The 136704-nt window shown below is 50.0% G+C and overlaps 8 protein-coding genes and 2 long non-coding RNA genes across 27 annotated transcripts; 3 read left to right on the forward strand and 7 right to left on the reverse strand.

Moving 5' to 3' along the window:
* Positions 1-8399: 8399 nt before the first annotated feature.
* Positions 8400-16592, reverse strand: KEAP1 (kelch like ECH associated protein 1). 2 transcript variants are annotated; one of them, XM_032465646.1, is made up of 6 exons: positions 16200-16592; positions 13454-14139; positions 11247-11932; positions 9755-9960; positions 9303-9479; positions 8400-9143 (listed from the first exon to the last, which is right to left on the reverse strand). In XM_032465646.1, exons 2-6 carry the CDS (start codon positions 14090-14092, stop codon positions 8977-8979), a joined length of 1875 nt encoding a protein of 624 aa, XP_032321537.1. In that variant the 5' UTR covers positions 14093-14139; positions 16200-16592; the 3' UTR covers positions 8400-8976. The 2 variants fall into 2 exon arrangements, with proteins under 2 accessions (XP_032321537.1, XP_032321536.1); XM_032465645.1 differs by lacking the exon at positions 16200-16592 and adding an exon at positions 15788-16176.
* Positions 16593-17500: 908 nt separating this feature from the next.
* Positions 17501-23307, reverse strand: S1PR5 (sphingosine-1-phosphate receptor 5). 3 transcript variants are annotated; one of them, XM_032465649.1, is made up of 2 exons: positions 22706-23307; positions 17501-20823 (listed from the first exon to the last, which is right to left on the reverse strand). In XM_032465649.1, exon 2 carries the CDS (start codon positions 20803-20805, stop codon positions 19603-19605), a length of 1203 nt encoding a protein of 400 aa, XP_032321540.1. In that variant the 5' UTR covers positions 20806-20823; positions 22706-23307; the 3' UTR covers positions 17501-19602. The 3 variants fall into 3 exon arrangements, with proteins under 3 accessions (XP_032321540.1, XP_032321539.1, XP_032321538.1); XM_032465648.1 differs by lacking the exon at positions 22706-23307 and adding an exon at positions 22267-22679; XM_032465647.1 differs by lacking the exon at positions 22706-23307 and adding an exon at positions 22015-22234.
* Positions 23308-36821: 13514 nt separating this feature from the next.
* ATG4D (autophagy related 4D cysteine peptidase) lies at positions 36822-43226 on the forward strand. The gene is made up of 10 exons (XM_006192514.3): positions 36822-37450; positions 38182-38265; positions 38347-38520; positions 38807-39083; positions 39157-39221; positions 40623-40753; positions 41685-41763; positions 41840-41916; positions 41997-42116; positions 42692-43226. The coding sequence occupies exons 1-10, from the start codon at positions 37219-37221 to the stop codon at positions 42872-42874; spliced, it is 1422 nt and encodes a 473-aa protein (XP_006192576.3). The 5' UTR covers positions 36822-37218; the 3' UTR covers positions 42875-43226.
* KRI1 (KRI1 homolog) lies at positions 42903-50660 on the reverse strand. 3 transcript variants are annotated; one of them, XM_032465644.1, is made up of 19 exons: positions 50507-50660; positions 50321-50394; positions 49556-49661; positions 49094-49202; positions 48825-48879; positions 48700-48746; positions 48308-48404; positions 48141-48218; positions 47716-47852; positions 47289-47415; positions 47117-47212; positions 46855-47025; positions 45977-46052; positions 45795-45883; positions 45579-45705; positions 45361-45491; positions 44612-44676; positions 44401-44496; positions 42903-43803 (listed from the first exon to the last, which is right to left on the reverse strand). In XM_032465644.1, the coding sequence occupies exons 1-19, from the start codon at positions 50598-50600 to the stop codon at positions 43464-43466; spliced, it is 2115 nt and encodes a 704-aa protein (XP_032321535.1). In that variant the 5' UTR covers positions 50601-50660; the 3' UTR covers positions 42903-43463. The 3 variants fall into 3 exon arrangements, 2 of the variants coding, with proteins under 2 accessions (XP_032321535.1, XP_032321534.1); XM_032465643.1 differs by having other exon boundaries at positions 48700-48749; XR_004314317.1 differs by having other exon boundaries at positions 43758-43803; positions 45795-45915; positions 48700-48749.
* Positions 50661-51072: 412 nt separating this feature from the next.
* CDKN2D (cyclin dependent kinase inhibitor 2D) lies at positions 51073-53611 on the reverse strand. 3 transcript variants are annotated; one of them, XM_032465655.1, is made up of 3 exons: positions 53490-53611; positions 53060-53215; positions 51076-52028 (listed from the first exon to the last, which is right to left on the reverse strand). In XM_032465655.1, the coding sequence occupies exons 2-3, from the start codon at positions 53198-53200 to the stop codon at positions 51669-51671; spliced, it is 501 nt and encodes a 166-aa protein (XP_032321546.1). In that variant the 5' UTR covers positions 53201-53215; positions 53490-53611; the 3' UTR covers positions 51076-51668. The 3 variants fall into 3 exon arrangements, with proteins under 3 accessions (XP_006184913.1, XP_032321546.1, XP_032321547.1); XM_032465656.1 differs by lacking the exon at positions 53490-53611 and adding an exon at positions 53424-53442 and having other exon boundaries at positions 51079-52028; XM_006184851.3 differs by having other exon boundaries at positions 51073-52028; positions 53060-53516.
* A 1408-nt stretch (positions 53612-55019) lies between these two features.
* Positions 55020-63241, reverse strand: AP1M2 (adaptor related protein complex 1 subunit mu 2). 4 transcript variants are annotated; one of them, XM_032465652.1, is made up of 13 exons: positions 63095-63241; positions 61637-61793; positions 61381-61448; positions 59819-59949; positions 59565-59712; positions 59344-59470; positions 58705-58853; positions 58555-58626; positions 57020-57178; positions 56332-56457; positions 55825-55900; positions 55366-55400; positions 55023-55234 (listed from the first exon to the last, which is right to left on the reverse strand). In XM_032465652.1, exons 1-12 carry the CDS (start codon positions 63134-63136, stop codon positions 55378-55380), a joined length of 1278 nt encoding a protein of 425 aa, XP_032321543.1. In that variant the 5' UTR covers positions 63137-63241; the 3' UTR covers positions 55023-55234; positions 55366-55377. The 4 variants fall into 4 exon arrangements, with proteins under 4 accessions (XP_006184915.1, XP_032321543.1, XP_032321542.1 ...); XM_032465651.1 differs by having other exon boundaries at positions 55340-55400; XM_006184853.3 differs by having other exon boundaries at positions 55020-55400; positions 58705-58847.
* Positions 63242-70415: 7174 nt separating this feature from the next.
* Positions 70416-96180, forward strand: SLC44A2 (solute carrier family 44 member 2). 3 transcript variants are annotated; one of them, XM_032465641.1, is made up of 22 exons: positions 70416-70565; positions 84238-84286; positions 86959-87032; positions 87155-87239; positions 87813-87897; positions 88128-88238; positions 88327-88387; positions 88493-88616; positions 88735-88818; positions 88912-89024; positions 90374-90505; positions 90597-90696; positions 90782-90874; positions 91044-91128; positions 91718-91980; positions 92066-92160; positions 92819-92922; positions 93029-93102; positions 93188-93258; positions 93419-93507; positions 94630-94714; positions 95180-95874. In XM_032465641.1, the coding sequence occupies exons 1-22, from the start codon at positions 70535-70537 to the stop codon at positions 95299-95301; spliced, it is 2130 nt and encodes a 709-aa protein (XP_032321532.1). In that variant the 5' UTR covers positions 70416-70534; the 3' UTR covers positions 95302-95874. The 3 variants fall into 3 exon arrangements, with proteins under 3 accessions (XP_032321532.1, XP_032321533.1, XP_032321531.1); XM_032465642.1 differs by lacking the exon at positions 70416-70565 and adding an exon at positions 83625-83808 and having other exon boundaries at positions 95559-96180; XM_032465640.1 differs by lacking the exon at positions 70416-70565 and adding an exon at positions 83625-83808.
* On the reverse strand, positions 76183-83467 carry LOC116659044. Its single transcript, XR_004314320.1, has 3 exons — positions 83347-83467; positions 77428-77508; positions 76183-76631 (listed from the first exon to the last, which is right to left on the reverse strand). It is a non-coding gene; the product is annotated as an uncharacterized LOC116659044 (long non-coding RNA).
* A 7135-nt stretch (positions 96181-103315) lies between the features above and the next one.
* LOC116659043 lies at positions 103316-104634 on the reverse strand. Its single transcript, XR_004314319.1, has 2 exons — positions 104425-104634; positions 103316-104257 (listed from the first exon to the last, which is right to left on the reverse strand). It is a non-coding gene; the product is annotated as an uncharacterized LOC116659043 (long non-coding RNA).
* Positions 104635-104996: 362 nt separating this feature from the next.
* Positions 104997-133365, forward strand: ILF3 (interleukin enhancer binding factor 3). 6 transcript variants are annotated; one of them, XM_032465624.1, is made up of 20 exons: positions 104998-105084; positions 114489-114587; positions 115162-115391; positions 115539-115716; positions 117601-117748; positions 119199-119290; positions 119675-119770; positions 120404-120515; positions 120936-121033; positions 121603-121714; positions 121817-121927; positions 122286-122485; positions 122815-122982; positions 123391-123528; positions 123606-123782; positions 123880-124033; positions 124180-124233; positions 127613-127978; positions 128725-128853; positions 129463-133365. In XM_032465624.1, the coding sequence occupies exons 2-20, from the start codon at positions 114585-114587 to the stop codon at positions 129597-129599; spliced, it is 2703 nt and encodes a 900-aa protein (XP_032321515.1). In that variant the 5' UTR covers positions 104998-105084; positions 114489-114584; the 3' UTR covers positions 129600-133365. The 6 variants fall into 6 exon arrangements, with proteins under 6 accessions (XP_032321518.1, XP_032321517.1, XP_032321519.1 ...); XM_032465623.1 differs by having other exon boundaries at positions 104999-105172; XM_032465625.1 differs by having other exon boundaries at positions 104999-105172; positions 123403-123528.
* The last annotated feature ends 3339 nt before the right edge of the window (positions 133366-136704 follow it).

Below are 136704 nucleotides of genomic sequence, written 5' to 3' on the forward strand. Positions count from 1 at the left end.
CCATTATATGTTATTACAAGAAATTGAATATAGTTCCCTGTGTTATACAGTAGGTGCTTGAGTCCTTTACTTAAAGAAAAGTTTATTGAAGTATAGCTGATTTACAGTGTTGTGTTTCTGGTGTAAAGCAAAGTGATTCAACTATATATATACATACTCTTTTTCAGATTCTTTTCCATTGTGGGTTATTACAAGATATTGACTATAGTTCCCTGGGCTACACAGTAGATATTTGTTGTTTAACAGTACCTTGTTGTTTATCTATTTTATATGCAGTAGTATGTATCTGTTAATCTCAAACTCCTATTTTATCCCTCCCACCACCTTTCCCCTTTGAGAACCATTAGATTGTTTTCTACGTCAAATGCCTTTTAAACAGGGAGCTTCCTGGACAGATCTGAAGTTGTTTTTTTATTTATGAAAAATGTAACTTCCCCAGAAGTTTTGAAGAATGCTAATTAAAAAAGAAATAGGAACAAGCCAAGATCAGGGCATTCTACACCCTGGGGCCCCTCCAATCTTGCTCTTTTTCTTTCCTTCTCTGGAAATAGTTCCTTTTTTCACCCAGAGGCCCACAAGAGGGTGCTGCCCTCCTTTTAGACTACACTTCCTGTATCAGCCCTGAGGGTCTTGGGAAGCTACAAAACCATCATAAAATAAGACAGATGGGTTGGTGGAAGCACTGATTTTTCACAGTTAATGAGAGCCAGTGAGGAGTGAGGAATCTTTAAGTAATGCAGGTATAGTGCTCTTAGGTTATCATTATCATTCTAACTTTAACAACCTTAAAAATTCAGATTAATATTAGCATTTCAGGTTTCAAGTACTAACCTTGTTCCTAGTCAATAATACTACATTTATTGTATTCTTACTGTGTGCCAGGTGCTAGGTACTGTTACTATTACCCATTTTACAGAGGAGGAAAATGAGGCACAGAGAGGATTTACACCTAGTATGTGACAGATATGGATCTCAAACGTAGTCTGTTTCCTGTATGGTATTTTTAAAATTTAATTTCCTTAAATTCTATCTTCTGCAATACTATACATTCCTACTAACATTTATATTTTAAAACCAGGATCCCCAGTGTTCTCCCTACTTGCTGCAAGTAATAAGTTCTTCCTTCTCCCGATCAAAAACCAAACAAACAAAAACCAGAATACACTCCCAAGGGAGAAGATATTCATTGAATTGAAAGCAAGATGCTCTAGCATCTAGAATTACAGTGCCCTTTACAGAGCTGAAATTTACCTTAGATACTGTCCTGTTAACAGGAAGTTACTCCCTCATCATCACTATAAGTCCATCCTGTCTTTTACCTTCATCTTTTCTCTTTCTATACTGGAACTTCCCCTCAGTCTATAAACATGCTTTGTCTTCTGAATCTTCAAAGTAAAACCTCAAGTCCTCCCTGAACCCTTTGTTCCTCTCTAGCGATCATGTGTACATTCTCTGCCTCTTCTCACGAAAATGTCTCAAAAGAGATGTTCTCATTCTCGGCATCCTTCACTGATTCAGTGTTGTCTCCTTGGCAACAGTGCCTATTCTAATGAGGCACTCAGTAAACATTTCTAGACATAGTCTATTCCTTTACCCTCACAGTGCTACTGAAATGGTTCTCAGTAAGGTTATTTTCCAATTGCTAAATCCAAAGAGCATTTGAAGGTCTCTATCTTTCTGAATCTCTCTGTATTTTTTTGAACTTTTTTGTATTTAATAGTGTGATTCTTTAAAACTTTTTGTGCTCAAAGTTTTCACCACTTGGCTTCTGTGACACTATACTTTTCTTAGTTTTTCTCATAATTTTCTGCTTCTGTTATGTTTCTACTGGAGCTCCTCTTACTCCCATCTACTCCTTAAACGTCATGTCTCAGAATTTGCCTTTAACCCATTTGTTCTTGTTCGTGTCTTGAAATGTGGTCCCTGGACAAGCAGCATCAGTATCAACTGGGAACTTGTTAGAAATACAATTTCTTGGCACCCACCGACTGAAAAGAGAGACCTCTGGAAAATTCAACATCCATTTATAATTTTATCTCTCTCTCTCTCTCTCTCTCTCTCGATATAGCAAACTAGGTATAGGAGGGAGCTTTCTGAACTTGATAAGTTTCCCAGCAATACTCAAGGCATAGATTACAGAAAATCTTCTGGCAAACATCAAATTCAGTGGTGGAACATCAGAAGCAGTCACCTTATAGTTAGAAATAAGACAACGACACCCACTGTTGCTGCTACTAGTTAACATTGTACAGAAGGCCTTAGCTAATGCTGTGGGACAAGAAAAAGGAGTGGGGAACTAATGAGTGGTGGAAAGATGCCATTACACTATCATTACTTGCAGGTGATTTGACTATCTGTTTGAAAAAAAGATACTTACAAAGAGGCTGGTGGAAGAGCAATATATCAATATCAACAACTTTCCTGGATACCAGAAATACCAATTTAAAAGGATCAGTGACTAAATATCTCACTGACAATAGCAACAAGACTTATAAAACTCCTACAAAACCCACTGCAAGTCCTTTGTGGAGAACTTATAAAGCTTTCCTGAGTACAGCAATATCTTCATTAAATTGACATATGTATCAAGTTCATGAACAAAGAGACAAAAATCTAAAAATGTTTTTCTCCCCAACTGGATAATTTTAATGCAACTGAATCAAAATTCTGATTTTTCTTGGAATTTCATCCTTTACAGGAAGGAGTAAATATGCAATAATAACTCAGACTTTTTTTCAAAAAACAAGAAAAAAGAAAAAGAGGGGGGAGAAACTTGTTCTATCTGCTATTAAGATGTTATAAAACTGTAGTAAGAAAAAAAAGGTGGGGGAGACTATAGCTCAGAGGTAGAGTGTGTGCCTAGCATGCATAAGGTCCTGGGTTCAATCCCCAGTCCCTCCAAATAATAATAATAAATAAACCTAATTACCTCCCCCCCAAAAAAAAGAAACAAAAAATAAAATAAAATAACACTTAAAATAATAGTAAATAATAAAAAATAAAACTATAATAATTAAAACGATGAAATTGATGCAAACATGGATATTTAGGTCAATGAAACAGTAAAAAGTCAAAACAGAAGAGTGTCCATGCACAAATGGGAATTTTGTATGAATGGGAAAGCATCTCAAAACAATGGGTAAAGAATGAATTAGCGATAAATCAACAGAAGAAGAAAGTAAAGAAACAATCCCCTTTAAAATAGCACCCAAAGTAATAAAATATCTGGGAATAAATCTAACCAAGGAGGTGAAAGAATTATACACAGAAAACTATAAACCATTGATGAAGGAAATTAAAGAAGACTTTAAAAAATGGAAAGATATTCCATGCTCTTGGATTGGAAGAATCAATATTGTTAAAATGGTCACACTGCCCAAGGCAATCTACAGATTTAATGCAATCCCTATCCAATTACCCAGGACACATTTCACAGAACTAGAAAAAATCATAATAAAATTCATATGGAACCATCAAAGACCTAGAATTGCCAAAGCATTACTGAAGAGAAAGAAAGAGGCTGGAGGAATAACTCTCCCAGACTTCAGACAATACTATAGAGCTACAGTCATCAAGACAGCATGGTATTGGTACCAAAACAGACATATAGACCAATGGAACAGAATAGAGAGCCCAGAAATGAACCCACAAACTTTTGGTCAACTCATCTTCGACAAAGGAGGCAAGAATATACATTGGAATAAAGACAGTCTCTTCAGCAAATGGTGTTGGGAAAACTGGACAGCAGCATGTAAAACAATGAAGCTAGAACACTCCCTTACACCATATACAAAAATCAACTCAAAATGGATTAAAGACTTAAACATAAGACAAGATACAATAAACCTCCTAGAGGAAAACATAGGCAAAACATTTTCTGACATACATTTCAAAAATTTTCTCCTAGAAGAAATAAAAGCAAGAATAAACAAATGGGACCTAATGAAACTTACGAGCTTCTGCACAGCAAAGGAAACCAGAAATAAAACAAGAAGAAAACCTACGGAATGGGAGAAAATTTTTGCAAGTGAAACCGACAAAGGCTTGATCTCCAGAATATATAAGCAGCTCATACGACTCAATAAGAAAAAAATAAACAACCCAATCCAAAAATGGGCAGAAGACCTAAACAAGCAATTCTCCAAGGAAGACATACAAATGATCAAAAAGCACATGAAAAAATGCTCCATATCACTAATTATCAGAGAAATGCAAATCAAAGCTACAATGAGGTATCACCTCACACCATTCAGAATGGCCGTCATTCAAAAATCCACAAATGACAAATGCTGGAGAGGCTGTGGAGAAAGGGGAACCCTCCTACACTGCTGGTGGGAATGCAGTTTGGTGCAGCCACTATGGAAAACAGTGTGGAGATTCCTCAAAAGACTAGGAATAGACTTACCGTATGACCCAGGAATCCCACTCCTGGGCTTGTATCCAGAAGGAAATCTACTTCAGGATGACACCTGCACCCCAATGTTCATAGCAGCACTATTTACAATAGCCAAAACATGGAAAACAGCCTAAATGTCCATCAACAGGTGACTGGATAAAGAAGATGTGGTATATTTATACAATGGAATACTACTCAGCCATAAAAACCGACAACATAATGCCATTTGCAGCAACATGGATGCTCCTGGAGAATGTCATTCTAAGTGAAGTAAGCCAGAAAGAGAAAGAAAAATACCATATGAGATTGCTCATATGTGGAATCTAAAAAACAAAAACAAAAACAAACAAACAAACAAAAACAAAGCATAAATAAAGGACAGAAATAGACTCACAGACAGAGAATACAGACTTGTGGTTACCAGGGGGGTGGAGGGTGGGAAGGGATAGACTGGGATTTCAAAATTGTAGAATAGACTACACTGTATAGCACAGGGAAATATACACAAAATGTTATAACTCACAGAGAAAAAAATGTGACAATGAGTGTGTATATGTCCATGAATAACTGAAAAATTGTGCTGAACACTGGAATTTGACACAACATTGTAAAATGATTATAAATCAATAAAAAATGTTAAAAAAAAAAAAAAAAGAATGCATGAGCCAAGAAATGGTTTGAAAAGTAAATGGTTGGGGAGCATTGGGCTATCCATATAAAATATTAAATTCCTACTTTATACCATACATACCGACAAATTCCAGATGGATTTTTAAAACAGTGCAAAATCAAAACTTCTATTTTAAAAAATATATATATATTTTAAATGTCTTGATGTGTCTATTAGCATTCTTGGTTCTAACAGAATCAACAAAAACTAACTCTGGCTAACATAGGCAGAAGCAGGAGACCATAACTTAACACATGGGTAGGAAGCTGCAGAAAATGACAAGAACCAAAGTCCGTCTTAAATATGACTGGAAAGGGAAGAACCATCAAGAAAAAGAGTGATCAACTTGATCGTGTGTATTTTTATAAAGAACATCTACAAACAGCAGGAATATGATTTGTTGCAACTACTTGGGAGGGTGATCTGGCAGCATCTAGGGAAACTGCTTACCCTGGATCTAGTGAGTTCCACCGCTTAACATCCATGTGGGGAAATATACACACTTGTGCCCAAGGAGACACAATTAAGAGTAGGTGTTGCAGCCTTATCTGTAATTCTGAGAAACTGGAAACAACCCAACGTCTGTCAATAGTGCACGAGATAAAACAGAACATCCGGTAGCTGGTGAAAGAATGTGACATCACAGATAGCTAGATCTTCCTGCGGGAGGAAAAGTAGGTTGCAGAATGATACAGGCAACATGTTGCCACTTCTGTAAGGAACTACATAGAACATAGAATACTGAAGATTATTTTTTAAATTAAGATTTAGAGGGAATAGAATGGAGAGATAGTAAGATTTCAGCTTTATCTATAATGTTCTAACTCTTTTTAAAGATAGCATTTAGGGAAGGAAAAGAAGAGAGATTGTAGGCATTTAACAAGTGAAGAGTGTGGCCCACAGGGCTTGCATGGTCTGGTCTCCTGACCATCTCTTTGTTTAGCCTCTCTGTTCTGACACCCTCTCAGAGCTTCATCTAGACTTGCTTCTCAGTGCCACAGGACTTTTGCATGTGAGGCTTCCTCTGTCCAGAATCTTGCCCCTTCTTCCCTCACCTAATTTACACTTATCAGTGCCTTTGGATTTCTGTGAGAAAACCACCTCCTCAGGAGTGCTTTCTCAGGGCTTCTGACCTAGGTCAAACTCCTGTCCTTCAGAAAGTTTAGCTTGGAACTTAATTACATCAGCTTGGTGTGATTATTTTATTAACTCCAGCTCTATGGGAAAGGGATGGTGTCAGGCTTGCCCCTCACTGTGTCTGAACACCTCGCTTCATGCCTGGCACAGAACAGCCATTCAAGAATGATTTATTGGAAGCATTAAAGACTAAGGGCTTGGAAAATCTGTACTTTCCAAAAACAATTGTATCTTGAGTCTTCAAACCTAACACACTCCAAACCTTCGTCACTTCCCTTCTATAATAGCAGATTCCTCCAAGGGTCCCTATGCTTGGCTGTTTAAGCTTTGAAACTACTTTGGATCATTCCTAATTCTTCACTCTCCATATCTAATTAATCTCTTCACCTGTGGATTCTACTTCACTCCTACAGCCATTTGCCTTTTCCAAACTGCCTTCCTCTCTTACCTGGCTACTGCAACAGCTGTTTATCTAGGTTTCCCCAGGGCACTCCTATCCCCAGCCACACCATTTCCACTTGGCTCCCAGAGCCATCAAATGCAGATTTAATCGTGACCATCATTTGCCTGTCAGCACAGTGGTATTATTGCTTCAGCATCTGGCTTATCTGAAGAGTGACCAATGGTCCTAGTTTACTGGGACTGAGTGGTTCCTGGGATACCAGCCTTTCAGTCTTCAAACTGGAAAAGTCCCAGGCAAACTGGGACGAGTTGGTCATCATACTCCCCTGCCAGGTTGTAGTTTCCATGAGGGCAGGGATCATTTGAGGCTTGAACACTGCTGGAGCCCCACTGCCTAGCAGAGTAAGTCCTAAAATAAAGTTGTTTTTTTTCAGAGCTAGAAAGTGAACGTAAATAACTCACTTTTGTTGGTCTAGCAGCTCACACAGGGCCAAGTGCCCACTAGGTGTCCAAGTACCATTTCTGTAGAAACTGTTTACCTGAATGTTGATGTCCAAACTGCTTTACTGAATCAGCTAAACCTAATATCAAGACCAGGGCTCTAATCTCTTTGAAAGGAAACACCACTCTGGGGCAGGTTGTATGGCTTTTGGCAACCGCATTATGTGTAAATCCCTACTCTAGATTAGATCATTCTTTCTGGCTATACACACTGACCCCACGGGACCTCTTTAGTATCCCTTCTCACAAACAGAGGTGGAGTGTGTCGTGGCTGAGAGGGGCTGCTTTGGTGTACTCCACAGGGCAGATTTGCACGCCACCAATTAGTGGTCATGTGACCTTGGGCAAGTCACTTCTCTGAACCTCTCCTTCTCATCTGTAAAAAAATTTAAGCTTGCCGTTCCTAGCTCACAGCGCTGTTGAAGACCAAATAACATGTAGAACACTGCAAATTCTGAAAGGCTATCTAGCTATCTTTACAATTCCAAGTCCTCTCCCAGCCATTCAATGCAGCCGGCATCGATTTCTTGTTCCATAAAAACTTTAGGGTGAGGACCAGAGAACTGGGCACAGTGAAGACAGCCTTCAGGTGAACTGAGTGAAGCTGCAGAGATGGGTTTTCCCTGGCAGGGAAGGAATACAATGTTTCCTTTCTAAGCTATTTGGAAGAACCTGTGAAATCCCCCACAGTTGAGACCATTCTTCACTCTTTTCTCCACTCCCCCAGTATCAACAGGGTTGACTGGCAGACGAAAAGATCCAGGCCACGTACCGCCTTCACACAAATTGTTCAGAAGGAATCAGGCTATTGAGTCCTTTGCCTAAGAAAATTCTCAAGAACTCCTTTGTCCTTTTAATATCCAGGCACCTAAATAAAATAAAAGGCTCAGTCTATGTTACTGAAGTGAATAAAGATGACCAGATAGACTTCCACCAAATTTGGAAGGCATGCTGGGGATGGTTTGCCTTAAAATTTATATTTTAAGGCACCTATTTCACAGTTTATACTGTGAAAATATAAACCATGCACGTGTGAAATTAACTTCAGGGAGCCCTGGGAGATGCTTCGAGGAGTTAGGGCATTGTCTTCAAAGCAGCTGAAAGTGATGGACAAAGCAAATCTTTTGTGGCTTGCCTGTGGGGAGAAAGATGCCCTACTTATTAAGATTCAATGGGCAGAGATAACAAACTGGTTTCAAATACAAGCCCTCAATCCACGACTTGGGTGCATTTCAGGAGAAGAGTCCTTTCTGTCCTGGGCGGCAGTTCAACACCTCCAGCTGAGAGCCCGGGTGGAAGACGCTAGTTAGTTTGTTCTTTATTTTCATTGGAAAGTTACAGGGTTACTTATCAACAAAGTGACTGTCCAGGGCAGCGATAGCGAGTGGTTTCTATGTACAGGCCCATCCCCGGGTCCACACCTCTGGAGGGGCCTCAGCCCCTGAGGCCTCAGTTGGCTCCTTCCCAGGCCTCCAGGAACCAATCACAAAGAGGCAGGGAACAAAAACCAGCCTGTTCTCAGCTCCTGCTTTCATCCCAAAGGGAGGTGGTGGTTGCTGGTGTGGGACCCAGGCCTAGCCTCAGGGTAGCAGGTGCGGGGGCTTCTCTCCCAGGAGTCCCCCTTCCCGCACCCACCTCCCAGGCAGGCCCTCTTGGACATTCCTGGGACTACTCTGAAGGGCTCATGGGTTCCCAACTCTGGCCTCCTTTTCTTTCGAGTTGTCATTTTAACACTGAGGCATCCTAGCCTCCCATCCTGGAGAACAAGCATTTGCTCGGTAGCCTTTTCTTTTGTCCCTGTTTTTGTACAAAAGTGACAATATTCTTGATCGGATCTCTTTTTTTTTTTCACCCAAGAAACAAAAGTGGCTCAGCAGGTACAGTTCTGCTGGTCGATCTGCTTCCGGCAGGGTTCCATGGTGACGGCGACGCCGACCCCGCTCCGGCCAGATGTCATGCGGGTCACCTCATTCCAGGTGTCTGTGTCTGGGTCGTAACTCTCCACGCTGTCCAAGAATGTGTGACCGTCATAGCCTCCTGCGGGGAGAGCAGAAGGGCTGGTCACGCCCTCCGAGGGCAGGGGGAGAAAGCAGAGGAGGAAACCACAAGAAGCCTTCCTACCAGGATCTGCGCCTGTCCTGAAAGGGTAGGGCTAGGCAGGCTTCTCCACCCAGGCCCCCACCCCCAGGGCCTCACCGAGCACGTAGATTTTTCCCTGGTGCACAGTAATTCCCAGGGCACTTCGCCGATGCTTCATAGGGGCTACAAAAGTCCACATTTCTGTCTCCACGTCATAGCGTTCCACACTGTTCAGCTGGTCCTGGCCATCGTAGCCCCCCGCAGCATAGATGCAGTTGTGCAGGACACAGACTCCTAAACCGTACCATGCAGAGAGGGTGACTCCGGGGTCTGGCCTCGGGGAACCCAGCCACCACCTTCTTGCCGGGGTAGAGGTGGGGAGCCTTCCCCTTCCCCTTCTCCCCTCTCCCTAGGGACCCTTCAGAAACAAAACTGGCAGAGAGGAGCTGGGACTCTGTCAGAATCCCATTCTCCTATGTGTGCCACAGGGTTCAAGGTTGAAACAGGAGGCCTAGCTGCGAGTTTCACTCCCAGGGGTGGTAGGGTGTTCTGCTTTGCTCCCCACCCACCTGCCCCACTTCGGATGGTGTTCATGGGTGTGATCATTCGCCACTCGTTTCTCTCTGGGTAGTAACACTCGGCTGAGTTGAGGCGGTTCGTCCCGTCGAAGCCACCAACCGCGTAGAGCAGACGGTTGAGGACAGCCACTCCCACCCCGATCCTTCGAGTCAGCATTGGGGCCACCAAGTGCCACTCATCCCGCTCCGGCTCATATCTGCAAAGGCATAATAACAATAACAACAGCAACCAGAGCTGGCCTGGAACACTTACCCCCACCCACACTCTGCTAGGTCTTTTTGCACTGGAACTCTTCAATCCTTACAAGAACTCAGTAAGGTGCAAAGTTATCAGTAGGTCCATTTACCAGATGAGGAAACTGAGGTTCACAGCCATCATCTGCTCAAGATCACATGCACATCTCTTGGACCCCAAGGGCTCCATCATACCTCTGCCAGGCCCTGCACTGAGTGTTATGTGTTATCTCAGCAAAGCCCCACCCAACCTGGTGGGGAAGGCAGTCCTCGTTACTAACTCCCCTTTGCAGATGACAAGATGGAGGCACAGAGAGGTGAAGTGGTAGATCCAGGGTTACGAGGAAGTGGCTGAGTTGGGGTCTGATCCAGCCCTCTCAGACACCAGAACCCCAGTTCTAACAATGAGGCTACAGCCTGGCATGGTTCTTCTCAAACTATGATGCTCGAAGATGCAGTGACCAGACGTCCCAGTTGGCCTGGGCACTTCCAGTTCGGGCCTGTGCTCCTGGAATAATTCATAGGGCCCTTTTTTCCCTCGAAAGTGGTCTGCTGAGGGTGACGCATAGCCCATTGTCTTGTTCACAGACCATATATATCAGAAGCCTCTGGGGTGCGTATTTAAAATTCCCACTTCCCAGCCTCACTCCAAACGCACCAATGCCAGATCTCCAGCACCTCCTGTGGTGGGCTGGGAAGTTTGTTTTAACAAGTTCCAGGTGAGAACTATACCTTGGCTCACACTTCTGGAAAAGAAGGCAGAGGACTAGGCTACACAAGAGTCAAAAGCCCCAAATGCTCAGCCTCTAAACAGAGTGTCACCATGCACAGTTGTGCAGACTGTGCACTGCACAAGAGCACCACATCTAAGGGGGCACCTTCCACATGAGAGGCCTCATGCGTGTGTTTATTACCACAATTTTTGAACAGATAGCAGGGAGGTGTCATGTTTTAACAAAATTAACATATTACAACAATTTCAAACTGATGGAACTTTTCCCAAATCTGCACAAAGTTGCCATTTGTGTTTGTGATAGCCCTATAAACGCTTCCCAGGCCCAGATGCATCATCCAAGGTTATGACCATAAATCTCCCAGGAGTTTAGCTTCACCCTTGAGGCTTCCACTCCCTAAAGGCAAAGGCACAGGGAAAAGCGCTCAACAACAGGCAGGATCCCCCGATCCCAGGGGCTTGGGATCATTAGGGTCGGAATCCTGGCAGCCCACCCCTCCTGGCCCTGCCACTCACCTCTCCACACTGTTGTGGTGGATGCAGCCGTGGGAGCCGCCCACGGCGTAGATGTGCCCATCGATGACGCCGACCCCGATTCGGTTTCGTGGTACGCTCATGGAAGCGCAGGGCGACCACTGGTTGGTCATGGGGTTGTAGCAGTCCAGGGCGTTGGAGTCGGTGTTGCCGTCTGGTGAATTGTTCCGGCCACCCACGGCATACAGCAGCCCGCCCACCACACAGCCCGCCAGGCCACTGCGCGGCACCTGCAGGTCTGCCAGCCGGAGCCAGGTGCCATCACTGGGGTTGTAGGCCTCCAGGTAGCTGAGTGACTGGCGGAAGTAGCCGCCGGCAGTGTAGATAAGCCGGCCCACCTTGGGGGCCCGGCAGGGCATCATCTGCGTGGGCTTGTGCAGGGTGAGCTCCTGGAAGATCTTGGCCAGGTAGTCCTTGCAGCGGGAGTCTGACTGCAGGATCTCGCACTTCTGCAGCTGCATCTGCAGGAAGTGGGGCGTGAGCGAGTGGCAGCGCACAGCCCGCAGCAGCGCCTGCACGTAGAAGCGCCGCTGCTCGCAGTCGTACTTGACCCAGTTGATACAGGCATGGAAGACCTCGGACTCGCAGCGCACATTCAGGTCGTCCCGACTGATGAGGGTCACCAGCTGGCAGTGGGACAGGTTGAAGAACTCCTCTTGCTTGGCCACCTGCAGAAGGCGTTCGTGTGACGGACTGACTTATGAGTCCCTCTCCCTGCCAGCCCCTCAGCAGCGCTGTGACCTTGGCCAATCTATTTCGTCTGACAATCTGTTTCCTCATGTATAAAAAGGGAATTTGAATAGTGTGAACCTCACAGTTTGTGGGGATTAAATGAGTTAATACTACATGCCAGGCATGTAGTACTTAAGCACTCAGGTTAATAGGAAAAGACACAATGTGTACCATGTACATTTTTGTATCACTTCATGTTTGAACAATAAGAATGTTACCCTTTTTTTTTTTTTTTTCAAAAGAGCAGACTTGGGGGGAAAGGTATAGCTCAAGTGGTAGGGCACATGCTTGGCACCCATGAGGTCCTGGGTTCAATCCCCAGTACCTCCTCCAAGCGGAAATCAATGAAGAAACCTAATTACCTCCCCCTCATTAAAAAAAAAAAAAGAGCAGACTGACTAGAAAGGAAATAGCAATAGAATATTCTAGGGAAAAAAAAGTTCAGGCTCCAAGAAAGCAGCCTGAGTTGCTGGGTTTGGTTCCCCAGTTTCTAACTGTGTGACCTGGAACACCTCATGCCTCAGTTTTCCTCTGTAAAAGGGGATTATATTAGCAGCTTCACATAGCAGGACGCCTCCTAGAATACACAGGGCCCTGGGCAAATACCTCTCAGGCACCAATCTATATAAATAATTTCAGTCACCCCACATCAGCAGGTCCCCGCCTTTCTGGTACCCCCAAACCCATGCAATCCCTTCAAACCAATGTTGTGCAGGCCAGTGGGGGAGCCCTGGTCTTGGCCCACTTTCCTGGAAGTTATAGGCCCCAGGACTAATGCCAGAGCTCCTTGGGGCATCTGGTCAACCCCAAAGGTGGTGTAGAGGGAAGCAGAGAAACAGAGACCCGGGGGGTGTCCACCCCAGCTGGTCCCAGCCACTGAAGGAAGACTGAAAATTTCCAGGAAAGCACTCCAAAGCATACCTCCTCCTAGGATAGCTGGGAAGATTCAGTGATATAAAGGATGGAAACCACTTAGAACAAGGGCTGGCCCACAGCCAGTGCTCACCAAGCACTTATTTTTTCTGTTCACCATTTCCTCTGCTTAAAAACGAAAATGAAACAAAGAACAGTGTAAGGACAACACTGCGTGGACCAAAGAAAACACGTGTGACGTTCATACTTGCAGCAGGCAGCATGTCATGGATGTTCAATAAATATTTGCTGCCTAGATGTCAGGCCCTGATCAGCACATTGCTGTCGTATTCACCACACCCTGGCCCTACCTTTAACCTCAGAGAAACCAGGGAACCCAGAGACCCATGAAGGCCTCTCTTTCCTCAGCTGTTTCCCAGAGTTGCCCCAGATGTGTAGAGTAGGAACTCAGAACCCCCTTTTTCTCCAGTTCTCTGCCTTGACCCTTCACATCTCAAGGGGAGATGGAGATGGCCACCCGTCTGTCCCTGGTTCTTCTAATACTGCTCCCAAGTCCTAACTCCATGTCCCCTCCCCTTGCTCACCTCCCCAAAGTGCATGTAGATGTACTCCCGGGCACGCTGGTGCAGCTCAGCACAGCCAATCTGCTCGGCGAAGTTGGCAATGCCAATGGCATTGCTGGGGTCCAGCTGCTGCACCAGGAAGTCGCTGCAGGCACGGACGACGCTGTCGATCTGGTACATGACGGCGCCATTCATGACGTGGAGCACGCACTTCTCACCCATGGAGATGGAGGCTGTGTAGGCAAACTCGATGAGGCGCTCCATGACCTTGGGGTGGATGCCCTCAATGGACACCACCTCCATGCCTTGCTCCCGCAGCCCGTTGGTGAACATGGCCTTGAAGACGGGGCTGGATGAGGCCAGCACCACCTTGTGGGCCATGAACTGGGCAGCTGGTGCATCCTCATACTTGACCTGCAGCGTGACATCACATAGCTGCTGGCTGAGCCGCAGTTCGTTCATGATGCCAAAGGCCTGCTTCGTGTGGTCCTCCAGCGTGTAGCTAAAGGTGCGGTTGCCATGCTGGGAGGGCGTCACCTCGGCCTTGCACTCGGTGGAGGCGTACATCACCGTGTCCCCTGCCCCCTCGGGGCGCTGTGAACTCAGGGGCAGGAAATGAGTGTGGGCCCCAGCCCCGCTAGGCCTGGGTTCCGGCTGCATAGGGTTCCAGATGACAAGGGACAACACCACCACTGGCACTCAGAGGCCTGGAGGAGGGAGAGCATAGGGCTGGGGGCAGGGCCTGGGGCCAGGCCTTCTTTTCTAAAATAAAGCAACTCCGAGATCAGTTTTCCTTCCCAAGCCCAGGCAAAGCAGTGTCCATTTGTGCCCACCAGCCACCCCATAGCCTCACCAGCCCGAGGGTCCATCTTAAATCGCAAGTCACATGATGTCCCTCCCCTGCTCATAATCCCCCACAACTCCCGGTGGCAGGAAGAGTAAAACTGAACTCTTTAATGGCCTGCAAAGTCCTTCACAGTCAGCTCCTGTCCACCTCATACCTTTGCTCATTCTGTTTCAGCTGCCTGGTGGCCCTTCCCTTCTTAGATCATGTCCAGCTCATTCCTTCATTCACCTCACCAACATTTATGGGGCATCTACTGTGTGCCAGGCACAGTTTTGGGCACTGGGGACACAGCAGTGAGCAAGACAGACATACACTCTGCCTCTGGAGTGGACACTGGGGAGGGAAGGGCCATAAGTAAAATTAGCAAGACTTGAGCAGAAATGGGTGTTATGAAGAAAATGACAACAGCATTGTGACGGTGTGACTTGGGGGCAGTTACTTTAAATCAGGTAGTCCAGGCCTCTGTTAGAGCTGAGACAAGAAGGAGGAACATATGAAGGAGGTGTGAGTAGGACTTAAGTTTCCAGGCAGAAGGAACAGTGCAAAGGCTCAGAGGCAGAATGAGACAATCTGGAGAATCAGGGAGGAGTGTAATGAGAGATTATGACTACTGAAGGGAGGGTTTCCATGAAATCTGTGGAGTCTGGAGTGCCACAGCGTAAGTTATGTTTTTAAAAATCCTTCAGGGAGAAGGGGGCAAGAGGCTCCCCAGGTTCTTCATCTTACTTTCCCTGGGCTCAGCTCAGAGTCACCTCCTCCCTGTTTTATTTCCATCACAGCACCCAACAGGAATTGAAATGAGCTCCTTTGCTTGCTTGTTGAGGGATGACCTGTCTCTCTGGCCCTGAGACCCAGCCTTTAGAGGACTGGTAGCCCTGTGTAGGTCAGGGTTGTGCCCACCCTCTCATGTACCTCCCCCACGTCCTGTCCGGGGCCTGGCACTGCGCTGGGGTCAGCAAGCTGTGGCTGGCTGACTGCCCACTCCACTGTGTCTGCCAGAGCACCCTCCTCCCCGGGCCCAGGGCGCCGCTTGGCCGCCTCTCCCCAGCTGAGGCCCGGGCCTGCCTCTTGGTCTTTGGCCAATCGGTCAACGGTACCCCCTGGGCATTGGGCACTTCCCCCAACGAAGCGGTAAGTGGGGGATTGCGCATGTCCCGCCTGAGCGGCCAAGGCCTGGAGAAGGGAGGAAGTGACCCCGCCGCGGCCTCTCCACTGTCAGCCCCAGGGCGAAGACCAAGCCCCCCAACGCCCCGGGGTCCCCGGGCCTCCGTCCAAGCGGCGGTCGCTGGGCCTCTCGCTCGGTTTGCGTCGCTCCCGGGCCACCCCGCGAGTCGCGCCGTCCAACAAAAGGATAGGATTCGAGCCGCGCCCTCCTGGTCCTCCGCAGAGTCGCAGGAACCCCGAAGAGACCCGGCCCGAGGCGCCCAGTTCTCCGACCCCCGGGCACCGCCGCAGGGGCGCTCACCGCCCGCAGTGCCCTCAGCCCGGGCCCAGGCCGCCTCACTCACCCCGCCATGGCCGCGCTCGGGCTCCGCCTCCGTCGCCCAGGCCCGGGCGCCTCCATCGCAGCGCGCCGGGGGGAGGCGCGGAACGCGCGCAGGTCACCATGACTAAGCAGAGCCGGGCGCCGGCCGTATCAGAATAAAAGTCCCCGCGGCCGCAGGCCTCCAGCAGCCGGGACGGCAGAGGGGCCGCTCCCCACTCCCCCGCCCACGCTCGCAGTCGCCCAGCTGCGCAACCCCTGCGCGGCGACCGCAGCATGGGTCTTTGCGGCGCGGCCAAGCACCGCAGCCCTCGGCGCACCCAGCCGCGTGGTCAGAGGCGCGGAGATTAAGCGCCCCAGGTTCGAGGCCCTGCGCTCCCCCGCTCCAGGGATCAGTGGACACCCCTCTCCGCCGCTGCCGCCGCCGCCGTGCTCACCTGGGTCCCCGCGTAGCCTCCGCTGCTCTCGCCACGGGTTGGGGATGCCCGGGACGCGGCGGCGGCGGCTCAGGGCACGGTGGTGCCACCCGCGCACCGAGCTTCCCGGAAGCCCGAGGGGCCACGGCCCGGCCGGAGGCGTCTCCCGCCTAACTTTCGTTGTCGCGGACCTGCGGGCCTTTCCCCCGTCGGGGAACCTCGGCCCTGGGGTGGCGCGGCCTGTGGGGTCGAGGCCGTCGGGTGGGGGGCAGCTTCGGGACGCCCGGGAAGGAGGCGGGGAGAGGGCGGAGAGGGCGCGGCGGGGAAGGAGCCGCGATTCCCCGCCCTTCCCGCAGGTGCCCGGAGCCCATGGGCGAGGACCGAGGCATCGGGCGAGGGCGCATGGCTAAGTCGACCCGGCCCGTTCCCCCTTAGCAGTCCCTTCGGTCTGCAGGGTTTCGTCGTCTCAGCGCGAGCCTGCTCTCCACGAGCTGCTCTTTTCCCTTTAACTCCAAACAGCGCAGGCCTCACAATAAGGCGGGCGCAGGATCCAGCTAGAATTGTCTACCTACTTGGATTTTCATTGTCTTCATTTTTTTAGTTATCTCCCATCTGGAAGGCGGGTGGAGCTCGCGGGATTCGAACTCTGGCTCTGCCACTCTAGCTCTGTACCAGTGGGCCGGTAACTTAACCCCTCCAGGCTTCGGTTTTCTCCCTGTAAAATGTTAATAATAAAGGCACCTACCTGCTAGGTTACTGGAAGGACTAAATGTAAATGCTAGCGCCTAATAAATATGAAGGATGATTATTTTTCATGGTAAGTGATATTTATTTGCCATTTATGCTGTTTGTGTTATAAAGTTAAAGTTAACTTTTAAATAAATATATTTAAGGGTGTTTTGTTGGGGTTTTTTGAGAGTCCATTTACATGAAAACTAAGTGTATAGAAGGAAACGCTTCTTAGATGTTGGTCAAAGAAAAGACTCCGCCCGCCTCCGAGGTAAACTTGGAAGATTTGAAGAGTCCTTGCTCGGGGCCTGGGATTAATTCCCGCGCGCGAGGCTGGATGGAGGGTTCCTTGCCCCTACGCCCATTCCTGTTGCATGAAACTGTGGTTCTGGATCTCTCCAGAGGGGGCGCCATAGCATAGCCGTCTAATACCGTACACGGAGTGGCCAGGGTTGTGGGGAAATGCTCACCCTCCTCGACCCGCCGAAGGAAACCTCCCATATCTCTCAAAATATTATCTACAAGCCCTGTGACCCAGCGGTGCCACGTGTAGAAATTTATCCAAGTTTTACACTTGCAAACGTGCAGGAGGATGTGTGTACATCGGATGTTTATTGCAACACTGTGTATAAACGCAAAGTGTTGGACGCTACACACTTGTCCCTCCCTAGGGCCCTGGTGTAATAAGTGATGATATGTCTATGCTGTGAAATACCATGCAGCCAGTGAAAAGAAGCAAAGACAGTTGCTGTATGAATGTTTACCTCGATTTTTTTTAACATGAAAAAAAAAAAAAGATGTGCTATGGACTGAATGGTGACACCATCACCCCCCACCGCACCCACATCATATATTGAAGCCCTAACCCCCAGTTTGATGGTATTTGGAGATGGGGATTTGGGGAGGTAATTAGGTTTAGATGAGGTCATGAAGGTGGGGCCTTCATAATGGCATTAGTGCCCTTATAAGAAGAGACACCAGAGAGCCAGAGCTGATTAACACAGTAGAGAATCTAAATGTGCAACAATTTCCAAGATATACTATTAAGTTAACAAAGCAAGGTGGAGAGCAATGCTCAAGTTGTGTAAAAAGAGAGGAAATGTATTTACATTTCAGCTCATATATTCACAGGATAGCTCTGGAAGTTTCTGAACAGTGTATGCATCCAGGAAGGGAAACCGGTGCTTTTTGAATTTTGTAAAATGTGAACAAGTGAAATCTATCATCACACCATCAAACAACTGAACAATGGGGTGGGATATCTCAGGTTGCCCTGGAAGATTACAGGAGCCTGGGGTAGGGGCGTCAGGCCAGGTGGGAAATTGGGTCCAGTTCTGAAGTGTCCTGGGATATAACTCCAGGCTTGGGTGTGTTTGTGTTCCAGGAAATTCGTTGGTTTCCTGTGCATGAGGTCTGCAGGGACGGCCCACGGAGACTCAGTCCCCTAGGCTGGGTCAGAGCCTCCCCCAAAACACCGCCTGGCTCGCGACTGCCTGCAGTTCCGCTATCTCCCGGCAGGTGGCCCGCCGCAGTCTGAGACCGGGACCCCCGGTCCTTTCCCCACTCTCGCCCCGCCCCTCTCCCGCCGGCCCCTCCGGAAGGATTAGGAATGCGCCAGAGGACAGCTGGGGCTGTGGCCAGCGCGCCTGGAGGATTTTATGGGCACAAACGGGGCCCTGGTACCGCCCCCGGCCAAGAATGCAGACCCCTGAAGGAGGGAGCGTCAGCCTGGCCTTGACAGACCCCCCCCCCCCGCCCCCCAGGAGGGGCAGGACATTAGGCGTGTGCCTCCTTGGGCCTCACAGCCTGACAGCCTAGGCTAGTATCCTGCCTCGGCGGACATTGGGACAAGGTACTCAGTTCTTGGAGTTTCCTCACCTGTCAAATGGAGGTGAGGAAACCTATTTTGCAAGGTTGCAGTCCGGGTGAGAAAAAGGTGTGTCCTGGGCCTAGCACTGTGGGGGTAACTATCCAGGCACAATAAGTCCATATGGTCTGAGTCCTTATCATCGCTTCCTTAGGCCAGTGCAGTCACCATCATCTTATTCTCCTAGCTTTGCCCCCGACAAAACCAGAGGCACCTGGAAACATCTAAACCAGATTAAGTCCCTCCTCTGCCTAAAACCCTCCATGAATCCCGCCTTACTCAGAGCAAAAGCAAAGTCCTCTCCTGGGCCCACAGGGCCCTGCACCACCTGCCCCATTATTTCCCTGCCTTTGTTTCCTTCCACTCTCCCTCTCCATCGCTGCTCCAGCCACATTGAAATCCTTGCTTTTCAGAGAACACACAGGCATATTCTAGCCTCAGGGCCTTTGCACCTGCTGTTCCCTCCACCTGAAATGCTCTTCTTTCAGAATTTCCCAGGACAGTGACCGTCTCAGCTCACATCACAGGTCACCACCTCGGCAGAGAGGCATCACCTGACCACCATCACATCACTGTATTGTCATTGGAATTATCTCCATACCTCTTTACTCCGTTATTGTCCATGTCTGCCAACAGAACATCAGTTCCACAAGGGCAGGGATTTTTGTCTATTTTGTCCATTCCTGCGGGGTTTAGCGTCAAGAAAATACGTTTTCCTGCGTCTTTTCTACCTTCACCACCTTCGGCTGCTTTTCCTACAAATTCATTTATTTAAAAAGAAAGTCTGCAAAAGAGCTCTTAGGGAAGGCAATGGCAGGCCAAAAGGCATCAGTCTGCGGCGGGCAGGGGTACCAGAGTCTGGGCTGCTGTGGGAGCTCCAGGGCTGCCAGTAGAGCCGCTCGTGTCCAGCCCATCCTGCTGGGGCGACGAGCGTTCGGAGCGGCTGGAGCTGCCGCCCAGGCCAGGAGGCAGCCAGCGGTGCAGGCCGCCCGAAGCCTCAGGGCCGCTACCCGACCGCTGGGAGGCACCCGAGCCTGAGCCTCGGCCACAGGGGAGACAGCTGCAACAGATGAGGTTGAGGAGCGCCTGACGCAGGTCGCGGTTGGTGAACGTGTAGATGATGGGGTTCAGAAGCGAGTTCGCCATGGCAAGGCCCAGGAAGGGGTCCGCCTGCAGGAGCACGGGGCAGGCCCGCGCCGGGCACGCCACATCCAGCAAGAGTAACAGGAAGAGGGGGCCCCAACACGCCACGAAGGCCAGGAGCACCACGCTGAGCGTGCGCAACAGCGCTAAGGAGCGCGGTGTGCGGCGTGCGGGGGTCGAGGCGCCCTCGCCAGCCCCGGGGCGCGCGCGTAGGCGCTGCGCTTTAGAGCGGACTAGGCAGTAGATGCGTCCGTAGAGTGCACAGATGGCAGCCAGGATGCCAACGAAGGCGAGTACGCAGAAGAGGACGTAGGCCTTGGCGTAGAGCGGCAGGACAGTGGAGCAGGCGTCCAGACGGCCCAGACAATTCCAGCCAAGAGCAGGCAGTAGCCCGAGGAGCAGCGACACGCCCCAGGCGGCGGCCGCCAGCGCCAGCGTGCGCCCTCGACGCGCGGCGGGCGCGGGTCCCCGGCGCTCCATGGTGAGGAGGCGCTCGAGGGCGATGGCCAGGAGACTCAGCACGGATGCGGCCAGCGCCACGAAGACGCCGCCCTCTCGCGCGAACCAAAGCGCGGGCGACAGGCGCAGCGTGAGCGGTCCCGATAGCAGGATGTTGGCCGCATAGGCGGCTCCCGCCAGCAGGTCAGACAGCGTGAGGCTGCCCAGGAGCAGGAACATAGGCGCATGGAATCGCGGGTGGCGTCCGAGCACAACCAGCACGGCCAAGTTCTCGAGCACGATGAACGCGCACACGGCCAGGCACACGACGGCGTCGGCGCGCAGCCCAGCGCCAGGCTGGTAGCGCGCACCGCGGAGCTTGCCAGTATAGTTGTAATGCAAGACGATGACCTCGCTCACCGGTGCTGGCCGCAGCAACCCCGGCTCCATGGGCCGCCAGCCCCAAAGCTGAGGAAAGATTGGATGCAATGTCAGGCCTGGCGCGCGCCATCCCCACGGCTGCGGAGGCGGGCACCCGCGGGGCCTCACCTGGGAAGGGGGTCCTAACCCACTACTCCCCACCCTACACGCACGCCCTGGCCCGTAGGGAATTCGGGGTGGAAGGGGATGTCCATGGAGACAGACCGATACAAAGACACACAAATAATACTACGAGGGGACAAGATAACACACAGTCCCATAGGGAAAGGGACACTAATAATTCACACATAAGGAGGGATATCCAGAGACACATTAATCACAGACAGAAACAGCCACACACAGAAATGTACACACAAAGACAGTGACAAACGGACAAGGACATGGACACACATAGTCACAAACTAGGGCAAAATGCGCAGTTACACCCCATTATGGAAATATGAAAATACATTTACACATGGACAGAGTGACACAGGCAGAGATATACAAATTCCACCATGCACAAACGGGATCTAGTGCCTACTTTCACAGGCCAGAATTTCACAGCCTCCACCCACACCCAGCCTGGGGCCCAGAGCCCCACAATTTGCAGGCCTCACTGCACCCAGGGCATTTTCCTGTGAAACCCCCTTCATCCACCGCAAAACCCCCAGTGAGAAAGCTGAACCCATCCACCCATTTTGCAGAGGCAGAGCCTGAGGGCAGCAGACAGGATCCACAGACTGTCTGTCTCAGAGACAGACTCTTGCAGGTCAGACATGTCTTTAAAGTATAATAATACCTCCCACCAACGAATGTGCCCTTTAATCCCCTCCACAATTCTCCCCTTGGCCCCAATTTACAGGCTAGGAAGCTGAGGCTCAGAAGAAGTACTTCACATAGCAGCAGGCACAAAGGTTTTCATGCTCCCACACAAGCACATCCACGCAGAAACAATTACACAATCGCTGGAGTCCCACTTAACAGATGAGAAAACCGAGGCCTGGGGAGGGGAACGGACTTATTTGCACATGGCAGAAGCAAATGCATCCCAGATGGCTTCAGCTGCACACTGGGAGCCAGGCGCAAATACAGATCCACAGGGAGTCACAGACTCAGCCATGCTGGGGGGAGGGGGCATCAAATACACCCAGATACAGGTTACACGCGCTCCTACTCGGTTGGGGACACTGCGCAGAGGCTCACAGCCTGTGTACCGGCCGCCTCGCCGTGGCTTGCCTGGAGGCAGGAGTGAGGTAGCGAAACTTGCAGTGGCGTGGTTGGGAGAGGGCGAGGCTGGGGGATTCCGGGTGTCCCCCACCCCCATCCCAGGTCCCGCATCGAGTTCCGGAGTCGCCGGTTTTCCCCTCCTGAGAGGCCTTCGGTAAAGGTCCGGGAAACCCAAGCAAGGGGACAAGGGTAGTGGCCAGGGCAACCCCTCCGGGCCAGGCCAAGCCCCGCGCCCGAAATGTCCCAGTGCAGTACACTCACCTCTGCGCCCAGGTGGTGCGCCCTCAGCAGTCGCGCCGCCCGGAGCGGAGTGATCGGCTGCTGTTCGGGGGGGCGGGGCTGGAGCTAACAGGCTAGGGTGCGGACCCACAACGCCGGCCCTGGCGGTCGCAAGCAGTTGCCCCCCTCCCCTTAGGGCCTGGGCACCCAGCCCGTGTCTGCCAGCCTGTGCCACCCACAGCGGCACCGGAGCGCGCCCCGGCGGCGACTGGCACCGGCGAGCCCTGGACTCCCCCCTCCAGGCCAGAGCTGGCCTCCCAGGGACGCTCCGTCTCGGTAGGAGGACCCAGAGACACGAGAAGGGGAGGGTTCTTCTGCTGGGGCAGCCGCAACCTGAGCCACTTCCCCCCATCTCCTCGAGTAGAGGAGTCCGGTCTGTCCTCCTGCCCTGGGCACTGGTGCCTCCCCATTTTCAGCCTACCTTCCAATTGAACGTCCTGGGCGGCACCCCATGGACGCCCCGTCGGTGGATGGACTCCAGCACCCTGGATTAGGAGGGGGTCTTCGGCAAGCCTCAATCCCCTACCCCTAGCAGATTGGTCCTGGCGGCTTCCGGGCGCAGGCCCCACCCCATTTCCCCGCTCCCAACCCTCTTTCGGGGCTAGTGGGGGAGGGGCAGGCCCAGGCAAGATTCTGGTGGGAACCTTCCCCTCCCCAGATAAGAAGAATCCTGCTCGTAAGACCTCCTTGTTCTCCCGCTTCCCCCACCTCATCTCTCTTACCCTTATTGCTCCCAACAATGTCATTTACTCTTTTATCATGTTTCTGGACTGTGTCCCCCACCAGACTGTCAGCCCCATGGGAGCAGGGATTTGCGTCTGTTGTGGGCACTGCCGGGACACAGCTGGTGCCCAATAAGTAGCTGCTGAGTGAGTGAATGAATGAATGAATGAATAGCTCCCTCATTTTCTGTGTGCGTCTCTCCTCTGGTTTCTCGGGGTCTCTCCATCTCTGTTTCTCCCGGTCTCTGTGTTTATGCCTCTCTCAGTCGCTCTTTGTCTTTCTCTGTCTGTTCTCTCTCCCACGCCTCTCCCAGGCCTCTACTCCTCCTACGGGCCAGTCCCAGCTGGTCCTGCACCCTGTGCCCCTAGTTCCCAGGAGTTTCCAGGCTGGGAAGCTCCTCAGACTGCTTGCCACAGCCAGGAAGTGGGGCTGGGCCTGGCTGCCGCATCCTTCACCAGGACTGTGCCCTCTGCACCAGCCGCCAGTCTCAGGCTCTGCAGGCCACAGGTCGAGTGAGGGTGTCCCAGGATGAGCCGGAGGCTGGGGATGGGGTTGCATGGAGGGGTGCCCCTGGGAGAGGGACTGTGTGGGGCACCCTGGCTCGGTCGCATTCTCATGTAGCAATTTGGGGATTCCTGTGGCTCCAGACAGAACTGCTCCTGTCTATTTGACGGCTTACACGCAGGAACAGCACAGTCAGTGGGGCCAGCATAGGCCAGGTGGGGGGCTCATTAAGGGTTAGGTGCCGGGGCTCGGGGCTCAACAGCTTCACCCACCAAGCCCACTGGGATGAGCCCTGAAGATTTCCCGAAGGTGACAGAGCCATGACTGGCACATAGCATGCGTTGGATAAATGACCTCCTTTTGCAAAGGGGAAGCCGCACCCCACGGTGGGAAAGTGGCTGCTTCACACCTCCCAGGCAGCAGTCTCACCTCCCACGGGCCCTACAAGGCTGAGGGTGACTCTTCCGGCCATGGGTCCCAGCACCCCCAACTCATGCCACCGCATGCACCAGATATCCCGAGATCATGTCCCTCTCCTGCTCCAGAACCTCCATGGCTCCATATGTGGCCCAAATTCTAACCAGAAGGTCCACAAGGCCCTGCACAGTCTCTCCTTCTTATTTCTCTGCTCTCCCTCTGCTTTGCTCCCTTCTAGCCCCACTGGCCTCTCCCCAGTTCCTCACATACTTCAAGACCTTGGCACTTGGGATTCAGCCTGCCTAGAACACCCTTCCATCAGCCCTTGCCAGTTGGTCACCTCTGCAGAGAGGCCTTCCATGATGTGTCCCCCATCCTTGCCAGTCTCACATGGCAGCATCTGAAATTACCTTGATAATTTATTCATCTGGCTTATTGTGTGTCTCTGTCCTGGACTCCCAGCTCCAGGAAGGCAAGGACCTTGTCTGTCTGTCTGTCTGTACAGTCATTGAGTAAATAAATGTTAAGGGCTTGGAGTCTGGAGTCAGGCTTTTGTAATCATGGATTCTGGCAAGTGACACCCCGCCCTGGGCCTTGGTGCCCCCATTTGTAAACTGGATAATGACAGTTCCCACTCTGAGGGATGTTGTTGAGGAGGAATGAATGGGACAGAGCTGGAACACAGAGATGAGAGGTCAATACGTGTTTGCTCAGGTGCTGTTGGTCACCGCTGTATCCCTGAGGAGGAATTAGGAGAGGGTGCAGCTCAGGCCCCATGAGCCCCTGCCCTCCCGCCCCCACCCCTCCCGGCCAAGCCCGGTCTCTTTCCAGGGGAAGGGCACTCCTGGCCTCCATGCTCCTGCCACAGCCTGTCTGCCTGATGCATGCCTGGGCCGGCACACCTGCCTGGCAGGTTCTGCTGCCAGAGCCCTCACCCACAGGGGCTGCCCCACCCAACCTGCACCCACTCTCACTGAGCTGTGTCCTTGCCTCTGAAATTGCAAAATGTCTCCCTCAGACTCCCACCAATCCAGAGAACCAGAAGAGTGCAGCAGGACTTCCCATTCTCTGCTCTCTGTCTCCCTCAGACCAGTCCTGAGGCATGAATAAGACTGCTGGGAGGTGCAAACTGATGACTTTCCCATGGCCAGAGACCAGAGCAGTCATGGTTTGGAGGGTCTCAAACTGGAAGTCTGAGGGCCAACTCTGGCTCACAGCCACAGGGTTTGTTTGCTTGGCTCAGAGGTTTCTCATTCAAACATCGGTCTGAACTCTACAGACACTCTGTACTCCAGTCGGTACATTTGTTTCTCACAGGGGTACAGGTTAATTCTGCTATGTACTAGCATTGAACAAGTAAGTACGTATGTTGTAGATACTGACAGCCAGTTTCTATGCTGTCAGAGAAGGAAGTTACAAATAAGCAATTTTGTGCTGGAATGGGGTTATCACTAGGGAATATTTATTTTAATAGATATGAAAATAAATAGAGATATGAGGGTACACACACATATTTCCTAGCTCTGTCTGCTCTAACACCCCAGTACCCAGAGAACACTCAGCACCCAGATCTTGGTTTCTAAATACCATTTTCCAGTACAAGAAACCAGGGCTCCTTGGAGAAATGGCTGCTTCTAGGGCTGGGACAGAGGAAAATGCACAATGATCCTGGAGCATCTTCCAGCAACAGGAAGGGCAAAAAAACCCCAAAAACAATGGCAAAAGGACACAGGAGCCAGCCTGAAAGAACTCCCACTGGCCAAAGCTGGAACAATTTGAACAAGATAAATAGCAGTAGCATTGGCATTATAGCCAAAAGAATAAAATAAAGGTCCACAAGTCCATACTGATTTAAATACATGATTAAATCAATTTTAAAATGAGGGAGAAGGAACAAACCTTCACAGAAGAATTCCAATTAACAAAAGTGAAACTGATGAAAAGAGAAGGTCACCATTAGAATACCGCTATGACAACTGCTGCAGGTAGAATCCACTGATTGATGAGAAAATTACTGGGCAAAACTTTAAGCCTCAAAGTTTCTCCCTCTGAATATTTTTTTTCTCCTGGGTTTAGGTAATTAGGTTTATTTATTTATTTATTTAATGGAGGTACTGAGGATCAAATCCAGGACCTCCTGCATGCTAGGCACGCACTCTACCACTGAGATATACACTCCCCTGCTGAGTGTTTAGTAATCACCTTGGTGGTCTTAATCTTTGTCCAAAATTTATTGGAAACTCTTCTCCCTCAGTGGGGAAGCTAAGTTCCCCTCCCCTTGAAGTGGGGCTGGACTTGGTACCTTACTTCTAAAGAATAGAGTATGGTCCACTCAAAACCCTGAACATGGATGTTACTAGCAACTTTGTTCAAAATTGCCAAAACTTGGAAGCAACCAAGGTGTCCTTCCGCAGGTGAATGGATAAATAAACTGTGGTACATCCAGACAATTGAATGTTAGTCAGCTCTAAAAAGAGATGAGCTATCAAGCCATGGAAAGACATAGAGAAAACTTAAATGCATATGACTAAGTGGAAGAAGCCAATGTGAAACGGCTACATGATGTAGAGTTCCAACCATGTGACATTCTGGAAAAGGCAAAACTATGGGGCTAGTAAAAAGATCAATGGTTGACAGGGGATAGGGGGTAGGGAGGATGAATAGACAGAGTACAGGGAATATTTAGGGCAATGAAACTATTAGGCACAATACAGTAGTGATGGATACATGGCATCTTCCATTTGCCAAATCCATAGACTACACCACCATGAACCCTAAAGTGAAAAACTATGGACTTCAAGTGATAGTGATTTGTTCATGTAGGTTCATCAGTGTACCAAGTATACCCCTGTGGTAGGGGGTGGCCGTAGTGGGAGAGGTTGGGGGAAAGCATCAGGACTCCTTTTTGCTGGGGGGAACTAAATTTATTTATTTATTTATTTTAATTGAAGTATAGTCAGTTACAATGTGTCAATTTCTGGTGTATAACATTATGTCCCAGTCATGCATATATATACATATATTTGTTTTCACATTCTTTTTCATTAAAGGTTACTACAAGATATTGAATATAGTTCCCTGTGCTATATTACTTATTATTATTATTATTATCTTAATGGAGGTGCTGGGGATTGAACCCAGGACCTCCTGCATGCTAAGCACACACTCTACCACTGTGAAGGAAAAGCTGGGCTGGTCTAACAAGATAACTCACAGGTCTAGGAATGTGAAGGAGAGGCTGGGCTGGGCTAACAAGATAACTCACAAGTCTAAGTATTGGAATACTGATCTGAGTTCTGCTGGACTAACTTATAAATCTAAGTTAATTAGTGTTGGTTTGCTGTTTATGTTTTTTTGCTAGCCAGCTGGATTTTCAAAGATACATATCTGGCTTTGGAATGTTGGTTTGCTGCCTCCCCGCCTCCACTTTTGTGATGATAATGCTGCTAAAGCTGTTCCATGCCTATTGGCAGAATACCCCAAGCTTGTACTTTACCCTATAAAACCTCATGCGCATGTCTTGGAGGTGCTCAGAGCTTGGGAGTAGAAGCCCCTCTGAGCCCGCCGGTGTAATACATCTGAGTACTCCAACCCTCCAAGTGGTGCTTGTTTCTTGACTGGCCTGTCATTTCCGTAACACCACTAAGCTGAATCCTCACCCAGAATTTTGTTTCTTTTTAAGGTTGAATAGTGTTCTATTGTATTAGTATACTTATTAAAGATTCTAAAAGGCTCTGGGAAAAGGCTCTGAATTGGGAGGCGGAGGGGAGGAGAAGTCAACTGGTGGTGGGTCAGAAACTGGGCAGAGCCCCGCTCTTCTCACCTGCTCACCCCAGGCCTGGAAAACTGCCAGGGGAAAATCTGACCTCATTCTCCAGCACACATGTCCTGAGTTACAGCTTGGGTTAAACCCAGGCCAAGGGCTCATAAAGCTGTAGACATGTGTAGGGGGCCAAGCCCTCAGGAGGCAGAGGAGGCAGGCCCTGATCTTTTCCACAAGAAGCCCTGTTGGTTCCCCTCCCTGCACCCTTCACTTCCAAGTGAGGCTTGGAAACTTGGAGTCAGAACCTTCTCTCTTTCTCTCTCCCTCACACTTAGACATTAATTTCACAGACTAGATAAGGAGTGAAGTAGAAAGAACAGCTGGGCAGAGGTGTTGAATCAGCAAAATGCAGAAGCCTGGAGAACAGAAAGAATGCATGAGTAAAAGGAACGGAAATCAAGTCAGTTGGGCAGGAGTGTGGCTGAGGGGGAGGAAAAAGCAGGGGTGGGAGGTAACACTGAGTGTGGGTAGGGCAAGAGTCAAGTCTGGTGGACCTCAAATGCCAGGCCTCTGAAGTCTAACCACCATCTTGCTTAACCTCTCTGACTGCAGTATCCTCATCTGTAAAATGGAGTCACGAAAATCTTTTTTGTTCTCCCGGTGATCTTGTGAGTATGAATGCAATCATCAGTAGAAAAAGCTAACACATTGCCTGGCCCAGAGCTAACCACTTGATAAATTTCCGGCATTATTTTTTAACAGCTTTATTGAGATACAATTCACATAGCACACACCTCGCTCATTTAAAGTATGCAATTCTATGATTCTTAGTGTGTTCGCAAAGTTGTATAACCACCACCACAATCAATTTTAGAACATTTCATCACTCAAAAAAGAAATTCTGTACCCATTGGCAGTCACTCACATTTCTTCCTTCCCTCCAACCTCTAGAAACCATTAATCTACTTTCTGTCTCTATAGATTTGCCTATTTTGGATATTTCATGTGAATGGAATTTTACACTATGTGGTTTTTGTGTGTGTCTGGGCTTCTTTCACTCAGTATGTCATTCCTTTTTATGGCTGAATAATATTTCATTGTGTTTATCCATTTATCAGCTGATGGACACTTGAGTTGTTTCTCCTTTTTTTGGCTACCTTAAAAATTGCTGCTAGGAACTTTTGTGCATAGGTTAGTGTGTGTGTGTGTGTGTGTGTGTGTGTGTACACATATTGTCTTTTTAAAAAATTTTTAATTAAAGTGTAGTTGGTTTATGTTAATTTCAGGTGTAAAGTGATTCAGTTAAACATATACCTACATATATTTTTTTCTTTTCAGGTTCTTTTCCATTATAGGTTATTACAAGAAATTGAATATAGTTCCCTGTGCTACACAGTAGATCCTTGTTGTTTATCTATTTTATATATAGTAGTGTGTGTCTGTTACTCCCCAACCCCTAAGTTGTACCTCCTAGCCTTTTCCTTTTGGTAACCATAGTTTGTTTTCTATGTCCATCAGTCTGTTTTTGGTCTGTAAACAGAATTTTTATCTTTTTTTTTTTAGATTTCACATATACATGATATCATATATGTTCATTTCTCTTGGGAATATACCTAGGACTGGAACTGTGGGTCATGTGGTAACTTATACTTAACATCTCGAGGAACTGCCAGACTGAACTGCCAGACTTTTCCAAAGTCATTGCACTATTTTACATTCCCACCAGCAATATACAGGGGTTCCAATTTCCTCACATCCTTGCTCATACTTATTATTTCCCATCCTTTTTTTTTTTTTTTTTTTACAGCCATCCTGATGGAAGTGAAGATGCATCTCATTGTGGCTTTGATAGTGATTACTTTCTGTTACCATTTTTATTGATCCCAATGCCCACACTGCAGTTCATCCTTCCTCTTGTCCTTCCCCTGCTCATGACCCTCCCATAACTCCTTGGTGCCCTTTGAAGAAAGTTTAAGCAGCCCAGGACATTGGCTTCTGGCTCTTGCAATGCCCCCTCCACCCCATATCATACCTCTTCTCTGAATCTCCAAATCTAGCATCTGCTCCTCATGGTCAGAGAGAGGCAGGCTTTGGGGTCAGACAGATGTGGGTTGGAATCCTGGCTCTGATGATCTCAGGCAGGTAGATTCACTTCTGTGAGCCTCAGTTTCCTCATCAGTTAAATGGAAATCATAATTATTCCCCCTCTCATAGGGTTCAGTGAGACAAGTCATGTGAACTCTTTAGTGCAATGCCTGGCATTGGGTAGGGGCTGTATTCATCAGGATTTGTTTAGTTGAAAGTTCCAGAAAAAAAAAATTAAGTTCAACTGAAAAACACCTCAAACTGGCATGGAGGCGGTGGTTAGAAATGAATTGTCTCATGCAACTGAAAATCTAGAGATCTAGGAGTTGGGTTGACTTTGGGCATAGCTGGATCAAGAAGCTCCAATGTCACCAAGAATCTAACTCTCTGTCTCTTGGCTCAGCTAGGTTTTCATCTCATCAAGCTCTCTTTTGGGTGGCAGAAACTCTTCCTGGCACTATAGATCTATTATTCCCACTCAGTAGCAACTTGGAAAGATACCCAACCACACCAGGGTTTCACCAGAAGTCCCAGTACTGAATTTCATTGGCCCAGCTAGGATCATGTCATAACCAACCCAGTCTCTTGGCCTGGGGGAGTGGACTGCTCTGATTGGCCAAGTTGGAGAATGTGGGCGGAGTCAACCCAAAATGACCTGAGCATCTTCATATGGGCCATTAGGAGTCCCCAAACCCTGTTAAGTTTCATTTCAGGTACCTGAGATGGGAAGGCCACGGGACAACAGAAAGCTCAGAAATTAAATTTGGGAGGTTCAGTTTAGGGTCAGTTGAGTTTGAAATGCCTGCCAGCCATCAAGTGGTGCCACTGAGTCATCAACTGGATATGAGACGTGTTTGCTTGGTGTCTCGGTGGCTCACATTCTTTTTTATAGATTTTATGGAAATATAATTTCATTTCCTTTTGAAGGATGCTATGGAGAAGTGTAATTATTATGATGTATAGTTTCTCCACCTGGAGTTAATTGCCTTCTTTTTTTTCTTTAGGTGTCTTTCTTAGAAGTTCTGGCAATTCATCTCAATTCAACTTTCCAAGTGATAAAATCCGCCAGATAATCTGTAGGTAGCATTCTGTTTTCCTCCTGTGTTCTTTTTTGCTGAGGAATTCCTCCTGCCACCCTCCCAGGAATTCTCTTCATCTCTTTCCTATGTTGGGACCCCTGTTTTCTCAATCTCGTGTCTTCTTTTTTTCTTTATTTACCCCTCTGTTTTTGTGGAGTGCATCCTGCAATAACTTTCTGAGAATACAGGAGCATGCAATATAACATTTTTGAGCCCTTCATTTCATGTTTTGAAATGTCTTTACTTGCTCCTCACACTTGATCAATATTTTGGCTGGAAATAGTGGTCTGGATTGAAAATCCTTTTCTGACAGAATTTCGAGTCCTTAAACCCATTACCTCTTTCCTTCTAGTGTCTTTAAATGTACTCTTTATTCTACTGGGATTGAACATTCTTCCTTTTTTTTTTTCTGGCTAATTGCTACTCATCCTTTAGCTCCCATGATAGATATTTCTAGGGCAGACCAATATCTATTGAATGAAAAACTACATTCAATTAGGTGACTCCCTTGACTAATTCTGGCCATTGAAATGTGAGTGGAGATGACATACATCACTTCTGTATGTCAGTTACTTCTGAGGAGGCATCAAAAAGCCCACGCATGCTTCTCCAGTCTCTCTCTTGTCCTACTGTGGTGACTGAGGCACTGAGTTCCAAGATGATGCAGCCACAAGATGGTGGGTGCCTTTTCAGTCTGGACCCCTGCAGGACTGTGTGGAGCTGAGCTCAGCCCATGTAGGATGAGTAACTCGAGAGAGAAGTAAACTTTGCTTGTGTTAAACTCCTGAACTTTGAACTTGTTTGTTATTGCAGGGAAACTTGACCTATGCTAACTAATACAGAGCCCAACTTAAATGTGGACTTCCTGAGAAGTCCTGGATCACAGCCCCCAAACTAGATTACCTCCCGCTATTGTAAGCTTGAATTTTCCTATGTGACCCTTGTCCCCATCGTAACTATGTAATTATTTGTGTGATAAGTTCAACATCTGTCTCCTGTATCCCACCTCCAAGACCCCAAGAGGAGACAACAGTGTTTGTGTTCTTGCTGTAGCTCAGTGCCCAGCACAGAGCATGGCACATAGTAGGTGCTCAGGATACATTTGTTGAATGAAAAAAGAGTTTGCCATCCTTTCAGCCAAACAGGCAGCCATGAGCACAGCTCATTTCTGGAGCATTCTCTCACACAACTATTGGTGTGATAGTGACATGAGAGGCAGGACAAGATAGATGGGTCCAAGGGAGAAAGGAAGTTTGACTAGGAAAGTGGAAAGCATCTTTACACATCTTTATGTTTCCTTCAAGAGAGTGTAATTTATTCTAGCAACTGCTCAGTCTGGGGGAGATTATTTCACTCAGGGGCTTGAGAACCAGGTGGAGAGGCACAGAAACATTCTTGGAATGGCTGAGAGACCCACAGTAAAATTCACACACTGATGCCAAGATACAACCACCAGAAGACAATCCTACCTTGGATTCCACTCAAGTGCAATTTTGTGTCTGCACCCTAGTGTTATCGTACTGATTTATGTTTTCAACTTTATTGGGGGCATCCTTGACATACAACCAACTGCACACACTTCAAATGTTCCAGTTTCTCTGCATCTTCACCAGCACTTGGTCAGGTTTTTCATCTGAGCTGTTCTGGTGGGTTGGTGGTTGTATCTGATTGTCCTGCTGTTTTGCATGTTCTAGATGGCTGGTGATGAGAATCTTTTCATAGGCTTATTTGACATTTATTTATCTCTTGTGAAGAGTCTGTTCAAATCTTTTGCCTGTGTTTCTATTGGGTTACTTTCTGAGTTTTAAATGTATGATGGCTAAGAAGATTACCCCTGAGAATAACAGTAGCTCTCCTGCTGTATGAACTTTATTTGTGATCCTTTACTTCCTCATCTGTAAGATGGGTATAATAATTATATCAAACTTATAGGGTTGTGCTGAGGGTTAAATGACTTAAGACAGAGAAAGCCAGTGGGACCAGGCTTGAGGGAATCAATTCAGGTCCCTGAAGAAGCCAGCTGTGGAGACTCAGAAAGAGCTGGGAGGAAGCCTTTAGGATAGCTAAGCTCCATAATCATTCATTTAGTCATTTAACAAACAGTTTCTGTGCTTCCAATCTTTGGCTTTTTTGTGTCTTTTGGCTGGACACCCACCAAGAGGCAAACTCAGTTTTCAGGTAACAGAAAGACTTTGGCAGTAAAAATTCCCAGTAAAGTGGTGGTTGCTGTGTGCCAGACAGTGTTTTAAGCATTTTGCATATTCATTTCGTGCTTCTCCCAAATCCTAGGAAGTAGGTACCCTGGTGGGACACAATGGCATGGTTGGTTGGTGGCATGGTGATACATGGGTTGGTAAAGGAATTTACCAGAGATAAAGTGTGAGAATAGAAAAGGAGTTTATTAGGTTTCACTGTCATAGACAACAGCAGGTCACACAGACAAGAGGTGCCTGTGTGAGCCCCAAGGGCCGGTTGTGGGGTCTTTTATAAGGTAGGGTCACAAGGTGCCTGATCGGCTTGTGTGCAAGTCTCTAATTGGTTGTAGGTGAGGTAAGAGGTTTGGGGTCGGTGAAGGGCGGTGGGGTTTGACTCTGATAAGGTAGGCTGAAATGAACTAGCCTGGGCTACTGTGATATTAGGCATTACCTGGGGCTATTAGTTTGTTAGGGGAAACACGCTCAGTAAAGAATGTACTTTATCTGTTGAGGGATCACAGGCAGACATCTGAGAGCCCAGAAATGGGGGTCGTTGGACTTTGAAGGATGTCTGTTAGCTTGACAGGTACTACTATTATTACCCCATTTGGCAGATGAGGAAACCAAGACAGAGAGAGACAAGATCACCTGTCCGAGCCGCCTGGCTGCCAGCGTCTGCCCGTGACTGTTAATGCTGCTTTAGGAGCATGACGACAACCAGAGACAGACAGTAAGTGGACTGACAGATCCCGGGAAGGGTGGCAATGAAGGCTGGGTTGGGGGAGACAAGGGCATGGGACGAAAAGCCAGTGGGGTGAAATGCAGGATCAGTTGGGGTGCCTTAACCTGAGGAGCCTGGGGGACATCTCTCAGGGTGGGACAGGTGGCAGCTGGACCCTGGGTGGGGTCAGTGATGGAGGGGTGTGGATGTTGTGGCTTTACTTGTAAGGAAGAGGGGTGAAGAGAAGGAACTGAGGGTCACACTGTGAATCATCCTCCTTCTCTAGGAAGGAACCAGCTGTGGTCATGGTGGGGGGCAGGGAGCTTCAGCCATCAAACCAAACAGAAAGGATCACCTATGGCCACCCCAGCCCACCTGTCCCCTGTGAGGCTGTAAGCTCTCCTTCTTTTCTGCAAGTTGTTTGAGCGCCTACTGTATGCCATGTTGAGTGTTGAGGAGCCAACAGTGACCAACAGTGGCCTGCCCTCATGATGTGGTGGAGACAGAGGTGATCAACATAAAAATTATAGGGTAGGGAGGGTATAACTCCATGGTAGAGCACATACTTAGCATGTATGAGGTCATGGGTTCAATCCCCAGTACCTCCTCCAAATATAAATAAATAAACCCAATTACCTCCCCTTCATAAAACAAAAAAAAATTATAGGGGGGAGGATATAGCTCAGTGGTAGAGCACGTACTTAGCATGCAAAAGGTCCTGGGTCCAATCCCCAGTACCTCCGTTAAAAAAGTAAATAAATAAATGAACCTAGTTAAATTTTTTTTAAATAAGAAAGACAACATAAAATTTATATATAAATATAAGATCAGCACTATGGTCTGAACCTTTCCCAGAATTCATTTGTTGAAATCCAACTCCCTAAGGTGATGGTATTAGGAGGTGGGGCCTTTGGGAGGTGATTAGGGTGAAATGAGGTCACGAGGGTGGAGCCTCTAATGGGATTAATGCCCTTATAAAAATGAAGAGACACAAGATATTTCCTTGTCCAATGCACCAAGGAAAGGCCCTGTGAGGACATAGCCAAGAACAGTGGCCTCCCCAAGATCCCAGCCATGCTGGCACCTTGATCTTGGACTTCCACCCTCCAGAAGGATAAGAATTAATGTCTGTTGTGGAAGCCACTCCATGTGAGGTATTAGTTATAGGAGGCCAAGCTGACTTATACAATCAAGTTGCGATAACTTCTCTGGAAAAAAAAAATAGAGCAGGGAAGGGGGAAGGATCATAAGGGTAGAATTTTGAAGGCAGTCACACTGCAGGAATGACATTTGAACAAAGTCCTGAAGGAGGCTGAGGGAGAGCCATGCAGATATCTCAGGGAAGAGAGGTCTAGGCAGAGGGAACAGCTAGTGCAAAGGTCCTCAGGTGGGAGGGTACCTGTTGAATTTGAGAAAGGAGACAGGAGTGGCTGAAGGGAAGTGCATGAAGGGAGAGCTGAAGAAGGGAAAGTCAAGGAGGTGACTGTGCTTTTGTTAGCAGATAGAGGGACCCCTAAATTAGGAAGCCCAATAAAGTGTGGGTCCTTGTTGCTGGCTGTCAAAGAATTCTTGCAGCAGAGGCAGAGGGACCTAGTGAACAGCTGATTTATTGCTCAGAAAGGGAAATGGAAGGAAAGTGTTCAAACAGGGAAAAGGAAAGAAAAACACTCAACTGGGGAAAGGAAGCACTTGAGCCGGGAGCTGTCAGCCAAGGTGGCCGGTAGAGATAGCTCCAGCTCCCCATCGGGCCGCGGGGTCTTTTATTAGAAGGCTCAGCCATCATTGTCTTCACTCCAGTGGTGGTGGTAATTATTTTCGGCTACTGGCTCCTTCCACCCCCATAGTGCAGCCCTGAAACAAAAAGCAATTAGCAGAAACTTCAGTGGGAACAAAGGAAGCAATACTGAGGTGTGTTCTTGGATTTTAGGGAGCCAGCTGTGGGATAAGAGAAATGTCCTGCCTTTTCATCAGCGGGGCACTTCCTTTCCCTCGCTGTTAATTAGCCAGAGTCAGTAAACTTGCCTAATCACCTCTCTCACTTTCTTGCCTTCTGCAGGTGGCACTCCCTCCTCCAAATCGTCATCCAACTTCCTTCTGCCAGCTGAGGACAGAGCCCTTGGGCCAGCCACTAGAGGCCACCCTCTCTGCGGTTCCCAGGGTCACTATACTCATCCTGCCTTTGAGGTCATGGTTGGCTTTCACTGAGCCCTGCCTCAAATGCCATGCTAAGCGCTTTACCAGGATGAACTCAGCTCGTCCTCCTAATAGTCCTCTGAGTTAGGTGCACTGAAATTTTTTTCAGTTTTATTGAGGTGTGATTGACATAAAACAAACCACACACATTTAACGTGTACCATGTGATGAGTTTTCACAAGCTGGAAACCATCACCACAGTCAAGGTGCTAAACACATCCGAGCCCCTTTTTATCCCTTCCTCCCACCTCTCCCTACTCCACCCCCAGGTAACCTCTGATATGCTTTCTATTACTAAAGATGAGGTTGGATTTTCTAGAGTTTAAATAAGTGAGACCAGAAAGTGTATACTCTTCTTTTTTGGTCTGGCTTCTTTCCCTCAGCAAAATTATGAAGATTCGTTTATGTTTAAAAAAATATTTTTGGCTTTTTTTTGGAGGGGTGGTAATTAGTTTTATTTAATTTTTTAACTAGGTTCATTTATTATTTTTTTAATGAAGGTACTGGGGATTGAACCCAGCATCTCGTGCATGCTAAGCACGGACTCTACCGCTGACTTATACTCCTACCCCTTCATTTATATTATTACGTGTATTTGAGCCCGTTTTTGCTCAAGGGGAAACTGAAGCACATAGAGGTGTGGCTTGAAGGGGGAGTTTGGAGGAGTGGGTGTCACCACACACGTTTCGGCCCCCTCCCCGCCCCAGGCTGAGGCTGGGTCTGGGTGCGCAGCCCGCAGAGGGGCGCTCTGATCCCCGGTCCGAAGCGGGCAGGTGCAAAACGCGCAGGGGCCCCGCCTGGCGGTCAGTTCCCAGCGCCCCGGAGGGGGCGCGGCCGGGGGCGGGGCCGGGGCGGGGCTTCCCGGCTCTGGGGCCTCCGATAAGGACCTGGAGGGGCTCGGGAGCGCCTGGGCGATGCGATAAGGCGGGTGGGGGTGCGGGTCACGGCGCGCCGCGGGGAGGCGCCGCGTCCGGAGGCCCTAGCGCGGCCACCCGAGACCGCGGCCGGGGACCCAGGCTGGGGGCCGGGCCGGGGCGGGGAGTCCGGCCGTGTCACGCCCGCCTCCCTCCCGGGGCCAGGGCCGCTAAAATGGCGGCGGCGGTGACAGCGTCCCGCGCCGGGTCTGGGGGCCTGGCTGCCGCGCCGGGGGCCCACTAGCGCCTTCCTGGGCGCCCGCGTCCTGGCCGCGTCCTGGCCCCCTGGGGCGCTCGCGCGCGGCCCCCCGGGCCCTGGGTCCGCCCTCCCGGCGCGCCCATGAACTCCGTGTCGCCGGCCGCCGCGCAGTACCGGAGCGGGAGCCCGGAGGACGCGCGCCGCCCCGAGGGCCGCAGGCCGCGGGGCCCCCGAACCCCGGACCCCAACGGCCTGGGGCCCTCGGGAGCCAGCGGCCCCGCTCTTGCGTCGCCCGGGGCCGCCCCCGGGGAGCCCGACGAAGTGGACAAGTTTAAGGCGAAGTTCCTGACCGCCTGGAACAACGTCAAGTACGGTGAGGAGGTGGGGTTCTGAGGTGGGAGCGAGCCAGGTGTTCAGGCGGGCAGGGGGCCTCGAGGCCGGTGGGAGTCTAGGGGGGAACCAGACCCTGCCCCTGCCAAGTTCCACTGTTTGTTCTCCTGTGAGTCACCTGTGGGTCGGTCCCTCCCCTGCCCTGCCCAGGGCGGGCCGCTGGCTGGCGGGTCCAAAGGAGAATGTATTTTCAAGTCTCAGGCGATTCCCCATGTGACCCTGGGCAAGGTTTTTTGTTTCCCTGTGCCTCAATTTTCCCTTCTGTCAAATGGGTACAGTCATCAGAACAACTTCAATTCATCCTGAATTAATTGCAGACACTCATGTGGCTGTTATTAGGGGCCCCGCCTCCTTCTAAGAGGACTAGCGGATTCCCCAGAACTTTCCCTGAGATAAGGGGCCGGGATGTCCCCATCTCGCACATCGGGGAATGGAAGCGCTGTCGCTGTCATCTCTCTTTTTCATTAAAAATTTTTTTTTTTTGCGAGGGAGGTAATTAGGTTTATTTGTTTATTTATTTACCTTCAATCAAAATTTTTATATTGGAAGTATTGGGATTTGAACCTAAGACCTCTTGCATGTTTAGCACGCGCTCTACCACTAAGCTATATCCTCCCCTCTTGCCGTAACCTTCCCCCCTCGTCCTAACTCTTATGTAGCCTGTCTGTCAAGCAAGTGCTTCATCTTGCTGAGCGCTGCCCCTTGTCTCCCCAGGTTGGGCAGTTAAAAGCCGGACCAGCTTTAGCAAGATCTCCAGCGTCCACCTCTGCGGCCGCCGCTACCGCTTTGAGGGCGAGGGTGAGCTGGTGGCCCGTGGCTAGGGTTGGAAGAGGCCCCCAGGGGTGTTCCTGGTGGCACCTGACAAGGCCCCTCTTGTAGGTGACATCCAGCGTTTCCAGCGGGACTTCGTGTCGCGCCTATGGCTCACCTACCGCCGGGACTTCCCACCCCTGGCTGGAGGCTGCCTAACCTCAGACTGTGGCTGGGGATGCATGTTACGAAGTGGACAGATGATGCTGGCCCAGGGCCTGCTGCTGCATTTCCTGCCCAGAGGTGAGCGGTGAAGGGGGAAGGGCACAGGAGGAGTATAGCACCAGCCACACGGACCAGCAGTATTAGAACTGTTTGTCAATTAAGAGTTTAAAGTCGTGTTAGAATTGAGTATAAAGTAAGTTTGGGGGGAAGTGAGAATTGTTTATAAAATAAGTTTAAGGAATGTGAAAGTTGTAGTTAAATGTGGGGTCTCTGGAGCGTTACAGTCGTGTGTACATCGTGAATAATGGGAACTGTGTCCCCACACACACTGGCACTGTATGACTATTGACTCCATCCCTACCAGACTGGACATGGTCCCAGGGTGCGGGCCTGGGCCCCCCTGAGCCATCAGGGTTGGCCTCTCCCAACCGGTACCGTGGGCCTGCCCACTGGATGCCTCCGCGCTGGGCCCAGGCTGCCCCTGAGCTGGAGCAGGAACGCCGGCACCGGCAGATCGTGTCCTGGTTCGCTGACCATCCCCAGGCCCCCTTCGGCCTACACCGGCTGGTGGAGCTTGGGCAGAGCTCAGGCAAGAAGGCGGGTGACTGGTATGGGCCATCACTGGTGGCACACATACTCAGGTGAGGGCCGCTGCTGAAGACATGGGAGCCACTGGGTACCCCCAGGAACTCAGGCCTCTCCTCCCATCCCCAGGAAAGCTGTCGAGAGCTGCTCAGAGGTCACCCGCCTGGTGGTGTATGTTTCTCAGGACTGCACAGGTAAGGGGCTGGGAGCCAAGGTCACAGGGTTCTCACCCTGAACCAGCCACTACCTCAGCTGCCTCTTGGGACCCACCTTCCTCAGAGGCTAAAACAAGTTCTGCAGCAGAGGGACCCACACTGGGAGGTGCTCAGGACCCCTCCGCTCCCTCTGGAACCAGGAGAGACTTCAGAGGCTTCTCCCTGAGTAACAGAGTAAAGAACATAAGGAACCCCTCTCTCAGGGAGTTCCTCTCAACTCACTCTTACTCTGTGAACAATTTTAACATGTATGAAAGTTGGGCCTCCTCTGCCTCATAGGGCTGTCATGAGAATTAAGTGAGTCAATAATACAATAAAACCCTTAAAACAGTGCTTGTCGTATAGTAAGTATTCACTAAATATTAGCTATGATAGTCATTATTCCCTGTCACCCTCCAAATCAGTTTAGAAAGGGTCTTAATAGGAGCCTCCGTGGATTGGTATCAGGAAATCTACAAAACCTGTACATTTTCATGAAAAAATATAGGAGTTTGGGGCAAGGTTTGATTAGAGAACCGTTGTTTTAGTCTGTCAGGACTGCTGTAACAAAAATATCATAGACTGGGTGACTTGTAAGCAACAAGAATTTATTTTTCACAATTCTGGAGGCTAGAAAGTCCAAGATCAAGGCACTGGCAGTTTCGGTGTCTAGTGGGGGCCTGTCCACTTCCTGGTTCATTTTGCTGTGTCCTCAGGTAGTGAAAGGGCAGGTGAGCTCTCTGGGGTTTCTTTTATAAGGGCAGTGATTTCATTCATGTGGTTCCCACTCTCATGACCTCATCACCTCCCAAAGGCCCCACTGCCCAATTCCATCACCTTGGGGGTTAGGATTTCAGTGCGTGAATTTGAGAGGGACACAAGCATTCAGACCACAGCAGCTGTGTTTCCAGAAAAGGTTGAATTTACTCTTCTGGTAGCCAGGAAGGGGCTTACATGGCCACAAGGGGAAGGCGGGAGAGTGGAGGCCAGCAGACAGGACTTGAGGAGGGACACGGGGACATTCGGCTGACTGGCAGACTGCTCCATGCTCCCATTTCCACCTGGGCAAACCTAGGTGCTGAGTGTCAGGCCTGGGACTGGAGAGGCTCTCCAGGCTGTGGGAAGGCTCTCTACCTCTTCCTGGTTTTATGTTCTTTGTCAAAATCTCAGGCCTCGCTTGCCCTATCTGTATAAAGTGGGAATGTCCACACCTGCCTAGAGGCCCTGGGATTGTCTGGGGGAGTTGATCGGGAGAGCACTGGAAAGACCTCCTTTTCCATCGATGACAGGAGTGTCATCCCAAGAGGTTGCTCAGGCAAGGCTGGGCCGCTGGGGATGGAGGGCCACACTCTGAGTCTTGAAGGGCGGGCATGAGTGTGACCTGCTGCCCTGTCTTTCCAGTGTACAAGGCAGATGTGGCCCGCCTGGTGGCCAGGTCAGACCCCACAGCTGAGTGGAAGTCTGTGGTCATCCTGGTGCCCGTGCGGCTGGGTGGCGAGACTCTCAACCCTGTGTACGTGCCCTGTGTGAAGGTAGGTTCAGCCAGATTCCATCGCACCTCCTCCCAGGAGCCCTCCTCACTTCATCTTGAGTTACGTGTTTATGCTTCCTTCATCAGTTTGTCCAGTAGTTATGGAATACCTGTTATGTGCCAAGAACTGTCCCAGCTGCTGGGGATTCAGAGGTGAACAGGCTACAACACATGCCCTCTGACAGTGGACATTCTAATGGGGGAATGACAGACAGTGGATGTGCAACCAATTTGACAGATGTGGCATTATAACTCAGGCTCTAAAGGAACCAAAACTAACACAATGAAGGGCAAATGGGGGTGGCTGCACAGCCTAGGAAAGCCCCTCTCCGGTCAGAACCAAATGAGAAGCCAGAGGGTGCTTCAGGCAAAGGGAACAGCAAGGCTGGAAAGACCCTGGTATGTTTACACTCAGAATAAAGGCCAAAGATCTCTCCCACAAGACCATGCACCACATCCCTGTCTCTTCCTTAACCTTATCTGTCCCCACTCTCTGCCTCACTTCACACTGCTCCATTCACACAGGCCTCCTCACTGTTCTCAGAAGACACCAGCCTCAGGGCCTTTGCACTTGCTGTTTCCTCTGCTTAGAGTGCTCTTTCCCAAGATGTACTCAACTCCCTGTCTGCTGAAACCTCTTCTCTCAATGAGGCCTTTCCTGACCCCTACTTAAAATTGCAAAGCCTTTTCCCCTCCTTTGTTCTTCTCCAGGGTGTTACCACCTTCTGACGTAGCTCATTCATCGTGTTCCTTGTTCTCCCACATTAGAACATTAGCTCCATAAGGGCGGGGTTTTGTCTGTCTTGGTCACTGCTGCCCCCCAGAGCCCAGCACAGGCCTGGGTTTGTACACACTGGGCCTCTGCTAAGAGTTTGCTGAGTGCGTGACAGCACCTGCTGAGTCCTCACCTTTGCCCACTTTCTTCCCTGCAGGAACTCCTGCGTTCCGAGCTGTGCCTGGGCATCATGGGGGGCAAGCCACGCCACTCGCTGTACTTCATCGGCTACCAGGGTAGGCCTGCCCCATCCTGCTTCCTCCCAGCCCACCTTACCCTTTTCTACTCCTGCTCACGCCTCCTCCCCTGCAGATGACTTCCTGCTCTACCTGGACCCTCACTACTGCCAGCCTGCTGTGGATGTCAGCCAGGCTGACTTCCCCCTCGAGGTGAGCTGGGCTCCGAGGGGAGACGGGGAGGTTGGAGACATGTAGGAGCTCCCTGAGCCTCCCTTGTCTGTCTGCCCCAGTCCTTCCATTGCACCTCACCCCGCAAGATGGCCTTCACCAAGATGGACCCAAGCTGTACCGTGGGGTTCTACGCTGGAGATAGGAAGGAGTTTGAGACCCTCTGCTCAGAGCTGACCAGGGTGAGCAATGCATGCTGGAGGCCAGGAGGCAAAGGGCAGGACTAGGGTAGACGGAGGGACAAAGGCCTTGAGGCCAGCAGACCTGGGGAGGCCATTTCCAGGCTATGTTGTCAAGATTGTTATCCTGCCCACAAGCTACAAGCCCAGCTCTGATTAGAGCAAAAAAGGGCATGAAATGAAAATTTTAAGGGGACATCTGCTTCCAGAGGCTCAAGTGGCAGGACCTTATGCTGTTCTTTGACTCTGTTGTCCTATCAGAGCTTTACCCTCATGACAGCAAGAGTGGCCACCAGCCTCTCTGGGCACTTTCAGTGGAAAGGGAGCCCCAGCTTCCCAGCAGATAGAGAAAACCCCAGGGCTGCTGTTCATTGGCTGCACGGGGCCACACACTCATCACTGAGCCAATTGCTCTGGCCGGGGGGTGTGGAAGGCACTGATTGGCTGGCCAGCATCACTGCCCTGGAGGGATGGGAGTTGAGTTCAGCAAGCACTTGATAAAATATACCTGTTAATTATACCTACTGGGATCAGTAACACCATCTGGGGCTGAGCTGCTCTCTCTCTCCTCCCACCAGGTCCTCAGCTCCTCCTCAGCCACAGAGCGGTACCCCATGTTCACCCTGGTCGAAGGCCACGCTCAGGACCACAGCCTGGACGACCTCTGCTCCCAGCCCTCCCAGCCGACACTGCGGCTCCCTCGCACGGGGCGGCTTCTCAAGGCCAAACGCCCGAGCTCTGAGGACTTTGTGTTTTTATAAAGGGGAGGGGGTGGGGGAGAAGATGCGACCCTATTTATTTTTTTATTTATGTCACGCTGGGTGTGGGAGCTTGAACTCCCCTTGACAAGTGCAGCTGAGACCAGTCCAGGAGACCTCCGGGCTGGGGCCATTCAGCCAGGAACAGCCCGCACACCTGCCTCCCACCAGCTGGGCCCTCGTCGCAGGGCAGGGAGGGAGGGAGGGCCCCCGGGAACCCACTCAGGGCCTGACTCTGTACTGTAGTTTGCACTGGACCGCCCAAGCCCCTCTCTGGTCCCAGAGCGCCAGTGGCTGGTGGGAGTTGGCGGGAGGACTGTGGCCGCTGGGGGCTAATAAAGCCGTTTGACTAGAACTTGGCTATGGCTAGGCCCAGCATTTGAGGGATGGGGCTCAGGGTGTGTCTCAAGGTGAGGTTCCAAGTCATCCAGGAAGCTTAAGTGGGCCTCAGCTTCCACATCTGTAAGACGGGAAAACTCCCTTGCCCAAAGTTAGACGTGAGAGTCTATTGTGTCAACAAGAGGCGGGTGGGGGCACCCAGGGGCCTGAGTGAAGGAAAGGAGCCCCAGGACCCCTGTAGGCTTCCTTCAGCTCAGGGGCCGCTCTTGGGCCCCAGCTGCTTCCTCCGTTGCCGGCCCAGCTGGCGGAAGTGCAGCCGTTTGGGGTTGAGGCCAAAGGCCTGCAGTCTCTGGCGGCTGAACTCACGTCCACCGAGTGTTACTGTGGGGCCCAAGAGACGAGCCTTCTTGCCCCTCCTCTGCCTCCGGGGGGCCGGTTTCTCTGTGGGTGTCACAGGGGCTGCCTCTTCCTGTGCCGGGGGGCTCTCAGGCCGGGGCTGCTTCCTGCAGGCCCCATCAGGTGCCGGCAGCTGCCCCTGTGGGCTGGCTTTGTCTCTCTGTGGCTTCCCTGTGGCTTCCGTGGGCATCTCTGTCCTGGAGGAGAAAAGTGGTGGCTCAGTCCAGGCTGGTCATGATTAGGCCTGTTCCAGGACACACATCCCTCATTTTTACAGATGAGGAAAGGCGAGGCTCAGAGAGGCAGCAACACAGCAATTCAGGGGCCTGCCTGGGACTCAAAAGTGGGTCTGATGCCAAAACGGGGATTTTTCTGCTGAACCCTGAGGCAGGACTGGGTCACTGATAATTTTGATAGTTGAGCCTCAGCCTATGCTCAGTTATTTACACAAATTAACTCATTTTAGCTTTACATCAATTCTGTGAGCTGCTGTCACCTCTGATGTTATAAGAAGAGCTTATATCTACCCGGCATTTACTGTTTTAAGCACTCTACCTGAATTAATTCACTTAATCCTCAAAAAAACCTGACAAAATATAGACTATCTTTATCCCTATTTTATAAATGAGGAAATAGGCCCAGAGAGGGAAAGTGACTTGCTCAAGGTCACACAGCAATGGCCCAGCCAGGATTAGAACCCAAGTATCAGAGAAGGGAAGCCCCTCTCCCAAGGTCATGCAACAATGACTCAAACTGGGGCCTGGTGACCCCACCCCCAAACCAGTAACACTCACTCTGGGCAGAGTGATTTGAAGATCTGCCTCTTTTTCCATGTGTTCTGGGCCTTCTGGCTGTAGGCCCTCTTGTCCCGCAGCTCCTCCTGCTCCGACCTGCGGGCGCCAGGCGGACACACCTGTCACTGGGTGTTCTGGGTGGTGCCCATGCTTGACTGCCAGCCGGCCCACCCCTCCTCCTGGGGCACCTGGCCCAGCCACACCCCATCACCTGTACATGCAGGTCTTCTTCAGGGAGCACCACCGGTTGAGCTCCTTGTCATCAGCAGTGAGGATCTGCAAGGAAAGGGAGGGTGGGATCCTGCACCTGAGCCCTGGAGAGCCCTGACTCTAAGCATTAGTCACCTCATCAGTCAAGGCAGGGTAATGCTAGTACCACCCGTGTCACCATGGCCAGAAAGAACTGATCTCTGTGGAGGCTGCTTGATGTTTTTTGTTGGGGGCATCAGATAGTGAAACTAAGGTACAGAGAGGGTATACTTGCCCCTAGTCATATGGCACGGAAGTGGCTAATTTCAGATTATGGTTTGGGCCCTGGAGCCCTGACCCATGCACCATGGCACCAGCAGCATGAGGGCAGGGGTCTCCATGCCAGTGACTGGGTTTCCTAATTCCAGATGAGGCCCACGAGGTGGGGCTGTAATTAGGCCTATTTTACAGATGGGGAAACCGAGGCACAGAGCCGTAAGTCACATGTCTAAGGTTACATAGCTGGTGAGCAGCTGAGCCAGGGTTTGAACCTGTGCCCACTCTTAATGGCCACCCTGCTGCCAATATACAGTAACAGAAGTAATATTTCTGGGGCCTGCTGTGGGCAAAGCACTGATTGAAACCCCAGCCTCACAGAAATCCTTTGAGGCAGGTGCTATTATTAGTACGGTCATTAGCACTACCATTCCTATTGTTTGTAAGACGAAGAAACAAGCTGTGTCCCAGCACTTGCTCGCTCCAGGCTCCCACCTCCTCGGTGCTGAGCCCAAAGTCACAGGGCACCACCGTGCGGTACTTGAAGCGACAGGGCAGGTCATCGATGATGTCCTCATAGTCCAGCCGGTAATACTCATCCAGGTACTGCTCGAACGTCTTGTCCCCTGTGCGGGGAGAGAGAGCCAGGCTGCCAGGGTGTGTCGGGCCCCTCGCAGCCCCTGCCCGCCCACGGCCGCCCGCCTGGGCCTCACCGGGGTCAAACACAGGCTTCTCCTGCCCCACGGCCGCCGCAAAGGGAGACTTTCGCTTCTTCTTGCCCATCGCGGGGGCCTCACGCCGCTTCTTCCGAGGCTGGCTGGGGTCATAGTCGGCATCCATCTGCCAGAACATGTAGGTCAGGCCTGCCCTCAGGGTCCTCAGGACCCTCTGAGCACCCCCCACCCCGATCCCCAGCCTGTGGTACCTACATTGAAGTCGGGGTCCTCGCAGTGCAGCTCCTGCTGGCTCCACGCTCCACCCTGCTCCGGCCCAGCCCATGTGTCCCAATTCCAGTCATCTGGTGCCAGGGGACAGACAGGCAGGGATGGGCTAGGGGGTCAGGTTGGACCAAGTGCCCCCACCCACAGCCCAGTGCCCCGGGTGACCTCACCTTCAAGGCCTTCCTCTTCCTCAAATTGCGGCTTTTCCTCCTCCGTGGTGCCATAATATTCGTCCCCGAAGTACTTCTGCAGGGTTGGGGCCGGGAGGGTCAGCAGGGCCCACTGCCCCCGACAGCCTTACTCCCTCACCATACACGGCTCCCCGGCACCCCCGCAGGACCAGCTCCTGATGTGGGGGAAACCCTGTGTGTCCGGGCCCCTCTACTTCCTGCTCTCTGCCCCTTGTTACTGGCTGGCAAAGGCAGTTACTGCTAACCGTGTCACTTGTGAAGCACCTACTATGTGCCCGACTCTGGTCTGCATCTCACTGCATTTCTCACAAGCACCCCAAGAGACAGACACTACCTCCATTCTATTGAGAAACTGAAGCTTAGGATTGAGAAGCTTCTAGAAAGTGAAGGCTGAACTCTGACCACATAGCACCCACCCACTCCAGTTTCCACCTGCCCACCTACGCATCCTTAGTCTCCTACCCTGACCCCCCAGGTTTACTCTGGGGCAGCTCTGCAGTGCCCCTGGCCCCCACTGCTTTCCCCATCCAGCCCTCCCTGCCTATTTCCAGGGCCTGATGCTGTCTGTGTTCCCCCAAATACGACAATAAACATTGACTTCTTAGTAAATGGGCTTAAAGGAAACACAGCGACCCCACTGTTCCTTAAGCATTTACCAACTTAATGTTCAGTATACCTCTCAGGCTATCTGTAGAACAGCCCTGAGCTAGATGCTATAGCTGGGCTGCCTTCACAGACAAAAACACAAGCTCAGAGAGGTCAAGTCACTGCTCTGAGGCCACACAGCAGTGAAAGGACTGCTGATTCCTGAGCCACGCACCTGGCTGCCTGGCCAGGGTGGGGTCTGGGGGTCGCACCTGCATGAGCTGGTCATGCTGCACAGGGTCGAAGTCATCCTCGAGGTCCCGCTCCTCAAAGCCCAGTGTCTCGTTGCCCGTGACCTGCCGCAGCTTCTCCAGCTTGGCCAGAATCTCCTTCCTCTTCAGGTTCTTCAGTTGCTTGAGCTCCTCCTGCTTCTTCGCCTTTTCCTGGGGGCAGCAGGCCAGGGTAAAGGGAGGGTGTGGGCTCTCCCTGCAAGCCAGTCAGCCCCCAACCCCACCCACGCCGCTCCACACGCACCCTCCTCTTTCGCTCCCGCGTCTCCTCCCTCCTCTCCTTTCTGCGATCGTCCTTCCGGCGCACAGAGGATGCAATGCTCCGGGGGTAGGTCTTGACCTGTGGGCAGCAGAGATGATTCCAGGCTCTCCCAGCCTGGTCCTCCCCAGCCCCAGCCCTGCCCTGGGCCACCCACCAAGGCAGAGTCCGGCTCTTCGAAGCGAAAGTTGTACTTGTGCTCAAAGTCCTCCTGTTTCTTCAGAAACAGCTCCCCCTCGTCCGAGGAGTCTTCCACGACCAGCTGGACCCGGGGACCGGGGACCCTGAGGATGGGCTGGGGGTCAGCTGAGCCCCTGCACTCCTGTGCACCAGCACACTAACTCACTCAATCCTCACCAGAACCGTCTGGTGAGGGCTACCACTCCCCCCCCCCCATTTTACAGATGGGGAAACTGAGGTATGGAAATCCATTGGCAGGGCCACCTGGCTCCAGAGCCCACCCTCTGTGGCTCTTCCTCACGAAAGGCTAACTCTGCTGCCACTGTGTGAACAAGTAAACACCCAGGGTCTTTTCCATTCTGGCCAGCGTTGGCTCCAGGCCCCTGGGGGGCCTGGCTACTCACCCTTCCTCCTCCTCCTCCTCCTCTTCCTCCTCCTCCTCCTCTCCATCCTCCTTGTAGCGTTTGTTAAGGATGTAATCCCGAAGGAAGCGCTCCCCCTCATCCAGCTCTGGGTTGTTCCAGTATTCCTTGAGGTGAGTCTAGGGTTGAGAAGGGGAAGGGACCCTGGTCAGGAACTCGGGGACAGGGGAGGAGGGCAGATGTAGGCACCAAGTAGATTTAAGTGACTGCAACTCCACAGCCACCCCGTACAGTAGGTAGGATAACCCGCATTTCATAGATGTAGAAGCTGAGGGTCAGAAAGGGGCCCACCCCGTCTTCAGAGCACCTGCTCCTGGCTACCTTCTCAAGGGCCTGTTTCCATGAAAAGGTCAGATGGAGGTGGACCAGGCAGGGTGGTAGTTCAGCGACACTGTGTGGGAACTCACCAGTTCTTTCAGGGTGTCAGGGTTCTCAATTTCCTTCTGCCCCTTCAGCCATTCGACATAGTCGGCATCCTCCTGGGCCTGGGGAAAGGCCAGCGCTGAGGGTCTGCAGGGACCCCAGTACCCTGTCTCCACCACCAGCCCCCCGCCAGCTAGGCCCCAGTACCCACCTTCTCCTCTCTGCTTTTAGCTCGTTTCTGCAGCAATCCAGAGCCACCTTCCCCAGCGCTGTCCTCATCCTCACTATCCTCCATGAACTCCCGGAAGCTGCCCACGCAAGAGAACCAGCCTCAGGACAGGCAAGCTGGCCCTGCCCGCTGCCCCAAGATGAACCCTGGTGACTAAGTCCTGAGCTCTTCCTGACAAGCCCCAAGTGGTGCTGCGCCATAGAGGCCATGATCAACTCTATTTAACAGATGCAGAAACTGAGGCACAGAGAGGGCAAGTGACGTGCCCAGGAGCACACAGCCATGAAGTGACTGAGCTGGACTGGAACCCCAGCCCATCCAACTTCTGGGCCTCAACTCCTTTCCATTTGGCCACTCAGCCGGCCTGGGCTCACCTTTCCTTCAGCTGTTTCTGTTCTTCCACATAACTTTTCGACGAGATCTGCTGCAGAGAGAGTGACGTGGGCCTCAGGCCCAGTGCTGGGCCCCTCCACCCCAACCCAACCTCCACCCCACCCACCTGGAGTCTCTGATTGGAGGTCTCCCCATCGGAATTCTCCTCGTCGACATATTTGCTGTGAAAGGAAGGATGAGGGCTTCAGAACAGACTCCCCATGGCCAGTTGGTCCCCATGGGGTGGGGAGCTGTTAGGAGCCACAGCTGGAGGGGGCTGATGGGGTTCAGGTGGGTCACCAAGGCTCCTTCCCATCCCTGCCCCTAAGTCCCCCATGTGTCCCCCTGCCCTGGGAAGGCAGGGGCGGGGAGGGGTCACCCAGGCTCTCTCCTCACCCTTCTTTCTCCAAGATAACCTTCCTCTCATAGTCCTTCAGGTACATGGGCTGCACCTTCTTTGGTTTCTCCTCAGCTGCCAGCTCCTCCTCGCTCTCCGAGGACGATGCTGTGGGGCCACCAGAAGACATCAGCCAACACTCACACCCACACCCCACTTCCATCCCCAGGCAGAGAACAACACTGGGCTGGGCTGGGCCAGAGTCAGACCGAAGTTTCAAATCCCTGAGCCACCAGATCCCAGCTATGAAACAGGTATCACACTTGCTACTCGCTGGTAGTTCCTGCCAGTAACCATTTAGTAAGTCAGAACAGTGCTCAGCACACAGCCCTTATTAATGACCACATGTAATAACCTACGATACTCTGCTAACCAGTTTTGACTCATAAATATTCATTAAATAGTCACAACAGCCTATAAGACAAGGAGGCACCTGGGCCCCAGGAAGAGCAGCCCCAGACCTTTTCTCTGATAGAAGGTGGCATCTTTCTGATAAATGCGGGGATCCTTCTTCTTCAACAAGGAGAGAGTCCTGTAAAAGTCACGCTCCTGCTGGGGGTCAAATTCCTAGAGCAGGAAAAGAGTGGGGACAGACTTCAGAAAGGAGCTGTGATGGAGCAGTAAGGAACAGGGGCAGGTGGGCTGACCAGGAGTGGGAATTAGGGTGGAGGGAGGGGTAGTCTTTAGGAGGAAGCAGGGGGAATCCGGCTGAGTAGAGGCAGGTGGGTGGCTGGGTCTGAGTGGGAGGGGAGGTCAAACAGGTGGAGGGGGAGGGGCCCTCTTGGGGGTGGGCCACATAAGTACAGGATATGAGACAGAGGAAGGTAGAAGGCAAGGGGAGGGTAACTTCCTGGCGGGGAAGATCAGGGCTGATGTGGGGAGAAGCTGAGTGTCCCATGTGGTAGAGAGAAGCCCCACTTTGGGGAGAGTCGGGCACTGAGAAATGGTTAGACTCTCAGGGATGAAAAGGTGAACAAAGGATTCGCACCAGACAGATCAAAATGGGCAGATAGAACTGAGGTGGGGAAGGAGAAGTAGGAAGGATTTGGCCACCCCCTGGGGATGGGGAGGGCGCTGTGTCTGTCCCTCATGAGAATGGGGGACGGGAGTTGGACGCTCCCGTGGGGCGCGATGGGGTTGGGGGTTAGCCGCCCACTATAGGTCTGGACTGCGATGGGGGGCTTGGTCGCCTCCCGCAGGTCCAGGATGGGAGCAGGGAAGCTCACCACCCGCTCCTCGCTGGAGTCAGACTCGGAACTGGAGTCGCCGCCGCTGTCCCGGTCCCCGTAGCGATCTTTCACTGTGGGGCATAGATGGGACTCCCCTAGGTCAGCCTGGGGGACCAGATCAACCCCCACTTCCTGACTGCCCTGCACGCACCGGTGCCCCGCGCGCATGCGCCCCGCACTCACGCCGCTGCAGCTCCTCGCGCTCCCGGTAGCGGCCGTACCGCGCGGCAAACGCTGCGTTCACTCGCAGGGGTGAAGACCCGCGCGGCTCAGGCATGGCGGCTCTGCAGCCCACTGCGCACGCGTGTGGAGAGAGCCCCTAAGGAGGCGGGGCTGCTCACGGCCCTGCTGACCGCTTGCTTTAAATGGGGCGGAGCCTTATGGGCCGCGCCTAACCCCGCCCTCGGTCCTTCCGGGATCTCTAGCCCTGTGAACCAAGTCCCCGCCCATGGGCCACGCCTCTGCGGGGAAGGCTGCAGCCACCGCCCACCCCACTCCCCCACCCCCGGGGCTCCCGGCACCCAGCTGACATCTGGGGGCCCTTTCTCCACTCGCGGTTTCCTGCCTCCCTTCCGTTCCGACAGCGTAAACCGCTGCCCCACCCAGCTCACTCATCCCTGGCGCCCTGGGAATTACCACTCCCCTCCCCCAAAATATCCACGATCTTCGACCCCGGTGCCCACCCCAACAAACATCCTGGACTCTAGACTCTCCATCGCAGCCACAAAAATCAGAAGCTACGGGCGCTGTGATCATGCACAAGTCTTAATTTAATGGGTAAAAACATTAAATTATCACACACAATTTTTTCCATAAAGCTTAATAAATAGAATCTTTTTTTTAACGCTGTACAAGGGATTGGAAAACAAGCTTTCAACAAAATATGAATGAACTCATACTACCCTTTTATTGATTTGGAACATTCCCCCCTCCCCCATGCCCGAAAGCAGTGTGTACAGTTGAGGTCTCTCTCTGGGTACAGCCAGCCAAGGTCGACAAGTTCCAGGAGCCTTGGAAGTGATGACCTCACTCTGGGGCTGGGGCTTTAAACACTCTGCCCTTGGGACTCGTCTATAGCCCCAGCAGTCTGGGGCGTGGAGGAAACTGAACCGTTTAGGTGGCTGTTGCCTGCCGGAGCCCTCTTCTGCCCAACACACCAAAAGGGGTGAGAAAAACAAATGAGAAATGCACCTCAAACACACACACCCCAGAAATCAACACCAACAAGCCACAAACTGGTGCCCTTCGGCAGTACACAGGAGGAGCAAGGGGAGAAAGTGTTTCTTTCCTCCTCTTCTGACACAGAACCCAGCTGGGTCCTGTGGCTGGAGTGGGTGGCCCCAGGTCACAGCGGTGCCACTGGGTGCCCCTGCAGTATGTCCATGAGATCCTGAGCACCTCTCCCCCGAGCCAGCTCCAGGGGTGTGAGTCCCCTGGCATCCCTGTGATGGAGATCTGACTCAGCAGCCAGGAAACTGACCACAGCTGTGTGGCCCTCTCGCACTGCCAGGTGGATGGGGAGTGCCCCGGTGCCATCAGGTACGTTGACATCAGCTCCATGATCTACCAACACTTTCAGGGTGTCAAGAAATCCAGTGCGGGCTGCATCATGGGCTGGAGTGGTGCCGGAGGCATCCTGGACATTGGGGCTGGCACCTTGCTTCAGGAGCTCCAGCGCGATGGTGGGGCTGCCAAACATCATGACCTGTTTGAGGGCAGAGTGTCAGGGGGTTCTCAAAAGTGGAGGCCCAGGAAAAGGGGTGATTGGAAAGAGGGGTCATTCAAGAGTAGAGAATGCCAGAGATGAGGTCCTCTAGAGAATGAGAAACCCCAGGGAACATAAACTCCCAGGCAGCTGTTGAGACACCAGAGAACAAGGTCTCCTGGGAATAGGGACACTCAAAAAATTGGTTACCCCTAAGGACAATACACCTCCCTAGGGAATAACACCAAAGGAAATTGTCAAGAAATCTAAGACCCTCCCCCCAAGGAACCAGGAGATACCACTTTCCACATACGGGAAATCATCAGGAAATATGAAACCCCCACCAGGAAATAGACCGCAGAGAATGAAAACAGCCCCCTCAAGGGAAAGGAGATGCGTAGGGAATTTGAAACCCCTTCTCCAAGGAAATTCCTCCTCCCATATAATGTAGATGCTCCCCAGAGTACCTGACCCCCTCAAGAAATGTGGTTCCCCTGTTGTAAATACTCCCAAGGCAATAAAGATGCCCATTCAATCTGTAACTATTCTCTAATTGGGACCTTCCATGATATAGCAATCTGAAAATCCCCTCGGAATGGAGATTCATCCTCAAGAAACTATATCTCTCAGAGAACCCCCAGAAAATGGGCCCTGGAAACATGAATCCTTCCTTCCAGGGTTGGATCCGTCAATGGAAGCTCCAAGAAACCAGAGCCGTCCCCATGAAACTGGGATCCAAAGAAGCTGAACCCTCACCTACGGAATAAGAGCTTCTCCAGGGAAACTGAATCCTCCGAAATCAGAGAACAAGGAATCCTCCAAAGGTGGAAAGCCCTCCCCTCCCCCAACTTAAACCCATCCAACCACCCACCTAAGAAAGGGGACATCAGGGAGGAACGTCAGCCCGGAGATGGAGGAATAGACCCCAATCGGCCACCACCCTGGACGGGAGACGAGAGGGAAGGGGTTTGAGGTCCCAGTCCCTGTCCCGCTCCTCGCCTTGCCCTCGCTACTGGCCTGCCGGGCCTCACCTGCAGCGCAGTCTTGCCAAAGCGGTTCAGGGCGTCGGGGTGCACCAGCTCGCGGTGCAGAAGGCGGCGCACCTCCAGCACGTCGCCTCGGGCCGCGGCCCCACTAAGCCGGTCGCCGGCGCGGACCTCCTCCAGCAGCATGTCGACACTGGTGACCTGTGAAGCCCCCCGCCCCACCCCGGCGCGGTCAGTGCTGGGGAGACTGCCAGCGGTGGCCCGAACAGCCCTCTCGTGGCGTCCCCGGCCTGCGCGAGGCTCCCGGTCCGACTCCCCAGTCCCGGGCTCCGGCGCGACCCCCGCCCTCCCGGGTGGCTCCTCCCCCTGTCAGCCGGTGGGTAGCCAGGGGCTGGGAGTCGGGCCCTACCCTCCACCACCCGCAGGGCCCTGCCCGGCGCCCGCCCCTTATGGGCCGGGTCTCCCCTCAACTCACCCTCCCTCCTCCTCGACGGGCGGGGTCTATTCTGAGCAGACTCAGTCGCCGCAGCCAAGCAGTCCGCCAGAGGGCGGAGCCAGCGCTCTCGAGGCCCCGCCCCCTAACGCTACGGATTTGTTTTCTTACGAACTCGCTACGTTGTAGCCCCGCCGCGTTGCCCGGCTCGCGACCTTGTAGTGCCGCGCCCACGAGGCCAGCGCAGCCAATGGCCACTCGTCGCCAGGGAGGCTTTGCGCCCTGGAGTGGGCGGGGCCGTTGCTGATTGGACTAACAGCGGCGACCGGTGGACCGCCGGCAATGGCGGGGTTTTCGGTTTTTCAAACGCGCCGGGCGGGCGGGAAAGAGGGCCGTTTTAACCGACTCGGGGGATAAAGGGCAGGGGCAGTGTAGCGCGGGCTGCTCCGGCACCTCGGCACCGCTGGGGGAGAGGGAGGCAGGGCTGAGGACGCCCAGTTCGGGGTTCTACTGTTCGGGCGTGGGATAGGCATTTATTAACTCTTACTATTCGCTGAGCGCTTTGTTTCATTCGATCTTTGTGTGCAGGAACGGTTCCCGGCACTGGAGCGCACAACTAAATAATTTTAGATAGCGTTAAGCACCGTGAAGAAAATAAAATGTGGAAATGGGGTGGGTGCGGAAGGAATCACGTTCTGGCTCAGATTGAGCCAGCCCTGGCACAGCAAGTGCAAGGGCGTGGAGGAAAGTTCCACGCTGCAGCTGCCACATGGGTGAGCCTGGGAGGTGAAGGTAGCGGTCGGAGGCGGCTCTTAACAGAGGACTTCAAACAATTCCGGAGTACCTTCTGTGTACTAGGCGCTCACGTGGAGAGCAAGCAGGGTGCCTCTTGCTGCAAGACGCCGACCGTTTAGGGCTAGAGAAGATAATTAAGTATCTTCAGAGTGGTATACACTAAGGAGCTCATAAAACGGGATAAGTGATAGTCTCTTGGGAAAGGAAGGCCGCTGAAATAGAGAGGTCAGGGAGGGCCACCCTGAGGAGGTGACATTTCATTTGAGACCTGAAAGCGAGGGATGGAGCAATGTGGATATCTGGGGGAAAGCATGCCAGGTGGAGGCGCTACAGATGCAAAGGCCCTGAGGTGGGAGCGTGCCTGGTAAATCCAGAGAGTGTCTGATAAATCCAGGAAGAGTGAGGTACAGAGGGAGAGGAGGGAGGTGAGAGCCGATAGGTGAGGCGAGAAGGGGTAATGCAGATCAGGCTTGTGGGCTGCGGTGAGCACTAGACTTTCACTTTTTTTATAAAGAATGGAACCCTGGGAGGGTTCAGAGCAGAAAAGCCATGGTCTTAGGCGTTAACAGGCGCCCCCTGGCGGCCATAAGTGGAACTAGCTGTCGTTGGGGAGGAAAGCCCGGAGCCAGGGGGACAAAGGCGGAGGCAACTGCGAGGGCCCAGAGGAGGGATGACCAGGGCTGAGAAACGAATATGCATTGCCCTCTCTTATCCCAGCACTTTAGGGACATCCCTGGCATCCCCAGTCCCCAGCCAAAAAGCACATACACAGCAGCAAGATTAATCTTTTTAATGCCATCCTAAAACAGAATGGGCCAGCGGGGCCTCTTGGCTCAGCAGCTGTGGAGGAGGAGGGACCCCCTCCACACCTCCTAAGGCAGGTCACTGCACGAAGGCACTCATGAGGGGGACTTCAAGCCCCTCTTCTATTTCTTCATATAAAATCGGAGGAGGAGGGGAAGAGCAGGAGCCTGGAAAACATTCTTCCCAGCCTATGGGTAAAGGAAAAACTCAGGCAGCAAGACACTGCTAACTCAGGGTCTACCCTCACACACACCCCCCATCTTCCATCCCTCTCTAGAGTCTGCAGTGGAGACCTGGGGAGAGGACAGCCCGGGTTCACCTCTTCTTCCTTCTAGCTGGTACGAAGTTGATAATCTGCAGGGAAACAAGGAGCAGGGACAATCTCAGAACTGGGGAGACAGAAGGGCAGTGCCTCCCCCAAATCCATCCCCTTCCCCAGGGCTCATCATCAACCCCACAAGTACGTAGCAAGGGGAAGGATGGAGTCAAACACAGGGACTGTAACCATAGCAACAAGCCTGTTTCCAGGCAGTAGACGGAGGGGGCTATATGTTCAGCCCTTCATCCAAACCCACCACTGCTACCCTGGAACTGGCAACTGTCCCCATTTTAAAGATAAGGAAACTGAGGCCCAGGGTGGCATACAGACAAAGATGGATTAGGCCTGGGGCAAGGTCTGATGAGTCTTGGAGCCCTCTGAGACAGGATGTATCAAAGCCCCAGGGCCACCCCTCTCATCTTTTTGCCCCCATTGTTCCAGGGAGCCAGGCTGCCTTACCACCACTCTGAGTGATATAGCGGACCCACGGCAGGGCCTGGTAACCACTCTTCTCGATGATCTTCATGTATCGGACCTGGAAGGGGATGAAAGGAGGTGGCCCAGGCTAGGGGGAGAGAGCTGGCTGGGGCCAGGGGAATACATGTACCATGACTTGGGGGAATAAGATGGCACAGCTGGGAGTAATGAAGTAACATGGCTCAGGGCAGAGATGTGGTAAGGGCCATGGTGGGGGGTTGGGGGGAGGTGGTCCAGGACAGTGGGAGAGATGCCACTGTATAAGGGAATAGACACAACATAGTTTGGGCACAGGGCATAGTGAGAGGTGAAGGGAGAGGGGACCCAGGCTGAGAGCAGAAAAATCAACATTATTCCAGGAAAAGGTAAGGATGATTGCAAAGGAGAGATGACCCAGCCCAGGGAACGGAAGTGATCCCAGCCAAGAGATGAGAGAGAGGGGAACACACTGAGGTCAAGGAGAGGGGTCACCCTTCCCACTTCTCTCACCTGGATCCCGGAGACAGTGAAATAGGGAATCTCAAACTTGACCCCAATGGGGGGCCGGCCCTCTACCTCCTCCTTCTCCACGCTGGGGAGGCCAAAATGGGCTCGCATCAGGTACTCCTTGCCCCCCTGAGGACACATGGGGGTATCAGACACACTGAGGGGACCCTATATACCCCAGACCATATTCACAACACCCCCCAGGGCTGGCTCTGCTCTCAGCCCATTTCACAGACAAGAAAGTAAAGGCTCCTGGCCAAGACTCACTGCCAAAGACTCTGACTGCAAAGCCTGATCAGGGGCCTTCTAATGATCGTCCCCCATTTTCCAGACCCCTATGAACTCCCCCACCCCAGATCCCAGGGACAGACCAGATCCTCTAGCAGCCCAAGACATGGCGAACAGGATCCTGCCCATTTCACAGATGAGCAACCAAGGCTGCATGAGGGGAAGTGGGTGTCCCAAGGCTGTCTAGCTCACAGAGACAAGGGAGAGGAATCTGAACCCAGGGCTGGTCTCCTCAAGACCTGGGTCATGGAGAGTTTAACCACCATGCTGGCCTGGTTTCCACCTCTATCACCCATCAAAGGCTAGCCATGTGCCTGTGAACGTGGTTCTCCAATTTATTCTCTGCCTTGCCCTCAAGCCACAGGGGCAGGTCCCCCAATCCCCGGCCATCCCCAGTGCTCACCGGGAAAGACTTGATACTCCAAATAACAACATTCTTTTCCGGCACATACTTGGCACTGCCCACGCTGGTCTTGAAGCGTGGGGAGTCAGCGTCACTGGGTACAGGCACAGATATCTCCACACTGTTGGCCACCGACTGCTTCTTAAATTGCCCCTTGGCCTGTCAGTGGAGAGAGCACAGGACACACAGAATTCACTCATGCAAATGTTCACCAAGCTCTTTCCATGCACCATCTCATCAAAAGCCTCCACAGCCTGAAGTGGGGATCATAATCCTTCCCATTTTCAGATGATGGAACAAAGGCACAGAGAAGTTAAGGCATTTGCCTGGAGACACACAGCCTACAAGTGGCAGATCTGGGGTCCACACCCATGAGAAACGCCTTTGCCTGCTTCAAAAGGACCCCTCATTTGAGCAGGCAGATGAGTGACATCTCCATCCATCTGGGCCTCAGAATCCCCACCTGTAAAAGAGAACTAACTATATGGTCTGGAGAAGCTCTTAATGGGGGAACTGGGAGATGTGCACAAAGCTGTTCATGGCCATGTGACCCCAAATAGCCAAGAACTGAAAACAACCCAGGCAAGGGAAAGGATGGAACACATGGAACTATATTCAATATCTTGTAGTAACCTATAATGGAAAAGAATATGAAAACATATATATGTCTGTGTATGTATGACTGAAACATTATGCTGTGCACCAGAAATTGACACAACATTGTAAATTGACTATACTTCAATAAAAAAAAAATGCAATAAAAAAAGAGAGAGAGAGAAAGAGAAGGGATGAAAGATTCTCATGGTAGAATATTCTACAGCCACAGAAATGGATGCTCTAAGCTATGGCTCCTGAGATTCCTCTTAAAAATTAGCATCACATGTGCAAAGCAAGTTACACAAAAAGTCATACAGCCCGAATCCGTAGATATGAAGGTCAGAAACCGGCAGAATGAAATATTTATGGTTACAAATACGGGTGGCAAAATTACAAAGAAAAGCGAAGCAATAATTTATGTGAAATTCAAGACAGCAATTGCCTGTGGGTAAGGGAGGAGTGTAAATGAGGGAGAGACAAGTGGGGGTTCAGAGGCTCTGGCCAAGCCAAGCATGGTCAGATAAGCTGGATGGCTTATTATTAATCTTTAAATCATATAAATACACTATGCGGTTTGTATATGTATATGAAAGTAAGTAAGTAAAACACATCATGTGTCAGATGATGGTAAATGATAAGGAAAAAATAGAACAAAGAAGAGAGGTGAGGAAATCAGGGAAGGCTCCTCTGAGGAGGTGACATTTAAGCAAATAACTGAAGGAGGTGAAGGAAGGAGCCCCATGTGGATATCTGGGTGGCTGGGGGCAGAGTGATCCAGGGAGAGAGGACAGCCAGGGACCATGTCTGACATGTCTCAGAACCAGCCAGGAAACCAGCGTGGCTGGAAGGAAGTAGGGAGGTGGGAGATGAGGTTAGATTGTTGGCAGTGATGGAAGGGGCAGATTAAGCATTGAGAGTAGTTATTCCCCAGGGCCCACCTTGACCATGATCTCCACGCGGCTGTGGGAGAATTTCTCAATGACAGATTCAATCCAGATCAGTGGCTTGACCTATAGACAGAAGAGGGAGTTTCTCCGAGGCTCTGGGGTCACCTCTTGCCCCTTGCTATGGGGTTGACCCTGCCTCACCTGGGTGCTGAGGCGGTAGGACATGAGCTCAAAGTCACCGTCAGGTGGGATGAAGGAGATTGTTCGGTCGTTGTCGAAGCGGGAGAGCCGCACACACTGGTGGAATTTCACATCCTCCAGTTCCACGGACTTGTTCTTGCTCCCTGAAACTCAGAGCCGAGTTAGCAGAGTGACCCTGAAGCCCGGGGCAGAGTCCCTACCCCTACCTTTCCTGTCTACTGTTACTATCACCCCCACTTTACAGATGAGGAAACTGAGGTCCAGAGTGGCTGAGTAACTTTCCCAGGGTCACCCAGCTGGCCAGGGGCAAAGCTAGGATGCCAATTCAGGGAATCTGGCTCTTGCTGCCATACACATAATTGTTACGTATAATGCTATTCTGTCTCCTCCTCCAAGTGAAATGTCAGCTCCATGAGGGAGGGGTTTGTTCTGTTTTGTTTGTTTGTTTGATTGTTTCACTATGGTGTCCCTGGGCCTGGCTCTCAATGAAGCAGCGTTGTTTGCCAGGGAACCAGCAGTTGCAGTACTGATCATACCCAGCAGAGGGCGCGCAAGTGCTATTTCAGAACTGACTGCGATTCTGTGGGTCCCCAGATGGGGCGAGAGGGGTCCCCTGTGGGCCCTCTTCCATAAGCTTACGGCCAGTGAGCTCGAAGAGCACGCGGTCGTTGAGGCCCAGCCGCAGCTCGGGCATTCCCGACAGAAACACCTTGAGCTTGATGGTGCCCACGATCTCGCTCAGCAGGACACTGCCATTGGCATTGACCTGAGGATGCACACATGGAGGGGTCAACAGGCATAGGGTCCCCTCTCTTGCCCCCAGACCGTGGTGGGGCTGGGGCGGAGGTGTGAAGGCTCACCAGCAGATTGACCGACTCTATGACATCAATGAAGACCTCGTTCTTCTTGTACTTGATGCCCTCAGAGCGCCAGGACACAGCATTGGTGACGGTGGGTGGCACCCGCGACTTGCCCGTCTCCAGTTTGTTGCCCTGCTGCGTGATGTACCTGGCAGGAGGGCAGGGGAACAAGCAGGTGGGCCCAGGGACACTCACCGGCCCTCTCCAACTTCCACCCGTGGCCCACTCTGTGGCTGAACCCAAGGCCCACTCACTCCTGCAGGATCTTGCTGTCGGTGGTCTGCGGGAAGCCGAAGTCCATGAGCTCATCCAGCAGCTCGTAGATGATGACGAAGTTGTCTCGGATGCTCTCCTCCTCCAGCTCCTTGAAGTATTCAGAGAATACCTGGGGGCGTGGGGAGACCGACACCCATGGAGATGTGGCTGGTGTAGCCCAGGCCAAGGCTGGGTCCCCACTGATCCAGCCATCCAACAAGTAACTATTGAGTGCCCACTGTATACCAGTGCCAGGACAATAATGGCACTGCCAACAGGGTCTCTGCCCTCATGGTACAGTCTTGTGGGGTAAATGGACTGGTAGTGAGAATAATATCATCCAACATGTTGGGTGCAATAATGAGAAAAATACAAGCAAAGTAGGAGCCCAGAGGCAGGGAGGTCCAGGAAGACTTCCTGGAGGAGGGATTGGAAGGGCTCAGAATGTTTTTGTTTTTTGTTTTATGGACTATGGCTCCCTGTGTATCTAGTGATGTTAATGGACCCACCTTAGAATAAGGCCTGTAAAAGCAAAAAAATAAAATACACAGGATGGCAAAAGAAAACTAGTAAACAGAAAGATGTCTAAGTTCATGGACTTCCTGAATTATATCCAGGGGCCCTTGGGGCTTGAGGGAACCCAAGATAAGAGCCCCTGAGACTTAGTACACATGACCACAGCAGAGAACCTGTCAGCCATCGAACATCTGCTCTGGCCTCTCTGGCCTTCTTTCTATTCCCACCTCAGGGCTTTTGCACATGCTATCCCCTCTGCCTAGGACCCTCTCCTCATAGCAGGCTCCTTGTTACAGTCCTCAGCTCCAATGTTACCTCCTCAGTGAAGCCACCGCTATCCCTCAACCCCTGTGAGTATCACAGTGAGACTAGTACCCAGTCACTGGTTGTCACAATGAATCTCCTTCATGCCCTTTAACTCCTCAGCACAGGCAGGGAGCATGCCTGTCTCATGCACCACTGGGTCCCTCCTCTGCCTGGTGCAGAGGAGACAAATCAAATACAGATCTCTTGTTTGTTGAAAAGTATTTACTGAGCACTTTCTCAGTCATCAAGGATGGCCTATACTAAGCACCCAATCACTATTTGATTGTGCAATGTGACATTAGTCATAATGTTAATAATAATACTCAATCTTTATTGAGCACTTACTGTATGCTGAGCACTGTTTTAGGCACTTCAGAGGCATGGATCTCATTAATTTGTACAACAGCCCTGAGGCAGGACATATTGTAACCCCTAGTTTAGAGGCACAGAGAGAAATGACTCGTCCAAGGTCATATAGCCAGGCCGGGAGGGAGCTGGGTTTGGAACTCAGTTCCCTCCAGTTCAGATTTGAGCAGTACACCCCCTTGGAGACCTCCTTGGTCTCTGCCCTCTAGGGAGAGATGATCCCACAGCAGCCAAAGAGAGCATGGAGTGATGGGGGTTTGACTGGGGGCACCCCCAGGGAGATCATGAAAAGCTTCCTAGGAGAGATGGATACTGAAAGAGGCGGGCAAGACAGGTAGACAGACCAGCTGGCCAGTGGAAGGCCAGGACCTACCTCCACCGTCTTGTAGAGGAAGGAGTACACGAGGGAGGCGTTGGCATTCTTCAGTGTGGTGGCCACCACTGTGGGCAGCAAGTCAAGGAAAGGGTGTCATTTTGGAGGGTTTGAATGGAGCACAGAACTGGAACCCCCACCCTATCCACCTTCACCTTCCAGCCTGCGCCACTGATGTGCTGTGCACTTCCTCTCCCACCCTGCCACCTCTGGGCCACCACCCCAGGCCCCCAGGGACCCGCCTGTGGCTGGATACAGTAGAGGTTGCTGTATTTGATCCACAGGAAGTGGACTCGGCCATGGCTCAGCAGCGGGGTGAGGGCGCCCTCCTCCTCCCGCTGCATGAGCAGAGGCATGAAGTGTTCGATCTCGCTCATGGCCACATCGCCCTTGTAGTTGCGGCTGATCAGGGGCTGAGGGTGGGCAGAGAAGGTCCAGTCAACGCTGGGATCCAGGTACCCTCTCCCTGGGGGCATCAGAGGGCTGGGCTCTGACCCTACTTGCTGGCTGAGGGGCTTGGATAAGGCTCTGCCTCTCCGCATCTCAGTTTCCTCCTCTGAAAATGGGCACGTGAGAACAACAGCTGGAGTGACTCAAGCCCCGGCTGATGTCTAGGTTGGGTTCTACTAAAGCCTGGATACTTGCTGATTTGTTCAGTTGTCACCACAACCCCATAAGGTAGGTGGTATCATCATCTTCATTTTACAGATGGGGAAACTGAGCTATGAACCATGTCCAAAGAAGTGGGGACGCTGGGAGTTGAATCAAGGTGCCCTTGCTCCAGGATTCCTCCTCCTAAGGCTTCAAATTCACCGAATCAGTGAGGTAGAGATGATGAGAGTGGGGCGGGTGTATAGCTCCGTGGTAGAGCGTGTGCTTAGCATGCATGAGGCCTGAGTTCAATTCCCAGTACCTCCATTTAAAAAAAAAAACCTTAAATAAGGCAATTAGGTAAACAATTAGGTTTGTTTACCTAATTACCTTTCCCCTCCAGGAAAAAAAAAAAAGAAAAAGAACTGAGAGGATGAAAGAGAGAAAGAATTGAAATGATTCTATCCACACGACTCTCCTAACTCACGTAGCTCTGCCTGGCAGGCAGTAAGCAGTCACTAACAATAATACCTACATGGTGAGGTTGTTTAGTCCGGTGTTTAGAACCAGGACGGCACCCCGCAGGTCCTCACACCCTGTAGCTCTCACTACTGTTACCATCAGGAATATTGTTCTCATCACCACCGTTATCATTGCTATTGAATGACAAGTCAAAGGGGACAAGACAGCCCCAAAGGGGAATTAGCATCTCCTGCCCCTGCCCCAGAATTAGTATTCCCCAAATGTTAACACAGCGGATGATGGTGGTGATAGAAATAATTTCAATTGATTGAATGCCTGATGTTTGCAACAGAGCTCCTGTGTTAGGTCGTGTACACGCGTAAGGTTACGTGAATTCTTCCTGAGTGGGCCCCTCTGTTATTCCCATTTGTACGGACAGGGAGACTGAGGCCCAGAAAGGTGGAGTTCACTGTCCCGGACACGCGGCCGGTGAACAGTGGAGGAGGGAACGGACGCGGGCCTCCCAGGGGTTGGGGGAGGGGGCGCTCCCACGTCCCCGCAGCTCCCTGGGGCCGCGCGGCGCGCGGGGAGGGGCCGCCGCTGGGTCCGGGAGCGCGCAGCCTCACCTGTGCGTCCCCCGCTGCCCAGCGCCCGGCCTCACCTTGCCCTTGACGTCGAGGATGAAGACAGCCGAGGCAGACATGGTGGCGACCGGCGGACCTGGGCGGTGGGGAGGGAGCGCCGGGAGGCGACAGTGGTGCCGCTTCCTTCTTCCTGCGGAAGCGCCCGCTCGCAGGTGAGCACCCAGGTGAGCCGTCTTAAAGGGGAGGCCACCAGGTGAGTGGCGCTGTCGGCCAACGCTGCGACGGCTGGGAGGGGCGGAGCTTCGGATGTGACAGCTGTCCTGCCTCACTTTCCCTCTGAGCCCTGGAGTGCTGATGGGCGGAGACTCCAGACCAACCACCTACCCATCTATCATCCATCCATCCATCCATCCATCCATCTATCCACCCGTCCAACTAACCATCCATCCATTCATCCATCCAATTCTCCATTCATCTTGTTTCTCCTGTCACTCCTACACGCTTGTCAGCCCCAATAGAGCAGGGACTTTGTCCTTTTCATGACTGTGTCCCCAGTGCCCAGCCCTGGGTGTTCAATAATATTTGTCCAATTAATTAAATAATTAATACAATACATATTTATGAATTAATTTATTCTTTCACTCAAATATTTACTTAGGCAAATACTTTCACGCAGTGACGGGAATTGTGGCTTGCACTCTGAGTAGGACAAATGCAGCTGCTTTTATGATTATTCCTAATGCCACTCATTCCTTCCAAAAATATTTATAAGCTCCTACTATGTGACATTATCTCTGTAGTTCTCTGCTTCGCCAGCTGAGCTATCAAAGGGTGCGCCTACTATGTGACATTGAAGATGTTGATAAAATGTTGAAAACATAAATGGTCATTATTATGGTGACTATAATTGTGATCGTGTTACTCATCAACCAACATTCATTGAGCACCTACTGGACATATGGAAGCTGCTTTCATTAGGGTGATGGTGATGAAACTTGATGATGGTTCTCAGGGAGTGAATTTTTTTTGAGCACCCCACTGTGGCACTGTGGATGGTGACACAGAAAAGCCATTCCACTGCTGTTCTAGGGAGGGCGAGAGGCACACAACTGGGAACCAAAAAAACGGGGGGAGGGGATAGCTCAGTGGTAGAGTACATGCCTAGCATGCACGAGGTCCTGGGTTCAAGCCCCAATACCTCCATTTAAATAAATAAATAAACAAACAAACCTAGTTACCTCTCCCCCTAAAAAGAGAAAACCAAAAACATGGTTATCCCTGGTGGATGGGAGCCCCAAAGGCAGCTGATTTGGTGGCAGGAGGTTGGGGTGCCAGAGTTGGAGAATGAATGGGGCTGCCTGTGAGGCAGGGAATCAGAAAAGGTGCTGACATGTGAGAAAGGCCGAGGGTACCTGTAAATGGAGACACAACACAATAAGACCACATTATTGCCAGTGACTATTTGCCCAGCCCTTTAACTGCGTTGAGAGAGTCAGGGCTTTCTAAATTTCCACCACAACCTTAGGAGCAGAGATGATCCAAGAGAAAGAATCCCAGTGCAGAGCCTGGCACAAAACTGGTACTAATATCGCTTTTGTTGTGTTTATGTGTGTGCTGGTTGAGTGCCAGGGTTCTGAATCCTACCGACTGGGCTCAAGTCCTGGGTCTGCAAGCAGCCAGCTGAGTGGCCTCAGGCACCTGGTCTCCCCTCCCTGGCTCTCGGTTTGCACATCTGTGAAATACGGTTCATACTGCACTTTCCTAATTAGGTTCTAGTCCAGCTCCACTGCATTATGTTTGTTTGTTGTTTGGGGGGAAGTAATTAGGTTTATTTTTTTATTTTAGTGAAGGCACTGGGGATTGAACCCAGGACCTTGGGCATGCTAGGCATGCGCTCTACCACTGAGCTATACCCTCCCAACTCGACTGTGTTATGATGCACAACCTGATGCTTGGAACTGTGCCTGGGATGGAGCCAGTGCTCAGTGATGTTATTATTACTCGCTATGATTGTTATTTACTGTATGGCAGTTAAGAGTGCAGGAGCTGGGTCTGAATCCTGACTCCACCATTGGCTGTGAGGCATTGGGCTAGGGATGGCCCCACTCGTGCCTCAGTCTCTCCTTTTGTTAAATGGGTATGACAGCTGTGGTGCTGTCTCCTCAGGCTGCATCACTGAGTTACTGGGCACAACTCAATGCCTGGCACAGGACTTACACTCCCCACTCAATAGCTATTGCAGACCCTGGGTTCCATCCCGGGACTGTTCACTGGGAAGTTTGGTAGTGGGGCGAAGGAATCGGAAAATGAATCTCAACCTGTCTGGGAAGGATCTGCTCCAGAGGGAGGGAGGGTCCTGCGAGGCCTGGGGTTGGGGGGAGGCACTCAGCTCTTCCAGGCATCCTCTCTCTTTCCCCAAACTCAGCCCCAGTCCTTTATCAGCCCCTGACGGTGAGATGGGCAGGAGTCTCAAGGGAGGGAGAAGAGAGAACAGCAGCTATCAGAACCACCCACTCACCTCTCAGTTGCTTCTAACATCATTCTCTGAGCACTTACTTTCCTGTCTTATGGAGAAAGAAACAGAGGCACAAAGAGGTGAAGCCATTTGCCCAAGGCCACACAGCAGTTGAGACAGAATTTGAAACTGAATTGCGTTTGTTTTCTTTTCTTTTCTTTTCTTTTCTTTTCTTTTTTTTAGGGGGGAGGTAATTAGGTTTATTTATTTTTTTAATGGAGGTACTGGGGATTGAACCCAGGACCTTGTGCATGCTAAGCACACACTCTAACAGTGAGCTATACCCTTCCCCCCGAACCTGAATTGTGGAGTCTGAGAACTGGGTCCCAGCCCTCTTCCAACTTATCTGTTACCTTGCAGGATACAAGTATTACTATTAAGAACAATAGCTAACCCCAATTTGGTGCTCTCTATATTCAGGTGCTGCCTTAAAAGTCTCCCATGTGGGAATCTTCCTGGAGCAATTGTTTCTCTGAGTTAGGGACCCTGTTCTTTCCATTTGACAGATAAGAAAACTGAGGCTGAGAAATAGAGAATGACTCATACAAAAATCACTGAGCCAGCAGAGGTAGACCTGGAATTCTAGCCCCACAAAGCCTGAGGTTTTATGCTTTCTCTGCCCCAAAAATGGAGGTCCTCCGTGCTCTTATCAGCCCCTTGCTCAGAAGGTGACCCAGATGGATTGTGGACACTGCCAGGCCCTTGCCCCAGCTGAAGCATTGTTGAACTTTGCAAGGGCCCTTCTCCTGGGGCCCCAGAAGTTTTCAAGCAGTAAACAGGACCCAAAAGCCTGGGCCAAGCGCCCTGGAATCTGAAACTCAGAGCCTGTTTGGCTGAAAATTTCATGAGCCCAAAAGCTTCTGTGGGGTCAGAGAACAGAGCAGCTCTGTGTACACGGTGGCCCCACTGCAGCTGCAACCTCCCCTATCCGCAGAAGCTGGGGCCCTGCCTCAGTTCCTCCCAGACGCCTACAGGGACCCTGCCTCTAGGCATCCCCTTCAACCCTCTCTCCACATCACTAACAGGATCTCCCTGAAACTCACAGCTCCTACAGCCCTCCCTCCCCCTCACATCGCCCATGGCTCCCCATTACACTCAAGCTGCCCTGCTTAGCAGTCACCCCTGCTGACCTCTCCCACGATGTGTGGCTTGAAACCATAGACTCAGACACAATGACATCCCTAATTTCAGTTCCTCTCTCTCTTTCTCTCCTTCCTCTGCCACATGACTCCCTCAGTGCATGACGTCTGCCCTTTTGCTTTCTCTGCCTCATCCTTACTTAGTTCCCAGGTCTCCTCTTCTGAAGCACCCTCTGACCTCCCACCCACTAAGGATCTAGGTCAGATCCCTCCTCTAGACTTTCCCAAGTCTTCCGTGACCCCCAACACAGCTGTGTTGCACCATATTTTTTTCAATTCATACTTTTTATTTCTCAAGGTGTAAATGCCAAAGCTAGTTGGAATTGTTTGTTTGTGTGTTCTGATTTATTATTTAATTGAAGTGTAGTTGATTTCAATATTGTGTTAGTTTCAGATGTACAGCAAAGTGATTCAGTTATGTGTATACATATATTCTTTTTCTTGATTCTTTCCAATTATAGGTTATTGCAAGATATTGAGTATATCGTTCTCTGTGCTATACAGGACATCCTTGTTTAGCTCTTTTATATATGGTAGTGTGTATCTGTTAATCCCATACTCCTAATTTATCCCTCACCTCCCCCATGTTGCACTGTGTTTTAAAAAATCTATTTAAAATGTTTATTGTGGTGTTATATATATATATATATATCTCACATAAAATTGGCCATTTTATCCATTTTTTTATTCTTTTTGGGGGGGGAGGAGGGTAATTAGGTTTATTTATTTATGTATATGGAGGTACTAGGAGATTGAACCCAGGACCTCATTCATGCTAAGCACCCACTCCACCATTGAGCTATACCCTTATTCCATTTTATCCATTTTAAGTGTCCAGTCCAGTGGCATAAAGTACCTCCACATTGTTGCACAACCAGCACCACCATCTGTCTCAAGAACTCTTCCTCTTCTGAAACAGAAACTCTATCCCCAATAAGCAATAACTTACCCTCCCCCAGGCCCTGGCACCCACCATTCTACTTTCTGTCTATGGTTTTGACTCCTCTAGGGACACCCTATAAGTGGGACCATACAGTATTTGGTCCTTACGGGACCGGCTTGCTTAAATCTATTGTTTGAAATGGAGTTTTAATCACCCAAAAACCTTAGGACTACTTTCTCTCCCACTTAAGAGAGAAGGAGAAAGATAGAACATTATAGATCAGGAAACATTCCCCTTTCTCCCCTCCCCCCACCCTGATCCCTCTGACATTTGCTGACGTGTTCAGATCTGTTGTTACCTGCAGATGCGTGTTTCTATGTGATATATCTCTTGCTGTTTCTCCTGTGCATGCCATGCATAACTGACTAGATAAAACGTGCTATTTTTACTCACGATAGGACCTGAGAGCCCAGCGGAGCTACTTTGCAGGGTTATGGTTGAGGGGTGTGGTGCCTGTGTGGGTTGTGAAGTCAGGCTCTGTGGGTTCAGCTTCTTATACAACACCAAGCTTATTAACTGTGTGATTTTAGGTAAATGACTTAACCTCTCTGTGTCACTTTCCACAAGTAGAAAATGGTTACAAGAAGTAATACAAAAGACAATAAATTGCTTAACCTCTCTTTCCCAAATTGGAAAATTGTTCGAAAGATTTAATGTAAAGGACTTAACACCTCATCTGATGCAGATTAAGCTTCCTATAAACATTTACTCTTGTTCTAACCTGCAGGGTCACTTCCTTCTTTCTTAAACTGTTTAAAAACTTACCCACTTTTAAAATGTAACATATGTTAAGAAAGGGCAGATGTCAAGTAAGTGTGAGAAACCGAACCCACCTGTTTAACCACAGATCTGTTTCCACCCCTACTGCCTCCGGAAGCCACCCTATGGCCCTGCCAGTCACTACCAACCAACTGCAAAGGCCGCCTCTGATCTATGTTCTTTTCTCTTTTTCTAGCTTTGCAATGGAAATTTATTATTTTTTAAATTTTTAGGTGGGGAGGTAATTAGGTTTACATATTTATTTATGTTTTTTTGAAGGAGGTACTGGGGATGGAACCCAGGACCTCGTGCATGCTAAGCATGCACTCTACCACTTGAGCTATACCCTCCCTCCAAAATTTATTATTATTATTATTATTATTATTATTATTATTATTATTATTATTATTATTATTATTATTATTATTATTATATTTTTAGTTTTATTTAAGTGTAGTCGGTTTACAATGTTGTGTTAATTTCTGGTGTACAGCATAGTGATTCAGTTATACATATATGTATATATTCCTTTTCATAGTCTTTTTTATTATAAGCTATTACAAAGTATTGACTATAATTCCCTATGCTATCAGTAAGACCTTGCTGTTTATCTATTGTATACATAGTGTTAGTATCTGCAAATTCCCAACTCCCAATTTATCCTTACACCTCCCCTTTCCCCCTATGATCGATGTTCTGTTACCATAGACTGATTAACTATGCCTGTCCTAGAATTTGATACCAAATTTTCCTTTGGTATAATGCTCTTTTTCCTTTTGCATAATGCTCTTTTTTTTTTTCTTTTCTTTCTTTCTTTCTTTTTTTTTTTTTCCTGAAGATTCATCCAAGCTATTGTGTTTAGCAGTACCAATACTCCTCTCCTTTTAATTGATGAGGAGTGGTCCTTGGTATGGATGAATTGTAGTTTGATGAACCAGCCATTCACCAGCTGATGGACATTTGAGTTGCTTCCAATTTGGGGCCGTTATGAATAAAGCTACTTTGAACATTTGCATAGATTTGCAAGGTTTTTTTCTTTCTTTTCTCTTTTTTTTTTTTTTTTTTTTTTTTTTTAGTGGTTTTGTGGTTTTATTTTTCTTGGGTAAATACCCGTAAATACCCAGGAGTAGAATGGCTGGGTCATATGGTAGGCACCCATTTACAAGAAACTACCAGATCTTTTTCCAAGTGGTTGTACCATTTCACATTCCCACCAGCAGTGTGGAAGAGCCCCATTTACTCCAGATCCTCATCAACACCTCAATCTTTTGAGTTTTAACTATTCTTGTAGGTGTGTAGAGGTGTATTGTAAGGTTTTAATTTGCATTCCCCAGATGACTTCATTCTTTTTATCTGTTGCATGGTGATGATACCATTGTGTCTATTGTGTTGTATACACCCCTGTATTGATGAATACACAAGTTCTCCCCCATTTAAAAAAATATTATTTTTTAAATTTTGGTGGGGGGTTAATTAGGTTTTGTTTTTATTTTTAGAGGAGGTACTGGAGATTGAACCAAGGACTTCACGCATGCTTAGCATGCACTCCACCACTTGAGCTATACCCTCCCCCATTTTTACAATAACTATCAAAGCTTCAGGTAACACTCTTTGGCACGTACTCCCCATACATACACACCTGCGATGACTTCTCCAGGGTCAGTGGCAGAGAGGAACCGCACAGGGTGGAGACGATTGGGATTTAATCTTTCTGCCAGAGAACATTCTGACCCACAGCATCAGCTCACCCAGCTTGATGTTACCAAACTAAAATTCTTGCCAATATGATGAATGAAAATAGCATCATTTTGTCTGTTCACTGGCACATAGTCCGCGCTTAGTATCTATTTGGCGAATGAATGGATGGATAGATGGTTGAACGAATGACGACTGCTTCTTGCCCACTAAACACACGGAGAGAGTCTCTCCTAAGCCCAGATGGGAAACAAAGGTTGGGGCCCCACCCCATCCAGAGCCCGGCCCCGCCCCCCGGGTGCCGCCCCTCCGCCCGCTCGGAGCTCCCATTGGATGGGGCCCGCGGGGCCGACCGGCGGGAGGGGCGGGGCCGGGCCTGGGGCGGGGAGCTGCAGCCGGCGGAGCCTCCCGCCCTCCGGGGCTGGGGTCGCTCTGGCTCGCACTCCCTTCCCCGCCCGCCGCGGCCATGGTGGACGAGCGGAAGGACGAAGTCTACGGTAGGAGCTGCCTCTGCTGGGTTGTGTGGAGGCCTTGGGGGTGGGGGACGTCCGTGATCTTAAACACCCGCGCTGCAGCCCGGGGCCCCCCTCTTGCTTCCCGGCCTTGAATTCTGCTCTGCGCAGAGCCCACGCCTCCCTGCTTCCGCCGGGTTGCCCCGCGTCCCCTCTCGGGAGCCCCCGCTCCCTCTCCGGCTGATGGGCCAGGACTCATGGCGCATGCTCCGCCAGGGGAGCTCCCGTTATCTGGGCGGCTCGGATGCAGGGCGGGGGAGGGGAGGTACGGCAACTGGGGCTGGGAAGAAGACCAGGGCCCCGACCTCCCCAAATCCTCCTCCTTTTCCATTCCCCTTTGTACACGTCTTCCTCCTGCGCACATCCCCCTAGATGTCAGCTGTCCTGGGCTTTTGGTCAGATAGGGAAACTGAGGCCAGACTAGACAGACCGAATGTGGGAGCCCCTTGGGTCTCGCCCTCCCCCTAGGGAAGGCGGAAACGAGGGCCCCACCGGCGAAGGGGCAAGAAGAAAGCAGGAAACAGTTGAGAAACTTTCCCCTCCCTATATAAAGGGCCGAGGGAGGTGGGGCTAGCTCCCATTTCACGGAGTCTTGGCGACAGGGACCCCCTCCCTTGAACCTCTGAAGGCAGCCTTCCCTCTCGGCCCAGATGAGGCCAAGATGAGGCTTCCTCTCCACCCGCTTTCTAGGGTGCTTTCCTTCCCCTGGTTCCAATGGAGGGGTGATGTGGTCCTCAGTTTCTCCTTTTTCTTCCCCATTTTGGGTTCCCAGGGCTGAGCTGGGCACACGCCCCATGTGGCACTGCCCTGGGGCAGGGGATCCCAACACCCCTCCTTGTGTGACTGAAACTTCCTGGAAACTGTGAGACTGAAGAGCCTTGGGGAGGGGGCCGGAAACCACTCATAAACAAGCTTAAACAGGACTAGAGCAGTGCCTCCCTACCCCCAGGGACTGTGGCCTCCAGAGGCTGCAAAGAGAAACAGATATGGGAGGCCAGGCTCTCCACGCCCAGCCCAGCCAAGAGGGAAGCACTGGGACCTGGCAGCCGCCCAACTTTTCCCCTCCCTGCTTGAAGCTGCCAGCCCCAACCTCCTGAGGGGCCTCCTTGCTCTTGGTTTTGGCCCAAGCCCCAGACCCTGTGGCTGTCTTTGCTGTGTGTCCCTTGGGTGTGGCTGGCTGTCTCTGATCTGGGATTATCCATCTGGGGTCCTGCCTGCCTGTGGGCAGCACCTGAGAGATCGTTGGTCTCCCTGAGGCAAGGCTGGGGCAGAGTAGACAATGATGGGATTCACCCAGCCTTGAATTTGGCCAAAAGGAGCCAGCTATGGATGGGCCTGAGTAAACCCTCCCAGGTCCTGCCAGGACCACACTGAGACAGGGGACCTACATGCCTAACAGACCTGGTCCTGGGCTCTGGGAGAACATTGCATCAACAAGTATGTACTGAGCATCCTACAGGCAGCATCCGGACACAGACAACATAGCAGTGAACAAAGCAGAAAAATCCTTGAATCAGTAGGTAATTTTAGGTTGTTGTCAGTGTAGTGAGGCAATGAACAGGACACTGTGTGTGTGTGTATGTGTAGGGTCATCTGGGATTATTTTAGGCGACCAAAGGCTGGGGGTTGAGCCAGCCGTGGGAAGATCTGAGAGAAGTGTGATCTAGGGAGTGACAACAGCAAACAAAGCATGCAGTTGCTTAATGATTTATCTCTATGAGGCCCAGGGGATCGTGAGATGGAGACTTCAGCTGGGTCTTGCAGTCAGGCCCTCACTTCCTCTAGAGGGACCACATTGCTTGAATCCTCCAAGTTGTGTGTCGGGGGGTGATCCTTGCTTAATTTGTACATGGTCCATTCTCATCAGACCCAAAAACTGAGGACCCTCAGGCTGCCCTGTGAAGTCTTTGCCAGATAACGGGGAGCTTTCCTTTGGGAACAATGTGCAAAGAGTGGCTCAGGTATCCTTCCCTTGTGCCCTAGTGCCTTCCCATCAGTCACCAACTTAGGGGGTAATGTCAGACACGCACAGGTTCAAATCCTTGTTCTGACACAGATGAGCTCTGTGGCCATGGGTGAGTTGGTGACCTCTCTGAAACTCCATATCCTCATCAGTAGGGCTGGGCAGACCGTGCTGACTGGTAGGAAGTGTTTTGCACACTGCCAGGTGACCTCTACGTGCTCCGAGGCCTCTGGGACTGGGGATACTGGGGATATGGATTTTCTGTGAGCTGATGGAGAGGCAGCCCTCTGTCAGGGTGTATACTTAGACTGGACTGATAAGGGCAGAAAGTTCCCTCCCTAGCAGACACCTTATCTAGAGGAAAGCAGCATCTCTGAGGAAGCCAGGAAATGGCTCCTGGCCCCGGCGGATGTCAGCAAGGGGCACTGCCAAACTTCTCAGCCCACCCTTGACATGAGCAGCATGGAAAAAGATTCTAGGTAACCTAAAACAATAGACTGATGGGGTGAGGGGAAAAAAGTAATAGTGCTTGTTTAAAAAGTAGATTCCATGGCCCCATTCACTAGAGAATTCAACTCAGCCAGCAGCAGGGCGCTGGCATCTGAGTTTTTAAAAAACATTGTCGGGAGAGGGTATTGTTAATTGCAACTTTTTTTGGAAAGAGATAACACATTCACATGCTTCCAAACAAAAAAAGATACAAAAGACTTTATAGCTTTATAAAATCTGCTTCCTGCTCCCTCTCCCAATATCACACTTCTTTCTTGCAGTATATCTGCATGGCAACTTGTTGTGTTTTCTTCCAGGGTCTAGGCCTTAGACCTTCTCATGCAACTACACATATTCTTTATTTAGTGGCTTTTCCCCCCTCTTTTACAAAAATGTTAAGAAACCCTTAAAGTGCTAGCTTTGTGAGGCAGGAATGCATATCTGTTTAGTTTGAAGGTGTATCCACAGTGTCTGTCACATGGTAACAAAGTCGGTGCTCAACAGATACATTTGTTGAATGAAAAGTTGTGTGTTTCACATTGTGTTGCTTTTTTTTTTTGCTTAATGTGTTGGAGGTGATCTCTCCCTCACATCAGTGCCTGGAAACCTCTTCAGTCTTTTGGGACAGTTGCATTAAGTTGTGCATTTGTGGGTGGACCATCTTAAGTTGAACCAATCGAGGGGAATATTTTGAACTTTTTATTGAAGTAGAAAATTCGTACATAAAAGGGTACACACATCTCAGCAGCACCCAGGTCAGGAAAAAAACATTACCAGCCCCCAGAGGTCCCTTATGCCCAAGGACGGCCTATTAGTATTATGATTATTTTTATTTTTGTGTGTGTGGTTAAAAAACATAACAAAATTTCCCATCTTAACCATTTTTAAGTTCAGTAGTGTTAAGTATTGTTACACTGTTGCACTGTGGCCTGTTTTTGTAAAGCCAATGGATTGAGTGGCTCTTACATTTTTAAATGGTTCTTAAAAGAAGAATATGTGACAGAGATGATATGTGAACCACAAAACTTAAAATCTTTAATATCTGGGGGTAGGGTACAGCTCAGTGGTAGAGCGCATGCGTAGCTTACATGAGGTCCTGGGTTCAATCCCCAGTACCTCCACTAAAAAAAGATAAAAATAAATAGTTAAAAAAAACCTTTAATATCTGGCCCTTAGAATAAATTTGCAGATGTCAAGTAAGGCCTTTCTCATCGCCCCTAGAAAGTTCTCTCCTGCCTCCTTCCAGTCAATCCCCAAAGGGAGGCTTATTGTTTATTTTTTTTAATGGAGGCACTGGGGATTGAACCCAGGACCTCGTGCGAGCTAAGCATACACTCTACCACTGAGCTATTACCCTCTCCTCCCCAAGCTTATTTTTAAATCAGATTTTAAACTCTTACATAACAAAATTAATATATTCTCTCTGTTGGGGTGGGGGAGGCTGAAAATTAAAAATAAGCCCTCAACCGCACAGATTTTAGCCTTCCCTGTGAAAGAACCCTTCACATACCCTCAGCTAGCTGTCCCCAGCTCAGAGGTAACACAGCCAAGAAGTCTCTTTCCCGAGCTTAGACTATTCATTTCTTTGTGTATGTGTGGCATCTGTATCTTTTTTTAAAGCTCCTCAGGCTGGTTTACTGAGAAACAGTACTGTTCCTAGGGTGGGATACTATGTTGCCTTGTAAAAAGATGCAGTATGTCTAACCTTGCTGACGGGGAAACAAAGTCCAATGATGTCAGTCTGCGAAATAGCAAAGTAGGAAACAGGGTGTGTAACAAAACAGCGGGGTAAGGGATAAATAGCTACATATCTGCTTATGTATGTAGACATTTTCTGGAAGGAGGAAAGGGAAACCAGTGAGAGGAACTGCTCCCAATGTGAGGAAGTGTGGGCTCTGGGCCAGGGGTGAGAGGGAGAGTGATTTTTCTTAGTCTAAAGGCTTGTGCTGCCAGAAGTTGTTTGTTGTTGTTGTTGTTTAATCTTGATAAGCATACAGGTTACTTAACGTAAACAAGTTCATTGATAACCTCCTTCAGCAAATACTTGGTCCCAAGTGCCAGGTTCAACCCTGGAGATACAGCAGGCAATGTGCTTGCCAGGAACTGACATTCTTGCAAGGGATCCACATACTAAGATGACTGAGGAAAATTCTGAGAATATCAGAGAAGGGCTCTGGAGAAAAGTGTAGCCAGAAGGAAGGGTGGGCCTGATCTAAAGGGCCTGGAGGCAGGGTTTAAAATTTCAAATCAGAGGATCAGAGAAGGCCACATACTGACCTGACTAATGGAATAAGAAAGAGAGTCATGTTTCAGGCAGTGGGCAAAGCCTGTGCAAAGGTCCTGGGGTGGGGGAGTGTGTCTGGTATGTTTGAGGAGCCGTGAGGAGGTCCACATGGCTGGAGTGGAGAGGTTGAGGTATAGAATGGCAGGAGGTGAGGGCAGAGAAGGGATGGGCAGAGTGGACAGGGCCTTGTGCACCCCCGGAGGACTTGGGTTTTTGTTCCGAGAGAGATAGGAGTCATTGAATTCTGAGCAGAGGAGGGACCTGACCTGACTCCGGTTCACAAGGGCCCTCTGGCCTCTAGGGTGCAATGGCAGAAGCCAGGCGACCAGCCCAGAAGTGATAGCATTGGTCAGGGGGCATGAATTGCCTTTACCAAGGTGCTAAATAAATGAACAGACATACAAAAAAGCAAACCAGAGTTCTGACTCTCAGCTGGGTTCTGGAACCCAGCATTGGCTGTGTTCCAGTCCCAGCTCCATTCTTTTTTCCTTTTTTAAATTGAAGTATAGTTGATTTACAATTATGTTGTGTTAGTTTCAGGTGTACAGCAAAAGCAAAGTAATTCAGATTTTTATATATATATTCTTTTTCTGATTCTTTTCCATTATACATTATTGCAAGATATTGAATATAGTTCCCTGTGCTATACAGTAGATCCTTGTTATCTATTTTACTTTAAAAATTTTTAAAAGGTCATTTCAGGTTGTTTTTTCTCTTTTTATTTATTTATATTTTATCATTCCATTTATTTTTATTTTGGGGGAGGTAATTATGTTTATTTATTTATTTACAATGGAGGCATGGGGATTGAACCCAGGACCTCGTGCATGCTAAGCACACACTCTTCCACTGAGCTGTACCCTCCTCCTGTCTATTGTATATATAGAAGTGTGTATATGTTAGTCCCAAACTCCTCATTTATTCCTCCCCCCACACCAGCTCCATTGTTCCCAGCTCTGTACCAGCACAGACCCTTTCAAGTATCCCTGAACCTTTTGTGTCTGTACCTTTCATATATCTGAGCCTGTCTGTCAGTCTAGAAAATGGGGTTAAAGTGTCCGCTCCCTCTCAGGTCTACCTCAAGGGACCAGTGAACTCCTGTGGGTCTAGCACTGCACTGGAACTGGGTCTATGGTAAATGCCCGGTTAATCGGAGTTCTTTGCAGAGTACACAGCTGAGGAAAAGGAGCAGCGTTCAAAATCCCAGTTCCCGCTGACTGGGTGATTTCAGACAAGTCATGAAGCATCTCTGGGCCTCTGTTTCTCCATTATGCCATCTACCCTCAGAGCCTTGTTGTAGGAATCAAATGAGTTCCTGGAAGGAAATGTCTGCTTCAGTGCCCAGCACACAGTAGGTGCTCTATTTCTTGCTCCCAGCATTGCTCTCAGTGGAGTCACTTCTAGTTTTCCTACCCAGATGCTGTCCCCAAACCTTTTGTCAAAGGGACTTGTCTGGGCAGCTGAGATGTCCATTACCCATACACAGATTTCTGGGAAGGCGGGGTAAGCCGGCCTGGCTGCGTGGGCGAGGCCTGGGGCTGCTGCAGGCCTTGTGGACTTGGCCTGTAACCAGAAGCCACGGGGGCTGGGTGCCACTTGATGTCCTGGCACGAGGATCGTGACCAGGCAGCCTCTCTCTGTTCTCTTACCTCCTACGCCCATTGAGCTGGGTGGACCGGCCATCCTGCCCAGCCAGGCCTGGACCCAAGGGCTGCCTCCCCTCCCCAAACCTGGTCTTATGGCCCAACTTTCCCAGACCTTCTCCCACACCATTGTCACATCTCTCCCAGCATCTGCCAACGAAGTGGCCTGGGTTGGAGCCAGCAGGGCCTTGGTTCGATGCACAGCTCACCAGCTATGTGGTTGGAACACAAGGCCTCAGTTTACCCCCTCTGTCAAATGGGGCCTCACTCCTAGTTAGCGTTTCTGGAAGCCTTGGACCCCAGACCTGTGCTAATTGGTTTTTTCTGCATCAGGTCCTGGCAATACCTACCAGGAAATGCAAACTTGAGTCCCATTCTCCACATGGGAAAATGGCAGCCTGGAGAGGGAGAGGGCTTGTCAATCCCCCCCCCCCACCAGTGTTGAGGGGGATAAATGACACGTCTTACCTCTCCTGGTCGTTGTCAGCAGAGCCCATGAAGCAGGGTGGCGGGGCGCAGACTTGGGCTCAACACATGTCAGTTCACTGCCTAGAGACCAGGGGGCAACAAACTTCTGTAAAGGACCAGAGAGTAAATATTTCCAGCTCTAAGGGCTCCATACAGTCTCTTATCACTGCTGCTTAAGTCTGCCATAGGCAATAGACAACATGAAAGCGAGCAGCCTGGACAAGATGAGAAGGAATGAGCATGGCTCTGGGCCAAGAGAATTAGACTTACGGCCCCTGACATTTGAAATTTCACATGAAGACATAGTCTTCTTTTGATGTTTTTCAGTCATTTAAAAATAAGGTCCTACTGTAGAGCACAGAACTATATTCAATAGGTTGCAGTAACCTGTAGTGAGAAAGAATATGGCCAGGTGGAGGGTGTAGCTCAGTGGTAGAGTGTGTGCTTAGTTAGCATGCACAAGGTCCTGGGTTCAATCCCCCATATGGCCATTAAAGTAAATCTTATTGCCTCCCTCCTCCAAAAAAAAATGAAAAAGAGTACGTGTATGTGTGTATATATACGTATATTTAACTGAATCAGCAGTTACAAACATTCCAACACAGATAAGTGAATCACTACACTGACACCAGAAACTGATACATCGTAAATTAAAAAAAAATTTTTTTAATAGAAAGACCATTCTTAGCTTTGAACCCTATGAAACCATGGTGGATGGATTTGCCCCATGGGGGATGGTTTGCGAACCCTGGCCTGAATGATTAACACACTGCGGTAGGCAGCATAACGGTCCCCCCAAAGATGTCCACATCCTAATTCCTGGAACCTGTTACTCTGTTACCTCACGTGGCAAAAGGGAATTTGCACATGAGATTAAATTTAGGATCATGAGATGGGGAGATTAATCCAGGCTCATCCAGGTGGGCCCAAGAACAAGTTTCCTTATAAAGAAAAGAGAGCTCAGATATATGCCCAGGAGTGGAATTGCTGGGCCATATGGTGGTTCTCTTTTTAGGTTTTTGAGAAACCTCCATATTGTTTTCCATAGTCACTGCACCAATTTACATTCCCGCCAACAGTGTAGAAGGGTTCCCTTTTCTCCACATCCTTGCCAACATTCGTTATTTGTGTTCTTTTTGATGATGGCCACTCTGATAGGTGTGAGATAATATCTCATTGTGATTTTGATTTGCATTTCCCTGATACTAGTGATGTTGAGCAACTTTTCATGTTCCTGTTGGCCATCTGCATTTCCTCTTGTGGAAAAATGTCTGTTCAGTTCTTCTGCCCATATTTTAAGAGTCTCATGCTCTACCGACCGAGCTAGCTGGGTAGGCTCTGCCCATATTTTAAATGGCTTGGTTGGTTGTTGGTTTGCTTTTTAATTGAAGTACAGTTGATTTAAAATGTATTAGTTTCTGGCGTACAGCATGGATGGAATCATGCTAAGTGAAATAAGTCAGACAGAAAGACAAATACTGTAAGATACCACTTAACATGCGAAAATCTAAAAAAATACAGCAAACTAGTGAATATAACAGAAAAGAAACAGACTCACAGATGTAGAGAAGGAAATAGTGGTTACCAGTAGGGAGAGGGAAGGGGGCGGAGAAAGATAGAGGCAGGAGAAGTAAGAGGTACAAACTATCAGGTATAAAATAAGCTACAAGGATGTATTGTACAACATGGGGAATGTAGCCAATATTTTATAATAACTGTAAATGGAGTATAACCTTTGAAAATTGTGGATTACTATATTGTATGCCTGTAACATTATATTGTACATCAACTATACTTCAATTTTTTAAAATATATTGTAATATAAGCACATAAATAAAGAAAAAAGAAAAAAAAGACGGAGGGGGAAGGTATAGCTCAGTGGTAGAGTGTGTACTCAGCATGCGAGAGGTACTGGGTTCAATCCCCAGAACCTCTGGTAAAAATAAATAAATAAATAAACCTGGTTACCTACCCGCCCCCACAAAAAAAAAAGGAATTAAAAAAGAAAGAAAAGAGGGAGGCAGGGGAGTCAGAGGAGGAGACCTAACAAGGGAGAAGATTCTCTGAGACTGCAGAAGGCTTGCAGCCTGGCCAGCACCTTGATTTTGGCCCAGTGAGATGTACTTTGGATGTCTGACCTCTGGAAACTTGAGATAATAAATTCGTGTTGTTTTTAAGCTGCCAAATTGGTGGTCACAGCTTACAGCAGCCATAGGAACCTCATACAAGCACTAACTCGGGAGCAGGGTGGCCTGGCTCTGTGGCTCACCAGCTTTGTGGCCCCAGCATGTTATGTCTCTCTGGGCCTCAGTTTTCACATCTGTCAAATGGGATCAACCCACAAAGTTGCTATAAGGGTGAATTGAGGTAAACCGCGTAATGTTTCTGAAGAGCACCTGGCACTCAGTAAACCAGTGATAGGGAGGCACTGGGGCATTGTTGCAAAGATACAGCAAGTTTCCACCCTGCAGGGTTTGAATCAGGCTCAATTATCAAACCATTAGGATTCGCTTTGCCCCTCCCTCTGTCCCCCCTTGGCTAATGTTAAAATGAGAGCTAATGGAACCCATCAGATGACAGTACCAATGTTCCCTCTTATATTTCCTGAGCCACCCACAAGGCAAGGCCCTGAGCCAAGGCTACACCAGGCGCCTAGCTCTGCATCTTTAATTCCATCTGACAAGTTCACACTACAAGGCCATAGCTCAACTGTCCCAGCTACAGCCACCAAATTTCCCTGAGAACTGACTGAGACTTCGCCTCCCCAGCCTGAACATGCTGTCATGCTCCTGCTCAAACACCCTCAGTGGCTCCCATTCACCCATCAAAACTGGAGAAGGGACCCACCACTTGTTGCTAGGGTACTGGGCATGCAGGTTCCTCTCCCTGACCTACGGTTTTCTCTGTTGTAAAATGGCTTGTTAATAGGAGTGCCTATTTGGTAAAGAGCCCTGAGCCAGGGTCTGAAACGTACTCCTTGGTTAGCACAAGCCGTTCTTATCTGACAGCTCCCACTGCCAATCTGGCTGCTATTTGGCTGATACTAGAAACCTCCTGAGCTGCCTTCTCTCTCCTCCACCCATCTTACTGGTCCCACCTCTTATCAGAAGGTTGAAATATGCTCTTGTGTTTTCCCTTCATACTTGTGAGTTTTCAGTTTTCTATATTTGCATGATTAATCCACATGGAATTTGTTTTGCAAGGTGTTGGAGGTGGAGTTAACTTCATTTTCTTCCAAATGCACAGTCAAAGCTAGTGACTGATTATCCTTTCCTTGCCAACTGGAAATTTCACACTTAATATATATTAAATTCTTATATGTATAAAATTTGCAAATTAATATGGGCACCTGGAAAACTCTAAGCTGCTTTTTTTTCCCTTGCTTTTAAAAAAAATTTTTTTTAACGGAGGTACTGGGGATTGAAAACCTCACACATGTTAAGCACATGCTCTACCACTGAGCTATCCCCCATCCCCTTAAAGCTGCATTTTTATTTTCAGTTTTAGCTATGCATACATGGATTATATGCTGTGGTTATTCATTTAACAAACCCTGACTGCCGGCCTGTTCTATGCCAGGTGCTATGCTGGGCGCTGGAGACACAGTTCTGAACAAAACGGACATCAGTCCCTGCCCTGTGCAGTAAACATGCGGGCAGACAGTAAACAACCAATATATAAATGAGTGGTGTTAGGTGGTAAGAAACAACATGAAACCAGGTAACAGGGGAAAGGGGGAAAGGGCGCTGTCTTAGGACAGTCAGAGAAAGTCTCTGAGGAGGTGATGTTTGAGCAGAGGTATGAAAAAGGTGGAGTCATGTAGATGTCTCCACGGGGAAGAGCTTTCTAGGTGGAGGGAACAGCCATTGCAGAGGTCCTGAAGGGAGACTGTGCCTGGTGAGCTTGTGTATGGCCAGGAGGCCAGCGAGGCTGGAACAGAGCGAGGAGAGGAGAGAGTGAAGGAGGTGAGGTCAGGGAGGTGACGAGGAGAGCAGGCAGGGCCTCGTGGGCTGCAGGGAGGACTTGGGCTTTTCCTCAGAGTGAGATGGGAGTCTCCTCCGGGTTCGGGGCAGAGGAGGGATGTGCCCTGACTTGGGTGTTTACAGGCTCCTCTGGCCGCTGTTGGGGGAACAGTGCAGGACAAGGGTGGGAGCTGCACTGTCCAGACAGGAGATGACAGCCATGTGACAAGGGTGGGGGCTGAGGAGAGGGTGAGAAATAGTTGGATTCTAGACAAATTCTGAAGGCAAAGCTGATATAAAGCAGAGAGGTATCCCAGGTTTCCAGCCTGAGCACTTCTGACTTGGGGCACCTTGGGGGACACGCAAGGGCTTGATGTGGCCATGCTGAGTGGGAGGTGCCCATGAGACCCCTTGTGGGCTTCTGGCGGGCAGAGTCACAGGGACATGCAGCTTGGGGTGAGGCCCTCCCCAAAGGTCCACATTTTAAAAAAATTTTTTTTGAGAAGGAGATTGTTAGGTTTACTTATTTATTTTTGGAGGAGGTACTGCGATGGAACCCAGGACCTTGTGTATGCTAAGCATGCGCTCTACCACTTGAGCTATGCCCTCCCCACTCCCAGGGGTCCACATTTGGGCATCATCAGGGTGGAGCTGGTGGTTGAAGGCCTGCGTCTGCCAGTGTGTCCCCAGGGGACCGAGTGTATCTGGGAAGAGGAGAGGCTGTGGCCTGGGCACCGCTCGGACTGGGTGGGACTGTGGCAACCAGAGGACTACTTTGGGAGGCCTGGTCACTCAAGGGCATGGCTTTGAGCCTGGGGCCTTGACTGTCTGTTTGCTCAAGCCTGTGGGCCAGGGGGCAGGTGGGCCTCCACAGCTGGAAGCCACTAGGAGGGGGAGGTGACATTTCTCTCAGGATAAGCTGAGTTGGTGACCAGAGCCCCACAAGGGGGTGCCTGACTCTGAGGCAGCAGCTACAATTAAGCACCAACTGTATATAACCACACTTATGACCCTTGCTTGCTGTATGCTCTGTATAGTTGGTTGTACTGTAAGTATACAACTGGGCCCAAGGGTTGTTGAGAGATGCAGTGAGAACAGGCACATGATGAAGGGAGGATACAGCCGTGGGGGCTGTGTACTCCCACACAAGCTGTGCAACCCCACACTGACTATATACCTTCCACCAGCTGTATACCACTACCCTACTGTATATTCCACACTGATTAAACACCCCTAATTGTATACCTCCATGTGGGCTATATGCCCCATGTTGGCAGTACCCCCATACCTACTGTATACCCCCACATCCGCTGAACTCCCCTACACTGACAATATAGTGCATCTGCGCTAACTGAATATCTCCTGGTACCTGTACCTAGTTTTGGCTGATTTTGCCTTTATGCTTTAGCCCCATATCACAATTGAGGAAACTGAGGCTCAGGGAAAGGAAGGCACTGGCCTGACTATCCTCTGGCTCAGATGCACCCAGAAGGATGTCAGCTCCACCAGGACAGACCCACAAGACTGGGTCTCTCTCATTTGCCCCTGTTCCTGGTGCCCAGCCAGTAGGCACTCAGTAAATACTTGTTCTCCAAAACAGTGGCTTCAGGATTATCCACTGTGAGGGTGTGCAGGGATGGCTAGCTCAGGTGTGTAGCCTCAGGGGCCACAGAGGGATCAGAGCCAGGCAGGGATGTGACATGGGGACTGTAAGTCGCCGTTTTAAAGAGACTGGCGATGTGGATTTTTAAATAGACTACAAATATTTAACTCCTGGCATTTAATTTTTTTAAGAATGCAGACCAGAAGAAACAAACACCCTCCCCCCCACCACCACTGGCTTGAGAGTTTTCAGCCTGAATAGGCTATAATTGGTTGTTTGAGTTCAGCAAAACCAACTGCCGGTTTTGTGGCGCCTGGCTAGAGATTTAACCTCCTTGCGCCTCAGTTTCCGTACCTTGAGAATGGGACAATTATCAGGCGCCTTCCAGGGTGGAGGGTTGTTCTAGGCGGTGTCGCCTGGTGGGTGGTGGGGGGAACCCAGGCCACGGAGCGCTGCCTTAGGGTGCCCGGGGTGGGGGCTGGGCGGCTGGCGGGGAGGGCTAAATCCGGCCGGCGGGTGAGTGGCGGGAGCAGCTGCCGCCCCGCCCGGCCCCCTCCTCCTTCCCTGCCTCCCTCCGTTTCGCGGTCCAGTCTGTCCGGAGGCAGCCGCTCCACTAGGGCCGGTCTGACCGGTTTGGGCCGCCCCGCCCGGCTCTGCTGGGAGGAGCCGCCGCCAGTCGGTCCCTCGGTCCCTCCCTCGGGACGCCCGCGCGTCGGGACCCGAGGGCCAAGCGGGCACGGGAGCAGGCGGGCGGCCGGCGGGGCTGGGCACCTGCAGGGATGGCGGGCGAGCGGCAGCACTACTACGGGAAGCACGGTAGGCAGCGCCCGCCGCCCGCACGCGGGCCTGGCAACTTGGAGGGGGGCAGCGGGAGGACGAGGATGGGGGCTGAGGGGCGAGCGGAATTTCAGATCTCTTCCTGTAGGCCCCTCATCATCACCTGCCAGCATCCCTCACCCCAGTCTTCACCCGGAGGTCCCTCCAAACTCCCTCCTCCGAAGAGCCTCGTCGCCGCCTCCCTAGTACTCCTGTGGGAACCTTCCAGATCCTATTTTGGACCCTCCCCTCCCCACCGGGCTCACTGACGGGCCCCTTTCCAGCCCCCTCCCAGTGAGTGGTCGCCAGGTGATAGAAAATCCGCAGGATATCTGAATCTTACTCCTCCCGTGGCCAAAGACACCCCTAGGGACCTCTGGGGAAGGGTGATCTCCCAGTCCCATCTTGGTACCTCTGGCTGATTTTCAGGAACACCGCAGAAGTATGACCCCGCCTTCAAAGGACCCATTTACAACAGGTAAGGTCTCTGGGCTCCTGGGAGGGGAGGGGTCTCTGCTAACACTGCCTCCACCCCTGTTTCTTTACACACAGCCCCACATCTGTTCGCCAACGAACTAGTGATTAATATTTGCAACTTAACGATAAAGAAACTTAAAGATAAAAGAACAATAAGAAAAACTTCCTTAATATACAAAGAGCCTTTACAAATGAACTTTTAAAATTCAAGCAAAAGACTGGAACAGATCATTTATAGAACAAGAAATGCTGTCGAAATGGAGTTAATGGAGAAATGAATGCTCAAACTCACTGGAAAGTAATGGAATGTAACACAAAACAATAACCAAATAGAATTTCCCTGTCACAGATTGGCAGAGGTTAAAAATATTCTCTCTCTCACACACACACACATGCACACACACATACATAGAAGATTGACAGACTAGAATATACAGAAGTAGAAATATAATGTTATAAATCACTGTTACATCAATTAAGAAAAAAGATTGACTTATAGTCTGCTCTGAAACTAGTTGATAGTCTTTTTTGGAGGGAACTTAGAAATACAACTTTTTTTTTTTTTTAATGTTCAGCTCTTTGTTTTAGCAATTAAAATTCTAGGAAAATAATTCTCCTAGTAAACCTTGCATACATGGACAAAAATGTATGATACTGCTGCCTTTTTGAAAATGGTGAAAACCAACAATCTGGGTTGCATCTCTTGGAACTAGTTAGATACTAGTTACAACAGTGCATCCTTAGGTTATAGTATTACACAGCTGGTAAAGTGTACTTGAGTCTTTCTAAGTAGTGATGTGGATCCATCTCTTTAAAAGATTTGTTTTGTTTCTTTAAAAAAACTTTTTAATTAAATCTTTTTTTCTTTTGGATCCCTCTCAATTTACTAAGTGAAAAAATAAGACATAAACAGTGGATGTATCATGCTTGAATTAAATTTTTAAAAAAATTTTTTGGAGGTAATTAGGTTTACTTATTTATGTATTTATTTTTAGAGGAGTAACTGGGGATTGAACCCAGGACCTTGTGCATGCTAAACATGCGCTCTATCACTTGAGCTATACCCTCACTAGCAAAAAAAAAATTTTTTTTGGAAAACACTTGTACCAATAAATAAAGGGCTCACAAGAAACCATTAATAGAGGTTACTCATGGTGAGGTGAATTATATGGGAGACATTTCTTAATTACATACATTCCTGTATGGTTTAAATTTTATCATGTTCATATTTGATCTTATGATAAAAAAATAGTTTTAAAAACTTGAGTAGGTGCTAACATGGTTTGTGAAACATGTTTTTTTTCATTTTTCTTCCAGTTTTATTGAGATATAATTGATATATAATACTGTATAAGTTTAAGGTATACAGCATAATAATTTCATTTCCAAATATCATGATTATCACAATAAGTTAAGTGAACATCCATTATCTCATAGATAGAAAAGAAAAGAAAAAGAAAGAATATGTTTCCTTTTGAGGAAGTCTTATGGATGAGACCTCTTAGGATTTACTCTCTTAACAACTTTTGTATATAACCTACAGCAGTGTTAATGATTTTAATCATGTTGTACATTATATCCCTGGTACTTATTTATCTTATAACTAGAAATTTGTACCTTTTGATCACCTTCATCCAATGCCCCCCTGCCCTTCCTCTGGTAACCACAAATATGATCTCTTTTTCTATGAATTTTGTTTGAAGTATAATTGACCTACATCACTATGTTAGTTCCTGGTGCATAACATAGTGATACATTGTTTCTACACATTGCAAAATGATCACCACAAAATAGCTTAAATTTTAAAAACATTGATATGTAATGCTGGTAAAGATGTGGGGAAATAGGCACTCAATCCAAAGAGAGCTGAACATTGCTGCAACCTGCTTTGAGGACAATATAGCATTAGGTATTAAAATTTATTTTGAGGGGGGTTTGAGTTATAACTAACATAATATACTAATTTCAGGTATACAACATAGTAATTTGATATTTTTATACATTATGAAATGGTCACTGCAATAAGGCCAGTTACCATCTGTAACCATACAGAGTTGTTACGGTATTATTGACTATATTCCTGATGTGTATATTGTATCTCCATGACATTTATTTTATACTTGGAAGTTTGTACCTTTAATCCCCTTCACCTGTTTCCTCTGTCCCCCCTACCTCCCCTTTGATGACTGCCAGTTTGTTCTCTGCATCTATGAGTCTGTTTCTGTTTTGTTTTGTTTGTTCATTTGTTTTGTTTTTTAGATTTTACATATAACATACATTGTTTTTCTCTGACTTATTTCACTTGGCATTATATCCTCCAAGTCCATTCCATGTTGCTGCAAATAGCAAGATTTCACTCTTTTTAATGGCTGAATAGTATTCCATTATAATATTATATGTGTTATATATTACATTCCTATATATGTATATATATGCACTACTTCTTCTTTGTTCATTCATCTATGGATGGGCACTTGGGTTGCTTCTATATCTTGGCAATTGTAACTAGTGCTGCAGTGAAAGGTGTTAACATTTAAAATACACATGCCCTTTGACCCCTCAGGAACATGTGTCCAAATAGCCCTTGGATATGTGTATGTGTGCAAGGTAGGATGAATTCATGATATACAGGACACCAATACTCCCACCCTGATGTGGTCCCTTGCTCCCCAGGGGCTGCACAGATACCATTTGCTGTGTGTTCCTCCTCCTGGCCATTGTGGGCTATGTGGCTGTAGGCATCATAGGTGAGCAGAGGAGGGGAGGGTATTGGGGTTCCAGGGTGGGAGGGCAAGCCATAGCCTCTGGGGCAGAGTGGGGCTGGTGCTAAGGAGTGGCAGCGCCTCAGCATCCGTGGATCCCTCCACAGCTTGGACCCATGGGGACCCTCGAAAGGTGATCTACCCCACTGATAGCCGAGGCGAGTTCTGCGGGCAGAAGGGCACAAAAAACGCGTGAGTCTGTCTCCTTGGTGCCTGCTGGGGCTGGGGAGGAATGGGTGAGAGACCTTTATCAGCAACGGGGAGAAGGTTCTAGGTTTCCCCCACCTCCATCCATCCACTAGTTTGATCAACAAGTATTTATAAAACTCCCACCATCACCAGCCTCTGCTCTAGGACACAGCACTAAATGAGACATTCAGAGCCTTGTCCTCTGGTGGCCCACGTATTAGGGGGAAGACAGAGAGGAGATAGTCCCCAATCTGATGTCAGGTGGTGATGAACAGGTGAGGTAAAGAGCAGGTTTAATCTAAGCTGTGCCATTCCCTGGCTGTGTGACCTATGACAAGTGTCTCAACCTCTCTGGGCCTCATTTTCCTCATCTCTGAAGTGGGGATCATGACAGTCTCACCCTCATGGGGCTGTTGTGATGGTTAGATGAGCCAATACATGTCCAGTGCTTAGAACAGCACCCAGCATGGAGTTGCTGCAGCAGCATTATTACTGTTGTTGTTGTTTTCATTAAGGTATATTACATAGGCTGACTAAGAAGTCTTGACAGTTTCCATCTCCCTTCCCCAACCCCAGGAACAAACCCTACCTGTTTTATTTCAACATTGTGAAGTGTGCCAGCCCTCTGGTCCTGCTGGAATTCCAGTGTCCCACCCCACAGGTAACTTGTCCCCTCCCAGCCTCTTTCCCGTCCCCTCACCCCTCCTTCCATCATCAGGTCCTTTTCCTTCTATAGCTGGAGCTTCTCTCACAGTCCGTTCTTTCTCCCTGGTGAATCCCAGGCCTTTCTCTCTCCCTGGTGAATAAGGGGGAGGGGGTGGAACCTCTGTCTTGAGAGGGGATAAGGTGTCCGTTCTGACCCTACCCAATCCTGCCTTCTGCCCTTCCAAGATCTGTGTGGAGAAATGCCCCAACCGTTACCTCACCTACCTGAACGCTCACAAATCCCAGGACTTTGAATACTATAAGGAGTTCTGTGTGCCTGGCTTTAAGAACAACAAGGTAAGCGGGTGGCTGTCCTTGGAGCCCGGGCAGGGACAGATAGAGAGTGCCGACCTGCAGAATTAACCCACTCCCTCTCTCTTGGCAGGGTGTGGCTGAGGTGCTCCGGGATGGCGACTGCCCCGCTGTCCTCACCCCCAGCAAACCCCGTGAGTCTGGGGTCCCATGAGCTCAGGTGGTCCCGTGAGCTCAGGAGGGGCATGGGGAGGTTTCAGGGGCTCAGCCTGACTGGTCCCATCCCCTGCTCCATGCAGTGGCCCAGCGATGCTTCCCCGCCATCCATACCCACAAGGGAGTCCTCATGGTGGGCAACGAGACAACCTATGAGGATGGACTCGGTGCTCGGAAAAACGTCACGGAGCTGGTGGAAGGCGCCAAGTGAGGACCATAACCTACCATGCCCACATCACGTTTTCTTGGGTGGGACAGGGCATCCCCTGGGGCTGGCCCAGGCAGGGAGGCAGGTCTGACCTAATCCTCATCTGCCTTCCCCCAGGAAGGCCAATGGAGTCCTGGAGGCCCGACAGTTGGCCATGCGGATATTTGAAGATTACACTGTCTCCTGGTACTGGATTGTCATGTAAGTGGAGAGAGAAGGTAGCCCTCCCTGGGCTGCCCTGTCTGAGACTGGTGAGGGGAAAGGGTCTGCTCATGCCCTCATTTTATCCCCCAGAGGCCTGGTCATCGCCATGGTGATAAGCCTCCTGTTCATCGTCCTGCTCCGCTTCTTGGCTGGCATTATGGTCTGGGTGATGATCGTCATGGTGATTCTGGTGCTGGGCTATGGTGCGTCTCCTCTTCCCTGCGCCCTCCCCTCCCCACCGTCTGCAAAATGCCTAGGCCCTTTGAGCTGTCAGTGGCCCATGGAGAATCTTCTCCTGAGCCATCAGGCATCCTCCATCTTTGATCTGAAATATTTGTGAAGATGTTTATCTCAACTTTGTTTATGAGAGCAGACCCTTGGAAATAACCTCAGTGCTCATCCCTGCGAGATGGGTTAAATCATAATCTTCCAAAACAGGAGGGGATCTGTATTTCATCGAAGAGTAAAGGCCTTCTCAAGCAGACCATTTAGCACGGTGGTTAAGGCCATATGCTGTGGCACTAGGAAGTCCAGGGTTTCAAACGCTGGCTCTGCCAATTCTTTGCTCTATGACCTTGGGCGAGAGACTCAACTTTTCCATGCTTCAATTTCCTCCTCTATAAAATGGGCATAATTAGTATTTACTTGTTAGGAGGCTTAATGAGAAGAAGATAGTGTCCAGGAGAAATGGAGGAGGGCCCTGGAGATCTGAGGCCTATGGAACCCAGAGGCCGTGCTCAGATCCCAGTGCCTCCTGTTCTGTTTATTTATTTAAACTTTCCAGGAGGAAAGATGCCAGAAATGCAACCAAATCAGAGGATACAGATGTTAAAATATTCGTATTAATAGTGGCTTCTGTCTGGGTGCTGGCAGTTTAGGTGACTCATTCTTTGGTACTTATCTGTATTTTATAATTTTCTTCTACAGAGAGTTAAGGAGAATTCTGAAAATTCCTAAAGCTGCCCCACTGAATGTTAGCGCCCATATCCTCCCCCCTCACCCATGAATCATTATACAAGGGGGCAAAGTGGTCAGTAAAGCCTCAGACCACACAGTATCCTGACATTCATTCATTCATTTAATGAGTGACTACTGTTTTCTGGGCAGTCTTCTAGGTCCTGGGCTTAGCAGGCATAGCAATGAATAAAACAGGACAAATCCTTACTCTCGTGGGGCTTATATTCCTGAGGATATGGGCAAGATGGACAAGAAACCTACCAGAAATCCTCTTGGATGCCAAAGCAGTGAAGGGAGATGAGAAATCAGAGTGTGAGAGGGTCTGATTCTACATGGGGGAAGGGATCCTAGAAGGTCTCATGAGGTGACATTTGAGCAGAGATTGGAGGATGTGAGGGATCCTGTTGCAGAGAGACTGTACCAGGCAGTGGGAACAGCAAGTACAAAGGCCCTGAGGCAGGAGCAAGCAGTGGCAACCCTTCTCAGCCTTGGTTTTTGTTTCTGTTAAATGGGAGTGGTTTTGTACCTGCTTTGCAACATTGGGGAGCAGTTGGTGGGCTGAGGGCAGTCGTAGCACAGTGGTTCCCCCATGCAGGAATATTTCATTGCTACATGGAGTACGCTCGACTGCGTGGTGAGGCCGGCTCCGACATCTCCCTGGTGGACCTTGGCTTCCAGACAGACCTCCGCGTATACCTGCACTTGCGCCAGACCTGGATGGCCTTCAGTGAGTCCCAGCTCCCCACTCCTGCCCCCAGTGAGGCCTGGGTGGGGATCCCAGGCAGGTAGCAGATTCGGTCACCCTCTGCCCCCTGCAGTGATAATTCTGAGCATCCTCGAGGTTATTATCATCCTGCTGCTCATCTTTCTACGGAAGAGAATTCTCATCGCCATTGCACTCATCAAAGAAGCCAGCAGGTGGGTGCCAGGGTGCCAGGGGATCAGGCTAGGGTGGTCCCAGGGCTGCTCTGGCCTTGATGCCTGTGTCTCTGCTCCTCCACAGGGCTGTGGGATACGTCATGTGCTCCTTGCTGTACCCACTGGTCACCTTCTTCCTGCTGTGTCTTTGCATCGCCTACTGGGCTAGCACTGCTACGTATCCACTGTCAGACCCCGATCTCCCACCCTGGGGGTGGCTAAGTGCCTAACTTGGAGGTGACCTGCAGCTTGAGGGCAAGGCCAGAACGTGGTGGGGGAATGGATTCTTCCCCAGGTGCCCCTGGAATCCCTAATCCCAGACCTTGGGTTCCTTAACAAGCCTCCAGCTTCCTGTCTACTTCCAACGAAGCCGTCTATAAGATCTTCAGTGACACTGCCTGCTCAGTTGCTGGGAAAACCTGCAACCCTGAGGTGGGTGTTCGGAGATGGGGGGATGGCTATTTCCCTAGCAGCCCACAGATGATCTGAAGCCTCTCATCTCCACTTGGGACCATTGAACAAACATTTGGTGCCTGCTGTATGTCCTGTGCTGGATGTTGGGGGCATGGAAGGGAAGGATTCAACCTGGCAGCTGCCCCCACCCAAGTGCTGAACCATCCACCTTTCTCCCCCTTGACTTCATTTCCTGCTCCCACACCCCTCTCTTAACCCTAATGGCCAGTTCTTGCTTCTAGAACCCCTTCCTTGCTTTTCACAAGGCCCTAACCTGACCCCTGTGGTCCTCATACTGATGTCTGCCACACGTGATCTGTCCACATGGTCACTCCATTGAGCCCCGAGATAGCCTGTGCCACCTCACTGATGCCCATTGAAACCATGAACCCTAATCTTTCTTCTAGAACCCCTTTTGCAAACCCCTATCCTAAGCCTCCAATCTCTTGACTTAACTCTGATCCTTATGACTCCCATCCCACCCTACTGTCTACCTGATCAGGACCTGATGCCCAGAGCCCACTCTGAACCCCAGCCCCTATGATGTGACTCTGTGTCCCTCCCACAGACCTTCCCCTCCTCCAACGAATCCCGCCTGTGCCCTGGTGCCTACTGTCAGTTCGCCTTCTATGGTGGTGAGTCAAATTACCATCGAGCCCTCCTGGGCCTGCAGATCTTCAATGTCTTCATGTTCTTCTGGCTGGCCAACTTTGTGCTGGCGCTGGGCCAGGTCACGCTGGCTGGGGCCTTCGCCTCTTACTACTGGGCCCTGAACAAGCCGGATGACCTACCTGCCTTCCCGCTCTTCTCTGCCTTCGGCCGGGCGCTCAGGTGGGGTCCCAGATGGGCTGGGGGTGGGAGTGAGATGGAATGGAAGAGTCTTGGCCTGGCCACTGACCACCCTCTTGGCCCAAAGGTATCATACAGGCTCCCTGGCCTTTGGCGCCCTCATTCTGGCCATTGTGCAGATCATCCGAGTGATGCTGGAATACTTGGATCAGCGCCTGAAAGGTATGGCCCACATGTGGTTGGACCTGACTCCCATAGTAGGTGGGGCTAAGGGGCAGGTTGGGTTTGGTTCTTGTGTGGGGGTGGGGTTAAGATGGTGAGGCAGGGATTGGTTCCTGCCAAAGAGGGGGAAAGGGTGGGGCTGAGGGGATTGAGTGATTGGTTCCTATGATGGAGGCGTGGCTGAGAGCCCCAATGAGTGGTGTTCATATTGCTGAGGAGGCAGGAACAAGAGTCCTGAACCACCATTGGCTTCTGAAGAGAGGGTTGGGATGGGATTGGTTGACCTTTTGGGTAGAGCCAGGGAAGCATCAAGAATTGACTTATGTCAAAAAAAAAAAAAAAAAGAATTGGCTTCTGTCTGGAAGGTGGGGCCGGGGTGGTGTTGTGGGTTGTCTTTGAGCCCTGTCTTGGAGACTGGGCTGAGTGCCCCTTTTTAAAAAGGGGGGCGGGGCTGAGGGTCCCAGCCCAGGTTAGCTCCTACTAGGGTGTGGGGCAGGACCCCAAGGGTCCTGGATCAAGTCTCTTCTCACCTTCTCTTGGAGAAGGTGGGCTCTGAGTCCAGGGCTGTAGCAAGTTCCTGTAAGGGGGAGGTCTGGGGGGGGTCTTACCAGGCTAGTGGGGTCCCCTCTCACCGCTGCATCCCTCCCCTGTCTGCCAGCTGCGGAGAACAAATTTGCCAAGTTCCTCATGACCTGTCTCAAATGCTGTTTCTGGTGCCTGGAGAAATTCATCAAATTCCTCAACAGAAATGCCTACATCATGGTGAGTAGGCCTGGGGCCAGGAAGTAATCCCGCAGCTCCTGCTGGGTGGGAGAAGCCCTCATTTCCCACCCGGTAGGCCTGATTCATCCCTCCCACCTCCCTGTAGATTGCCATCTATGGCACCAACTTCTGCACTTCGGCCAGAAACGCCTTCTTCCTGCTCATGAGAAACATCATCAGGTCAGGGAAAACACTCTCTCGCCAACTCCCTCCTCCTCAGGGCTCTGAACCATCATTCATGCCTGCTTCCCTCTGTCCCCTGCAGAGTGGCCGTCCTGGACAAAGTTACTGACTTCCTCTTCCTGTTGGGCAAACTTCTGATCGTGGGTAGTGTGGGTGAGTGCCGCTCACCCAGCCTGTCCAGCTGCAGGGAGCCTGTTGGGGACGACTTGTGAACTGCTGTTGGGCCCCCACATTTTCTGTGATGAGTATCTTCTCCCCTGGGGTCTTGTTGGGGGGGCTACTTCCTTTATCCAGAACCCTCATCCCTCTCCAGGAATCCTGGCTTTCTTCTTCTTCACCCATCGAATCAGGATCGTGCAGGACACAGCACCACCCCTCAATTACTACTGGGTCCCTATATTGGTATGAACCTTTGGGGATGGACAGGGGTCTGGGGAGAAGGAGTTGTTGGAACTCGCCTGGCCTCCTTTGACTAGACAGATGTGGATCGGCAGGAAGGGTATAGCTCAGTGGTAGAGCACATGCTTAGCATGCACAAAGTCCTGGGCTCCATCCCCAGAACCTCCACTAAAAAAAAAAAAAAATAATAATAAATAATAATAATAATAATAATAATAATAATAATAATAATAATAATAATAATAATAATGAGATATCTAAATAAACTTAATTACCTTCCCCCCTCAAAAAATAAACAGATGTGGATGGGGTTCAGAGGTGGGGAACTGGTGATTAATTCAGGCCACAAACATTTATTAAGTGCGTCCTCTGTTCCAGGCATGAGATGGACCTTTTCCTTTATGAGGAAAGAGGCCTTACCATGCAGGAATAAATAGACATTAGTTGATGCTGATGTGTGTAGATGTGTGATTGCAAACTTGTATGTGCCGCAGGGCAGAATTACAGAGAACTGACTATTAGAGCTTGTGGTGGAAGATTGGGCAGGCATGGGAGTCCGGGGGCTTCACCATGAAAGTTACATCACATCTAAGATCTGAAGGCAATGCAGGCAGCATCCAAGCAGAGGGGACGTGCAGGGACTATGCCAGGAACAGTGAGCAAATCAATGTGGCTGGTGTGGAGGTAGTGAAGGGGTGAGGAGGTGGAGATAGGGGCAGGGAGGTGATGAGGCCATGGATGGGTTAAGGCATCACTCAAAGGGCAGTACAGTATCTGAGTGCAGGCCTTGGGGCCCAGTGTCCTAGATTTTTATCTTCGTTCTCTATTTACTAGTTCTAAGATGAGTGACTATGGCCAATCTCTGAAGTCCACTCACTTCAGCCCATAAATGTTTACAGGTACCTAGCAAGGTTCTGTGAGTCTCCAAATGTCTGGGGATCTAGCAATAAATGGGATAGACACAGACTAGTGTTAAACCTGTCATGTCTTAAACTTGCATAAAATTGGAGCCAGAGGAAGGCCTCAGAGGAGGGGCTTATCAGCAAGGAAATGGCGAGACTCCAACCCAGGAGGGTTGCCTTAGGCAGGAGCAGGGGTGGGAACAGCTTGTCTCTCCTCTTCCAGACGGTAATCATCGGCTCCTACCTGATTGCACATGGCTTCTTCAGCGTCTACGGAATGTGTGTGGATACACTGTTCCTCTGTTTCTGTGAGTGACCCCTCCCTGACCCTCGATGGGCCCTGACTCCCTTCTCCCTGTTGGGCAGAACATCTCCCTCCGATGGGGCTACACGTTGGCATGCCTGGTGCCCCCAGCCACCCCAGGGCCTGACTGTCCCTCATCCTAGGGCCCCGGCATGCCCCCATGGCTTCCCTCTGCACTCAGAGCTGCTCCATCCTATTGTCCCCTGGTCCAGGCTGTGGCTGGAACTCTCTGCCCCTGGGCCCTCAGCTTTGGAGTTTCTGGCTTTGTTGGGGGGATCTGTGGCTGCCACTAACTCTGGTCTCTCCATCTGTCTGTTTTTTTTTTGTTGTTGTTTTCTTTTGTTTTTGTTTTCTCTTTTCTCTGCCTCTCCTCCATGCCTGCTGGCTTCCCTGTTCTTCCCTGCCTCCCTCCTCCCCTCCCTTCCTGACTACCCCACTTTCCTCCTGCTGGTTCCTGGGGGGAGCCCAGGTGAGGACCTGGAAAGGAATGACGGCTCTCAGGAGCGACCCTACTTCATGTCGCCCGAGCTGAGAGACATCCTGTTGAAGGGGAGTGCGGAGGAGGGGAAGCGGGCCGACGTGGAGGAGTAGAAGGGGAGGCTGGCTTGGGGGCCAGGCAGGCCTCCTCGTTTCCTCCCTGTAGACCCGGGGTGCATGTAGGGGCTTCCTGGCCTGGGAGTGGGGAGCGAGTGTGTGTCCCGTTCCCAGTCTGCCGCCTCCCATCCCCATGTTTCTTGCTTCCTAACCCTCTGAGGCTTCTCTGTGGCCCCCATCCGCCTGCCCTGTCCCTGGAGGCCCCTGCCCGTGGGCCCTGCTCACACCGCCTGCTCTGGGGCCTCTCTCTGCAGTGGAGGACCTGGAGAGGAACGATGGCACTGCCGAGAGGCCTTACTTCATGTCTCCCACCCTCAAGAGGCTTTTGAAAAAGACCAACAAGAAGCCGGCAGAGTCCTAAACGCCCCGCCCTCCCACACCTCCCCTGAAGTCTCACAGCGGGTGCTCGGCAGCTGGATCAGAACCCCGGCCCCTCGGGCTTACCTGATGTCCTATCACTGCCGCCCCTTCCCGCCCCCCATCATCTAGTTACCACCAGTTTCCGGGAACCTGGAGGATTGGGGCATCTCCCTATGCCAAAGGCCAGTTGGAGTTTTCACGGTGGCCCCCCCAAGACAGTGCAATGAGTCTCTTCAGCCCCCACTGGCTCAGATAAGAAGCCCAGCGAGGGGGTTGGCCTCTGTGGGCTGCCTCCCGCATCCTGTCTCCCTCTTATGACAGGACAGCATTTGCATCTGCAGGAGCGGTGGCCATAGTCAGCTCCAGCTTCTAAGGTCCCCCCCATTCACTTATGTGCTCTGACCAGGATGCCAGGACCCTCTCCAGGGCTGAGCAGCTGGCTACTTGCCACTCCAGGAATTTCTTTATTATTTTTTTTTCAGCCTGGACTTGCATTAAAGGGTCTATTAACTTTTTTCTGTCTTCACGGCTGAGATGGGACTGCTAAGGAATGCTTTCCGATGTCCCTTCCTTGGATGTGACAGGGGTGGGAGTGTGTGTGCCCAGGTGGGGGTGTCCCCTGGCACAGGAGGCAGTAGTGGGCGATGTTGATGGGAGAAGAGGGAGTGGGACTGTTGGGGGAGGGCAGCTGGTGTGGAGCAGGAGGGAGGAGGTTGCTAATAACTGCTTAATGGAAACCTGCTGGCTGGCTGGCTGGCAGGGTTGGACCGAATTTCCCCCTTCTCTATGCCAGTTATTGACACAGCTCTCTTTGTAAGAGAGAAAAGAAACTGAATCCACTGAAGGGAGGATTTCAGGGGGAGAGGGGATGGGCAAATGGGGCCTCCCTGCCCAGTCACCTCGCCTTGAGTGTGATTTGCCAAATTTGTTAAACTCAGGGGAACTGGTGTCCCAGTTCCCCGTTCGCCATATCCCAAGGCCCCCAGATCTGGGATCCCAGAGAGAGAGAAGTCCCAGCCTGGGGTTTCTGTCTCCTGTGCCTGCTGCCCCTCCTCCCCCATTCTGTCTGCACACCCCTACATATAACTGCATTCCAACCACTAATAAAGTGCCTATTGTACAGAGCCCAGGCCTGGAGTGCTTGTTGGGGGAGTGGGAGGCTAGTGGGGAATCCCAGCTTTAACTGCCCGGGGATCCTCTAAGCTGGGGCGACTCTCCCCAGGGGAAGGAGGGAGGGCAGGAAGCCCTCTGTCTGCTGGCCCGTCTCCACCTAAATTCCACCCTGCAGGCAGCTCAAGTTTCTCCTGAACAAATGCCCTTTATTAGGTTCTGATTTGTAGACTCCAGAAGGCGGCAATGACCTGCCTACCTTCTCGGCACAGCCTGGACACGTGCCCCCAGGCCTGCTTTGTCCCCGTCCTGGGCCAAGCACCTGGGCAAAGGCATCTGGGACCCACAGTCTAGTCCAGGGGCTTCAAACCTACAAAGCCGTCCTACCCTGCTGCCTGGAGGCTCGCTACTGCCCCCTGGTGCCAGCTGTCTGTCACAGTCGCTTCTGGGCCAACTGCCCAACCATGTTAACTGCCTTTCTCCCCACAACCGACATCACTGACCCCGGAATTTTTTCTGGAATACCTACCATTTGGGGAGAAATTCTTATCTGCACACATGCTCTCCCCACTCATTAATTAAGGCAGGGAAGTTGGGTGATGTGTCTCAAGGTTGTCCAGTAGAAAAGGAGCTGAGAATTTCAAATCTCCTTGACCCCAAAGCCCTCACCCTCTACCCTGTACAGACAGGGTTTGCTTGTTCACCTAGGTCTTTGAGTTTGTTCTTTCTTTACTCCCAGCTCCTGTTAGCCCTGCCTCCAAAATAACTATTCAACTTGCCCACTTCTCCCCAGATCTTCAGCTCCCAGCCCTCATTATCACTCCCCAGGACCAGTGCAGTCTGTTGCCCTAGTCCCCAGCTCCTGCCATCCACCCCTTCACTGTTCCCCCCATAGGCACAGAAGGGAGCCTGCAAACCCTTGAATGAATTCCATCCCTCCTCTGCTCAAGAACCCTCCATGGCTCCCATTTGCCTCAGTGTGAAAGCCAAAGTCAGCCCTGCCCCATCTGCCCCATTACTCCTCCTTGTTGACTCATCCAGCTGCCCGGGCCCCAGGCCTTGTGCCTAAAATGCTCTCCACCTGACTCCATGGCTAGCTCCTCACGGTCCTGCTTTCAGCTCAGAGATCACCTCCAGGAAGCCTTCCCTGCTCATCTAAAGTCGGCCTCTCCTGGCGATGGTGTCACCCTGTTTATTTTCTTGGCATCACCCTGTTTATTTTCTTCGTGGTGCTTGTCACAATCTGCAAGTATTTCATTGTGTTTTCCCTTTCTCATTGTCAGCCTCCACCCTCAGGATGTCAGCTCAGAGGGGACAGGGGTTCTTGCCTCTTCTATAGTACCTTATCCCAGGGCAGGACGGAGTGCTGGTACACAGCAGGCACTCAGTATTCAGGCAGCTGAATGAACGTTAACAGCTGGGCACAGTCCCTGGCCTGGGGAAGTGCACAGTGTTAGCAAAAGTAGAAGCAGAGGCCAGTGAGGAAGCTATTGCTCTAATCATGATGATATGTCTTGGTGAAGGGGATGAAAAGTATGCAGTTTGGGATATAATTGGAAGAGGAGATGATCTGATTGATTACACGTGGAATGTGAAAGGCTCCAAAGAAGCAGGAGGAAGCAGCGCTGAGAGGGCAAGCCCAGGCGGAGTCCTGCAGAGGACAGACATCGCCTGATCTCGTGGGGTAGCTCCGGAGGATGAGTGATGTCTCCAAGCCATCCTGCACTAAGTTCCTGATTAAAGGCAGCCTGGGGAAATGTAAGCTCCCAGGCACTTCTGATTCTCTGAGTGTGCACTGGCAACGTGGCCCAGAGCCCAGCGGCAGTTCTCTGAAGAATAGGTGCAGGTACAGGCAGTTGAGCAAAAGCACACAAAGCCCTGGCAAGGGTGCGGAGTAACGATAAAGTGGACCCGAAGGGATCCGGGCAGGTAGGTTGATTTTGGACTCCCTGAATACAACACCTCCAAGGGAAGCTGTCACATAGATGGTTGCACGTGTGGGTCTGGACCTCAGGGGGACTTGCAGGGTGGAGGCAGGCCATCGGGAGTGCCCAGTTTTTTGGTGGTCTTTTAAGTCCCAGGGCTGGCTGAGACCATCTGCCCTCAAGAGAGAGGCAGGTCTGAGCCCCAGGGAGAGGAGAAGGAGAAAAAGTGCACGTGGGGAGAGTCAGAGAGGGGTGTCTGGAACGGGGGAAGACAGGGATGTGGGTATAAGCACTCCTGGCTTTCGTGGTGGAAGAATATGAATGGGAACAACTGTTTGCTCAGATAAGACGAAAGGTCATCGGCAGAGAGCAGCACATGGAGAGATGTGGGAAGCTGAGAGAATGAAGGCGTGAGAAGTCATCTTTGCGCACAAAGCATGGGAGAGCACTGCGTGAACAAGGAATGTTACAAGGGTTGTGGGGGTTCTTTCTTTTTTCCTGAGGCTCTCTGAGGTGTGAGGTGCAGGCGGAAAGCTAGAGTTAGTTGGGGTTGTCGGAGAGGAGCAGGGACCTGAGCGCATGTACACAAGTGATGCAGGAGGGGTCCTATTTCTTCTATAGCTTTCAATGCACCCAGAGTGAAAGCCACTGTCCCCAGGTGGGTCTCTAGGGCCCTACAGGACCTCTCTGACCTTTCCTGGATGGTGCTTGCTCCCCTCCTCCCTCTAGCCCTTGGGGATCTTTGCTGCTCCTTCCACAAGCACAGTCAATCTCTGGGACTTTGCACTGGCTGTTCCCTCTGCCTAGAACATCCTCCATCCTGCAAACTGCTTGACAAGGTCATCTGACTCCCTGGAATGACTTTCCTGCAGACCATCTGACTTCAAACTGCAGCCATCCCAGCCCTGCCCACCAATCCCCAATTTTTTTCACCATTGCCACTGTGGACATAGGATATACTTCACTCATTGTTTATTGCCTTCCCCCACTTCTAGGTCAGCTCCACAAGAGCAGATCCATGCGATGGTTTTTTCACTGTGTCCCAGCAGCTGCTCCTGGCTGGAAGCCCTCCAAAGCCAGCTCCTCCAGCACCCAGGGACAGTCTGTGAGTTATCAACAGACTTTACTCAAGCTCTTCTCTGCTCTGGTGGTGGGCGTTCAGTTTTGCAGTTTGCTTCTCTGAGACGTATGGCTCCAGAATGATCCAGGATGAGGCCAGGCCAGGGGGAGAGGACCGCTGCCCTTTTAGAAAAGAAGCAAGCAGGCACGGTGTTCCAGCCAGTTACAGGCTGACAGAAAACTCATAGTGGCCCAGGCAATGAACAGCCACAAAGATGTCTTTCAATTCTATAAGATTTTAGAACATGATGGAAGAAGAGGCCTGGTGATTGGCTGGAGGTAACTTCCTGGGGTGCTGACAATGTTCCTTATCTTGAGTGGGGTGGTAGTTACACAGATGTATACTCTGCAAAAATTTACCAGGCTGTAGATTTAGGATTGGATAAATATGATATTACCTACCTGTGAAACTGGACTGACTTGGGCACAGGGGAGGGGGAGGCAGTTGGTGACCCATGCATAAGTGCTCCTTGCATTGGCCATTTCGAGTGCTCTAAGCCAAGCACTTCATGTAGTAGATATAAGGGAATGAACAGGAACCCTGTTCTTGGTCTCAGAGTTCACTCTCTAGCAAGGAAGACAGATAATAAACAACAAAACAAAATAGACAGTGATAAACACTTTGAGGAGAAATAAAGTGGGTTAACAGGATAATGCTCTTTAAGAAAGGGTGGTCAGGGTAGGCAGGGCTCTCTGAGGATGCGATGCTGGAGCAGAGGGCAGAAAGAAGTGAGGGAGGGAGGGAGGGAGCTCTGAATACTGAGGGAAGTGTGCTTCAGGCAGAGGGAACAGCCAGTGCAAAGGCCCTTGGGTGAGAGGGTGCTTGAATGAAGGAAGGAACGAAGTGTGAAAGGACACATCAAACTATACCCTGGCCTTCCATCCTCCCAACCCAGTGGCCCCAACAGAACTTCTTTTTCTCAGATGATCAGAGGGAAGTCCCAGAGTTGCCTCTCCTTTGGCTGGTTTTGGTGAAATGCCATCTCTGAACCAGTCTCTGGGCCAGGAGTTCTGATCAGACAGGCTCTGGGCAGAGACTGGGAGATGGGAAAAAGCAGCAGAGAGGTGACTCCCCAAAGGCAAGTCTTGATTCTCAGAACAAAAATGGAAGAAGGCCAAGCTGGTCAAAGCCACAAACAGCTGCTCTGAGGCGAGAGCAAAAATTAAGAGCAGCAGGAATATCAGGGTGGCAGGGAGGGTCCCGGTGGGTGAAGATGATGACCTTAAAGGTGGTCAGGGTCCTACACACAGCCCAAATGATAGCATCACTGTGCATGGCTATGTGCATTATTTTCCCCAAGTCTCAACATTCTGGGGCTCAAAAGATGTGGCCACAACGTGATTGCACTCTTGCTCTTTTCCTCTTCTTTAATTTTTTTTTTTTTTACTTATTGTTTTTGAGGGAGGAGGAAATTAAGTTTGTATGTATTTATTTTAATGGAGATACTGGGGCTTGAACTCAGGACCTCATGCATGCTAAGCACGTACTCTACTATTGAGCTATGCCCTCCCCCCTTCATCTTTTTAAATTTAAAATTTTAAAAAATTGTTGTAAAGTATACACAACATTAAACCTTAGCCATTTTTAAGTGTGCAGTTCACATTGTTGGGTTAACCATCATCCATCTCCAGAACTCTGTCCACAGTAAACATTGACTCCCCCCACCCCTCCCCCAGCCCCTGGCACCCACCATCCTACTTTCTGTGTCTATGGATTTAGCTCCTCTAGGAACTCATGTAAGTGGACTCATACAGTATTTGTCCTTTTTGGGAGCTGGTTTATTTCACTTCACAAAGTGTCCTCAGGGCTCATCCATGTTGTAGCAGGTGTCAGCATTTCCTCTTAAGGCTGAATAATATGCCACTGTATGGATGAACCACATTTTGTTTATCCATTCATTTATCCACTGATGGACATTTGGGTTGCTTCCATCTTTTCTCTGGTACTGCTGCTATAAACATGGGTGTACAAGTATCTCGAGTCCCCGCTTTCATTTCTTTTGACTATATACTCAGAAGTGAAATTGCTGAATGATACGTTAATCTTATGTCTAATTTTGGAGGAAACGTTGTGCTGTTTTCTTGCTCTGTCTTTTGGCTTAGCTCTTTCAGGTTGGTTTCAGTCTGTCAAGTTCTTTCATCAAGGAAACACTCGCTGCCCCCCAACCATACCTTGTACTTCCCTGGCTTCCAGATCAGAGAAATGATGGCTTCTCTTACCCCCAAATTCCAAGGCTGGTGCTCACTGGCTCTGACTGGCCTGATTTTGGCCAGTTACACCTAAGTCAATCACTGTGGCTAGGCCATGGGCCTAGATTCAGTGTTCAGCACTGGGGATCTGACAACTAAACTACAGACTGAGCAAGGGAGCGGGGTGGTTCTCCAAAGCACTGTGGTCAGTCTATGTCCACTCTACTCAGAGGGTGGGAAGGCAGCAGGCATGGTTCAAAGAACTTTCAAGTGGAGATCTTGGGTGTGATCAGGGAACTCTGGGGTTGGGGGGAACTGAAGGAGGAGAAATCTTTGAAGATGAGGAAGGTAAGGGATGGAGAGAATGTTCATGAAGACACTGAAGTCCCGGAGGATGGCAGAACCTATTTAGATAGAGGGACAACAAGAGAGGGTCAGATCTCTCTTCAACCAATGAGGGGGCAGGTGTAGCAGAGAGAGGAGGAAGAGGAGGGGATTTAGCCAGATTACAGGGGCGGGGAGGGTGTTAGCAAAGGTAAGGAGGTGACAGAATGGTTATGCGTACAGGGGGGTTGTTAACCATGGGTTAATGGAAAGGCAAGGGTGGGAGATTGGGTCAGGGTGGAGATGCACAAATGAGAAGGGGCAGATGGCATCTTAGGTCTCCATCTTGCAGTGGTGACCAAGAACATGGACAAAGAAGGCTGGGCTTAAAACCTCTTATTCAGCAGCTCCTGTTGGGTGGGGTATAGATGTGGGTCCACAGGGAATACACTTTTAATAGAGTTCTGGTTTTGCTGTCATCTCAATGAATCACCTCACTCACTAAAAGGACCCTATTGGACACCAGTCCAATAGGTAACAATCATGACCACAACTGTTCAGCATTCACTCCATACCAGCCACTCCAGCAACTCTTTGAGGTTCAAAAACTCTTCAGATCCATCCTGGGCTCTCCCATGGAGCCTTTGTAACCATGATTCTTTCTACCCCTATCATGCCTTAGAGGAATGAGAGGCTCAAAAAGTAACTTCTTTAGCAATGTAACCTTGGGTCCCTCCCAAGAAAGGTCAGAAAACTAGAAACCTTCCTTGTTCTGCCACTTGGTAGCGCTGTTAGCTTAGTCAAGTTGCCCCATCTCTGAGCCCGTCTCAAGTGTCAGAGAGGTAGCTGATCTCTAACTGTAGCTGATCTCTAACTTTAGTGCAGAAGGCAGTTATCACCTTTATTGTTATGGTGACCTTGAAAAACCTAAATTTATTTTAGCTAATTTTGTCGGAATACACGACCCACTCATTTGACCAACACTTTTTTCAATCTCAACCTTTATTTAGGAAAGATCTCCAAGTAGATGAAAAAAAAGAGCAAGATGCGGAATGTCTATTATTTATCTTAAAAACACCAATAAAGATATAAGCAAGCATCTCTGGAAATAAAACCTCTCTGTAGAGATACACAAAAAGCTTTACAATGGCTGTCAAAAAAGAGGGTGTCCGGAGGAGTCAAACTGTCTTCTCACGTCCTTTTGCACATTTAACATTTTACACCGTGTGAACAGAGTATCGGTTCAAGAGCCTAAAGTATAAATAAAATGAAACGCGATAGGTACAGCGTGCACTCATTCTGTAATTCTATTTTTACATCTTACCTTTTTAATAATAGCCATAATTTTGGGGCATTTGTACTGTGCAAAGAATTGTGCCAGGTGCTTTTAAGAAAAAAGTCATCACCATTTTACAGATAAGGAAACGGAGTCTCAGACAAGTGCACTATTCTTATTACACCGGGGGATTCAAACCTAGGGCAACATTGGCTCTTGAATCCTTAACAGGTTAGCCGCACCATGCCTATGTTTTCACAAGGAAGATCCGTTAACAGGCTGTAAGTCTTGAACGACCTCTCATCTTCTTCAGGTAGGAAACCTTTCCAACTACTTGTTCCGAATCTCGGCAGCGTCTGAATCACAGCCTCGCACGTGCCAGCCTGATCCTGAAATGGAGCGGAGCGGGGCTTAGTTTAGGTATAGACTGTACACTGGGGATTGATTTCAAGAGGCGTCCAGGAGGATTCAACAACACTAAGCTTGTAAAGAGAAGGCGCTCGGTCCCCCGTGCCTTTACTTATGGGTCCGGGATGTGGTTGGCCGAACATCTCAGTCGCAGCCCTCGCGATCCCACAAAAGATCGTTAAGCCTCCAGCCGGGCCTTTTTCTGGACCGGGCCTCAGTTTCTCCATCTGTGAAAAGGGGACTGGAAGATCAAGACCAAATTAGCTGTGCCCTTCGGAGGCTCCCGGCACGGCAGTCCGGCTGGACGCTACACCAGAGAAAGTTCGCAACACCAAAGAGCCGGGACGCTCGCCGGCTCCAGCCCTGGAGAAGCAAACAGCTCGGCTAGGCTGTTCCTCGCACACGCACCTCGGGTCGGCTCGGCCTCTCGCGGGAGATTCGGGCAGTGGGGAGGAACTTCCGTGGGACGGCCTTCCACGGAGGCCGAATATCCTCTACAGAGATCTAACCCCAATGAAGACGCTCACGCGCCACCCTCTCAGAGCCGTTTCCGCCAACGTACTCATGGAGACCGGTGTAAAATGGCGGCCGCGCAGGCGTGCAAACTGGCAGCCGCATGGAGGCTCCGCCCCTCACTCAGTGTCACGTGGTAATGGCCGCTCAAAAACCGCAATTGAAAAAAAGAGCGGCGGTGTTGTCACATGATGCAGGCCTACCAATAAGGTAAAGGGAAGCAGCCAAAGCCCTTATCATGTGGCCAAGGAGAGCTCTGACTTCGTCACTGTCACATGATCAAGCAAAGGCGTGGAAAGGGGAGGGAAACGTCCCGAAGATACGTAACGTCTACGTTCCTGTCACGTGACTAGGACCCGCCTCCTTCTCTCCCTCTGGCCCTCCCTCCCTCTCCGGCTGGGCCTGCGTCGAGCGGCAACGCGGCGGCGAGGGGGCGGGGCTCCTGCCAGTCACGTGGCCCCGCACCTCCCCGGCGCGCGCCCGCCCGCCCGCTCGCCCCCGGCCCCGGCTCCTCCTCCTCCTCTTCTCGCCATTGCAGTTGGACTCAGCAGCCCGGTGCGTACCGCGTGGCTTTTTGGGGGAGACCCCGGCGGGCTGTGGCAGTAGGGCGGCGGCTGCTGTCGGGGAAGGGGACGCGGACAAGGTAAGCGTCAATGTGGCGGCTGCCGGGCCCGCTCCCGCCTCTCCCCCTCCCCCCGCCCGTCTTCCCACTCAGCGCGGGCTCTGCTGAGGAGTCGCGGTGACAAGGCCTGAGGCGCTCCGCGCTCCCCACCTCCGCCTGGCTCTCTCGCCCCGGCGCCCGGCTCATTCCTCCCTTGCCAGCCTTTCTCCCGCGCTCAGCCGTTACTCTCCCCCATTGTGCCGAGGAAACAAAATGGCGGCGGCGGCGGCGAGGGCCCGGTGCGCGCGCATCTGCCCCCCCTCGCGGCCCCTCGGCCGGCGGCGGCGCCTCTCGCGGGGGGTGCGCGCGCACGGGGCCCCCGGCCGCCGCCTCCCCCGGGCCGGGCTTTGTCTGTTGCGGCGCCACGCGCGCACGCGCGCACGTGCCGGGAGCACACACCCCCCTCTGGCAGGGAGCGTCCTGCCCCGCGCAGCAGGGACTACTACCCCCACCTCTCCTCCTCTTTGTCCCTGTCCCGCCCCGGGTTTCAGGAGGGTCCCAGGTTGCCGAGGCGGGAAACGTCTCCGCCTTTGTCCTTACGTGGTGCGGAGAGGCAGACCCCTTCCCTGGAACCCTGTCCTTAACAGGGATTGTAGAGGAGGCCTTTGTGAGTTCATGGGATTCCCAAATTTCTGGTTGGCCTGGCCTCCTCCAGATCAGGATCCAAATTTAGTTGAGAGTTTAAGTTTCCCATTTTTAAATTGGGGTGTTTCATTGATGTTGAATTTTTTTCCATACTGCTTAGGACTTGCATTCTCCCCCAAAACGGTGAGCTGGTGCGATATCTGGGTTCCCTATCAAAGACTTGAGACCCAAACGTGAGAGGTTAAGACCCTTTTCTACCTATTTCCTCAAGTAATTGAGTGACTGAGATTCTAAGGGTTGTCTTGACCCCGGGTAGTCCTCCACCTGGAGGAATTATTTTGGGTGTACAGTGATCAGCGTGCGCTCCTCTAGTTAAGTGTCTAAACTTGGGGAGTAAGCCGTTTCTTAATATTTCCAAAATTGAAAGTTGCTTGGGATTCTGCCTAGGGGACCTGATGGATCAGCAAGGGAGCATCAGTTACCTTTTATTGAATTTAGTTATTTCGGTGGTTCTGAATCTTTTTGATTGCTCAGGGTTCTGACCTCTTTAAAATGAGTGGTTTGGGAGCAAATTTGATGTCTATGGGAAACGCAACTCGAAGTTAGGACTCAAATTTAGGACTTTGGGCTCCTTTTCTCAGGTATTTGTGGCTGAGAATCTCCATGGATTGCTCACAGTGCTGCCACTATGCTTTGTGTGTGGTCTCGTGGGATGCAGTTACAGCAGCCTCTCAGGCTGTGAATGAAGTGTGGGAACCAGAGGCTCATTCACAGCTGGAATGGGGGGAGGAAGGCCCAGGGCACTGGCAGGTGCTACTATCCCTGTCCCTAACCCTGGGATCTTTACCCATGAGATGTCTCTTGGCCATGTGGACAGCTCCTGGCCCCTGGGATTTGTGAATGGAATCTGTGCAGACCCTAGTGTTGTCTGGAGTTGATTGGAGGCTGGCAGTTACTGCCAGGCTTGGCCTTGCCAGCACTGGGCACTGATTTATCAGAGTCTCCCTATCCTCCTGGAGCTCTGGCAAGCCTGGGAATCATCCTCTCCCTGAAGTGGAGTGGTGCCTAATTGTTTGCAGTTTTTGTTTTTCCTGATTGAACTTATGCCTGCAGGTAAAAATTCTTTTAGCTCCTTCTAGTGTATTTGAGGGTTTTTTGGAGGCCCATATTCCTGGGAGTGAGGAGTCTCAGGCTATCTGTTACTTTCCTTAAAATTTTTTTCTTGTCAAAAAAACCCACATTGGCAAGTGGCTGCTAATACTTTGTTGTCACAAATGTGCTTGTTTTCATGCTCCCCTGGTTAAGTTCTCCACCGAGGGAGAGGTGGAGTCAGCAGTTAGAGGCAAAAAGGGGTTTGACAGGAGTCTGCACACAGTTAGTGAAATGGGGTTGGGGCCCTGAAGGGATGAGGCTAACTTCAGTTCCCTGCTGCAGCATTTGACAATTTTGTCTGAAACAACTACTTTTCTTCCTACTTTGTTACTTAGGGTATGTCTGTGCTGCCTCTTTGTGGTGCTAGCAGCATTACAGAAATAATAGTGAAAGCAGGGCGGGCATATTTTTGTTAGGGAGTCTTTGTTATATTTGTTAGTGAGCTGACTTTAAAAAAAAATTGTTTCTTGCCATAGTTATGTTCTGTTAAATCCCTGGGTTGTTTTTTTTTTCCCCAGACAGCACTTTATAGGTGATCCCATTATAAATTGCAGTTGGAAGTTCAGTCAAGACTTTTAACATCTCCTATTTTCAGATGTTTTGTGAAATGATGTGCAGTTGAAATTTGATTTTTTTCTCTTCTCACTGAATGTTCATGTAATGAAGTAATTGAAAATGTAGCTGCTAATTTTAATGCAAAAGTGAATTTACTTGTTCATATATGATCACAAAGGATTGTTTAGTTACAAAGTTGACTGTGCATCCTTTTATTAGAGTGTGTAAATTTGCTCCAGGTTATTTTTACAATCTGAGGTGATCAGTGAGAAGTGGTGCTATTGGCCAATTTGAGGTTCATGATACTTTTCCTTGGAAACAGCCATTTGTATTGCTTTTATTAGGATTGTGGTTCAAGCTCAAGGATAAGGTCTTTTCGGTATAATTTTCCAGGCTGCTTGTTTTTCTGCTGGTTGCCTTTGAACTACTTTCTTCCTCTTATCTGAGTGTGTGTGTGTGTGTGTGTGTGTGTGTAAAGAATGAACGTGGCAAATTACGCTTGCTTGTCAGTGGTACAGTTAGATTTTTTTACAGGTTAATAATCCTTAGTATGTGTATATAATTTTAAAAAGTAGTTTAAATGTCCCTAATATGGAAATGACCAGCCTGGCTCCATGGTTCATAGTGGCACTTAATATTTGTTCTGTGAGTGAGCTGTGCAGAATCTTTGCAGAAGGGAATACTAGCTGCCCTGTTAACAGGAAGGTGAGGTCTGTGGGCTGCCCATTGAGACCTCACCAGTGACCACTGCTTCGCAGAGTGGATGTGTGAACTCAGTGGAGAGAAGGTGACTTGAATCGATTTTGATGAAGTTACTGAAATTGTTTTTTTTTTTGAAACCTAAGACTTAAAGAAAATAAAAACCGAACTCAGTGGTAGAGTATATGCCTAGCTGGCATGGGATCCTGGATTCAATTCCCCAGTACCTCCATTAATAAATACATAAATAAACCTAGTTACTTCCCCGCAATAAATAAATAAAATGAACCTAATTTCCCCTCTACCAAAAAAAAAAAAAAACAGCAAAAAAATAAAATCTGAGACTTTGGCTCTGGAAAAACACTTTCAGTGTTTTATAAAACATTTTCAGTGTTTTTTATGGAACTAACAGGCAGCTACCAGCTACCATATGACCCAGCAGTTTCACTCCTGGGCATTTATCTCAAAGTTATGAAGATTTATGTTCACACAATTTATACACAAATGTTCATAGCATCTTTATTTATATAGCCAAGAAGCTGGAACCCAGCCAGATGCCCTTTAGTGGATGAATAGATAAACTATAATATATCCTTGTCATGGAATACTACTTAGCAGTAAAAAAAAAAAAAAGAGCAAACTCAATAACTAGACAATATGGATGATTCTCGGGGCAGGTATTCATGAGACAGACAAGTCCTGAAAGGTCATATGCTCTAAAATTCCGTTTATATAACATTCTTGGAATGCCAAAATCACAGATACGGTAAATGGATTGGTGGTTGCTAGGGGTTGAGCATGGGGGACACAGTTGCAAGGTGAATGTGACTGTACAAGGGCAACAGGAGGGATTCTTGTGACAGCAGCAGCCTGTATCTGATTGTATCAATATCAGTATTGTGGTTATATTGCACTAGAGTCTGCAAGATGTTACCATTGGGGTATACTGGGTAGAGTACACTGAAGATCTCTTTGTTGTTTCTTACACCGGACAAGAAGCTACACTATCTCAAAAGTTTCATTTAAAAAAGAAACCCTTTCCTACTAAAAATTCATGTTAATGTTTAGCATCCTTTGAGAGGCAGTCTTTTTTTTTTTTTTTTTTTAACTAGAAACTTTTTTTTTTTTTTTTTAAACCTAAGGCTTCCCCATGGAGATACATGGGAAGGTTGCCTCAGCCCCTGACACCACCAGGTGTGGAAGATTTCTAAGCTGCCTTCTCTCACCGCCTTGCTGCCTGAAGGGCATGTTGCAAAGAGAGTTTGATAATTGCTACTTAGAGTCATGTTAAATCTTTTCCTGTGATACCGTGTCTTCTCACAGGCAAATTTTCAAACATTTCTGTTGATTCATCCAAGAGTAGCTAAAATTACTCCTTTTATACATTGCATTTGTAGTTTTATAGTTGATAGAGCATTTTCTCACTGTGTCACCTTTAAGTCTTACTATCTGCAGCTCTTGAGGTCTAGGTAGTGTTTTAATCTCATTTTTGACCTTGCTCTGAAAAGGTAAAGCGATGTCTTGAAGGTCCCACAGCAGCCAGGTTGGAGAGCCCAGGTAGGCGCAAAGCTGGGGTTTCTCTTTCTAAGACCTGTGGATGTTCCACAGTACAGTTGAGCCTGGAGGCCTGGGTGTCACAGACCAGTTGGAGTTCCAGAATCATTTTGGGGAACAAAATGTATTTGCAAATTAAAATATATTTTAAATTAGTTATCATACACCATTTCCACCTTTTCATAAGAAAAAAATGTTTTAACCAACATATAAGAAGAAAATAAGCAAAAAGAGAAAGAAAGAAAAACACTTAGAGTAAAGGATACTTCTTTAAATTGAAAATATTTGTGAAAATGTTTATACCTCCCTATGGACCAGTAAAAACACTGTTGCAGACAGAACTGGGAACCATTACACTGGATTTTACGTTTGTTTTAGATGTAAAACTTTCTCAGAGTGGTATCCGTAACCAGATTTTAGATTGACATCTTCTTACTGGTTGCTTTGTTAAAGTTATTTTCCATATGTCCTTGATGATGTGAATTTTTAAAAGTTCGAGTCACTAAAGAGTTGCATGTGTGTATTTCACTTCACATTCCAGGGTAGAATTATATCCAGAGGCCAGGGAACCAGGAGCTGAATTGGATCCTTATAGGTTTCAAAGCCTAATCCAGTCTCTTTAAGAGGAGCATACACTTTAAGGACAGTTCTCCAGAATGGCTTGGACTCTAAAGTTTTGTGAAATACCCTGGGTCAGGGAAGCCACTCTGGAAGATAGATGAGGCCATACCTGTTAAGGTGTTGTAGCTACACCTGTTCACGCAGTCTACAAACACTTGTTGATCCATACATGCTGACTTGGGCACATTTCTTTCCCTACAGCAAATGTCAGTATAGTCTTACTCTAATTAGTGAGAGGTCAGAAAGCTGGTCATCGCACCTCACGTTGTGGTTTAAACTTCTGTAAGTCTGCATGCTGTGGGTGGGCTGGTTTTGAGAACAAAAGAAAGAAACCTGATCCCTGCGTGTTAGAACATGCCAAACCACACAGAGGTTAAGATCCTGATTCTTGCCTCTTTACTTATTCTTTCCTTGGGTTTCTTTTCAGAGAGGCTGGGCTGGTAAAAATCAGTCTTTGCTTGGGCTCGGGTTTGAATCCTGAATTAGGCTGCATAAGCAGCTCTGGGCAGCCTTTCATGGCTTCTGTTTAAAGTTAGATTGGCGGGGGGCATTGGAGTGTTGCTTATTATAGGTGGGTGTGGTGGGTTTCTCACCAGCAGTGTTCCTTGCTAAAAATCTTGAAAATGAGGTTAAATGAGATGTATCCTCTGGTACTTAAGACCAGAGCAGCTGGCTTCTGAGAGGCTGATTGGGATGACAGATCGAGGCTTACATAGAGACAAGTGAAGCCGGGTTTGTTGCTCTGCAAAGAAACGTTGATTCCAGTTTTTAAAGTTTTAGTTCAATAAGTGCTTCTACCTACATCACCACGAAAGCCTTGTCTGAGGGAGGTGGACCCAGGGATGAAAGGATCACAGATGGGCCGAGAGTGGTGGTCAGAGCCAGCCACAGCCCAGTGAATCCCTTTAGGGGTCCCTTCCTGAGTTTCAACAGTGAATACAGCAAATGGAAACCTCCACGCAAGATGTTTGCTACAGACAGGAGCATTTGGGGGCACGTGCATGTCTTTGAGGGCTTCTGGTGGGCTGATGTTTTACACAGTGAGTATCTTGTCCCCCAGAGATAGAAGAGTGGTGTTCTATTCCTGGCCTTGTCTGTTTGTCAGATGGTGTTTTTCGTAGAGATGCTCCAAGTCAGCTCTGGGTGAACTTCAGTCAATTCAGAGTATGGGCTTAGGGTATAGACATCTCCAGTGGTGGCAAAGAAGTATCATTATGAACTCATGTGTATGTTTAATGTGCTGAATCAATGTTAGTTGTATATTTGTGACAATTATTATGAAGATGTCAAAAATACAGGAAAGGTGATGCAGTTTTGCAGTGAACACCTTCCTGTGTACATACCCTGGGTTCAGCCATTGACATTTGACTTAAGTTGTGTTTTGCGCATCTCTTCATCTGTCCTGTTCATCCTTCAGTCCACTTTATTTTTATTGAAATATAGTTAACATGATTGCTTTGTTTTTATGGTGCTTTTCAAAGTATCAGAAAATTGTAGTCTTTCCTCTAAATATTTACTGGAGTCCAGTATTTATTTACAGGTCTTTTTTTCTTTTGAAGTAAATGCACAGTTCTTGAGTGTATCATTCAGTGGGTTTTGCCCAGTGCATATCCCCAACAATATTACCAAGATGTAGACCATGACCATCACCCCAGAAAGCTCCCAGGACCCCTTCCCAGGTGTTCCCTACCACCATGCCCCAGAAGCAACCACTGATTAAGTTTGGCTGTTTTGCTGGATTCGAGACCTCCATACAGATGGAAGCATATTTTTATTTTTTTATTTTTGGATATTCAGTTGCCCCAAAGGTAGCCAGTGGGAGCCTTCACAAGTCAGCTCCCTTGTCTTTTGGACAAGCCTACAGTAATCTCTGAGCACTTCCTTGCTTTCTGACACCTCAGCGTGGCCCAGGCTCACCCACCATAGTTTCTGTGTCAGGTGCCGAATCAGCCAGTTTCTCCAGAAGCTCCTTTAGTAAGTTTTAGACTATCAGTCCTACAAAGCCCTGAACAAGAAGACCTTAGCCACCTGGGATCTCGGTTTAAAGTCTTTGTTACTTTAAAGTCTCTACATCTGATATCTGGGGTGGAGAAAGAATGTAAGATGAAGAGATGGTAAGTGCACACTGATGCATTGGCTCCTGGCACCATGTTGGACTTGGTGGGAATGCATTTCTCCTTTATTTGGGGTGCACTAGTGGTCCTACCTGCTGTGTTCATCACTGTCCCTGCATCTAGCATGGGGGAAGTGCATGCTGAATACTTTTGAATAAATAAGTAGTTTTAAACATCATCCTTCAGTGTCAGATTGATGAAGTTCCAGTATAGATGTGGCCAGAACTGGTGGCTCTTTAACATGAGTTCCTCACCATTCAGCTGTGACTTCTGATGGCCTGCTGCTTGCTGGTTTAGAATTGGTTTTCTGAGCTTTAGTTTAAATTTTAGATTACTTGTCATGGCTGCATTTCTGTAAGACTTCTTACTATGCACTTAAAAACCATATGGAAATTTTCAAACATGCACAAATGATCCTCAATATCCCCATCCCCCAGCTTCAACAGGTATCAGCATTTTGCAGTATTGGCTCATCCTTGTTCCATTCTCCACTCCCTTGCCTCACTGGAGTATTTTAGAGCAAATACCAGGCATGTATTTTGAGCCATAAATTTATCTTGAATATGTAAAAGACATTCTTTTCCAACAAAACCACAATATCGTTTTGCTCCTAACTGGATAGAACAGTCATTCATTAGTACAGGATGTGTTTTGCATGAGCTCAGTCCTCACAACAGCCTGGTGATATACATGTTGTCGGTAGTAGAAATCCATCCTGATTTTGAGGGTCTTTGGGATTTGCGCTACATGCTTTCCGTAGGTTGACTCATTTAATTTTCAGTCACTCTGAAGAGGTAGAAGGGTAGCTTCCGTGTTGCAGGTTAGAAGGAAGCTCCAAGGAGCTTCAGGGACACATGGATTGTGGCTGAGCAGGCCGGGTTTCAGGCCACGTCTTTGCAAAAGCTCCCACTGGTGACTCCTGTAAGTGGCTCAGCAAGGGCCCAGGCACATCCAGGAGCTGAGCCCAGGGACTGGTCCTCCACTTCTCCCTTTCCTCCCCCTCCCCTGTCACGAAGCATTTGCCCCCACCTGTTCTCTTGCCTGGCTCTGCAGGGGCATCGCCTCTGGTTCCACCGTTAGATTTTCAAGTTCTACTTTGAAACCTTTTAAGTTTCCAATTAGGTTGCTAGGTAGTCCTGAAGCATTGTGGAAATTTCTTGTTTGGGCCAGTCATGTCAAAGTTTATCTTTGAAGCAGATGCCTTTCCAGGATAAACCTACTGCCCTGGCTGGTAACTGGCTTGGATTGAAGGAGCTAGCTGTTACATGGTTAGATGGAACGGGTGGATCATCTGTTGCCTTTTATGCTATGGGGGTTTTTTGTTGTTTACTCATTTGGAAGATTTCACTGTGGACCAGACTGTTTGCATAGAGTGGGAATTGAGTAGGTTGTAGTCAGCATGTTATTTAGAGTCCAAAATTGTAATTATAGCTGCGTTTGTCTTGAAGGCTTCTGTTGTGCATTTCAGTTGTCTCAGCCACTCCAGAGTTGAACCCATGGGTGTGTCCACGTGGTGCAGTGGCCACATCCACCTGATGTTTCGGAAGGTTCTTGCCTTTCCAGTTTATAGACAGTTTTTTGGGCCCTCTGTTTCCTGCTTTCCTTCCATCTCTTCATGACTCTCAAGGACCAGAGCTTCTTCCCCCTCTTTTCCTTCTTCAATCAGAAGATTTTGCTGAACATTCTTACCTGTACCATTTTGTATATATTCATAAAAATTGGCATACTTTATATGAAGAAATGATGAAAGACAATTAAAAAAGTAAAAATCATCTTAGTGGGGGCCTGAAGTTAAGACATGACTTCTAGAAACAAGCTGTTTTCATTTTTGGAGAATTTATAATTAGTTGTTTGTCCCTTGGCTTGGTGGTGGTTACTTGGAAATAAAAGATGTGTCCTGCTGTGTGAACAGACCTCCTTCCTGAGGCGGCACTGCTTTCATCCTGCTGAATATCTGACTGCTGAGATTCATCTGTCTATGAAGTATTTGAAACTAAAAAGATTTTCTGATCTTATAGATAGTTGAAGTATTTGATAACACCAAGGAAATCTGTCACAGTTTGAAAACATAAGCAAAAATTTGATTTCCAGACACTACAGAAAAAAGAGTAACAATGGTAAGAAAGATTTTTTTCTTAATCAGATACTGTTTCTTCATTCATATACAAAGATGTTTGTTGAATTTCTTCAAAGCATTTGATTTTTTTTAAACAAGTATAATTGATTTACAATACTACACTAGTTTCAGGTGTGCAACACTGATTTGATATTTTTATAGATTATATTCCATATTATTATAAAATATTGGCTATATTCCTTGCCCTGTACATTACATCTCTGTAACTTATTTTGTATCTTGTAGCTTGTACTTCTTAATCCCCTTCACCTATCTTGTACCCCCACCATTTGATTCTGTAATCATTTTTATTAGACATTTTGATTTATAAAATAGTACTTAGTGTAACAGTTGAAATAATACAGAAATGTGTAGTTAGTGCCCTTTCCCTCCCATGGCCTAGAAAACGAACAACTGTTCTGTTTGGTTGTCCTTCTCAGATCTTCAGATATAGTTTTATTTTCAGTCATCTTCGTATGATTAATAAAGCACCATTCTTAATTGTAAAACTTAAAAGATAAGCATCGAGTTGCTTGCTCTCTCTGCATTGTTTTTAACTGAGTTTTTACATCTAGCGTCCAGTGCGAATTTTTGTGAATGATGATCGCCATGTGATGGCAAAGCATTCTTCCGTTTATCCAACACAAGAGGAGCTGGAGGCGGTCCAGAACATGGTTTCCCACACGGAGCGGGCTCTCAAAGCCGTGTCCGACTGGATCGATGAGCAGGAGAAAGGCAGCAGCGATCATGCCGAGTCTGAGAACGTGGACGTACCCCCAGAGGATGACAGCAAAGAAGGGGCCGGGTAAGTTGGGGGTTTTATTTTTCTTTAAGGAGACTGGCCAGTGTAGGGTTGAGCATCTCCTTTTCTAAGAAACTCCAGCATTTCCAGGGCCTCTGGGTTCTGGCCAGACTGAACCCCTCACTGAGCCTGTGTTGGGCTGTCCCTCAGGGAGCAGAAGACAGAGCACATGACCAGAACCCTGAGGGGCGTCATGCGTGTTGGCCTCGTGGCAAAGGGCCTGCTGCTCAAGGGGGACTTGGACCTGGAGCTGGTGCTGCTGTGTAAGGAGAAACCCACGACCACCCTCCTGGACAAGGTGGCTGACAACCTGGCCATTCAGCTTGCTGTGAGTGTCACTGCCTCCACTGAGGTTGGGGGAGCTCAGGAGGTGCTTGTTGAGGATGTGGGCAGAGGAAGAGGTACCCAACTGCTCTGTGCGCTAAGAGGCATGCTCCAGACCCACCTGCTGTGCTCACGCCTTCTCCATAGGCAGCAGGCAGGAGGCTGCAGAACCACCCAAAAGCTCTGGCTCAGGAAGGGCCCAGGCTGCACTGAGCGTGACCTTCACGCCCAGACTCCAGTGATGGGGGGGTGAGGATGAGTAGACAGTACAGTTATTAACTCTTCCTTCTTGATCCAAACCTGGACATTAAAAAAGCTTTTTAAAAACCAATTTGTCTCATTACAAAAGTATTACATAAATAGTAGCCTCTGACATTTCTTGAGCATTTACTACACCAGGTTCTAGGCCAGAGGTGCTCTTTACACATAACATTTCATCGTAATTACTCTCTGAGATAGGGCTTTATCGTCTGAGTATTTTGGAAGATGTAACTGAGGTGCGGGGAGCTCAGTAATTGACCCCACATCCCAGCCTGGTGAGTCCTGGGACTTTAGGACCTCTGAGTGTCACTGCCAGGCTCTGCCTCCTCGGGACACATTTACCTTGGATTTAGTGACAGAATAAACAAGAAAGTGAAAACAAAAGTAAAAAATTTCATTCCTTACACACAGTGTTCATTTTCATGTGTAAACATACATTTTGTCTTATGTGACTGAGAATTTGTGGTTTAGGGCAGAGGTTAGAATCGAAATGTGAAGCTAATACAATACAGTAGATACCCCTGGGGACCTGTGCAGGTGAGTGAAGCGCTAAGCTTTTCTGTGTTCGTGGGAAGTCTGCTTTTAAAGTTAATCTTCCTAGTCTGTAAAATATATGAAGTGAAAAAAGTTTATGAAATATTTCTGAAGGAATGACAACTTTTGTGAAGAGTTAAGGAGACATAAATAAAGTGTATCATCAACTTAACATGTTTTGACTGGGTGATTTTGCACCTTAGGGGACAGCTGGTGAGTCTAGAGAGTTTTAGTTGTCACAGCGGCGGCAGAGGGGGCAGTCCGGGTGCTAGTGGCATTGACTAGGTAGAGGCTGGAGATGCTGCTTGATGTCCTGCAAAGCACAGGACAAGCCCCACAACCAAGAGTGATCTGACCCAGAATGTCCATAGTGCCAAGGTGGAGAAATACCAATTTAAATTTTCCGAAGTGCCTTTGTCCTCCCTGTAATGTTGATATTTACTTAGCAAAAATCATAAAAGCTTGAATTTTCTCAAGGCATATAAACTGGTGTAAAAAAGTGAGCGTCACACAATTGTGAACATCCTTTTTAGACATACTCATTTGCAGCAAGTACATGCTTTTATACGTATCATATGATAAAAGTATTTTATTCCACACAGTCTTCATTCCACGCTCTGTGACAGCTGCTCAGCCCGGGGTGGAAATGGCAGTGGCTGGGTGCCACCTCTATGCTGGGTGCTGGGCTTTCCATGCAATATCTGGTTTAAGTGCCCTGCAGTCTTGTGTAGTTTTGTTAGTAAGTCTGTTTTACAAATTAGAGACCACAGTTTTAATGAGGTTAAGTGATTGGTCTAAAGATATACAACTACCAAGTAACAAAAGGAGGATTCACACCCTCATCTCCCCTCAGAGCCTGAACTCTTAGAATTCGTGATACATCTTCCCATGAAAATCACTTTGCTCTGTAAGTAGTCCATCACCTCCTCTCTGGGATATTTGGAAAATGGTCAGCAAGAGGGAGATTCTGAACCATAGCTAAGGACATTGTTATCAGTCACAGCTTAGGAAGTTGGCCTATCTCCTGTAGTAACCAGGAGCGAAACAGAACTGTGAGAAAGTGTGTGTGTGAGAGTTGCATTTTCTTTTGTAGGCTGTTACAGAAGACAAGTACGAAATACTCCAATCTGTCGATGATGCTGCGATTGTGATAAAAAACACAAAAGAGCCTCCATTGTCCCTGACCATCCACCTGACATCCCCTGTTGTCAGAGAAGAAATGGAGAAAGTATTAGCTGGAGGTAGGGAGGCTTAGAAAGGCCAGCAGGACTTTGGAAACTTGGTGTTCCCTCACTATTCAAATGTGCTATTCAGTTTTAGACTGCTTTGATAAAAGGATCTAGCGGTGTAGCTCTGACCACCTTTACTTTGAGATCACATCTCCCATTCAGTTTCAGTACTGGGAGTTTGACAAAACACTTGCACTAAAAGTGAGTAGCACTTTTCCTAGAGGATTGCACCATTTTTGTTTGTCTTAATCCTTGGATGTTCTCATTGGTGTTAAATGTGTTTTTTCTGTTGAGCCGTTTGGCCTTGGAAAAGCGTGTCCCTGGTGATTTTAGGCTTTTTAAATTAGGGAAGACAACCAGATGGTTTCTGCATGAACATCACGTTGGACTTGTGCAAACAGCTTGTGTTGCAGCAGAACCGAGGGCTTCTTCGTTTGTCCTCTTCCATTGGCTGCTGTTATCTGTCGCAGTGATCGAAAAGCAAAGAGCTGATGCAGAGTTTTGGATAAAGTTTTAAACAATTGAGTGATTTTTCAAACCAAATTTTGAACCTCAGACTCTGACAGTGCTTTCACGAGTCAAAGTCCACCCAGGGCCCCTCATACATCTCTTCTGGGTGGCTGTTTTTCAGTCAACTCTCACACAGCCAGGTAAGGGCAACAGGCCTTATCCAAACCCCTGACACACACGTGATGGCAGAAATGACAAACACCCCGGCTTCGCTGCAGCACAGGCTCACACTCGCGCCCTTGTTGCTGTTCTTTGAGTGCCTTTGGTTCCATACCTGATTCCAACTACTAGAGCCCTTCTAGTTTATCAATGTAGGGACGCTGGACCTTTGACCAACAGGACTCTCTCTGTCAAGGGCTGGGGCTAGGGCAGTCCCGCCTGGTGGGCGGAGGTGGTCCCCTTTGCTGTAGACGCCTCAGGGGATGGCCTGTGGGAAGCAGAGAGGGAGTGCATTTCTACTCCCCCCCCATCTATTTTTTTTGTTTTCTTTGTTTTTTATTTGGTTTTTTGGGGGGTTTTTTTGTTTTGTTTTTTGCTGGGTTTTTTTGTTTTTGTTTTTTTGTTTTTTTGTTTTTTGTTTTTTTGTTTTTGCTAATGAAATTTTTAGCATAGCTAATTTATTGGGAGATCCTGGGGAGGAAGCCAGGTAACTGCCTATTAGAAGATAGGATCCACCTATCTGTCCCCCTCCCCCACGGGATTATTCGTTTTAGAGTAACTTCCCACTTTTGTTTTTGTTTTTGTTTTTTTTGGAGGGGCCTCTGATTTTTACGATCTCCTCTCAGGGCGGAGTTAAACATGCTCGAGCGTCTCCTTCCCTGGTCAAGGGTGGAGATGACTTGAGATTCTGGGAGCCTCAGCTGCCCTTTAGGAAGCTGCCATATCCCCTTTCCACCTGACAGAAACCCCTTGGTCAAACTGTGCCTTGTCTTCTTATTCCATCCATGAATAGAAACGCTATCAGTCAACGATCCCCCGGACGTTCTGGACAGGCAGAAATGCCTTGCTGCCTTGGCGTCCCTCCGACACGCCAAGTGGTTCCAGGTTTGCATTTTGTTCTTCTATTTGTCTTTTGGTAGAGATTCCTAAGTTTTAACTTGGCTAACTCACCATAAAGTTTCGGTAACGTTGAAGATCACCGCGCTGCACTTAACACCTGCAGGTGTGCAGTTGCTAAAGGAGCGCGCATAGACAAATTTGACACCCCCAGAGGAGGCTTGCGACTGAGTAGATGGGGAGCTGCTGCTTTGTGTCAAGAGTGATGTTATTCTTCACGCGGTGAAGTCACTGCTGACCACACACTTGATGGTCGTGAATGTTCACCGTTTTACCCTTGGCAAAGTAGCACCCTGAGACTTGTGTTTTTCATGTTTGCCTTGTGTTCAGGGAGGTGCTTTAGTGTAAAGAGCCTGTACTTTGTTCCTTTAGGCCAGAGCCAACGGGCTGAAGTCTTGTGTCATTGTCATCCGGGTCCTGAGGGACCTGTGCACCCGCGTGCCCACCTGGGGTCCCCTCAGAGGATGGGTAAGGCATCTTGTAGCTATGGCCACCCCAGGGTCATGTGTGCAGACCTCCCAGATCCCAAGAATGTGTTATGGTAACTAGGCTGGAGTGGCCCTTCGGGGTGTGGCTGATGTGTCCTGTCAGCAAGTACTGCGTGCGACACCCTGGGTGGGGGTGAATGCAACCGGGACCCCTGTGGAGGGTGAACATCTCAGCCTAGGTGGGAGCCGGCCAGGCAACACACTTACTGTGACAGGCTCCCCTCCACCAAGAATCTTTTACAGCTACCCTTGAACGGGGGTCAGCAAACTGAGGCCCACAGGCCAATTTTGGCCATCTGCTTGCGTTTCTACAGCTCCTAATTAAGAATGGTTTTATATTTTTAAATGGCTACACTTTAAAAGGGAGTACCTACATAAAAGTCTCGACTTTGCTTCTTGGCCCCACAGCCTGAGAGATTTAATGTCTGCCTCTTTAAGGAAAAGTTGGTTGAGCCCTGCTCTAGGAGGCCAGTCTTTGGCTTAGTCCCAAGTTCATGAACCTGGAGGGCCATGACTCCCCTTGAGCCTCTGACACATCCGCACACACATTTTCAGCACCAGTATCAGCCAACTCCCTCTTGGACACTGGCTAACTGTCCCTCTTGCCTTTCAGCCCCTCGAGCTTCTCTGTGAGAAGTCCATTGGCACAGCCAACAGACCAATGGGTGCCGGCGAGGCCCTGCGGAGAGTGCTGGAATGCCTGGCGTCAGGCATCGTGATGCCAGGTTGGGGCCTTGTGCTTTGCAAGTTGTAGGGAAAAGACAGGGATTGAGGCCCTGAGGCCATGTCCTGGCGGGTCCCCTGACCGGGTTAGGGCAGCAGCAGCCCCGTGTCCCCCTAGGGATGGAGCATGTGACTACCCTCTTGCACCATCATATCCAGCCCTGTGGCGGCTCCGCAGCTGTGACTCAGGGCGGATCCGGGGCAGTGGTGACCCACTCCCACGCGAGCTCCTTGCTCTGAGACACGTGGATTATTTCTCTCACGGGCTGGATGCTGAGTGGGTCACCGAGCTCGGTGTGTTTTCCAGAGCTGGGTGTGGATGGGGCGTGGGGGGTAACGCACTTGGATCCCTCAGCCAGCACAACTCTTCCGAGATGCTAAAAGATAATCCTCTGCATATCTTCCTTGTTTCCTGCCTTCAGATGGTTCTGGCATTTATGACCCTTGTGAAAAAGAAGCCACTGATGCTATTGGGCATCTAGACAGACAGCAACGGGAAGATATCACACAGAGTGCGCAGGTATAGTCATCGCCATTGCCAACGTGAGCCCTACCCAGTCTGTAATCACTGGCTTCCAGTTCCATTACTGGGTATTCTCAGGGTAGCCACTGGACTTGTAGGTTCAGGTCGGGGATTGAAGGTGAAGGGACTGTGCCTGATACAGGGCGCCCCAATCTGGGCTGCTTCTTTCCCCTGGCGCCACGCGTGGTTATCACCTGCCCCCTTAGCCTGCTCGAGTGCTGTTTTCAGGCACCGAGTTCAGTGGGGAGATGTATTTGCTGTGTGGACTGCTTCAGGGGTCCTCCCCTTGCAGGCCCACCACGTGGCTCCGTGTGGCAACCAGTCCCCAGGTTGGGGTCTCCTGTATTCCTCTCAAGGGGGGTGGTCACAGGCTGGCCTTCCCCCACAGCAAGGCTGGGCCCTGGCTGTCAGGCCCTCCCCTGGCTGTTGGGGGACCCCTTGCTGCTATAGGGGAGACCATTAGCAACTCCCTCAGCTCCCACCCCTTCCAGAAGGCATTAGTAAGCGCACACAGGTTGGCTGGGGACGCAGAGCGGCTGAGTCAAATTCCTCTTCCCCTTCTCCAGCACGCTCTGCGACTTGCTGCGTTTGGCCAGCTCCATAAAGTCCTGGGTATGGACCCTCTGCCTTCTAAGATGCCCAAGAAACCAAAGAATGAAAACCCAGTGGACTACATAGGTAAGCATGCCGTGGGCCATGCCCAGGTGAGCCATGTCATTGTGGATGCCCAGTAGAGGCCAGACTCGATTCTCAGCTGCTTCTATTGTGATCTCCTTTCAGTTCAAATACCCCCCAGTACCACCTATGCCATTACGCCCATGAAACGCCCAATGGAGGAGGATGGGGAGGAAAAGTCTCCCAGCAAAAAGAAGAAGAAGATTCAGAAGAAAGGTACAAGCATTCATTCATAGTCCTTTTAGTTTTAGCCTCCATCCGGCTTCAATTAAGGTTCACCCCAGAGTGGTGAGATGCCTGCTTTTGCATTCATTTTCTCAGACGTGGTATTTAAGTCCTTTTAAAAATGATTAAATGTAACTTGGGTACAGGACACAAGTAGGGTGGATGTGCCTCAGCTGGTGACCGCATGCTGCTGTGTGCCTGGGAGCAGTGCAGGCAGGACCTGGGCCCGTGTGGCTGCCCAGTCTGCTGCCTGCTCTTCCATGTCATGCAGCAGGGGTCCGTCAGAAGTTCCCCCTCCTGGGTTCAGAATTGACTGACTTTCCAGAACAATGCTGTGCTCTCTCTGCAGAGGAGAAGGCAGAGCCTCCCCAAGCTATGAATGCCCTGATGAGACTGAACCAGCTGAAGCCAGGGCTGCAGTACAAACTGGTTTCCCAGACTGGCCCAGTCCATGCCCCCATCTTCACCATGTCTGTGGAGGTAGACGGCAACTCATTCGAGGCCTCTGGACCATCCAAAAAGACTGCCAAGCTGCATGTGGCTGTTAAGGTGAGTGTGGCCGGCAGCGATGTGCAACGTGTGCCTGTCCCCCACACAGCGAGACGTGGCCTTGGTTTTGGGCCCATGTAGAGCCATCATTCCCTATTTAGGTCCTGGGTGTGGCCAGCACAGGGCTTAGGGTGTTTGAACACTGATAGATAGATTCTGAGCGATGGCCAGTCACATGTGGCAAGAATGCCATCATCACTGACTGAGAGGCAACATGGTCCCCAAATGTGGCTGGGCACCAGGGTCTCCTTCAGGATCCTGGGTTCAGAAGGGGACCTGTGTGTGTGAGCCCTTCCTCACCGGGGGCTCTGTGGGTCTTCCTTCTGTAGGTGTTACAGGACATGGGCTTGCCCACGGGTGCCGAAGGCAGAGACTCCAGCAAGGGAGAGGACTCAGCTGAGGAGACGGAAGCGAAGCCGGCCGTGGTGGCCCCTCCACCTGTGGTGGAAGCTGTCTCCACCCCCAGCGCTGCCTTCCCCTCGGACCCCACTGCCGAGGTGAGCACGTGGTGGGTACTGGGCTGAGCAACAGGAAGGAGCAGGCAGCCCTGTGTGCCATGAGCCGGGATGGTTACTGATTCTTGTTGATTTCCCGAAGAGAGTAGCCTTCCAGTCCAGGAGCCTGGGGAGGGAATTGGGTGTGAGCCATTGAGCCATGACTGAGAGGGCCTTGCTGTGTTGACCTAGTGTCTGGGGCTACACTGAGGTAGCCCTCAGTGAAGGACATGCTGTTTGCCCAAGAGATAGGGTGTGGGTGGAGGTGGTCCCACTGCTGGGAAGGCCACAGATGACTTCTGGAGACAAGAGTGGCGAGGGGGACAGCAGAGTAAATGGAGCAGGGGCCTCCCCCACTTGCTGGAAAGCCCTTAGCTGAGTTTGTTGGTTTTCTTTTCTGTTTTCCCTGAGAACGTAAAACAGCAGGGGCCGATCCTGACCAAGCACGGCAAGAACCCTGTCATGGAGCTTAATGAGAAGAGGCGTGGCCTCAAGTACGAGCTCATCTCAGAGACAGGGGGCAGCCATGACAAGCGCTTTGTCATGGAGGTGAGTGGTTCGTTCCCATGGAAAGTCCTGTCCCAAGGGAAGCATTGTCACTCCCAACACGCATCTGTTTTCCCCAGGTTGAGGTGGACGGACAGAAGTTTCAAGGTGCTGGCTCAAACAAAAAGGTGGCCAAAGCGTATGCCGCCCTTGCTGCACTAGAAAAACTGTTCCCTGATGCCCCTCTCGCCCTTGAGGCCAACAAGAAGAAGAGAGCCCCTGTGCCTGTGAGAGGTGGACCGAAATTTGCTGCTAAGGTGAGCGGTCGCCCCTGAGATCTCTGGCCTTGGCATGTATTTGCTGGTGATTTGAGTGGGAGGTGAATGTAACCTGTGTGTCTTCTCTCCTGTCCAGCCACATAACCCTGGGTTCGGCATGGGGGGCCCCATGCACAATGAGGTGCCTCCGCCCCCCAACCTTCGAGGCCGGGGCAGAGGAGGGAACATCCGCAGTCGAGGGAGAGGGAGAGGATTTGGTGGCGCCAACCATGGAGGCTACTTGAATGCTGGTGAGGACCCTTGTCTTGAGTGTCCCTGTGGGCCAGGCCTGCTCCCTGGGGTGTGTGGGGCCCCTGGGGTCGGCTGAGATGCCTGAAGAATCTGGGGCCAGGCAGACCAGCCTCCCCACCTGGTGACCCTGTCTTTTCCCTTCCAGGCGCCGGGTACGGCAGCTACGGGTATGGAGGCAACTCGGCGACCGCCGGCTACAGTAAGTGTGTGTTTCTCTTTGTCTGAGCTTGGGAAGAAGCAGCAACTTAGCTCCTGTGGCCTGAGTTAGAGCAGGGCGGCCACTTCAGCAGCCTCCCTGAGGCTGAAGGGCGGCTCACAGCTGTTCTCAGTGGTTAGGTCAGGCGGTCCTGCATCGCCCCCATCCTGCGAAAGCGTAGTTTACTCTTTAAATGTTAACACACACTTGTGTGACTTGAAAGTTCGTTAAAAGTCAAAATTTTAAATTTCTCTGCTTTAAGCCATGCGAAGCACCAATCCTGTGAATATGCTTTTCTGACAGTGCACAGCTCTTGTCTTGAGAAGGAGCCTTCATTGGGGGGTTACAGGAGCAGAGAAATCTAAAACATGAATTTCAAATGTGGCGCTCTGTGCCATTTTTCGAAAGAATTCTAATTTTTTTTCTCTGCTCTGTCTCCCCCTTTTGTAGGTGACTTTTTCACAGACTGCTACGGCTATCATGATTTTGGGTCTTCCTAGAGCATCTAAAAGTATTGCACACAAAATCAACTTTTTACTCCAATTTTCTCGAACTCCAAAACCCAAAGTGTCCGTGCTGTGCCCTGTGCTTCACTGGGTTTCTCAACCGTGGCTTGTCACCGCAGCTTGTCTGAAACTCTTAGCCTGCAGAATTTAAGACAATGGCAGTTTTTATCGTGATTTGCCTTTGAACTTGGTCATATTGAAGTTCACAATAAGTGGAAAACAATTTTCTGAGAATGCGTTTTTGTGCAGAATTGCACAGAATTCTAGAGCCAGCGTTGGTCAGCATCAAGGCAAAAGCCCACCATTGCTTTTTATGGAAAGCATTACTTTATTTAAGAGACAGATAATAATGCATTTTAATCTACCTTTGTCTTAATTTACAGCAGGTTTTGTATGAATTTTTAACCTTTTAACATATTCCCAAATCTGATTGATGCCTTTGACAGTAACGATTTCACCACATCTGAATCCAGAGCAGCTGGCCTTTTTTTTAAAAGCATGTAAAACGTTGGAAACCTTGGGGAATTGTATATTGTGCTAAGTTAACCTCTTCCGCCTCTTGTAAATGCTCTGGTGGGTTCTTGTTCGGGGATGCGATGTTCTGTGGCTGCTTTAGCTAGAGGTGAACTCTCAAAGGTATCAAAACTGTGCTTCCATCATTACTGCAAGAAACAGACAGGCTTTAAGGAAGAGAGAACGTGGAATTTTGCAAGTCCTAATCACAGCTGCAAATGCATGCGATTCTAGAGGGTGTTTTTTTTTTTTTTTTTTCCTAAATGGGGTTTACACATAATTAAGCAGAAGGAGCCTAATACTTAGGGCAATTCCCCGGTGAAGAGCCGAGCCTCAGTGGGGCTTGTGCTGCTAGGCACATGGCCAAAGCAGATTCCAGAAGGCTGGAAAACTACTGCCCTCTCACCTTAGGGTACACACTTGAGTTGTGGCATCTCCCTGTGTGTAGAGAGGCACACGGAGGCATTTTGGCTCTTTATTGAGACCCCCATTTCCTGGCGGCAGCTCCCCTAGGGAGTGAGTGTAGTTTGGGCTTTGGTTAGCAGTTCTTTTTGCAGCAAAGCCTGCCTCTGTGTTGACTTGCAAGATTTTGCGTTTATTCAGGCAAAAAAAACTGGTCAAAACGGTTACTGCATAATTTGTTCCCAGGGGTTTGAAACATTCAGTGAAACTTTTTAAAACTTGGATTGCATGATGTATTTTTTTTTTTAGAAAGTTATTGTTTGAGAATAATGTCTTTTTATACCAGGAAATAGTTATCCTGAAATGACGTTGAAAACTTCCCCTCCCCGTTATTTTTTTTTAAATCAATACATGTTAAAGTAACAAGCCCTCAGTACTTGGCGTCTTCATTCATTCCTGTGCAGGCTGCGGGGCAGCAGAGGTGGCAGGGTTCTGAGGAGGGGGTCTGAAGGGGACGTCCTGTCCTCCAGCCTCCTCTCGGAGCCCTCGCATGTTTGCTCCCTTGTGTTGTGGGACACATCCTTCCCCTTGGTGTTTTGCCTTTGTGAGTTGAGCAGTGGGCTGGGGGGTAGGGGTGAGGGGTCTGGAGAAAATTAACTGATGTCAGAGATCAGTTCTATCCAAATTATTTTTCAAACCGCCCAAAAGCACAACGGTGTGGGGTGTACATCTCCAGCGGGTGGAAGGCCCTTGAGGATTCCCAAATTAACCCCATCCTAAAGGCAGGAGACCATTGGTGTTAAATATGGGAAGGGCAGACAGGCTGTACGGGGGTGTCCCCATCCCCTACCCTTTCCTTGGGCATAGCGGTTGGACCAGGCACCAGCCCCCACTGTGGCAGGGGCAGCACCAACCAGCAAAGGTGTGCCCAGGCCCACCTGCTCCAGGAACCCAAGGAGCTCCGCTGCCCCTGCGTGAACACTGGGGAGTACCCGACTGGGCCAGAGTGCCGGCACGTGACCCGTCCTCTTTCTCCCCCCTTGCCTTAGCTGACCCATCCCCCGTCGGTCCATCTGAGTGGTGGGGGCGGTGTGTTAACAAACCTGTTTCTGGGGTCTGTACCTGGAGACCAGAGGAGGGGGGTACCCACTGTGACATTCTCGGCTCCAGGGCCTGAGAATGTGGCATCCTCACTGCACGCTTGTCAGTCCTGCTGCTCAGTCCCGCCTGTGCCCGGCAGCTGTGCTGGGAACAAGAAGGGGCCCTCTGGAGGGCCACCTAAGGCAGTACCTTGAGGCCCCTGCCTGGGTGTTCAGATCCCAGCCTTAGTCTCCTTTCCCCGTGAGGCTCTGGAATCACTGCATAAATTAGGTGTTTGTGCAGTCACAGCAGAGAGATGCCCAAGTCATTTGGCTGAGTCTCCATTCGCTCCTCCCAGAACCAAGTCAGACTGTTTGGTTTTCTTGGAATGAAAACATTGGTATTAGGGGCATCATTAAAGAGCATCTCCTGGGGTCACCCAGGCCTGTGACTGCAGAGCCTCTTCCCAGCACAGCATCGGGGAGGTGGCGGTGGCCAGCTGCTTCTCTGGGGCTTTGCTTTTCGTGTCACCGTTGGGGACTTCTGGGTAGCAGCCAGCTAGTGGCGAATGTCATCGCTCTCGGAGCCCATGTCATTGTGATGTTGACATCCACTGCAAAAGCTGCTGTCGTACCGCTGCTTGGCAAAGATCCATTGTTGTCATCAGCCAATGGGTGAGTCGAGCTGAAGGCTGGGCCAGCCCATACCAGGCTGTTTGAAGGACCAAAGCCACTGCTCTCGTGTTCCAGCCTCTTTCCCTCTGTCCAGCCTGGGCAGTGGGCTTGTGGGTCAGCCTTCAGGGCCCACAGCTGCTACCTTCCCTATCCTTCCCCTCCCCCATCCCCCCAATCCTGCACCTGATCCACTGCCTTCCTGTTTAGGTCAGTTCTACAGCAACGGAGGGCATTCTGGCAATGCCGGTGGTGGCGGCGGCGGGGGAGGTGGTGGCTCTTCTGGCTACGGCTCCTACTACCAAGGTGACAACTACAACTCACCGGTGCCCCCGAAACATGCCGGGAAGAAGCAGCCGCACGGGGGCCAGCAGAAGCCCTCCTACGGCTCAGGCTACCAGTCTCACCAAGGCCAGCAGCAGTCCTACAACCAGAGCCAGTATGGCAACTACGGCCCCCCGCAGGGCAAGCAGAAAGGCTATAATCATGGACAAGGCAACTACTCCTCCTATTCAAACTCCTACAGCTCCCCCGGAGGTGGGGGCGGATCAGACTACAGCTACGAGAGCAAATTCAGTGAGTTGGCTTCCAGAGCCACCTGGCCTGGCCGGGGTCCGGGCCGGCGGCGCATCCCATGAAGTGGCAGAAGCTCAGCACTGCCCCGACCTGTGTTTGAGGGACTGGAAGAATGTCAGGCGGTGCTGGCTGCAGGGCAGGCCTTAGGAAAATCCTGGAGGCAGAGTCACCCCAGCCCAGGTCTTTGCGGTTCCTCCCTGTTGCCTTCTCCAAGGTCCCGGAGGCAGTGGGCTGAGGCTGGGGCCCAAGGGTAGATGGAGCCTGTGAGCCCCGGCTAGCCACTGCAAGATCACCTCCAGAGATGGGGGCTGGAGAAGTGTTGCACCCAGCCCCTAGCAGATCCTGAATTACTAACTGCCCTCTCCACCCCTCCTTCCACCTCATGCACAGACCCAGTAGGCTGTGGCTATGTTGGTGGCCCGGCTGGGGGCGCATGAGTGTGCGCTCCTAGTGACAGGACAGCTGTTCTGTCTGTCCTGGGCCGGGCAGGGGGCGCCGGGTGGGAGAGGAGAGGTTGGAGGAACAGGTGGGAAGGCAGGATGGAACTGGGCTCCAGAACGTGGTGACGTTGCAGGGCTCCATGGTCCCTGGCACTTTGGTTGGACAGAGGTGTGTCAGATTTAAGCAGTCAAGGCAGGGAGATCTGCCGAGGACCTGCCGCTTCCAGGGCCGCACACGAGGAACCTAGACCGCCTCAGCTGTGTCTTGGTCAAGGCTCCTTAACCGCGCTGTCTTCTCTCCCCCAGACTACAGTGGGAGTGGAGGCCGGAGCGGCGGGAACAGCTACGGCTCAGGCGGGTCGTCCTACAACCCAGGGTCACACGGGGGCTACGGCGGAGGTTCTGGGGGCGGCTCCTCATACCAAGGCAAACAAGGTGGGCCTGGGGCAATAGGCCGCTCTGCAGGGGGACCTGAGTCAGCAGGGGCCACAACACGGATTCCATAGAAAGGGTGTGGCCTGGGGTGGGCAGATAGCAGCACAGGCGGGGCCGCTGGGGCAGCTGCCGCTGGGCTTCCAGGTGGGTAAGAACAGGGAGTGGGAGATGCAGGACCCTGTGAGAACATGGGCTCAGACGCACCTCTAATCTTGGGTTCTTCCCTGAGCCAGACATCCAGAAACTGCTCTGCTCTTAAACGTTGGCACCAGCGTGAAAACAGCAGCGAGGGCCAAGCAAAGCCTGATTTGGGGCTCTGGTTTGGGGCAGTGTGCTCAGCCTTGTGTCAGGCCGCCCCCTGTTACAGTTCTGGGACTGCAGATCCCCATCTCTCATAAACCCGGGTTTGACGGTCCTGCCTCTCAGGGCTCTTGTGACAGCTAGACCCAGTGACACTGGAAAGGCACTTGGCAGGACAGAGTGGAGTCTGCTCAGCTGCCCTGCTGCGATCTCGCTGTGAGACTTGGCTGAGGTTGTTGGCTGGCATCCTGCCTTCTGACTGGGGCAGGCCTGTGCCCCTCACCTCTAACCCACCCCTCTCTCCCTTAGGAGGCTACTCGTCACAGTCGAACTACAACTCCCCGGGGTCCGGCCAGAATTACAGCGGCCCTCCCAGCTCCTACCAGTCATCACAAGGGGGCTACGGCAGAAATGCAGATCACAGCATGAACTACCAGTACAGATAAAGCCCCTGAGGGGTGAAGATTTGTACCTTCTGCACTTACCCCCCGTTGTAAGATTCAGTTTATTCATCACAGTTAACATGTCAACCGGCCCCTCCAGGCCCCCGCCGCCCCACCCTGTCCACGTTGCCGTGTTGTGAGGTGCAGCTGGTCACTCCTGTGACCCGTCCTGTGACCCATATTTAGCTGTGTTTGGGACTCCGTGTCTTCAGTGGTTTGTTAGTTGCCATTACGACTTTTGTCTGAATAGTTTTTTCAGTTTTCGCAGTTAAGTATCCCTCTGTCTATTTACAATTGGTGTTAGTGTTAACTCAGTTTGTCTTTAAATAGTTACAGAAGGGATACGTTATCTGTTAATGCTTTTGTGAAGTGAGTTAAACGAGCTTTCTGTATTTTAATGCTTTAGTGTTTCAGTTTTATAAGTGAAAATTTTATTTTAAAAACCAATGGGAAAGAGTGAGGTTTTTTTTTGTTTTTGTTTTTTCGTTTTGTTTTGTTTTTTGTATGTCTGGATCATTCAGGCAGTACATCTGAATTAAGCTGAATGTAGACAAATAAAGAAAACAAAACTCCGCGCCGGTCGTAGGCCTGGGTGTCTGGCCCACCAGCAGCGGGATGGGCAGGTTCCTCCACTCTGTTCCCAGCACAGGAAAGTGGGGCGGGGGCAGCAGGGCAGTCCCTGGTCACCAGAGAAGGTCCAGTTCTAGGCCTCTAGACACCTTCACTCATAGTGGCTCGGGCCAGAAATCCAGTTAACTGGGAGCTTGTCACCTCATGTGCCAGCTATCCCGACGGACTGTGGAGCTGCCTGCGGAGGCCCACACTGCTTTGGCGGGTTTGCTCACACAATTCAGCATGCTTTTTGTTTTCTGCTCCATTAATTCTGGTATAGTTTTAAGCGCAGTTTCAAGACACTATGGAATAAAGGTTTGGTCAGTTTTGTTCCACTTAACCCAATTTGAAAAACCCCAGTTGAATCTGGCTGAACGACCCCAAGGTCTGGGAAATTAGCCACAGGACCATCTTAGCCGGGATGGCACTTTGTGTCTGCAGCGGCCACAGCCTTTTCCCTGGTACTGCCCCCACCCCCCCGCGAGTGTGTTCTGCACAGTGCACTGTTGGGGTTCTTTTCAGTGGCTCAGCCCTGTTCTCACAGGTTTCTCTGGAGGAGTGCTTCTTGATCCTGGGCAATTTTGCAGTGCTTGAGTGACATTTGTCACCTAGTGGGTAGAGGCCAAGGATGGTACTGAACTTTCTACACTTAAATATCAGCAGTGCACAGGTGGAGGAACCCACCCCCAAAGCAACCCTTCTCGATTCTGGCTTTGCCTCAGGGAGAGAGTCAGGACAGTGTGTGGATTGGCCTTACCCAGGTTCCAACTCCACCTGCCTGGAAAGAGCCCTGCGGTGAGGCCTGGGGCTGCATCTCAGCAGGGACCCATCTTGTCTCTTCACCTGCTCAGCAGGCGCTGTTCGAGGTCTGGGTTCCAGGGCTTGGTAACCATGGCCACTGATAGAAGTGCAAACTATTGACTGAGAATCACTCAGTTGAGGCAGAAAGTCCAGTGTCCCTTCAAATGATGAAGATTTGCCTTGGGGGAGGTGAAAGGAAAGTGTTCTGCACCCAAAAAAAAAAACATTCAAGGAGTTTTGTTTCCTTCTGGAGTCGGGGAGACCCCAATACCAAATCTCCCAGCTTGGGGATCGGGGCGCATGGTGCAGACGTTCAGGTGGACCAGAATTCCCGTGGGATCCGTCAAGTGTGTGTATTAGTGGAGACAAGAGACAGACCTGACGGATGGCTTCCAACCTCAACTCCTCTCCCAGACATGTCCAAGGTCTGGGACAAAGAGACCTACACAAAATCATTTGGACTTTGTGTTTGAGGTGAGGGGATGAAGACTGGATGGAAGCAGTGTCACTGAGAAATCCATTGGGAGGAACACCTCGGCACCACCTGTCAAATGCCTTCAGCTCTGGATGTGCATCCTCAGTACAGATTCATTGTTGGTTTTCCAGGCAGGAACCACCACCACATTCAAATTTCTGAATGCAGACCAGCACAAGGGAAGGAATCTCAAGGTCAAAGAAGGCAGTGGGAAAAGTTGTCTCCGGTCACCTTGGTGTAGTGACAAGTCTACACAGAGCCAGGACTTGGTGCCATGTTCCTCTGTTATGGGGAAGGGCAGGGCGGCTTGTCTCTGATGGATGCCTGAGTTTCTCCCATGACCAGGACAGGTTTATGGCCAAAAACAGCAGTACCTGAGGAGCAAGCAGGATCTTGCCTTGTCTAGCTTCACGTGGTTCCAGGTGTCCCTTGGCTTGTGGGAGCACCACTCTAATCTCTGCTTCCATCTTCACATGACCTCCCTTTGAGTGTGTCTCAGACCCCCTTCCTTACATAAGGACATTAGTCATCAGATCTGGGGTCCACCTTCATCTATGATGCGCTCATCCCAAGATCCTTAAATACCTCTACAGCGGTCTATTTCCAAATAAAGTCATGGTCACAGATACCGGCGGTTAGGAGTTGGACATAATACTTTTGGGGGACAACATTCAACCCAATACAAGGTTCGGTGAAGGTTTCACCCCCATTGCTGCTAGCACAGCCCTAGGAGTTTGTTTGCCACCGTCAGGATTACGGTAGTCAGATCTGGACAGCATGGAGTCAGCATCTTTGCAGCATGGTGGGTACCAGTCCTGAGAAGACAGCTCATGACCACAGATCCCTTGGCACGGTAACTCTGCTCAGGGTCTTCAGTGGTGGTGAGGCAGCTGGCCAATGACAGCATTCCAACCCTCAGGACCTGCCACCGCAGGGAGCTGGGTTGAGGAAGATGAGGTTGACACCTTGAGCACGGAGAAGAGCTTGCTGCTGGTGCGTCACCCATTCGAAGCTGGTTAAGGCCATCCCAGGCCTGTTGTCCTCCAAGCCCAGGAAGCCAGCCTGGCAGAGCTGCTTCTCCAGCTCCTCCTCAGCCAGGACCATGGAAGGCAATAGCTGGCCTATGATGGAGAGATGTCTTGGCCCACATGTTGCTGGAGGATGATGTCATGCATCCTTCAGTCACCAACAGAGCACCGGGAGCACCAGCAGGAAGCATCAGTGGCCCACACACTCGGCAAGTTGATCAGGATAGGGTACTTGGTGGATAGGTCATAGGTATCAATGACTCAGGAATGGAGACCACCCTGGAGGGCCCAGGATGCCTTTGGAGGGAAGGTAGAAAAAGCACATGACTGACAGATCACAGTGGGTTGAGATAATGTCACAGGGAGGGATAGGGCCTTGCAAGGAATTGGAACTGATTCCAGTGGGGAGTGATTGGGGGTTAGTGACCTGGGACCAAAGGAGGCTTCTGAGCAGTAATAGGGGAGACAAATGCAGGATTTCCACCTCTCTAGATTTAGAGGAGTCACTGGGGCCCTGATTGTTCCTCTAGGTTGGTGTCCACCCTGACCTCAAGTTACCACCCAGCCAACTGATTACCCCCTGCCCTGGCTGGGAAACATTTGCTCTCCCTCTGACCATTAGCCATTTTTTAGTAGCAGAGCTTGCCCTGCCTCTAAGGACCCAGGCCTGGACCTGTGCAGCTGGGCCGTCCAGCCTCAGGATTCAGTGTCCACGTGTGAGCCCAACTCTGGCCGTTCCTTCCCTCTGTAAGCCTGTTCTGAGACCTCTGGACACAATTTTGGGCAACAATGCAGCAAGCTTTTTTGGCTCGGATGCTCATTCTAACCCATCGCGGAATAAATGGAAACTTCATGTGTTTGTTTGTTCCATTCACTCTACATGGATTTATTGGCCGTTACGTATCAGTCCTGTACTAGACACTGGGAATACGGCAGTTACCCTGGTCCCGGCCCTTACGGAGCTTCCAGGCACCAAGAGGGCCCTGTCCCAACTAGGGCGGGGAGTGTCAGGGAAGGCATTCTGTGTCTCAAGCGAGACACTGCTGTTGAATTGGGACCTAAAGATGTGCTGGGGTAGGTGAGCAAAGGATATGCCATGCTGAGGGAACAGCATGTGCAAAAATCCTACTGGGTAGTGGGAAAGAACTTCAGGTTGCTGAAGTCAGGTGGGTGAGGCATTTGGTTGCAAAAAGGAAAAAGTATTGCTTGATGTCAGCCAGGAGCTGCCTGGCGCTGGGCCGTGGCAGGCAAGCAGAGGAGTTCTTTATCCTGAGAGCAGTGGGGAACTCCAAAAAGATTCTGAGCTGGGAAGAACCCAGGCAGAGTGGTGCTTTAGAACAATCAAAAACAAGGTGTGTGGGAGAGGTTAGAATGAAGACTGGGAGACAAGCAGAGTTCTGGAATATCTGAGCTGAGTTTCAGAGTGATTTTGTGGCAAAGTCCCCTGAACTTGGTGAGAGACCAATTTTCAGGCCCAAGAGGAGTTAAAGCTACATATCCCAGACAGCTGACTGGGACCAAGAGAGACACATTACTTTGTCCAAGATACGGGATGGAGAGGGGTCCAGACTCACTAGCTCTCAGCTCTGCTGTGGGGAGACAAGGAGGAACGTTTAGAGAGTTGCCGCGGAGGTCGTTTCACAGAGGGCGCCGTCTTGGGGCCCTAGCCTTCGCAGTGTCTTCCAAAAAAGCTAGCCTTTGGCACCAGGTCTATGGAGGGCAAGAATATCACAGGACAGCTTCCACCCTCGGCTGGATAAACAAGAGAAAACCGCCAGGCTCTTGGGACGATCACTCGACCCCAGGCCTCCAAGGACCCCTGTTTCAACGTCGGAGATATTCCAACACCTAACTCTTGTCCAGAGGTTCTGGATTTCCCACTCTGTACCCAGAATCCCGACTCCTTCCTTTCTGGGTCCCAGGATTTTAGTACCCACTCCTTAAGGCCAAACCCCTGCTTCTAGTTTTGGGGACTCCTCTGCGCATCTGCTGGGACCCTAAGGAAGGGGAAATTGGAGGATCTACTGAGATCCCCAACCCGGGTCTCGTGCGCGGGCCTTCACTTGAGCTCAGAAACCAACCCCCGCCTCTGCAACCATCACCCATTCAAGAACCGCTCCCTGCTATAGTCCCTAGGACCGCCTCGTGCGCACCGCTGCCTCTTCGGTGCCCAATCAACCGGCCCCGGTCGAAATAGAAGTTTTACACAGGCTCCGCCCCCATGTGTCCCCGCCCCCTAACGTCTTCCGCTGCTTCCTTGAGCTGTCAGCAAACGCTTGTAATTGGATAGTTTATCAAGCTCCGCCCGCGGCCCCGCCCTGCAGGGTGTGCCCTTGGGAAGAGCTCGCCGCTTTTAATAGGCCGCTTCCGCAGGCTCCGCCCCTAACGCTACCGCTTCTCTGGTCTCTGGGCGACGCGTGCGGCGCTGTCCAGAGTGCTGAGGCCGCGTCAAGGGGAGACCTCGTGGCGTCCCCTACACTCCCTGCTGAGCGGCGCCAAAACCCTACAACAGATGCCACTGAACTTAGATTGTACCCCACCTCCATCCCCCATTTTACCTCTGGTGATAGAAAAAGCTTTCTTCACTCCTCGCTCCTCTAAGAAACCCCCAGTCTTCCATCTAGTTCAGGGGAAAGCCACAATTCTCACCGCAAACCAGAGGCTTTGCAGGATCTCTCGCTCTGATCTTTTGACCCTCATCTTCCGCTCCTTCTCTCACTCCTTCTAGCCATACTGCCCTCCCTGCTGCACTACAAGTGATCTAGGCACATTCCGACCTCACCAGAACCTTTGCTCTCACTGTTCCCACTGCCTGAAATGCCCTCTCATTTGATGCCTCCCTCAGATCCTTCGGGCCTTAACTCAAATCCCACCTTCTCAGTAGATCTGGTCTTGACCACCCTACTTAAATTGTCACCTCCCAACTCCTCTCTTTCCCTGATTTCTTTTTTCCCAATACTCATAACCACCTGAGGCATGATGTATTTTACACATTTTTCTTGTTCACCCCTCCAGGGCATGGGTTTCTGTCTGCTTGTTCACTGCTACAGTGCCAGCAGTGAGAAGTGTCTCACACAGAGTAGGGGTGCTCCATAATGTTTACTGCATATATACTCATGTGTGTATTTTGGCATTTACTGTGTACCTTCATAATGACCCTCTGCCTCAATTTAAAGATGAAGAAAATGAGACTCACAGAGTGGCCACCACCCGACTAAAGTCACTTGGTTTCTGAGTGGCAGAGCCTGAATCCCCACCCCCCACCATGTTCCTCCTCTGGCTGTAACCCTTTCACCCCTGCACTGGGCCACAACCGCTACCACTACCTTCTTCAGGAAAAGAAGTTGTATAAGAGGGTAGCTTCACAGCGCTCAGATAGGACTAGATTTCAATTCCTGTTCCTTGATTACTAATCAAGGAACCATGAGTAAGTCAGTAAATATCTCTGCCTCGATTACTTTATTCATAAAATGGAGATAATAACAATACCCACCACATTGTACTGTGAGAGTCCAAATGAGGCAATGACAATGTATGGATTACCTGACACCTGGCACACAGTGGCGCCTGCTCCATTAGTGTTGGCAGTATTAGCTCTTCATCATCATCATCATCACTTTCTTCTTCTTCTTCTTCTTCTTCTTCTTCTTCTTCTTCTTCTTCTTCTTCTTCTTCTTCTTCTTCTTCTTCTTCTTCTTCTTCTTCTTCTTCTTCTTCTTCTTCTTCTTCTTATTATTATTATTATTATTATTATTATTATTATTATTATTACTACTTAGGAGAATTAAAAAGAAATATTTTAACAAATCAGGAGAATGAGGCCAGAAAAGCTATAGGAAGTATGTTTCAAGAAGGTGGAAGTGAAGAATAGATACCAAACTTCATTGGAAATAAAAGAAAGGCACATTAAAAATGACACGGAATTACCAGTTGAAATTGTGTTGGAGAGGCTGTGGGGAAGCAGGCACTTCCATACACTGCTTTCTGGTGCAGGAGCAAATGCCACAACCATATGGAGGGCATTTGGGTAGGATCTCATTATACTCTTTGACCTAGTCACCGGAAAATTTTCCTAAAGATATACTTACTGCCATGTGAAATGACTTAAATACAAGATCATTCGTTGTAGCCTTTTTTGTAGAAGCAAAAAATTACTCACAAATCAAGAGAGAATTGAAAGGAGATCCCACAG

This window comes from Camelus ferus, chromosome 22, assembly GCF_009834535.1.
Source record: "Camelus ferus isolate YT-003-E chromosome 22, BCGSAC_Cfer_1.0, whole genome shotgun sequence".
NCBI classification, from domain to species: Eukaryota; Metazoa; Chordata; class Mammalia; order Artiodactyla; family Camelidae; genus Camelus; species Camelus ferus.

What these genes read in the sequence shown, in the direction of transcription:
- KEAP1 (XM_032465646.1), bottom strand. Translation starts at nt 14,092, where the DNA reads ATGCAGCCGGAACCCAGGCCTAGCGGGGCTGGGGCCCACACTCATTTC. An exon ending in CACCACAACAGTGTGGAGAG is followed by an intron (nt 9,961 to 11,246) that starts GTGAGTGGCAGG and finishes ATGCCTTTGCAG; the next exon opens with ATATGAGCCGGAGCGGGATG. An exon ending in GGGAAAAATCTACGTGCTCG is followed by an intron (nt 9,144 to 9,302) that starts GTGAGGCCCTGG and finishes CTCTCCCCGCAG; the next exon opens with GAGGCTATGACGGTCACACA.
- S1PR5 (XM_032465647.1), bottom strand. Translation starts at nt 22,116, where the DNA reads ATGCGGGACCTGGGATGGGGGTGGGGGACACCCGGAATCCCCCAGCCT. An exon ending in TACCTCACTCCTGCCTCCAG is followed by an intron (nt 20,824 to 22,014) that starts GCAAGCCACGGC and finishes ATCTTTCCTCAG; the next exon opens with CTTTGGGGCTGGCGGCCCAT.
- ATG4D (XM_006192514.3), top strand. Translation starts at nt 37,219, where the DNA reads ATGAACTCCGTGTCGCCGGCCGCCGCGCAGTACCGGAGCGGGAGCCCG. An exon ending in GCTGCATTTCCTGCCCAGAG is followed by an intron (nt 38,521 to 38,806) that starts GTGAGCGGTGAA and finishes CATCCCTACCAG; the next exon opens with ACTGGACATGGTCCCAGGGT. An exon ending in TCTGCTCAGAGCTGACCAGG is followed by an intron (nt 42,117 to 42,691) that starts GTGAGCAATGCA and finishes TCCTCCCACCAG; the next exon opens with GTCCTCAGCTCCTCCTCAGC.
- KRI1 (XM_032465643.1), bottom strand. Translation starts at nt 50,600, where the DNA reads ATGCCTGAGCCGCGCGGGTCTTCACCCCTGCGAGTGAACGCAGCGTTT. An exon ending in CCTCCAATCAGAGACTCCAG is followed by an intron (nt 48,750 to 48,824) that starts GTGGGTGGGGTG and finishes CTCTCTCTGCAG; the next exon opens with CAGATCTCGTCGAAAAGTTA. An exon ending in CTGACACCCTGAAAGAACTG is followed by an intron (nt 47,853 to 48,140) that starts GTGAGTTCCCAC and finishes TCTCAACCCTAG; the next exon opens with ACTCACCTCAAGGAATACTG.
- CDKN2D (XM_006184851.3), bottom strand. Translation starts at nt 53,200, where the DNA reads ATGCTGCTGGAGGAGGTCCGCGCCGGCGACCGGCTTAGTGGGGCCGCG. An exon ending in TTGGCAAGACTGCGCTGCAG is followed by an intron (nt 52,029 to 53,059) that starts GTGAGGCCCGGC and finishes GCCCTCAAACAG; the next exon opens with GTCATGATGTTTGGCAGCCC.
- AP1M2 (XM_032465652.1), bottom strand. Translation starts at nt 63,136, where the DNA reads ATGTCTGCCTCGGCTGTCTTCATCCTCGACGTCAAGGGCAAG. An exon ending in TAGAGTCGGTCAATCTGCTG is followed by an intron (nt 59,471 to 59,564) that starts GTGAGCCTTCAC and finishes GTGCATCCTCAG; the next exon opens with GTCAATGCCAATGGCAGTGT. An exon ending in CTATATCACTCAGAGTGGTG is followed by an intron (nt 55,401 to 55,824) that starts GTAAGGCAGCCT and finishes GTTTCCCTGCAG; the next exon opens with ATTATCAACTTCGTACCAGC.
- SLC44A2 (XM_032465640.1), top strand. Translation starts at nt 83,772, where the DNA reads ATGGCGGGCGAGCGGCAGCACTACTACGGGAAGCACG. An exon ending in CAGAAGGGCACAAAAAACGC is followed by an intron (nt 87,240 to 87,812) that starts GTGAGTCTGTCT and finishes CCCCAACCCCAG; the next exon opens with GAACAAACCCTACCTGTTTT. An exon ending in TCTGATCGTGGGTAGTGTGG is followed by an intron (nt 93,259 to 93,418) that starts GTGAGTGCCGCT and finishes ATCCCTCTCCAG; the next exon opens with GAATCCTGGCTTTCTTCTTC.
- ILF3 (XM_032465624.1), top strand. An exon ending in ATATCACACAGAGTGCGCAG is followed by an intron (nt 121,034 to 121,602) that starts GTATAGTCATCG and finishes CCCCTTCTCCAG; the next exon opens with CACGCTCTGCGACTTGCTGC. An exon ending in CTCGGCGACCGCCGGCTACA is followed by an intron (nt 124,234 to 127,612) that starts GTAAGTGTGTGT and finishes CTTCCTGTTTAG; the next exon opens with GTCAGTTCTACAGCAACGGA.